Genomic DNA, 144179 nt, shown 5'->3' on the forward strand with positions numbered 1-144179 from the left:
AAGGTTTTTAAAAAAAAAAAATGGTCGAACGTCGAACTCTACTTTTGAAATTTCGGGATTCGCCTCAGATTATGGTTTTATTTATGGTGCACATTGCAACTGAAATCAAAGTGCTGTGAAGTGGTAGGTTTCGACGATTTGGATGAGTTCCTTCAATTATTAGTAAAAAAAAATCTTTTACGAATGATTAAGAAATATACACAGGGACGATCCAGTTAGGGGGACGCAACTTTATGAGGTAAGGAGTTTGGGTTCCGCCTTGAGGCCCCCAGTGGGTCGGCTGCGCCTCCTAAATCCGCCACTTATATTAGTCAATATATACAGATATATTAAAGATTGCTTACTTTATGAAAAAACAAATTGTGCAAGTCAATATATACTGTCATCTTTAGCATAAAATGTAACTACAGATCTTAATGTGACAGAACAGGGATATCTTTCATTATACCGGACAGATCCCAATTGCTTAATGACTGATCATACTAATTTAAAAAAAAACAAAACCCAGGTGAACGTCCACGCCTTCAAAAACTTGCTTACTAGTATACTGTAGTTTCTTTATTCGCCGTATCCTCACTCACCAGGGTCTACTTCTGCATTACAATGTCTGCAAAGCAGCCGTATATATACTACCCAACATTGGATATACCTCGGGTCATTTCGTATTGCCATACAATAAAGTCCGGATCGTATCAGCTCGATATATAGATAATCATAATCCCATGCCCGATCCTAATTTTTCACATTACCCACGCCTCTATTTCGCATGCGTCCGCGCATGAAACAAAAACTTAAGTATTATGGTTAAAAAATTAATGAAAAGAAAACACGATACAGACCAACGATGACATAATGGAAAAGTTGATGTGATGTGGAATGAAAATTTAAAAACATGCCTATTCCATAACCCTATTTGTTAAGAAAGTGCATGCGAGTGACTCTGTTGCTGCCTTCTTGGACAAAAAAATATAAACAATTCACATGTCAATACACACTTCACTCTCTCGATGATGTACATTATGAAAGGTGAATATAACGAACAGTGATCAATCCTATAACTCCTATAAGGAATACAAAATAAAGAGTTAGGCAAACACGGACCCCTGGATATACCAGAGGTGGGATCAAGTGTCTAGGAGGAGTAAGCATCCCCTGTCGACCGGTCACACCTGCCGTGAACCATATGTCTTGATCAAGTAAACAGAGTTATCCGTAGTCAAAATCAGTGTGCCAAGAACGGTCCAACAATCGGTGTGAAGCACGTCAGACAGCATTTGACCCAGTGATACATGTAGGTTGTATTGGCAAACTAGATCATATAACTACCATAGAATTTGCGACATTCTGACTTTAAACGAGACTGTTGAAACCCCTGTAACATCAACTTGTTTGTCAGTAGCCTGCCTCGATTTTAAAAACTGACCATACGAAGACATGCAACATCATGTGTAGGTAATAATGAAATATTGCTGCATAAATATGGGAAGTTGACGATGGAGAAACTGAAATGCTTTGTCCTGCATTTGAAATGGAAGTCTCCATTTAAGTGAAAAATTCTCGAGAGGGACGTTAAACAATATACAGTACATTCAATCAATCCATCGTCAACTTATCATATTTGTATGTAACGATATTCAATTTTTATCTGCATGTGGTGTTCATGTTTCTGTACTGATTTGATACATAAGAGCTTGTTCTGCGTATGGTCAGTTTTAACTTATCAAATCGAGACAGACAACTAAAAATGATGTAAAAGGGAGCTAAATCGAAGTTTTGGATTTTAAGGAATTTTGAACATGACGCAGATTCGTGTTTCACAATGAGGCATAGCTAATGGCGTAGCTACATAGAATAGCGTAGCTTTCTTTACTATCTCACTCTCACTACATCCTGGTTGTACGTTTCATCATACGATGTACCTACTTCGAAATAATACAAGAGGCCCATGGGCCACATTCACTCGAATCTCGTTGGCCCTTCTGTTTTCAGCTGTTGTGATTTTCAAAAGATTTTTCCCATGAAAAATTTGACCCCATATAGCGCCCAGACCTAGTCAAAAATGATCGTGACTTAACAAACCTGAATTCACACCACATAGGAATGCCTCAATACCTATTTGACTAACATGACCTTGGTGTTTTGGAAAAAGAACACTTTTTAAAAGCTTTTCTTTCCTGTGTGTATACATTCATTAATTTACGTTAAATCTAATCCGCTCTAGGTTGATAATTTGAATTAGAAAATACTTGAATCTATACAATTTAGGAACATTTGCATTTTGAAATGATTTAGTGTGGCGCTGCTACTCTAAAAGAATTTGTTTTAATTAATTTCCTGTGTATCCCCATATAAACCTTTAATTTCCTATTGTGGTCCCATCCTACCATCAAAATTGACAAACTGAATGTTTTAGAACTACGTGTACCTGACAAACTGAATGTTTTAGAACTACGTGTACCTGACAAACTTAATGTTTAGAACTACGTGTACCTGACAAACTGAATGTTTTAGAACTACGTGTACCTGACAAACTGAATGTTTTAGAACTACGTGTACCTGACAAACTGAATGTTTAGAACTACGTGTACCTGACAAACTGAATGTTTTAGAACTACGTGTACCTGACAAACTGAATGTTTTAGAACTACGTGTACCTGACAAACTGAATGTTTTAGAACTACGTGTACCTGACAAACTGAATGTTTTAGAACTACGTGTACCTGACAAACTGAATGTTTTAGAACTACGTGTACCTGACAAACTGAATGTTTTAGAACTACGTGTACCTGACAAACTTAATGTTTTAGAACTACGTGTACCTGACAAACTTAATGTTTAGAACTACGTGTACCTGACAAACTGAATGTTTAGAACTACGTGTACCTGACAAACTGAATGTTTTAGAACTACGTGTACCTGACAAACTGAATGTTTTAGAACTACGTGTACCTGACAAACTTAATGTTTTAGAACTACGTGTACCTGACAAACTGAATGTTTTAGAACTACGTGTACCTGACAAACTTAATGTTTTAGAACTACGTGTACCTGACAAACTTAATGTTTTAGAACTACGTGTACCTGAAGATGCTTGCATATGGCTTATCATGGCTCTGTTTTGAGATGAAGATTTTATAAACATTCCCCAATATGTTCCCATGTGAAACTTTGATCCCCTATTTTGGCCCCATCCTACTCCTTGGGATCAAAATTTGAACAAACTCGAATCTGTGAATCTGTACTATACCTGCCAGGGAATGTTTGCATATATCATGGTCCTGCTGTTCTTGAGTAGAATTTTTTCTTGAAATCATTATACATATCGCCATGTAAAACATAACTCGTATTGTGACCCCACCCTTCAGATTTTTAAATGACCCCACCCTATTTCTTACACCTTGCCGACTGTCTGACAAAATAGGGGAGTTCTACCAAGGGAAATTTTAAAATACACATGTACTTTGAAAAACAGACAAATTTGATGTAAATATAATTAAGCGTTAAATATGTATGTTTTTTTGTTGTTGTTTTTTTCTCTCTAGTCCCCTACTGGTCACAAAAATTATTGGACAGCAACAATATTTGAAGTTCATTATGTAGGTTATGGTAATGGGAACAATTGGACCGCAACAATATTGAAGTTCATTATTTAGGTTATGGTAATGGGAACAATTGGACCGCAACAATATTGAAGTTCATTATGTAGATTATGGTAATGGAACAATTGGACCGCAACAATATTTGAAGTTCATTATTTAGGTTATGGTAATGGGAACAATTTGGGAACCCGGTTGGAAATCAACTACTACTCTGGTACAAAGACTAGTCCAGGAAAAAAGGACAAATTTATAATTAGGTTTAAAAGGGACTGATTCATGATTTTTCCCAGAATTATATTTTCCCCTTTTAATGACCAAAATCTACTGTCTAATGTGTTTAAAAGATTTCACATAAAAATTAAGGTTATACATGTACATTATCACTGAAGCTCATTTTAGAGAGTTTGTTATTTGTTTTGTAAACAAAGATTGCGGTATGTTATTGTTTACAAAATTTTAAAAAGAAATGGATATCGATCTAAGTTTATCATATGTTTCACATTTCAAGCATTTTTTGTGGTAAATACGTCATCTAAAAGTTAAAATTTGTGACTATGCAAAATTAAGATGCTTTATATTACAAAATCAATATTTCACTTGTTTGTTTGTATGCATAAAGAATTGAGTCTTTGTTTACATAACACAGATTTAAGGCTAAAATATTGCTTTTATTCTTGCATTCAGAAGGTAAAAATTTTGGCTGTCAACATTAAATGAGTTAAATTTTTGATGTTTAACATCGAAAATGAAAAATCTTTTTATCAAAAATCATGAACCAGTCCCAAGTCAATAAACTGTTACATGTACGTTATCATGAATTAGTTAGCTACATTGCTGTATTACTATGCTAAAAGTTTTAATGAGTGTAGTACTACAAAAATAAGAAACTTGGATGTAAACTTTAAGCTGGTGTGAATGCAACTGTCACAGGGTGACAATTGCGTATTTTAATTATCAAATGTTATATGCATTTTATTCATTTCAGATTGTTCAATACACTTTCATTCATTCATTCACCCCATGTGTTTACTAATTCATTCATGCATTGTCATCGTATTCGTGTTGTGTTCTTGTGTACGTGGTGTCACGTGATTGTTTTGTGAATAGGGTTTTGCTGAGTTAGGTATTTGTAGAGCGAGCGAGTATTTTATTCGAAATTGCAGAACAAGTTTTTTAGGGAGTGGTAGTAGTGTGCGCATGTGTGTGAGCTTGTATAAAAGGATGAGCACGGATTAATTTAGAGATTAACAAGACTTTAACGCAGTACATCAGGGTAAGTCTCACAACGAAATACCCTATACGGATATATTCCTTACGGAATATAAAGATATTTAACTGGTAAGAACTAAATTCATTTAAATCGTTTTAATCTATTTAATAATAATTTGTTGCTCAAATTATCGTATGTGAGAGATGTATGTGTGAATGTTTCATTTTCATTTCAGGTTATCGTCATATTTATGATTGCAGTATCGGATATGTTGGATATAAATAAAAATTAATTGAAACCTGCACCAAGAGTTCTTCTTGTTGTAAGACCCCGTGACAATGGCGCCCAACAAGTTTTTTAGGGAGTGGTAGTAGTGTGCGCAGGTGTGAGACTTACCCTGATGTACTGCATTAAAGTCTTGTTAATCTCTAAAGAGGTCATGAATGTACATGATACAGTCTCATGGTGATACACCCACGTCTTGTGGTATGACTATGTCAAAACCCTATAATAAATTTTGTCCTTGAGGTCAAAGTTCAAGGTAATATAGAGGTCATGAAGGTACTCAACACATCGTCTCATGGTGATACACTCATGTGTCAAATATGGTATGCCTATGTCAAAGAACAAAGAAGTTATGGCTCGGACACGAATCCATTGTAAAAAAAAACCCTTTAATTTTGACCTTGAGGTCAAGGTCATATAGAGGTCATGAAGGAACTCAACACATCGTCTCATGGTGATCCACCTGTGTGCCAAATATGGTATGCCTAAGTCAAAGAAGAAAGAAGTTATGGCCCAGACACGAATCTATTTTAAAAAGCTTTAATTTTGACCTTGAGGTCAAGGTCATATAGAGGTCATGAAGGTACTCGACACATCGTCTCATGGTGATCCACCTGTGTGCCAAATATGGTATGCCTAAATCAAAGAACAAAAAAGTTATGGCCTGGACACGAATCTGCACAGACAGACAGACGGACAGACAGAGTGATTCCTATATACCCCCCAGAACTTCGTTCGGGGGGTATAAAAATGTTCAAATGTTAACGAACGACGACGGACGACAACCAATTGCAATAGGTCACCCGAGTTTACTCATGTGACCTAAAAACAAGTGTGGAAAACTGATTTGCAAGACTGATGGACAACAAACTTAAGTCCCCTTCAACTTTGTCGGTAGGGGACTAAAAATATGTCTGGTATTTTTATGGAGTACCGGAAGATGGTGTCCACAACAGTTTTCAATTTCTTGTGTGTAAGTAACTTGTTTGTAAAGTTCCACTCAATTCATTTTCATTAATTGCCATTCAGCTTACAATAACATAAACAGTTTGTGTGCTCTACACGTTACTGTCTTGTGTGTTTGAGATTGGAATTTTTCCCCTTCCATTCAGTCATTTTCTAGTGCGTAACATTTCTTGACGAGTATGTACCATAGAAAACAGTCTGAAAGTCACCACAGAACAACCACTATTAGAGTCTTAAAATTTAATTTTAAAAAACAGATTTCAAAACTCAATATAACAAAACATATAAACAGAAACAAAACAATAAGCAGCATATCTCAGAAAATTCGGAGTTGCTAGATAAAACAAGGCAGGTAACTCAATCAAATTAGCAAAGAAAAATGCTAATTTCAAAAGCAAATACATTTTGCAATGCGTTGATCATTAAGAAATTGACAACAGTTCCGATTGTCAAAGAGGAATACATAATATAATAATCTACACCAAAACATTGATTGCACATCATTAACTGAATATGACATTGTGTACAACTTTCAAGGAATATGATTGGACAACTTTCAGGAAATATGATTGGACAATGAATCCCCTTTCCGGATGTTACATTGTATGTATGACATAGACATTCATGGCAGTTCCTTTTTAAAAAGGGCTATCCCTGTCGAGCTGTCACAATTACTGCACACGAACAATAACACACTACATGAATATGTGCACTAGTACTCGAGAACCACCAATGCAGAAGGCTTTCGCGATGAGAAATATTTGAGGATAAACATAATGACTCGTATGCGACGATAAGTATTCATGAAAAAGAGGCGTTTGTGCTCGTTATAAAAATTACATGTAGTGTACAGTAATATTGTGTTATGCATGACTGAACACAGACTTTCGATAAATTTAACATAAAGATAAATTTCACACATCAGTGATTGTTGTATATATCACATACAGAAAATACATGCTGAAAAGCAGTTACATCTCTTACAATTTCAATGTTCTAGGCTGTCACAAACAAAATATTGCAACAATCAGAAAACAGGATGTCGGGTACTTAAATACACCAATCTGCAAAAATGAACTTGATTACTTTGCATCACAAACACAGCGGAGATTCAATTCCAATGATTAAGAAATAAGATATTATGAAAAGTCAACGGATATGACAATACTTATTTAATGACTGTCACCTGACAAATAAATGTGCTAGAAATAAAAATTATCTCTCACAAGGGGGACAAATAGACAATGAAGAAGGTCATTCCTAATGCTTCATGGTCCACATCAAAATTATGTACTAAATTAGAGAAGTACTTCACAAAGACTGCAATTTCCTTTGCCAGCACAACAATGAAAAAGCAATATTATTACACATGTCCCTGGAAATAATACAAAAACAGAATATATATATATATATATATATATATATATATATATATATATATATATAATGGAATGCAACAATTAAAATTGAATTTATAAAACAGGATTAGACTTCTAAGTGTTAATTACAAGTATCAATAAAAATACATTTTAAGGAGATATGCTACACCAGAGAAATTTGATATGGATGAAAAGTGGGGGATATGCACAATGATATTTTGAAAATGAAAACTTTCAAATTTACTTTATTTAGTCAAAAAATGCAGTTTTAGTAGAAAGCAATCTGAAAAAATTAAAAACCCATATTGGACTCGAACCTGCGATCTACAGTTCTGCATTCGACATGCTAACCTACTGAGCTCCTCAGTTAGGCAATGCACTTGGAAATGAATAGAGAAATATTGCTGATATTTTTATTTTCATCCATGTTTTAAAGGGAAGTTAGCCATCATGATGATGTAAAATATCTCCTTAAAATCAGACTTAGTTCTTTTTTCCTTTACATAACATAACAATAAAGGTACTACAACAGTTGTTGCTAGTTAATGTCCACAATCAAAGTACATGTGTACCACCTTCATACAAGAGAATACTAAGTGAACAGCTGAACTGCTACATGTAGTTAATATGCACATTAGCTATGATGCAACATTCTCATGATTCTTTGGCCATCTAGTGTTAAAGAATTGGTCATTTTATTGGTCATCCTATTGGTCATTCATCCTATTGGTCATTTATTTGGTCCTCATATTCAATTAGAGTAAAACATGGTTACAGTAAAGATGCTTATAATGAATTCACACTTACAGTAAAACACAGTTACAGCAAACATGCTTATACTGAAACCATGCTAACAGTGAAGCGATTTTCATTCCCCTGTAGTTTTACAAACATGTCATGAACTGATTACAAATTACATTGATAATGAATCAGATTGGTTCCTCCACATAACTTTGCTATATGCATGTTTTACTGTATAAAACATAACATCATTGACTGTCCTCTCGATTTGAACAAGTGAAGTTGTTGATAAGTGACAGAGCAATGATCACATCACTCAATGAGTTAAGACAAACTGATCCCGTTTGTGATGTTTTTGTAAGCTTCTGGAAATGCTCGAGAATCACAGATGTACCAAGTTTTCGCTACATCAGCTGAACGAGGTACTTGCACCGATACTAGATATTGGTGTCTTGCTTGTCAATTCACTGGAGTCGAACGTCACTTGTTTTGTGATTGGTTGTTTAGAGCCCTTACTTGGAACTTCAAGTTCATCCTGAGATTCGTAACATTCATTGTCTCTCTCTTGGCGAGGTTCCTCTTGGTCTCGAGGTGTTGTTTGTAACTCCCTACAATACAGTGTCAGGGAAAAGTTTCAAGGTATGTAACTCTGGAGTATCCGGGGAAAATTTCCCCTCAGTTTCATTTCCCTCTATTAAAACCTCATCCTGAATGAGCAAATTAAAAACGAAGCATATTCAAAATTTACTCTTATCTCTACTGCAGCAGATGGATTTGAAATGGGAAGAAATTGTTTGTCGCTGAAGCTGGACAATGGCTTCCCAGTATAAAGTATATCTATAATGTTGACTGATTCAAGCAATGATCGTCTATAGTTAAACAGACTTAAATCCTCCACATGAAGATACTCTATATTAAATGTCCTTGAGCTATTTCAACTACATAATGAAAACAAAACTTTGCAGTTACTTACAGAGCAACGAATTTAGGGGATTAGAATAGAATCTCTAGGAGTTTGTCTTCAGACTATGAACATCTGTAACATATTACCTCTCCCGGTTGAAGATTCTAAAATATTTAAAAATATTCTCCTCCATGTCTTGTGAAGTATCCCCTTCCTGTAAATAAACACACTTGTCTGATTTAACAATGTCTTACAAAGTAAAATACTGCTAACCACTGCAGATTGTATATTACAGTATTTTACATCCTTCTTGAGAATTTTTCACTCATATGGAAATGTCACCTTTGCTGGTGAGGGGCTACAAAATCTAGGCCTATATGCTTGGTGCTTACTACCTTTGAGCAAGAAGGGTTCTTTATTGTGCCACACCTGCTGTGCCATGGGGCCTCAGTTTTTGTGGTTTCATCCAAAAGAAATTTCTAACTTATATGTTTTCATTGTGACACGATAAGTTGAAAAGTTTTTAACGTAGATCTTTCATTTTTACAGTATTTGATACTAACAGGAAAACACTTGCATATTTTGGAGTCAATATGTATGTTTTCCTGTCTTAACAATGTAATGAGTGACTAAACTGATCACATCCGTTACATAATTCTGGATTGGGAAGTAATGCGTGACTAAACTGATCACATCCGTTACATAATTCTGGATTGGGATTAAGTAATGGGTGACTAAACTGATCACATCCGTTACAAAATTCTGGATTGGGAAGTAATGCGTGACTAAACTGATCACATCCGTTACATAATTCTGGATTGGGAAGTAATGCGTGACTAAACTGATCACATCCGTTACATAATTCTGGATTGGGATTAAGTAATGGGTGACTAAACTGATCACATCCGTTACATGATTCTGGATTGGGATTAAGTAATGGGTGACTAAACTGATCACATCCGTTACATGATTCTGGATTGGGAAGTAATGCGTGACTAAACTGATCACATCCGTTACATAATTCTGGATTGGGAAGTATTGCGTGACTAAACTGATCATATCTGTTACATAATTCTGGATTGGGAAGTAATGCATGACTAAACTGATCACATCCGTTACATGATTCTGGATTGGGATTAAGTAATGCGTGACTAAACTGATCACATCCGTTACATGATTGTGTGAATATGGTGGTGATTGTGATCTATCATTTCTAAATCAACTTGAGCTAAAATTTTGCACTTATCTAGAGAAATTACGAATTTTGTAATGCCAGACACAATCCAACCCAGCCACTGTAAATGATACCAGCATACTTTCTACAGAAATTGATTTGTTTTCGCTACTGGATGTTTCAATCAAAGGGGGCAGATAAGAGTGAGGTACTAAATCCTGTCCTTTGAGAGAAATCCATCATAACCATGATTCTATTAAAAGGAATCTCCCTGTGGTCATTTCTCAATGTAAAAGTTATCTCCCTTGTCAGAAGCAGACTGGTATCAAACTCGTAAATTTCAAACTCAGTGTAACGGAAACAAATCAATGCCTATAGAGAGAACTCCATTACTGCAACAGGCATTCACATGAATCAGACTGTATATAGAAAGCACTCCATTACTGCAACAGGCATTCACATGAATCAGATTGTACATGTGTTCATATAAAACATTGTATAGGTGTTCATACAAAACAGTGTGTAAAGGTGTTCACATGAATCAGATTGTATAAGTGTTCACATGAATCAGATTGTACATGCATGTGTTCATATAAAACAGATTGTATAGGTGTTCATATAAAACAGATTGTATAGGTGTTCATATAAAACAGATTGCATAGGTGTTCATATAAAACAGATTGTATAGGTGTTCACACGAATCAGATTGCATAGGTGTTCACATGAATCAGATTGTATAGGTGTTCATATAAAAGATTGTATAGGTGTTCATATAAAACAGATTGTATAGGTGTTCATATAAAACAGTGTGTATAGGTGTTCACATGAATCAGATTGTATAGGTGTTCACACAAATCAGATTGTACATGCATGTGTTCATATGAATCAGATTGTATAGGTGTTCACACGAATCAGATTGTATAGGTGTTCACACGAATCAGATTGTACATGTGTTTATATAAAACATTGTATAGGTGTTGAAAGACAAAATGTTATCTGGGAACTCTTGATTATACTCTTTAAGTCCAATATCATTATTCCAGATGATTTATTTGTGATATATGTTTGAAAAATATCAATGGATTCAAAATAAATCAATTTATCAATTTACATGTAATTCAATTTATCTAGTCAATTTCTGTGACAAAAAATTTACAGAGTTTATGTTCTTATTCTTTTCCATTTGTCTTTAATATATTCAAGTCAATCATATCAATTTCCATTTATGATAACAATATAAGTTTATGTTGTTAATGAATTAGGATAACTTATGTGAAATATTTTTTTTAAAAATGTGATCCTTTTATCATGTTTAATAAACTTGAATGTATTATATTGAAAGTAACCATACTATGTCAAAATTCTACGATATGTATCGTAATATGAATGAAGCATATCATTTCACAGTCTAATTAAAATCAAACCTCTCACTTCGCTCGATATACGAACAATCGCTGGCTCCCTCGCAGCAATTGTCCGTAGATTGAGCAAAGTGAGAGGTTTGATTTTAATCAAACTGGTCGTTTCACCCCTACAAATTTGGTGTTGAGTTGGATTACATAGTATGAAGAACATGGAGGTAAAAGGTAATTGGGAATGAAAATTTGGGTCGGAATACCATGTGATACGGATCACACAGGTGTAACTGTACAGGTGTTAGATTGGACGGGTGTAACTGTACAGGTGTTGACAAGAGTAACTGTACCGGCGTGTCAGATTGGACAGGTGTAACTGTACAGGTGTGTCGGATTGGACAGGTGTATCAGTACAGGTGTGTCAGATTGGACAGGTAACTGTATAGGTGTGTAGATTGGACAGGTGTAACTGTACAGGTGTCGGATTGGACAGGTGTAACTGTACAGGTGTCTAATTGGACAGGTGTAACTATACAGGTGTCAGATTGGATAGGTGTAACTGTATATGTGTCGGATTGGACAGGTGTAACTGTACAGGTGTCAGATTGGATAGGTGTAACTGTACAGGTGTCAGATTGGATAGGTATAACTGTATATGTGTTGGATTGGACAGGTGTAACTGTACAGGTGTCAGATTGGATAGGTATAACTGTATATGTGTCGGATTGGACAGGTGTAACTGTACAGGTGTCAGATTGGATAGGTGTAACTGTATAGGTGTGTCGGATTGGACAGATGTATCTGTACAGGTGTGTCAGATTGGACAGGTAACTGTATAGGTGTGTAGATTGGACAGGTGTAACTGTACAGGTGTTGGATTGGACAGGTGTAACTGTACAGGTGTCTAATTGGACAGGTGTAACTATACAGGTGTCAGATTGGATAGGTGTAACTGTATATGTGTCGGATTGGACAGGTGTAACTGTACAGGTGTCAGATTGGATAGGTGTAACTGTACAGGTGTCAGATTGGATAGGTATAACTGTATATGTGTCGGATTGGACAGGTGTAACTGTACAGGTGTCAGATTGGATAGGTGTAACTGTACAGGTGTCAGATTGGATAGTTGTAACTGTATATGTGTTGGATTGGACAGGTGTAACTTTACAGGTGTCAGATTGGATAGGTGTAACTGTATACGTGTCGGATTGGATAGTTGTAACTGTAAATGTACTCCTCTGATAATCTCCATCACAAATGCCTTACCATTGAGGACTGGTGTGAGAGCTCCCTCTTGGAGTTCTGTTTGGCAAGCCTCTTTTTCTTTTTGTGAAGAGGCTTGGATTCTATAATCATTTCTTCCAGTTCATAGGTTGGGTCACAGTTCAGGTGGTCCTTCTGTAAAATTCCACAATTTACCCAATAATTTCCCATTCAAATAATCCCCCCTACTTGTGCCAAATTGAAGCATCGTTATAGAGTAAAGAATTCACACCTTAATACACAAGTTTCAAGATGCATCCAAGTTATTTCCCTTTGTAAGGATCAAAACAATTTGTTTGACTGTAAACAAACATACTACAGGGCAAAATAAGACCCTAAGTAAACCTTCTACAGGGCAAAATAAGACAATAAACCTTCTACAGGGCAAAATAAGATCCTAATAAACCTCCTACAGGGCAAAATAAGACAATAAACCTACAGGGCAAAATAAAACCCTAATAAACCTTCTACAGGGCAAAATAAGACAATAAACCTCCTACAGGGCAAAATAAGATCCTAATAAACATCTTACAGGGCAAAATAAGATCCTAATAAACATCTTACAGGGCAAATTAAGACCTTAAATGAACCCACTACATGTAGTTGAAATTTGAATTCCATTTTGAACCAGCAGAACAATATGTACAAGTAGAAATTGGAATTTAATATGTACAAGTAGAAATTGGCATTACAATTTGCCCAAGGAGGATTTCGGATGGTACTAGATTCCATTTGTACAGCAACATATACATCATATCCACTAATCAAAAGCATAAAAAACTTACAGAAGGCACAAACGATGGTTTTATCTGTCTGTGTAGTACACTGTCAAAGTCCACATCGGATATAAAGCTGTGTTTCTGCAGCTCCTCTATTGAGGAAATTCTCCTCTCTGGATCCAAATATAGAAGCTACAAACATTGTGCATTGCAAGAAATATGAACAAAAATATTTCAGCAGTTAACAAAAATAGACAAAACAGGGTGAAGATAGACTAATACACGAACTCACAGCCAGTTTTGGACCTGAACTCTCTGATACCATAAGTATAGAAAGGGGTCTAACTCTGACCCAGATAAAAAAAACTACCCTCTCGCTTCAAATGCCTAAAAAAATCAGAAACTAGGTATAATATGCGTAATGTGTCGTTTTCCCTGCATAGATTAATGTTTTAACTACTTGCATGCCAAATTTCAATCCACAGGTTCTTAAAATAACAGAGATATACATCATCATTCTCTCGATTTCACTTGTTTATTTTTACTAGGACACATAATGGTCCAGGTCACTCGGTGGTTTCTTGCCTACGACAGCAGCAAAATTCAGACTAGTGTGGAAGATTTTGGGCCTACTTACTTCCTCATACTTTAATAAAGTTCTCTATGTTTGCAGTATCTGGGTCGCTTATTTTACAAACCTTTTAACTCCTAACTCTTTCTGCCAATTTCAGAAAAGCACTAAAGACCCCAAATACCTAAACTTTAATGGGGAAAATGGGTAAAAATAATCTAAAAGAAATGAAATAGACAAAAACAAAAAAATTATGAAAACCAAAAAATAACGTTTAATTTCCTTCTCTAGGTCCAATATCACAAGAATAATATTTTTATCAATTTTAAGGTATTTGAGATTCTAAGTATATCAGGTCTTTAGTACTTTTATTAAAATGGCAGATCTTATCAACAGTTGATGCTGCTGAGGAAAAAAAAAAGTAATCTACACATTATTAAAGTATGAGGAAGTAACTAGAGTACATTTTATGTAAATTTTAATTGACAGGTCTGAAATCTTCCACACTAGTTTGAATTTCACTGCTGTCATAGGCAAGAAACCACCCGAACACCTGTAAATGTCCTAGTAAAAGTATACAGGTGAAAGAACAATGACGTATATCTCTGTTATTCTGAGAACCTGTGCCTTGAAATTTGGTTTGCAAGTAGTTAAACATTTATCTATGCAAGGAGAACTGTAAATTACGCATATCACTCCTAGCTTCTGATTTTTTTTTAGGCATTTGAAGTGAGTGGGTAGATTTTTATCTGGGTCCGACTTAGACCCCTTTCTATATTTATGGTATCACAAAGTTTGGGCCCAAAACAGGCTTATAGCCCCTGTGAATGAACCTGTTTTATTTGGTGGATCTGAACTTTTTCTTTCCTTACTTGTTTGACTAGGTCCTTGCAGCCATTATGCCATGAGGAGGAATAATGCACTTTGAGAGTGGTGAACATTTGTTTGGCCTCGTGGATGGAGGTGCTACTGTGAATGTCATACGGTCTCTGAAACAGAAATCTTCACATTTGACCTTCATCCTACATCAAATGCAGTCTAAATTTTGTGATGTTAAGAATTCATGACAAAACATTTCCTGGAACTCGTCCCTTGACATAATGTAATGGATCTTTGTGACCTAAAATAAATCTCCATCTACAGGTATAACTCCAGGTAAACTGTCTTTGATCTAAGAAAGAAGTATAAAAATTGGAACCAAAAAAATGAAGAGTTGTTCCTATGGTCTAAAAATATCATAGCCCATAATTGCTACAGTTGTGCATAAATGCATTATATAGAAATTTGAAACTACTATAATAACTGATGACATATATAACACATTTATACTGGAGCAATCTATACAATTTTATGTGATTCATACATACATCAAAAAGGCATGAGATATGCAATTTTGGATTTAAAAAAAATATGATTTTCAAAAATTTGTTTTGCTTAAATTGAACAAAAGATTTGGAGGGGGGGGGGGGGGGGGGGGGGGGGGGGGGGGGGGATTTTAACTCAGGATCTGTGAATAACTAAAGCTGTCTTAAATGAGAAAGACAAACAAATCTATCAGTCCAAATAATTTCACAAAACATTTAAATCACCATTTTGCAACACGGTGTCAAAAGCACAAGTCTTGGTGTAATGATTGAGCTACCTTTAAAAATGTAACCCACTTTCAACAACATCAGAAGTATCTATTTTTATGTTTTCTTAATGCCAGGAAAGTCTTCAAGACATGAAGTCAATATACGTCATCAAAACTCGCACAATTCTTTGTATAGTTTATTCTTCTTATTTAATCATTGAAATGTCAGGCTTTACAATCCCTCAGGGAGAAATACCAGCTGAAGACTTCCCAGAGGAAGAGACAAGTGACTGACACTCTTTCAGCCTTTGATAATTTCATCAATTTTTCCACATTGTTTTCCTGGGGACTCTTGCAGTGCGACTATCCTTTCACCTTCCTCTAACGACAAAATATTCCTCGACAAAGTAAAACACTCTGCTCTTTATTAAATTAAACCCCCAAAAAATTATATTATGCAATTCAAAAATAAATTTCCTTTGTAAACCCTGTATATTTTCCCGGTGAAAGAGCAGACATATTTCTCAGTGAATAACATTCTCTCCTACAAGTCAATAATTAATGAGCAGTGCTGGCTCAGTTTAGAATCTTTTCGAGTTCCACATCTATAGCCTCTTCTGCAATCCAATAAATTGTTGCAGCGCGATCATACTCCGACACCTACGTGCCTGTCTAAGATTCAATAAAGACAGCGGCAAGATGAATTCACATTGCTAAGCTGCCTATCTAGTTTATAAGGTTATGGTCTACAAAATGTAGTCCAGTGCAGGTAAACTTACAAAGATATAGTTATATCAGTCACACATCCGTAATACAAAATACTTTTGGACCAATTTTATGCTTATGTCCATTGTTTGTAATTTAAATTAATTTAAATTTTCTATGGGGATATATAGCAATGCCTGAATATGGAGAGTGAGAGTGTCATCAGAGCAAGGAATAAGTGGCATTCTTCATTTGTAGTTCCTAAGTAACTGCATTACTCCCATAGGAATGTAAATTTTTTAAACCCCACTGTGGCCTCACCCTGTAGTATAAACAATTGAAGTACACACATTATGAAGATCTGCATGCTTTCAAATTAGAAATTTGACTAAGAGTTAACTAATGGTTTCATCTCCATGGGAATCCGGGTTGGAATAAGTCCTTAGTGCCCCTTGCTTATCTTAAGAGGCGACTAAATGGGGCGGTCCTTCAGATGAGACCGCAAAAACTGAGGCCCCATGTCACAGCAGGTGTGGCATGAAATAGATCGCTCCCTGCTCAAAGGCTGTAAGCGCTGACCACAGGCCAGTCATTCACAATAATAGTGCCGACATCTCCATATGAGTGAAAAATTCTCGAGCGGGACGTTAAATAATATATATATACAACCAACCAATGGTTTCTGAGAGTCATGGTGTGAAATATGGAATCTAAAATACATGATGATACTTGAAAAATGGTACCTGTTAAGGTTTTTCTGAAAAATTCAACAAAATTTTCCTAATATATAATCGATGTCATGTATGAAGTACATGTACAGATGTACAGAAGTAAAGTAGATTTCATTTATGAGATCAGATATAACAAGGCACTGCTTATTACAACAGAATATTGGTGTCAAAGTTTGATTTCTTCATATTTCTTTGATAACAATTACGGATATATCAAGAATGGTCATATGATAACACTCTGCAATATACATTCTCTTAATATGAAAATCAATATTAGCCATACCAACATCTGCTCTTGGACTGCACGGTTCATTGACCCTGAATTCTTAAGAAAATAATTGTTCAATTCAATTACTTATTCACTCAAAATAAGATCACTGGTACATGAAGTACAAACAAATATATTATACACATATATAAACTAAGGTAAAGACTACAGGTAAGGCAAAATAGACAGGTATGTATAAAAAAATAAATATGTAAGACAAGTTCATTAGTTCAGAAAGAGCAGGCAGCACTAAAACATTTCTTAATAACAAATTTTGCCAGAGCTCTGTTAAAAAAACACCCAAAAAACCCAAAACAAAAACAAAAACACAAAACCAAAACAAACAAAAAACAAAAAAAACCAACCCAGAAATTGTTTGTATTAATAAATTCATTAAACTTAATAATGTTGGAGTTCTTACAAAATCTTTTTTAAGGATGTACATGTATGCTACACCAGAGAAATTTGATATGGACAAAACGTGGGATATGTACAACAATATTTTGAAATTGAAAACTTTCAAATTTACTCTATTTAGTCAAAAAAAGAAGTTTTAGTAGAAAGCAATCTGAAAAAAAAATTTCAAACCCTTGCTGCATGGACTTGATCCCGCAATCTTTAGTTCAGCAGTCGACATGCTAACCTACTGAGCTACTCAGCCAGACAATGCTTTTTGAAATGAATAAACAAATATTGGTGATATTTATATTTTCATTCAAGTTTTAAAAGGAAGTCAGCCATTATGATGATGTAAATTACCTCCTTAAGATATATTTTTCTGTTGTTTGAAAAATATGCACATTCAGATACCATGACGTTAAAATGAAATCTAATACTATTGCAATTACACATTGTAAATGTCCTTAAACTTCTTTCCATAGTATTCATCTACCTACTGTCAGATCTATATACCTATGGACGAATCCTGTGTACACTTAGTTAATTTTGTCTATTTCAGGTGCGACTGTCTACACTTAGTTGATTTTGTATATTTAAGGTGTGACTGTATACACTTAGTTAATTTTGTCTATCTAAGGTCTGAGATTTGTCTTTCTAGTGTACTACAATCAATTTGAATTTATGACTTCAAAAATGAATAAAATCATGTAGGGTGCTAAGACTGAGATACATGTAATTAGGAAAGCTGAAGACATAAAAACGTAAAAATGTAATCATCATAGACAATTAAAAACATGCAATTTCATTCAATATGTTACATCAATGGTGCTAAATTATAGTCAATGTCTGAAATTGTTGAAGAAATCTAATGTGACTGATAATTCATCAACTGGCTCATTGGGCCTGACTTCTCATCGGATTACCACACAACAAACAATTCAAAATGTACACGCTGCAAGCTGGCGGTGCAACAAGAGCATCCCCCCCCCCCCCTTCCGTTGACTGGATGGCAATAACATCACATGATTTTCCATCATAAAGTTGTGCCTCCAACAAAATGTTTAAATTTCTTCTGTCTTTTCATTGAAAGTCATCAAATGAGTGAAATGGCCATGGTTATAAGGATCCTAGTAAACAGAAGCACTGTTTAGTCATGGGCAACCTTTACATCCAGTATGTGCTTGTGATCTGACAATTACAATGTTTTTATTTTGTTTTTCTGTGTCCACAGAGGCTATCAGTCCGATTTGATCTGAAACTCCTACATGTACATGTAGTGACCATAAATAGATGGAATACGAGAAAATTAGGGTCAAAATGGGCTTAACCCCTGTGACCGTGTCTCGTTATTATAAGCAACCATGACAAATTTCTATGTCTCATCTTCAGTCAAGTGTATTAAAAGTGACCCTGATGTTGGCTAAATGACCTGGAATATAAGCAATCTTTGTATACAAAGTGCTATTTTAAAACTGGACAAAATATTTTTCCCTGTTGTCAACACAGAACAGGTAGCCTTAGAAATTTCAACACTAAGTTGTTTAGGTACCCCCACAAAACCTGTGTAACTCAGGTACCCTACAAAACCTGTGTAACTCAGGTACCCTACAAAACCTGTGTAACTCAGGTACCCCACAAAACTGTCTGATTCAGATACTTGAAAAACTTCAAAAACAATTCAAGTACCCTTAAAACTGAGTTAATCTAAAAACTGCATGATTCAGACCACCTCAAAAACCCTGTAATTCAGGCCACCTCAAAAACTCTGTGATTCAGGCCACCTCAAAAACCCTGTGATTCAGGCCACCTTAAAAACTGCATGATTCAGACCACCTCAAAAACCCTGTGATTCAGGCCACCTCAAAAACTCTGTGATTCAAGTCACCTCAAAAACCCTGTGATTCAGGCCACCTCAAAAACTGCATGATTCAGGCCACCTCAAAAAACCTGTGATTCAGGCCACCTTAAAAACTGTGATTCAGGTCACCTTAAAAACTCTGTGATTCAGGCCACCTTAAAAACTGCATGATTCAGGCCACCTCAAAAACTCTGTGATTCAGGTCACCTCAAAAACTCTGCGATTCAGGCCACCTCAAAAACTCTTTGACTCAAGTAAACTCAAAACTGTGTTACTGTTAAACACGAAGTTCTCTATTGTATAAACTGTTGTGAGTTATAGTTTATTGATTGAATATTGTTTAATGTCCCTCTCGAGAATATTTCACTCATATGGAGACATCACCACTGCCAGTGAAGGACTGCAAAATTTACGCCTATGCTCGGCACTTATGGCCATTGAGGACGGAGGGATCTTTATTGTGCAACACCTGCTGTGACACGGGACCTCGGTTTTTTCTGTCTCATCTGAAGGACTGCCCCATTTAGTCGCCTCTTACGACAAGCAAGGGGGTACTGAGGACCTATTCTAACCCGGATCCCCATGGGATTATAGTTTATTAGTAACTTCCCTATTGTTTGAAGTGCCCTGTGTTATAATGAATATTTATATGTGGGTTTTATGCTCTGTGGATTTCGTGATTGTAAACAGATACAGATTGATTGAGCATTTATTTAACTGTGAGGCCTGGCTGTGATGAAATTGATGAATGACTTGTACCTGTTACAGAGTCACAATGAAAAAAGAGATGATCAAGTCAAACTTTGACAGATGAATCATTTATTGTAGAATTCTCATATGCTTCCAAATACGACAGGAGAAAGAAAATTTGAATTTACACCTTGATCCATGTACATTCACAGTTCTCTCTCTTTTGTATCTATGTGTGTTCTCTCTCTCTCTCTCTCATTCATATGGTAGAGATATAAATCAGGTGGATTTTTTTATCATTAATTTGTTTGTTGTGTCTTTCTAGTTGTCCACTTTGAATGGACATCAGCAAAGTAATATTGGTACCATGAGAAAGGTCTCGTCACAAGGAATACACAAATGAAATCCCTAGCACTAACATTCAAATGTTATGGCCGGCCAAGGTTGAAGTTTTTCAAAAATAGGCCAGTCTCCAAGGTGAAGGTCATGCGGTCAAAAATAAATAAGATTATTTAAAAAACAAATTGAAATAAGGTATTGAACATTTAAAATCTTATCCTTGTCTATCAAATTTTGGCTAATTAACATGTGATTAATCCTCTCATCAATAACTTTGCATGAACATGAAAGTACACATCCAAAGATCAGAAACATAGTTTTTGTAACTGAGCACTTAATTTGAGTCAGAAATCAACTAAATCTTCATCACTAATGTTTAGACACATTGAGAAAACCAAATCACCATGTCTTAACCATCATTTGTAAGTATCATTTAAACATAAGGGACAACCGAAACTAACACCAGCATTATCTCATCGGTCACCACTCCAAAAACAATTTGTCAATTGGTAATGAGCAAAAACGAGTGCAAATTTTTAGACCTTTCCTATCTCAGTCCAAGCATACAGAGACAGCTGAATCAATGTGTGGTAATCTTGAGTAGCATGTCGTGTGCGACAGAACCTTCATTAGACAACGTTAAGTTTTTCCTTTAGCTGGCTAATAAGCTTCATTATAGTCCATCACAAGAATGTTGTTTTTATATCCGCCCTCAGAGAACCGATCAAATTACTATAATCTTACACTCCCTGACTTTCATCTGTATGATATAGAACACTGTTTTTACATCACAATTTTTAAAAGATCTCTTGATGCAATACTGTCAAGCATGCAAGATGCCTTAAACTTTTAGCCCACTCACATATCACTTTTGAAATAAATGATATTCTTAGGAGATTTAATACATTTTGCAACTAAGTAGCCATGAACATATTTGGTACTTGTAAGTTTTGAAAGGCAAAATTTTTTATTGCATACCTATTCTCTCCAAAATCACATGCAAAATTTTATCCGTACAAAAGGAATTTTCTCAATCAGAAAACGGTGTTTCAATTACGCCTTTTTCTAAATGCAAAAGGAATTTACTCCAGATAGGCCTATTTACCAAAAGTACAACTGTAACCTACAAGTGTGTAGGATAAGGAGGAAATGGTGCTATTGCATGCTGGTATAGATTTAACATACCCTTCCTCTCAACATCTCGTAAGTACACACCCCAAGTGACCACCAGTCAACTGCGAAGTTATAGCCGGGGCATTCATCCAGGGCACAGGCAAAAATTTCTGGTGCTGTAGAAACATAGCAAAGTTCTTCATTAAAAACACACATTGTAAATTACACAGATAATTTCTGGTGCTGAGGAAACATAGCAAAGTTCTTCATTAAAAACACGCATTGTAAATTACACGGATAATTTCTGGTGCTGTGGAAATATAGCAGGAGAAATAAAACCTCCAGCTAAAGTCTTGCCCTCCCATCATTATCTTTTTCTTCATTTTTTTTCTAATTTAGCTGACATTTTCTTTGTTTTGCTCAGTTTATAAGCACACAAACATAAAGCTGCTGTTTTGTAAAAGTGCATCAATGATCATCGAATCTCCATTACTTACACAAATCTGAATGTAAAGCAGCATTCAATTTTTTTCTAGATAATAGCTTTGAAATTGTATACAAAATTTCAAAGAGATGTCAATGAGTTCATCGTACAATGTTGACAAGGTGACCACGCTAGATGAGTGACTGTTTTAAAGAATTCAATTATATAGGGTTTTCCATATTGTATCTAAGAGTTTTTCATATTGTATAAAGTTTTTCATCGGAAGGAATTTATTCAAATGTATAATATATATATAATTGAGATCTATGCCACATATATGTACAAATTATGCATATGGTACCAACATTGAAGGATCATACACATTATTATATACACTGATCACCAGTAAACAAAAAAAAACAAAAAACAAAGGACGACATACAATAGGTAACTGCTGAGTGGAGTGCTTTGGGAAGTTTGACTGTAATTATAAAAACTAGCTGTGACATTGTTCTTTTTCAAGGTGTATACGTTTCACAGCTCAATACAGGTTGCAGTTCAGAATCTCCCTCTGCATGAAAGTGGATAGAGTGATATCTACCACAAAGTAGCTCTCATTATTATAAACAAAGCAAGATTTTCATAAAAGGTATATATTCCAATGTTAAACTTTAAACCCTTATTGAAATCCTGCCTTGTCCCCCGGTGGTGTGGTCTTTAAAAAAAACCTGCATCTGCATTACATGAGGAAGCATATAAATCTAATTTGAAATTGTAGTCTAGCTTACAGAGGTTATTGACGAGATTTTAAAAGAATTTTCCTACATGTATATATATGTATATTCTTATGCAATTTAAGCCCACTTTGATGAAATAATGTATTTGGACATATATATACTTATTACAAAAGGTGTATCCAAGCTTTGTACAGGGGAACACCAATAACCTGCAATGCTCTCGAGTTCAACGTCAATTAATGAGATTTCTAACAATATGTTTATAATTCAAGTATTTGGAAAATAAAATGACACACTGGACTTTGATAGTGAGCGTTGAGCAAAAAATGATGAAATTCTACATTTTCAGCTTTCTTTTAATTTCAAATGTGTTTTTATTTGCCCAATGTACTTGATGCCAATTTTCACAGGTTTCATCTTCAGCACACATTTTTAAACTCGTTACTTTCATTTCTGGAGACCTATATGGTAAACTTTTCACATTTTAAGGCGAAAAAACTGGGTCCAGGAATATTCCGCCTCATGCTTTGAAGGCTTTTATTTGAAACATTGATATATAATCAAAACATATTCATTTATACAAAGTTTTACTGTCTGTTGAGAGATCACATGATGACAAACCTCCTTAATTTAACCTACCCATGTACGGAGTGGTGCCAGACATGATGACAGACCTCCTTAATTTAACCTACCCATGTACGGAGTGGTGCCAGACATGATGACAGACCTCCTTAATTTAACCTACCCATGTACGGAGTGGTGTCAGACATGATGACAGACCTCCTTAATTTAACCTACCCATGTACGGAGTGGTGCCAGACATGGATGTGGCGAGCTGATTGTCTGTAATCAATGTAGCAATGTTGAAATCTGTAATATGTACATGGCCTGCAATGACAATCAAAAGGTCCTAAGTCAATAAAAATGGCTATAAGTTTGTCCATTAATCTCAATAAAGTCTAAAATTATTGCGAGAGTCAAAAGAGTGGTTACAGATCCAAGCCTCCCTCATCAGATTTTACGACCACCGCCTTCTACCTGTGTACAATCTGGTCCATCTGACTCGATCATCTGGCAGATGAGATACAATTACCATTGTGTTCGGTCTGCCTTATTCTGGTGTGCAAGATGACAGCAAGACCAGACAAGTCAAAACCAATATCAGATTCGGTCAATTCAGTCTTCTTCGTCTCTACACAGGGTGTCAGATGTCTGGGGAGAGCTTGTCACTGGATCAATACGACTCTTACCAAATGGTAACTTTATCAGGCATACTGTCCCCTTCCTCTCCTTAAACTGGGCTTGTCCATCACTTTCTTTAACACATTGTGTATTACCATCTCACGATACAGTGTCATGAAATCTTGACAAACAGCTATCAATAATTCATCTTTTACAGAAGCTCTGAATCAAAACCAGAAGTCCTTTTTTTTTTTTTGTTGGTATATATATTGATTATTCAGATGTAACTTACTGGAAGAGAATATGGTCATCTTTGCAATTCATTAATTTACATGTATGAATCAGAGAAATGCATAATAAATTCATATTGCCTTCTAGTGGCTTCTATTTGCTCCTATTGATACATTTCCCAATACTAACAAATCATTTCTTCATAATGCTTTATTCCAATCTTTAATCAGATTAAATCTGAGATGGGCCTAGTAATCCACTAAGTAGTAGGTATAGTGTTAACAAGCTCCATGCAGTATACTTGCCAATTCTAACAGTTAATCATAATTACTGATATTAAATCCTTTTTGTATAGTCATCACATTTCGAAGTTTAGCAAAAAAATACATAAATTCAATGACAGGTGTCATATATTTTTATTTAAAATTGATCGCTCAATTTCAGGTACACAACAGACATACTTATGCGAGTAAAGAATACATTAAGAATTCAAATCTAATGGCTTGGTTGCAATTTGCATTAACTATTTGTAAAATTATGCGCCTGATAAAGGTTTTGCGGCAGATTGACATAAAGTTCTGTCTATAGCCTGACATACTAAGATTCAACGTCCCCAAGCTTTTATGATAGCACGGAACAAAAATATTCCATACATATTTATAAATCTTTCAAAAAAAGAAATTCTTACCATCTTCATCAAGTAGAATGTTGTCAGGTTTAATATCTCTACAAATTACAAAAAGAATGTAAATGAAGCACTATATTTCATATCATTTCAACATTCTTTATCATAAATATTTTGCAAAAAAAAAAATCAACTCTTTTTCCATGACAATTAAAATAGTCAAGACACTTATCTATGGGCAGAATGTGTCACAACCCACTTTTCCAATGTTACCGGGTGTGATATCATTATTACTGGGTGTGATATCATTGTTACCAGGTGTGATATCATTGTTACTGGGTGTGATATCATTGTTACTGGGTGTGATATCATTATTACTGGGTGTGATATCAACATGTTACCTGGTGTGATATCATTGTTACTTGGTGTGATATCATTGTTACCGGGTGTGATATCATTGTTACCGGGTGTGATATCATTGTTACTGGGTGTGATATCATTATTACTGGGTGTGATATCATTGTTACTGGGTGTGATATCATTGTTACCAGGTGTGATATCATTGTTACTGGGTGTGATATCATTGTTACTGAGTGTGATATCATTGTTACTGGGTGTGATATCATTGTTACCGGGTGTGATATCATTACTGGGTGTGATATCATTGTTACTGGGTGTGATATCATTGTTACTGGGTGTGATATCATTGTTACCGGGTGTGATATCATTATTACCGGGTGTGATATCATTGTTACTGGGTGTGATATCATTGTTACTGGGTGTGATATCATTGTTACCGGGTGTGATATCATTATTACCAGGTGTGATATCATTGTTACTGGGTGTGATATCATTGTTACTGGGTGTGATATCATTGTTACCGGGTGTGATATCATTACTGGGTGTGATATCATTGTTACTGGGTGTGATATCATTGTTACTGGGTGTGATATCATTGTTACCGGGTGTGATATCATTATTACCGGGTGTGATATCATTGTTACTGGGTGTGATATCAATGTTACTGGGTGTGATATCAATGTTACCGGGTGTGATATCAATGTTACCGGGTGTGATATAATTATTACCGGGTGTGATATCATTGTTACTGGGTGTGATATCATTGTTACTGGGTGTGATGTCAATGTTACCGGGTGTGATATCATTGTTACCGGGTGTGATATCATTGTTACTGTGTGTGATATCATTGTTACTGGGTGTGATGTCATTGTTACTGGGTGTAATATCATTGTTACTGGGTGTGATATCATTATTACTGGGTGTGATATCATTGTTACTGGGTGTGATGTCATTATTACTGGGTGTGATATCATTATTACTGGGTGTGATATCATTGTTACTGGGTGTGATGTCATTATTACCGGGTGTGATGTCATTGTTACCGGGTGTGATATCATTATTACCGGGTGTGATATCAATGTTACCGGGTGTGATATCATTATTACTGGGTGTGATATCATTGTTACTGGGTGTGATATCATTATTACCAGGTGTGATATTATTACTGGGTGTGATATCATTATTACTGGGTGTGATATCATTGTTACTGGGTGTGATATCATTGTTACCTGGTGTGATATCATTGTTACCGGGTGGGATATCATTATTACCGGGTGTGATATCATTGTTACTGGGTGTGATATCATTGTTACTGGGTGTGATATCAATGTTACCGGGTGTGATATCAATGTTACCGGGTGTGATATCAATGTTACCGGGTGTGATATAATTATTACAGGGTGTGATATCATTGTTACTGGGTGTGATATCATTGTTACTGGGTGTGATATCAATGTTACCGGGTGTGATATCATTGTTACCGGGTGTGATATCATTGTTACTGGGTGTGATGTCATTGTTACTGGGTGTAATATCATTGTTACTGGGTGTGATATCATTATTACTGGGTGTGATATCATTGTTACTGGGTGTGATGTCATTATTACTGGGTGTGATATCATTATTACTGGGTGTGATATCATTGTTACTGGGTGTGATGTCATTATTACCGGGTGTGATGTCATTGTTACCGGGTGTGATATCATTATTACCGGGTGTGATATCAATGTTACCGGGTGTGATATCATTATTACTGGGTGTGATATCATTGTTACTGGGTGTGATATCATTATTACCAGGTGTGATATTATTACTGGGTGTGATATCATTATTACTGGGTGTGATATCATTGTTACTGGGTGTGATGTCATTATTACTGGGTGTGATATCATTGTTACTGGGTGTAATATCATTGTTACTGGGTGTGATATCATTATTACTGGGTGTGATATCATTGTTACTGGGTGTGATGTCATTGTTATCAGGTGTGATATCATTGTTATCAGGTGTGATGTCATTGTTATTAGGTGTGATGTCATCACTATCAGGTGTGATGTCATTGTCATCAGGTGTGACGTCATTGTTATCAGGTGTGATATCATTGTTATTAGGTGTGTTGTCATCGCTATCAGGTGTGATGTCATTGTCATCAGGTGTGACGTCATTGTTATCAGGTGTGATGTCATCGCTTTCAGGTGTGATGTCATTGCTATCAGGTATGATGTCATTGGTATCAGGTGTGATGTCATTCAAAATCCACATTCTCCCCTATTCACTTTCCAACAACTGACCACTTGTTTATAAATATGTGTGTGTGCATATCGGTGTCTCACTGTATGTGTGTGTGTGTGTGTGTACAGTGCATGTATGTATGTGCCCTCAAGAACTCAGAATTAGTTTAATAAGTCTATCTGAAATTATATCTATACTGGCTATCTGAGCAATAACAAATTTAGAGTTACAGATCGAGATACAACCAATTTCTAGTTGCTGTCTTGAGATTTTTATCCCCCATGAGACAATAAACATTTTCCTGTTGCTGTCCTCTGAAACTCCAGCTCAGTGTATGCTACCATAAAGTTGCTAAATTTCCCAAAAATACAACTTTTTTGTAAATTTAGATAGAAATTACTTCAGACTACAGTGGTATATTTTCAGTTTTTTCTGGAGCACACTGGAAAGTTTTCAGTCATGATCGGTATACAGATATAAACTTATGGAAACTGTCCCTGTAAAACAGTGTACACAGCAAATTATATGGCCTCGGGGAATTCTATATTCTGAGGTAACTGACTGTTAACACTTTCAAATGACTTCTTAATTGATTCCACTTGATAATACTCATGTAGTCACATTCACCAAGAGTGTACACGGTGACAGAAAGACTAGAGAAATTGTACTGTCAATCAAATTGTACAGTGTACACAGTGACAGAATGACTAGAGAATTGTACTGTCAATTAAATTGTACAGTGTACACAGTGACAGAAAGACTAGAGAATTGTACTGTCAATCAAATTGTACAGTGTACACAGTGACAGAATGACTAGAGAATCATACTGTCGTCCAGGAACTGGTGTATAGATGACATCATTGAAATTGAAATTTGTAACAAAAGGCGTTTGTGCAATTAAATTAACTTATGATTGAGATCAACACTTTGACAGTCCCAAAATAATTGTTGAATTAATGAAAATGCTTGTAAACTATGTACGATTTCTTCCTACACTTCATGTACACAGATTAATTTCCATTAATTGTTTAATGTTTTGCTGCTGTTATCATGAAATTAACATTACAGGAAAAAATTATATTACAATGTAATAGATACAGACAGAAATAAAATGGATGAAAAATACTGTATATTAGGCAGGGTTATTTTCGCCCTGAGTTATTTTCACCTTTCTACACGTGTGCAGAAGGTTTCGCCACAATCTAAATTCGCCCAGGCATAGTTCTGTTGAATAGAGAGATAAGAGAGAAAACAGTTTTAATTTTGCCCAGTGACGAGGATGAACGGGGCAAAAATAAAACAAGAGTGAATATCTCCCTAAATACAGTAATAGATCTCACCAGGAAATGTGAAACAACCAGTAATAGATCTCATCAGGAAATGTGAAACAACCAGTAATAGATCTCACCAGGAAATGTGAAACAACCAGTAATAGATCTCACCAGGAAATGTGAAACAAACAGTAATAGATCTCACCAGGAAATGTGAAACAACCAGAAATAGATCTCACCAGGAAATGTGAAACAACCAGAAATAGATCTCACCAGGAAATGTGAAACAAACAGTAATAGATCTCATCAGGAAATGTGAAACAACCAGAAATAGATCTCACCAGGAAATGTGAAACAACCAGAAATAAATCTCACCAGGAAATGTGAAACAAACAGAAATAGATCTCACCAGGAAATGTGAAACAACCAGAAATAGATCTCACTAGGAAATGTGAAACAACCAGAAATAGATCTCACCAGGAAATGTGAAACAACCAGAAATAGATCTCACCAGGAAATGTGAAACAAACAGTAATAGATCTCATCAGGAAATGTGAAACAACCAGAAATAGATCTCACCAGGAAATGTGAAACAACCAGAAATAGATCTCACTAGGAAATGTGAAACAACCAGTAATAGATCTCATCAGCATGATCAGGAAATGTGAAACAACCAGTAATAGATCTCACCAGAAAGTGTGAAACAACCAGAAAGGAGGGGTGAGCTTTGCATCATATTCTCCATATATGACAATTAAACTTAAATAATTGCTGAAATTTGTAAAAGACTTTGTAATAAATTGTCACAACACCTAGATTTTAATACATACATCCACTATACGATCATATTGGCCCTGACCTAGGGCCTGAACCCCTGACCCAGGGGCCATGAACTTCACAACTTTGATAGAGGGCTTCATGAACTTCATAATCACACATTTAGTTTTTGTCAAATAAATATATGGGAGAAGAGAAGATTTTCTAAGATTTATTACATTTTGACAGTTCACTACATAGTCATACTGGCCCTGTTGTAGCTAGGGCCTGAACCCTTGACCCAGGGGACATGAATTTCAAAAATTTAGTAAAAGGCTTCATGGACATCATAACTATGCATTTAGTTTTTCTCCCACATGTGTGGTAATAGAAAAGAAGATTTTTGAAAATATGGCCATTTTTTAACATATTTGGCCCCACTCATGAGGCACCAGGAGTGGTAAGGTCATAAATTTCACAATTTATATTCCTTTTATCCTGGAGATGCTTCACATAAAAATGGTAACAATTGGCCTTGTAGTTTTGAAGAAGTTAAAAATGTAAATTATCAACAAATGATGGATGACACAGGATACAGGTCAACGGCAATAGGTCACCTGAGTCACTCAGGTGATCTAAATACATGTAGCTATAAAACACTCTTCTTTGATCCACTGTAGGAAAATATTAGATCCATAGGTCTGAACAATGTGAACATAATTTTAAATGATAATGAAGTATTGTACAAAAGTTGAAGGCTATCTGACAAGCCCATATGGGAGAAGTGTTCTCAAGCTATTTTACACCCTCTACCCATCTCTGTTCCACTATAACTTTAAGGAAAACAGTTGGATCCTCCTGTCCCAACAATATGGCAAAGAAGCATTGTACAAAGATTCAAGTCTAGCAAAGAAGCATTGTACAAAGATTCAAGTCTAGCAAAGAAGCATTGTACAAAGAGTCTAGTCTATCAAAGATGCATTGTACAAAGATTCAAGTCTATCAAAGAAGCATTGTACAGAGATTCAAGTCTATCAAAGAAGCATTGTACAGAGATTCAAGTCTATCAAAGAAGCATTGTACAGAGATTCAAGTCTATCAAAGAAGCATTGTACAAAGACTCAAGTCTAGCAAAGCATCATTGTACAAAGATTCAATTCTAGCAAAGAAGCATTGTACAGAGATTCAAGTCTAGCAAAGAAGCATTGTACAGAGATTCAAGTCTAGCAAAGAAGCATTGTACAGAGATTCAAGTCTATCAAAGAAGCATTGTACAGAGATTCAAGTCTATCAAAGAAGCATTGTACAAAGACTCAAGTCTAGCAAAGCATCATTGTACAAAGATTCAATTCTAGCAAAGAAGCATTGTACAGAGATTCAAGTCTATCAAAGAAGCATTGTACAAAGATTCAAGTCTAGCAAAGAAGCATTGTACAGAGATTCAAGTCTATCAAAGAAGCATTGTACAAAGATTCAAGTCTATCAAAGAAGCATTATACAAAGATTCAAGTCTAGCAAAGAAGCATTGTACAAAGATTCAAGTCTATCAAAGAAGCATTGTACAGAGATTCAAGTCTAGCAAAGAAGCATTGTACAAAGATTCAAGTCTATCAAAGAAGCATTATACAAAGATTCAAGTCTATCAAAGAAGCATTGTACAAAGATTCAAGTCTAGCAAAGAAGCATTGTACAGAGATTCAAGTCTAGCAAAGAAGCATTGTACAGAGATTCAAGTCTATCAGATAAGCCATATAGGAGAAGTGATCACAACATCCTCCACTCCTCTTAGATCCACTATTTAGATCCACTGTAACTTTTGGGAAAATAATTGGATCCCTCTGTCCCTACAATATGCACATCTACAAACATCAATGAAGCATTGTACAATGTTTCAAATCTATCCAATAAGCTATACAGGAGAAATGTTGAAAAGATTTTGTGATGGACAGACAGACAGACTGACTAGTACAAAAACAATGTGAGAGGGAGACATAACTACAATTAAATTTCTAAGCATAGTAAAAATCTTGTCAAGTTTGATAATGTGAAGTAGCTGATTGATCAATGAACTGTAAAATGTAAAGGAAATCTATAGATACCCAAAGACCATAAACTGAGAATAAACTTAGTCAAAATTTTGATTACTTATATATCTCAAGATTTATGTAGCACAGGTGTTTAAAAGACTACAGGATTATAAAAAATTCAAATGCAAACATATACTTGTTTATGATAATTATTTCAAAAGTGAGCTGAAATTCAGACTTTAGTCTATTCTAAGTTTATGGTCTTGGGGCTATAGGTCTATATAAAAAAAAATCAAATGAGAAGACAATTTGATCATTGATTCTTTTACCTGTGAATAATATATTTCTTTCTAAGGTAATCCAATGCTAAGGCTATCTCACACACATAAAGTTTGATGTGACTCTCATCAAATCGAACTTCCTGCTGAATATGGAATCGCAAATCGCCTCCTAGAAGTAGATCAACTACCATGAACATGTCCTCCTCGTCCTGAAACGTGAACCAGAGGTTGACAAGGAAAGGATGGTCTAAGGCAGACAGTATTTCCACTTCACGGAACACATTGCGGACAGCGTCCTTACGAATGCACATTGTCTTGTTCATGTATTTCATAGCATACATTTTCTTGTTGTCTCTCTTCTGCACAATGCACACCTGTTAAATAACAATAAATGTTTGTAAAACACATGCCCCCCATGGTGCAAAATTGAAAAGGGTTATACACACGCATCATTTAATTGATAATTCAAAATATTGAGCAGAAAATATCTTCCTATGTCAAGAGTGGATTGACCATGTGATCTAAAAATCAATAGGGGTCATCTACTCCTTATGCTGTACCAGTGATAAGGGGTCATCAACTCCTGAAGATGCAACAGTGTACCAAGTTTGATGTCTGTCAAGCAAAGGGTTCTCAAGATATTGAACGTACATTATATATTCCTATGTCCAGTTTGACCCGTGAACTTTGACCATATGACCTCAAAATCAATAGGGACCATCTTCTCCTGAAGATGTACCAGTGTACCAAGGTTGATGTCTGTCAAGCAAAGGGTTCTCAAGATATTGAGTGGACAGTATATTACTATGTCCAGTTTGACCCTTGACTACACGACCTCAAAATCAATAGGTGTCATCTTCTCCTGATGCTGTACCAGTGCACCAAGTTTGATATCTGTTAAGCAAAGGGTTCTCAAGATATTGAATGGACAGTATATTCCTTTGTCCAGTTTGACCCTTGACCTTTGACCATATGACCTCAAATTCAATAGGGGTCATCTTCTCCTGAAGATGTACCAGTGTACCAAATTTGATGTCTGTCAGGCAAAGGGTTCTCAAGATATTGAGCGGACAGTATATTCCAATGTCCAATTTGACCCTTGACCTTGGGTCATCTTCTCCTGATGATGTACCAGTGTATCAAGTTTGATGTCTGTCAAGCAAAGGGTTCTCAAGATATTGAGCAGACAGTATATTCCTATGTCCAGTTTGACCCTTGACCTTTGACCTCAAAATCAATAGGGGTCATTTTCTTTTAAAGATATACCAGTGTACCAAGTTTGATGTCTGTCAAGCAAAGGATTCTTGAGACAATGAGGGTTCAATATATTCCTATGTACAGTTTGACCCTTGCCCTTTGACCATGTGACCTCAAAATTAATAGGGGTCATCTACTCCTTAAGATGTACCAGTGTACTAAGTTTGATGTCTGTCAAGCAAAGGGTTCTCAAGATATTGAGCGGACAGTATATTCCTATGCCCAGAGTAGATTGACCCTTGACCTTTTAAACAATAGGGGTCCTCTTCTTCTCATAACCAACCCACATATGAAAGATCATTATGATCTAGTGAATGGTTCTCAAGATATTGAGCAGACAACATGTGGTCTACCGACCGACCGACCGACATGTGCAAACCAATATGCCCCTCTTCTTTGAAGGGGGGCATAAATATTCCCACTGGTCATCCCCGGATACATGTAGAACATTAAATATTCTCACTGCATGGTCACCCCCAGATAAAACATTAAATACTCTTACTGGTCATTCCCGGATAAAACATTAGATATTCTTACTGGTCATCCCAAATAAAACATTAAATATTCCCACTGGTCATCCCCAGATACATGTAGAACATTAAATATTCTCACTACATGATCATCCCCGTATAAAACATTCAATATTCTTCCTGGTCATCTCCAGATAAAATATTCGATATTCTCACTGGTCATCCCCAGATAAAACATTTGATCATCCCCAAATAGAACATTAGATATTCTTATTGGTCAATCAAATATTCCCACTGTTCATAACCGAATTATTGAATATTGAATATTAAATATTCAACATACAAGTGCAGCCATATAATTATGTTATGTCATTTCAAAGCTTTCATCAGAATTTGCCTGGTAGTATCATATTATGTGCCATCAACTTTTTTCACCTTTTCTTTTGGAAAATTCATGTTTTTGATACATAAATACTGCGAAGAGCAGTCTGAATTCAGTCATTATTTTTTTCACCTTTTCTTTCGGAAAATTCATGTTTTTGATACATAAATACTGCAAAGAGCAGTCTGAATTCAGTCATTATTTTTTTCACCTTTTCTTTTGGAAAATTCATGTGTTTGATACATAAATATTGCAAAGTGCTGTCTGAATTCAGTCATTATCATCTCTACCACATCATATAGCACACTCTATTGGAAATAATTGACATGTTATTAGTAGAGGTAATTTGAAAGGCATATAATCTCATCTTTGGCGTATATCATTGTTCATCTAATCTATATTAATTCTACATCAATACATACCTTCCCAAAGCTTCCTTTTCCAATAGCCCGTAATATTTGAAAGTGGTCAAAATTCACTGAAAAATAAAGACAATTCATCAAAAATATCTTCTTCCTTTTCCAATAATTACACAATATTTGAATGCAGTCAAAAATCTTTGAAAAATATTAAAACACAATTGTTATCTTGGAACATACAAAACACTGCAACAAAATTAATTTAACAGTTATGCATGCCAGCTTTACTGCATACATGTGCAACGTTTTACATTCTCATTTCTAAAAAGATCTGAAAATCATGAGCTTGAACACGATTTATCTATGTTTTCCAACTATAAATATCAAAGATTAGTTTCAGTTTTAACATTCCATGGTCATATTTCGAATGGGGTCAGAAGTTTCAGTTTTAACATTCCATGGTTATTTCGAATGGGGTCTTTATAAATACTGTTTTACTGATGAAACTGTCATGACACGTACTGATCCACACTTACAAAATTCTGGATAAAAAATAATATGACAAAACGTAGTCTGTGAAAGCATCAGTCATCATTTTACATGTACATATTAAATTACCTGATGACCTCAAAAGTAAACGTAAATTACTTTCTAAATTAATCAAAATACAGTGCTCCCTCAATATATTGCACCCGTTATAATGCCACTCCCGCTTATTGCCTGACAATCCTGAAGAACAGATTTCCTCCCAATGTTAACACCCCCGTTACAATGCCAACCCTGCATAATGCCATATATTATATTATGCCACAGATTTTCACAAACAAATGGTCAAATGTTGTAGGGTTTACCCTTGATAATAATACCTATTACCTAACACCCATCCGTAATCACACCTGTACTTTGATAGAGGTGCGGTGACGTGTGACAGTCTGGACAAGGTATTCAGGTGGTCAGGTTAATTACAAATAATTGTCAGGTTAATTACTAATAATTGCTGAATTAAACTCAAGATAATCTAAATTAAATGTTTATACAGAATGAAGTCCAAATAACTTTATGGTATCAAATTTCTTTTGACTGCTCTGTGAATGTGTCCGTAATGGTGAATTCGTTATATTGCCACCCACGCTTTATTGCCCAAATTTGTCTTGAACAAAAGTTGGCAATATATCGAGTGAGCACTGTATGTCATATAATATAACATATGCTATAATTAATATACAGTGAAATCTGTCTATTCATCCGACATGTATTGGGAGACAAATTTTTCATTGGAATACAAATTAAGTGAGTCGGAATATACAATGTAAAAACAATGAGAAATATAATGGAGAATGAAAATAATTAAGGCTCAGAATGCCGTGAAATGGATTGCACAGGTGGGTTATAGACAATCTTCTCTGTAATATAATATAACAAGATTTATAGAGAGCTAGGCCTTTTAAGGATTACATCATGGGTAGCACTTTGCATGTGCAAATTATGTATAGACAACTCATGATTAATGTTCAAATATCTGTGCACAGCTGACCACATTATTGATGAGAAGATGACAATGTGTGTTAAAAAAGTATCCAAATACAATGAAGTTAAATTTTGTTATCATTGTTTCTTTTGGGAAGTAGTGTATGCAAACATTCCTTAATAGATCATTGTAATTATGAGTCTGATTACGAATTCATGTCGTCACCCTGCATGATGAAAATTTGATGACGACATTGGGGTTAAATAAGCAAATAATATAATGTCCATAGAAACATGTAGAAAGCTGCAATTTGGTGCAAGGAAAGATTAAGCAAATAGTGCCATATATTAATAGCAAATAGGACAATTTGCAGGAAGCCTATCCACTATAGGATATGAAAAACGAATAACACTAACACACGATTAAGTCGTGTCAGAATCAGAAAAAAAAAGAATGGGATGTCCGTATATCAGATACATTATCTCATGAACTTTCACAAAAGGAACATAAGTCTGTTGAAAATGAAAACTCTGGTCACCTAGCACAGTGACAGGAGTGAAAATAAGAAAACACCACAAAAGATGAAGATACATGTATCAAATAAGTGCAAAATGTGAAAATAACAAACAGTGTAAAATGTGAAAATAACCATGCAAAATGTGAAAATAACAAATAGTGCAAAATGTGAAAATAACAAATAGTGCAAAATGTGAAAATAATGAATGCAAAATGTGAAAATAAAAACAGTGTAAAATGTGAAAATAACAAACAGTGCAAATGTGAAAATAACGAATGCAAAATGTGAAAATAACAGTGTAAAATGTGAAAATAACAAACAGTGCAAAATGTGAAAATAACAAACAGCGCTAGTGCAAAATGTGAAAATAATCAGCAATGCAAAATGTGAACATTACAGTGCAAAAGGTGAAGATAACAAACAGTGCAAAAGATGAAAATAACAAACAGTGCAAAAGATGAAAATAACAGTGAAGATAACGAGCAATGCAAAATGTGTAAATAACAGCTAGTGCAAAATGTGAAAATAACAAACAGTGCAAAAGATGAAAATAACAAACAGTGCAAAAGATGAAGATAATAAACAGTGCAAAAGATGAAGATAATAAACAGTGCAAAATGTGTAAATAACAGCTAGTGCAAAATGTGAAAATAACGAGCAATGCAAAATGTGAACATTACAGTGCAAAAGGTGAAGATAACAAACAGTGCAAAAGATGAAGATAACAAACAGTGCAAAAGATGATAGATGATCAAAGTGATTCTGAAGTATCACTCATGCTGCTTTGCAAGTAACACAAAAATGCAAAAAAAAAATTTATTTAGTTCATCAGGCATGGGAATATACCAATGAAATTTGTGTATAAGGCCCCTGTGATAAAGAATTGATATATATAATTCACTTTTAAAAGCCAATTTTCCCAAGTCTCTTTATTCTATGCAGAATAATCTAAATCAGCAAGGACCTAAATTGATCAAAATTATCTTTGTTTCCTTGCTTTCCCTCCAGGCTCTGAAGTCTTCCGCAAGGAGCTGCTGACTCAAGAAATTTTTTTTATTGTTAAATCTCTTTAGAAATCAGTTTTCAAATACATTGTATTTCAAAAGTACAAAACTTGTAAGACTTTCAGAAAAAGTAAGGTAAAATATACATGATTATTCGATTTTTTTAACAAAAAAAGATTGTCTTGGGACCTAGCTATCAGTCAAAATGATACATATGGCCTGGTCACAAAAGGAGAGACTAGCAACATCTTAATTCAGGTCTACTGTAAAACCACTCTCCTGACATTAACAAGACATGTGCACTAATCTCTACATTTATAGATAAATCACATCATTTAATGAGATTTATCATAATCCACATCATAAAGCCATTCCTTGAATTCTGAAGATAAAAGCCTGATTTATCACCATGCCTAATGACGTGCTTGACAGTGAGTACGAGGACTGAAGGAGCTGTTTTCGCTAATGATATCATGGATATTAGTTAACGTCAGGGAAAAAATCTACATTGTTTATTTCTTCTGTGTCCTCCTCCACATTATACTGCGTGGGAAGATCTTGTTAACAAAATCATTCATCCCTTCAGTAAAAACTTATGTCTAACAGCAGATGATGCAATGTTTCTGTTAATGTAGATATCAATTTGTGCATGCAGTCATGTACGCTGTACAGTCAAGCACATAGCACGAGTACGCTGTACAGTCAAGCACATAGCACGAGACACAGTACGCTGTACAGTCAAGCACATAGCACGAGACACAGTACGCTGTACAGTCAAGCACATAGCACGAGACACAGTACGCTGTACAGTCAAGCACATAGCACGAGACACAGTACGCTGTACAGTCAAGCACATAGCACGAGACACAGTACGCTGTACAGTCAAGCACATAGCACGAGACACAGTACGCTGTACAGTTAAGCACATAGCACGAGACACAGTACGCTGTACAGTCAAGCACATAGCACGAGTACACTGTACAGTCAAGTACATAGCACGAGTATGCTGTACAGTCAAGCACATAGCACGAGTATGCTGTACAGTCAAGCACATAGCACGAGTACGCTGTACAGTCAAGCACATAGCACGAGTACGCTGTACAGTCAAGCACATAGCACATTGTAGTCATGCACACGTGCACAGCACTAGTTTGCAGTTATACATCCAAGCAATAGCATAATCACACTGCACAGTTGGGTCTTTGATTGCACCAATTCAGCAAGAACTCCATGTTTTTTATCACTTAAAAGTGATATCACCTAGAAAAGCAGATGTACTAATGTGAAAAATGTGGCTTATAAATCTATAATCTGACACTTAACCTTGATCATATACATTAAAGATGTGTCCTTGAACTTTCATTTCTGCAAGTATTTATGTAGTTTCAAAGTTGTATGGCTAGTACACCGTTTGCCGAGTTCTCTAAGGCTGGTTCCCATTCCCAGCTCTACATCAAAGCCATGACTGTTCCTTTGCTGGTTCCCATTCCCCAACACTACATCAAACCTAAGATGCTTAACATAACTCATTACTGTTCTTCTGCCAAATGTCCGGCAGTAGTAGAGAAAAGAGACAGGTCTTTCGGATATAACCTTAAAAACAGAGGTCTCCATGTCATATTAATTGGTAGGCATCATTTTTGCAAGCCAAGTGTCCAATTCCCTTACTCTCATCTCCCCCTTGGCGGATTTAGTCGCATTTCTAAGCCTCCAAAGCATCCAATCAAACCGCGCTATACATACAGTTTGGTTTATATGGTGGCCACCATGTCTAGCCCATGTTGTCGCCTTTGCCTTTGACATGGCATTTTGTCTAAATAAAACAAAGATACGGACGGTTTTCAAAAAGTTTTGGGGTTTACCATCAACTTCTAGGGATATTCAAACACATACCTCATCCAAATAATGATAAAGGGCAGTATATGTGCTGGAATAAACTGAACAAACTCAGCAAAATTGAGTACAATATATCAAAACAAATTCAGAAACGTTGAAATCTGAAAGAATCCTTATAGATTCGTGATTTACACCTTAAACACAAAGGTGACATATATGAGCACAGCAAGTATGCAAACATAAATAAAAAAAACAATATGCCCCCCGATCTTCGATCTCGGGGGCATAAAAACATTTTAGTCTTTTCATCTGTCAACTCCATTTCGTAAACGTACAAATGCAACAGAAATTATAATGGTGTGTGATTGGTTAGATTTTGTTTTCATCAAGAACGATAACCCGCTCGGTTCGTTAGATGGCAGTTCAGTCACAACTAAATCTGCCAAGAGGAAGATGAGAGTAAGCAAATCGTACACAATGGCTTGCGAAGATGGGTAGGCATTGACATGATAAAGAGCCGGGTTAATTAAAGTCAGCATTTCACAAATTCAATGGTTTTTATAAAAAAGAATGCAAAAGTGAGCAAGCTAGCTCACATACCCCATGCTCCAACATTGCTTGACAATGCCTCACATAATGAATGGTAATGCTTATATGCATGATTACTGCAAGAACCAGACAGACGGGCTTGAAATTCTAAGTTCAAAAGGGACATAGCTCCCAGAAAAATTAATGAATAAGAATTTTCTGGGAATATGCACATCTACACAGTGTGTCTTTATGAACTACAAAGTTTCACGAAATTCCGTTGAGCAGTCTTAGAGGCGTTGCGCTGACAAGAACAGGACAGACGGGCTCGAAATTCTAAGTTCAAAAGGGGCATAACTCCTAGAAAAATTATTGAATAAGAATTTTCTGGGAATATTCACGAAATTCTGTTGGGCGGTCTCAAGAGGAGTTGCATTGACAAGAACAGGACAGACAATAAGGCTCGAAATTCTAAGTTCAAAAGGGGCATAACTCCCAGAAAAATTCTTGAATCAGAATTTCCTGGGAACGTTCACATATACAGTGTGCCCTTATTAACTACAAAGTTTCACGAAATTCTGTTGAGCGGTCTCAGAAGAGTTGCGCTGAAAAGAAAGGGACTGATGGACGGGTCAAAAACATTATACCCTCCGCAACTTCATTGCGTGGGGTATAGAAATACAACCTGTCTAAGATTGAATGCAGTCTGACTAATATTTCACACCAATTGTTATGCTGTTCTTTACACACTGACTACGGATTACTCTGTTTAGCTGATTAAGATTTAACGCTTACGGATGTAACATAACCAGTTAACAGTGGGTGCTTACTCCTCCTTAAGGCACCTGATCCCACCTCTGGTATCTCCAGGGGTTCGTGTTTGCCTTGATCTCAATTTTATATTCTTTACAGCATTTATTAGATTGATTACTGTTCATCATTTTCACCTTTTCATTATATCTACTGAAATTCTTTTGTGTATATAATCAAATAATGATACATTTTGTTAAGAATGGCTAAATATTTTTGAAACACCATGATTATAAAAGAAAATAATTTCTTATTAATCTAATTCTATTGCACGCCAATCGATAGTGGAGCAATGGAAGTATACATATCATAGTACTGTATGCATGCTTTCCAAATCATTGATTTAGAAGTCAGATATGTCCAATTGTGTATGAGGATTGTCACAGACTAGATTGAATTAGGCTGCCATACATAAATCAATGTCATTTACTAAGATCAAGATTGTCTTTGTCTTAAAAATTTGAAAACAGTTTTATTTATAGAATATCCATTTTTGGTTTACATCTGTTGGTTAAAAGTGATCAGTGATCTGGTAGAGTAAGGGTTTTAATCAGCTAGCTCACACAGTGTAAAGGAATCTTTTTTGTCCGAGGCGTGTAAATTTAGATTTATTTCTGATTTTATGTGTCTGTTGCTGGACTATGGTAAATAGAATTCTTTATGAGTATTACGAGAGTGGAATTTAAGGGAAATTCCAACTGAGGGGACAAGATTCATATTCTAGGATGAGGCTTTGCCGAGTTCTAGACAGAAAATCTTGTTCCAGACATTGAGAGGTAGAATTTCTCCCATCCCATGCGAGTAAATTATATATTGTCTCATGTTTTATCCACAGTTCAACACATTAATTCAGGAGCTTTCAGAAAAAAATTCAAAGTTATCAAAATCCTCATATTCACTTCAAATGCATAAAAAGTAATTAGACAGCAAAAACGAGCATTACCCAAAATGGTTTTAAATACTTTTATGTGTAAACTAAAGGATGTGGTGAAAGAAATGTGGGTAAGAAAATTGTGAATGTTGAAAATGATAGATATGAGGGCAAGTCAATAAGTAAGCCTAACTTATTTCCGATTGAGATCCACCTCTTCTTTTTCAATGTATATGTAATTGCCCTACGTGTGATGAACTTAGATCAACAGTGTTCAAGTGCCATCAGCCCAGAACTGAAAAAGTCTGGGTCCTTTCTTTTAACCCACTCTTAAACTGCCATCACGACTTCTTCGTCAGACTGGAAATGATGTCCACGGATATCCTTCTTCAAGTTCGGGAGTAGGAAGAAGTCGCTAGGACCTAGGTCCAGCGAATAGGCAGGATGTGGCATTAATTCATACCCGTTTCGCTCTACAGCATCTCTTGCAACTTTACAAATGTGGACTCTCGCATTGTCCTGTTGCAGCAAAACACCTTTAAAGAGTTTAACTCGCCTGTAAATAAGATGGTGCAGAAGACCCATAAACATCGACTAACTCGCCATGTATATCCTTCCCTGTTTAACTGTTTAAATACAAGTACCGAATTATAGCATGGTACGCAACTCTGGATGAAAAGCATGTCTTTGCATCACTATAGCCATGTTTGACATTCAATATCTTATTAAAGAATGACTGGATACGCATGCAATTTTGTACCCAGGTATAAAACATGTATTGAAGCAAGGCATGAAAATCGTGACCGTCTCGGTCAATTGGAAATAGGATAGGCTGGTTACTTATTGACTCGCCCTCATAGAAGCTTTAAAGCTGATCTTAATATTTGCTTCATAGTTCAGAAGTTGAGGATATCAATAAAGAGTTGTTCGATGCCATGATAAACTTTCTGACATCTTCGTTTGCAAATGATCGTTGACATCTTTCGACTATTAAAATCAAAGAAAAAGCAAACAGTAAAACGATTAAAATTTCAGGACTGGGCATGGTCCCACCAATTTATATAGACTCATCAAATTTTATTTTCTTATATCATTCTAATTATTCATTTATTTCTATATGACTGTGCATATAAATTTCTGCTGATGTACCGGTAAGATCATTTATGCAGAGTAATATAGGCAAACGACTTGACTTGAGACCGGTAAGCAACACATATTGCTAGATGCCTTAGACAAACTTGAATCTTCATTATGTCAGGAAGCTTCTATATATATATAAGTTTCATCTTTTCTGGCCCAGCGGTTCTTTCAATGATCCCATCCTATTTTTTGCCTTTTCTTGATTTTCTCCACTTGGAAGGATACTCTAGCGCTGTAAGTTTGATTGAAATTAATGGCCCAATGGTTCTGAAGAATATGAAATTGTGAAACATTTACAATGCCAACAACACAAACATTTAATCAGAAAAGCTAACTTGAGCCTTGCATTGATTGGCTCAGGTGAGCTAAACAAAAGTTTGAGGTCAATGTGACCTACTTCATACAATATCAAAATCAAGTCGCTCGTCCAGAAAATACAAGTTATTTGCATTCCATCCAAATTATGAAAGGTTAAGTGCTTTCATGATAGCTAGTGTATCATCCATACAAATTCAAATCATGTGGAGTTAATTGTTTCTTGAAAAAAAAATAAAGCTAATTTAAAAATCTACAGATGCTGCAGCCTTCTGACAAAGTCAGAATACACGTATAACAGCAAGCTTTAAAAAAATTGCAAATAAATTTGGTCTCCAATCCTGGTTCATCGTCAATTGAACAAAGATACGTCCGGGATACAACAGAATATTAAATCCTTGTGGGAATTCTACACTTCTATCATGAATGATGACATTAAAATGTTCCTTCAATCACGATGATGCATTTTCATTGTACACAAATGTCACCATTTTCATGTGAAATCCCAATAATGAATAGATTTATTGTTTTGTTATAATGAAATAATGAATCAGGGATGTCTTCAAAGTGGATTTTATTAACCGGGTTTGGCGGAGACCAAGGTTAAATGTTAGTCAGAACATCTAATATGAGATTCCTGGCATGCGATGGTGAAATTATATTTGTATTATAAACTGCCCGCCACTTAACGATAACACAGACATCAAATCCCCAAATATGTGTAAGCATACATCTTATATCCAACAATTAAACCTAGCTATTTCACTGTATGGTAGTGATATCTGCATGGGGAATATTTAATCCCTTTTCCAGAAAACTGGCAATTCGAAAATTTTAAAAGCTTGGCAGACAAAGCGTGCTCATTAAATTTTTGTAAACTAATTACATAAAGTATTCCTATAAAAGGGAAATGGCAGCTTTTGTCAGAACTTTGTTGGTGCCCATTCTATACAGAACTCATCAAATTTCGGCCTAGATTAGAAAATTCCCTAAATTCCCCTCTTATTTATAATGGCTATAATAGTGAAGAAACAATTGTCACCAACAATCGATTGTCGATCAGTTTTGGCTCTTCGATTCCGATTATTGATTCTATTTTTCATAATCGATTGTCGCCTATACACTCATTAATATCTAATCCGAGATTCATCTGTTATTCCCGCTTTTATATCGAGACATGCACGGGGGGGGGGGGGGGGGGAGTCAGAGTGGACGCCACATTGAAAAGTGGGAATTCAGTGACACCTGCTAGTGTGTATGCTGCACATATCCATAAAACTAAATAGAAATAACCCCAAAAATAATAAACATTTATTAACTACATGTACATGTAAATACCAATTATATTGATCATTGATCGATACAGTTCCTGCGATTTATAATGACCATCGATTATGAAATTTTTCCGATTTTTCAACACTAATGGCAAACAACATCTAAAGAACTGCAAAATAAACACTCTACTAATTCATGGGCAATTGATTTGCAGCTAGTTTTCATGACTTTAAATTATAAAGTTTGTTGGTATATCTCATCTAGCATGATTTCATCGAAGCTTTCAAAATTTAAATCTTCAATCTAAAACAATATTACTGTGTATTATGTGCGTATTACAAGAAAAAGCAAATACTCTGCAATAATCAGCAAACTTGACACGTGTGTGAAGATGAAATCTTAATTATTACTGTCAAAAAATCTGAAGACAAAAATAACATATCCCCAAACTTCCACCAGAGTTCGTTTGCTCACAAACCAAACTCTTCCACTTAGGCATTATGGGATAGCGATTTCTTAGGCCGCGTATACTGTGACGTCACTGTAGAATGACGAAAAAACATAACGTCAAACGTATACAACTTTCAAAACAAGAACGTAAACATCAAGTTCATTACTTAACACAATAATTTGAACAGAGTCTCCCTACTTTTTAATGATCTTTTGATCATTTTATGTTTAAAATAAAATCCATACATATTAATGCTCTTAATATTAATATCTTCAAACTTTTAATTGCGAACTACTTCTTTAGTGTAATTTGTCTGCGTGATAATCGCGGACTCACAATATACAAATCTGTATATTGTGGTGCGTCACATAGGAAAGGTATATTCGTAGGTATTCGACGGGGAGTTTGACATATCCCTACATGGTCAAAAAACAACCCAACTCTGGAATCTCAGTTTAAAAAGAATAAGTTACAGAGAATGTTTCTTAAAAGGGAGAGGGGGGCTGCAAATTCTGCTGGAGATTTGCTAGTTTCTTTTTTCCAATAATAATCATAAGTGCCACTTTTATTTAAAGGAATAGAAAAGATCAACATACATTTTACATACATGTACAATGTAACAGTGTTGTCTTGTTTCAACAAGTATTTTTGTATCCTAATTTAAGATGTGTGATCTCAAAACACAGGCATTCTTTGTTAACTTGGACATTATGTACATAATGACATTATTATCTACATAAGTTAGACATACTAGATTAGAGCAACTTACTATACATATGTACATGAATACACTATATTATGTAGTAGTAACTTCTGGGATGTCTCTCTCAGTATTCTTCAAAAATTGTCAAATTGCACACATTGCATGTATACATTTAAAGGGGATTGAGCTCTGCACTCAGGAGCCTGGCGTAGCTATATATATTGTAACAAGTCGAGCGGACTCTTGTCACAAAATAAAAACTCCTTTGTCAGGCATGACAAGTTTTTATTGAGGATGGCAACAATCAAAAACAATAACAACGAACGAGATGCTGACCATTCAGACAGTATGTGACCCAGTAAAAAAAAAAGGGGGGGGGGTGAACTTGGATGTCATTCTACAGTTAATATATTTAACGAGTATCTGCAAGCGACCATTGTTCTCGAACTCAAAGTAAAACAACTGTGCGTAAATAAGATCATAAATTATTGCCACTTTCAAGAACTTATTACTCAGGTTTTGCCGAAAATAATTTAACATGCGTCAATCCGGACAGTCCTAACTATAAGGAAATCTAAATCTTGTAAATAAACTATATCTGACAATAAACTTCTTAAATGCCCTTAATATTCTACTACGATACCTCTAACTTATAAGACAAATTATTATGAGTAGCCTAAATTATTTCTAACAAGTATATTCCTAAAATGACTTTGTTTTAGCTAAAAGCTTATCCGAACAAATAACACCGAGAATCCGGACAACTCATTCCGGACAAGAATAACCTATGTGAACTTAGCTTTGTAAACTACTCTGGAATCCGAACAAATTATCCGGACAACTATTAAGACATAAACGTTAACTAACGAATAAACCTCTGAACTTGGAAACGATTAACTCCTAGAAATGTTCCGGTCATAAGCCCTAATTAATAACTCGAACTATAAATAAACAAACTACTACACTACATGACTGGAATAATATCTGTACTCGAAAACTGTCCTGTCCGGACACGCAAAGTCCTTATAGAAATTAGCATCATCCACTACAAGATTTATCATCTTGAATACCTTAGACTTTCTCTGAAGGTTTGGTTCTGAATGTGTCAACCCTAGGGATGAAGATTCAAGAGTGACGAGATGCTGAAGCTGGGTTCCTAATATAACCTTCTACGACCAATCAGCGTTTGTCCTTTTTGTCCGGAAAATTTATACCCAATCCAAACGCTGTACGGATCTATGGAAATTCCGAACAGTTCCCAATTTCCGGACAAGCTGATAGAATTAAAACCCTTTATTAACATTTAAGGAACAGTATAAGGCCTTGTCCGGATTGCCTATATAATATTGACACTAAATTATGTAATTAGTTTAATGAATAAAAATATCTAAGATTACGTTATTTTGTTATAAAAATGAAGATTTGAATCTGGGCGCCTTCTAAAGTAGTGCGCGCAAGGATATATGTAAATACGGAAGTGTAACTTCACAACTTAGTGCGTCGATGAGATCGATAAAATAAGATAATAGTTCACCACCATAAGGTAAATATAGACAAAAATAGTGGTCAGCATCATTTTACATTAATTCATGGTAAAATTGATATACAACATAATTAAATGATGAAAAATCAGATGGCAGAATCACAAGATGACATGATGAGTAGTGAAGCGGTCGCTCAGACGAGAGGACGCGTGGTTTAACAACCAGAAGTTCGCGAGCGGTAAATAACAATTTCACTTGGAAATAAGTAATGACACAACTCCAGACTGCACTAAGTAGAATATCTGGTAATTATTAACAGTTGTAATTCAAGGTAAAGCGTTATTTTGCCGTATTTGCGAAAGAATTTAAAGAATAAAGTTTGTACACAAATGATCCAAAATGGGGATGTTGTCAAAACACGAACGGTATGACTATAAGTTATGTGAACGAAATCTGAAGTTAAAACAAGACATAATACATGCTGCTTAAACTCGATAAAATAATTTAGAATCAAGTACAATAATTATAATAAATCTTATCCAGAATGGACATACTTTAACATGAAAATTAGCACACGAGGTCTCATATGTTTCAATATATACCAAAATTTTAACTAGTTCTAATTGTAACGGGGACCGTTACATATGTTCCCCAAACCTCCCTCAATTAAAAAGTGATGTTCTTGTGAATCTATAGGAAAAAATAATTTTATTTTGGCCTTTAATTACATGTAGTACGTTCAATATGGTCATTTCAGTACCAAGAAATGAAAGAAAGCGTTGCACGTGCATACACGCGCACTCGTGTATGATTCCGAATTTCTGTTGATGTCGTTCAACAGGCATTTGTATCATATACCCACAGTATGAATTTCATAACGTTTCCACCAAATATAAGGAAGTTATAGCGATTTTAAAATCGGCCAATCAGAAATCAGCACACGTGCATGCATGTGCTGAGCAGTAATTCTAACCACAGCAATTTGTAAGGAGTACCAAGATACATCTAAACCCCTAATATGAATAGAATTTGATGAAAAGCAAAAACGTTATAGTCCTTTAAAAATTGAACATTTAAAAAACGTCTCATGCGCATGCGCGTTGGCATTTTTTGTTACACCAACATATAGATACACATATTGTCTACATATGCTGTGAATATCATCTCATTCGCTTCATAAATAAGATAGTTACATACGTTTTAGCATTATCCAATCAAAATGAAGCGCACGTGCATGCACATGCAAATTGGTAATTTTGACCATGTAAATCAGTTAAGGGTCTCAATATCTACCTATGATATGAATTTCAAGCCATTTCAATGAACAACAAAAAAGTTAGACTGATTCCAAAGTTAGCGTACAAATTTTGTAATGCGCGTGCACGCGCATGCGTGCGCGTGCTGGCAAAATAACTATTATTTTTCATATGTACAAATGATATACTATCATCCTATTTAGGTTTTATATCGCTTCCTTCAATATTCTGATTTTCCATTTTTTGTACCAAAATTGCAATGCACGTGCGCGCGCGTGCATGCACGTGCAAACAAAATGACTATCACTATGCACATCTACAAACGCTATACTATCATCCTGGAAAGTTTCATATCGATCCCTTTTGTAGTTTCTGAGAACACTACCGGACAAAAAAGTACCGGAGAAAAAGAATAATAATAATAATAATAACTAGAAACTCATTACTAGTAATGAGTAGGTCTTCCGTTAGACCACTTCCGGTAAAGAGCTTTCTGTTCCTACGAAAACCATTTAAATATATCAGAAAATAAGCCTTAACAATGAATGAGAAATGTATTATCGAACCTTTTACTCATTTCTCGTAACTTCTGGTGATGACCGGAAGTACTTTTATTATGCGTTTTCCCATAAATGACAGCGACTCTTTACTGTCTATATTCCCTGAAAATTTCACGTCTCTATCTCAAAGAGTTCTCAACAAAAAGAAGTAGACTAAAGAAAGAAAAAGTAGTAGGTTATTACCTACCGGAAGTCAATTTTGAAAAACAAAATTATCAAAACTTTAGAAGCTGATACTTTTATTATGACATGTGAAAATCATATGAAAGACTTCAAATATAAGCGAGATTTATGGGGACAAAGAGATAAAAAGTAAAAAGGTATTTTATCAAGAAACCGGAAGTAGTTGTTTTGACTACCAACGGAGTCAATATTCTTTTGACACTTTCAAAGAGACTTAATAAACTAGTATAGGTTTCAATTTAAAAGAAAAAATTTGAAATTTGCGATTCTTTCAAACACTTCCTGTGACGACAGGAAGTGACGGTCGACATGTTCAACCCTCTACTGCACGACTGCAAACGGAGATTTATAATTTCTGAATAATTGATGAAGGTATATTTTACCTTTTCCAAGAAAATTGCTGGACAAAATTCCTTTTGAGAAACAGAAAATCGGCCATATTTTCCGACCGGAAGTGAATTTTGTAAAAAGAAAAATAGTTATAGCAAGGTCCTTTCATAAGACATTATTCCTGAAAATTTCAAGAAAATCTATCCACCATCTCTCAGAAATCACTGGAAGAAATCGGATAATCAACATTTTTCAAATACTTCCGGTATAGACCGGAAGTGACAGACAAAAAAATTGAATGTATGTGTACAATGGACTAATGTTAGTTGATCAACTCTACAAGTTTCAAACGTGTATCTATATTCATTATTGAGAAACTGAAAAAACAAGGTTTGAATATGTCCACCCCATATCTCACGACCGGAAGTGAATTTTACAAAAATATTTATATTTACTCTACACATTTATAGTGTCTATAACATATGTAAAATTCAAATCATTAACTTGTTTTATGACCGAGATTTATGGCACTGAAAAATGAGAGAATGAACAGGCTTTCTTTGATATAACCGGAAGTTGGAGATTCAACTTCCGGTGGGGTCAATAGTTTTTGAGAATTAGAACGAGACCTAATAAACCGATATAGGTTTCATTTTCAAAGAAAAAAGTTTTAAATTTATGATTTATTAATCACTTCCGGTGACGACCGGAAGTGACGGCTGACATTCTTTCCCCCTACTACACGCCTACAAAGTGAGATCTATTAAATCTGAAAATTTGGTGACTCTATCTTTTACCGTTTCTGAGAAAAACGCTTGACAACGAAAACAGCTCATAAGCCGTATTTGCCGACCGGAAGTAAATTTTACAAAAATATTTGACGTTACTCTAGACATTTATAGTGACTATAATATATGTAAAACTCAACTCATTAACTAGTTTCATGACCGAGATTTATGGCACTGAAAAATGACAGAATGAATAGTCTTTCTTTGATATAACCGGAAGTTGGAGATTCAACTTCCGGTGGGGTCAACATTTTTTGAGATTTAGAACGAGATATAGTAAACCAAAGTAGGTTTCAATTTAAAAGAAAAAAGTTTGAAAATGATGATTTATTTAATCACTTCCGGTGACGACCGGAAGTGACGGCGACAAAAAATATTACGTGCATGCACCATAGAGAATATAGATCTATCATCCCTGAAAGTTTCATTCGATTATCTTTAGTGGTTTTCAAGTTTACCCCCGGACAAAGTTTCTTTCAAAAACCGGAAAATCGGACGTATCTGACGAACGGAAGTGAATTTTGAAAAAATGAAAAAAATTCCTCGAGGTACCATCGTTCCCTATAACTTGTGAAAGTTTCAAGAAAATCCATCCAACGGTCTCGGAGACGAAAGGGGAAAAAAAAAAAAAATAATAATAATAACTAGATGCGATCTCGTTGCTCGCAACGAGTGGGTCTTCCGTCCAATTTTAGATGTGATGAGATAAGAATTTGACCGAGATTTTCGTTCATCAATAATGATACAAATATATTGTCTAGACGTACAATTTAGCATCGGTAATGTTTTACAAATATTGATCATTTAAGTGCTATAAATTAAAGAATCTCTGCCGCTCTCGGCTACTAATTAAAGGGGTCAGTCTTTTTTTGGACAAAAAAGTTAATAATGTTATTTACTGCAATACAAATTCGAAACTGATCAGGCGAGTCATGTCGCCCGGAGGCCTATTTTTTAAAATATCATTCTAGATATATCTTGTAAAACTGAACAAATTTTGTTGTAAATGTCCTATTCAAATTTTCTTGAGAAAAAAGTTATTGATTGCGACATTTATCAGACTGTTAAGGCGAGTCATAAGGCCCGTGGGCCTTTTTCTTGATATCGTTTGAAAAATCTTGCAAAACTGAACAACTATTGTTCTACATGTCTTATCAAAAGTTTTTCGAGAAAAAAGTTATTGATTGTGACACTAATCAAACTGTTCAGGCAAGCCATGAGGCCCGTTCGCCTTTTTCATGATGTTGTTCGAAAGATTTTGCAAAACTGAACAACTTTTGTTCTAGATGTCTTATTAAAAGTTTCTTGACAAAAATGTTATAGATTGCAACAATAATCCAACTGTTCAGGTGAGCCATGAGACCTGCAGGCCTATTTATTAACATCGTTAGTTAAGGCTTGCGAAACTGAACACTTGTTCTAGATGTCTTATTAAAAGTTTCTTGACAAAAATGTTATAGATTGCAACAATAATCCAACTGTTCAGGTGAGCCATGAGACCTGCAGGCCTATTTATTAACATCGTTAGTTAAGGCTTGCGAAACTGAACACTTGTTCTAGATGTCTTATTAAAAGTTTCTTGACAAAAATGTTATAGATTGCAACAATAATCCAACTGTTCAGGTGAGCCATGAGACCTGCAGGCCTATTTATTAACATCGTTAGTTAAGGCTTGCGAAACTGAACAACTTTTGTTTTACATGTCTTGTCAAAAGTTTCTCGAGAAAAAAGTTATTAATGTTATTAATCGTGATACAAATTCGACTGTTCAGGCGAGCCATGATGCCCTGAGGCCTATTTTTTGATATCATTAGATAGATCTTGCAAAACTGAGCAACTTTTATTCTACATGTCTTATCAAAAGTTTCGTAAGAAAAAAGTTAATCATTGTAACAGAAATTCAATGGTTCAGGCGAGCCATGAGTCCTATGGGCCCATTTCTTGATATGGCACGAAAGCTCTCAATAAACTGTACAACTTTTGTTATATATGTCTAAGCAAAATATTTACGAGTAAAAAGTTCTGATTTAAAACGTGGAGAAAAATGGGACACTTTTTAAAACTCCATTTTCGACCCCTACCGAGCTTCCATACTAGGCACTTCCGGAAATTTTTATAACAGATGTGCACAACTACAACATGTCGTCTAACATCACTGAAAATTTCAGCACTCTAGCTTTTATCGTTTTTGAGATGTTGTCTGGACAAAATGGTCATCTGAAAATCGATAAAAGGGGGATAACTTCCAACCGGAAGTGAATTTTCAAAAATCCAAGAAAAGATATAAACTTCAGATAGCAATGCATCAACCCTGAAAATTTGAAGTAAATCGATCAAGCCATCTCTGAGAAATCCTCTGCACAAAATCGGTAAGGAAAAAAAAAAAGAATAAAAATAATAATAATAATAAGAAGAAAAGTGAAAAATCAACAATAGAATAATAGAAGGTTCTTCCGCTGAAGACGGAAGACCCTAATAAACAGTAGAATCACTAGAAGGTCTTCCGTTGGAAACGGAAGACCTTAATAATAATAATAATAAGAAACAGAGTAAAAACAATATGTTCCCAAACTTTGTTTGGGGAACATAATTAATGACTCGTTTCAAGCATCTCATACTGACTGTTATTTCACCATCTAAAGAGTGATACAAGCTTTTAAAGTTACCAATCATTTTATATGAAGTATTTCTGGAATAATAAAAATGGTATTTTGAAAATAAAAGATCCCAATTTCTCTCTGATTTGATGCATGATATGAATTTCTAATAAACATGTCTAACAGTTTCTGGTAGAAAACAAATATTATGAAAAATAAAACAGTTGATATTTTTTAAATCTATGCAGCTAAATTTTCTTCAAGAAATGTCAAAATTACAAAAAAGATAATTTAGATCAATATCTTTTAAAAAGAAATTGAATAAGAGTTAATCAAAGGGGATTCACGTACATGCTATATTTTGACTGATAAATCCATTCAATATTCACCATTGATTTATAATGCATTATAAAGAAATATAGCAAATTAAGAATTGTGCATGCAGCTAGGATATATAAGCTGGGTGTATCATTTATCTAACAATTATTTCCTCAACACACAATGCACCCAGGAAATGATGAGCATGTATGACATTATACTAGCTTGACTCATGGAGAAAAATGAAAAAATAACTGAATTTTTATGCAGTGTGCACCAAAAGCATTAAATCATAAACCAGCGGGCTAGGAATTAACATCTGCCCGTCAGTCCGTGACTGGTTGAAAGTCTGGCGGACTGATTGACATTTGTTTTAGTCAGTCCGGTGAGACTGGTCAATTTTCTTAAACGTCATCTTGGAAAACTTACTTATCGAATGTTAAAAAACACGCATTCGGCATTCCTCTTTAAATATCAGACATTTAAACCCAGTTAGTAAATATAAATCTCACATAAGTGTTACAATATTGTCTGAGGCATTTCAAGATAAATTCCATTATTTTATTTTGATAACATCAACAAAGTATGTTTAATCATTTTTGGAAAACTCTGGTGGACTGGTCTGCAGACTGGTTGAACATATACCCTATCAGTCCGGCTAGACTAGTGACATACAAAGTTATAGTTTCGAGCCCTGTAAACAATAGTAAAAACTTGAGTCGTAGACTGATAGCAGTGGTCTTGTATTTTACATGTAAAGACGTCAAAGCAATGAATTTACATTAATTAATTTACAATAGAGGACAAACAAAGCACAGATGAGAAATTTAACACAAATACACAGTATAAAGAAGATGAAATTGACAAAGTTTATTTTCAATCCTCTTAATATCTCACTGCACCTAAGCTGTCATGATTCAAGAATTTGAGTCAAGACACATATTTAGACTTAAATTTCTCGAAAAAATCTCAAAACTTAATTTTGAGTTTTCGTTTATTTGAGCAGCCAATATTTGAGTAAAATCTCAGATTTAAGTCCAAGTTTCGACTTTTTCCCCATCTGGTCCAAAACATCAGACTGGGGCAAGGAAATTAAATCAGATTTTGGCTATAGTTACATCAGGTTTGGGATCAGTAAAATAAAATTTGAGCTTGTAATACTCATTCAGTCCTATACACCAGATTTCTGCTAGTATAAGGATTCAGATGCAGGCTAGTAACGCCAACTTTGGGCTCATAACATTTTATTTCAAATGGTAACATTAGATTTCTGCTAGCAATATGAGATGTGGGCTAGCAATATGAGATGTGGGCTAGTTTAGACCATATTCCAAAATACTAGCTTACTTGGGCTAATTCTGCTACTGCTTAAATGTTTTTTGGCATACACTGTTGATATTCACTGTGTGGGAATGGAAGATATACATTGAAATAATAATATGATAACTAAACTAGAAAATGTAGAGGGTATTTCAAAAACAAAGTAATTAATGATACAAAGTATTTCAGAAAAATGTCAATCACGGATAATAATAAGATATATTCTATACTCCATGTTTTATTCAGTCTGTTCAATATGTCCTCAATTTTATTTGAAAGTAAATTTCTTTGACTGAAGTTTGTCCAAGCCAATCTTGATTTAAATCATGAATTCAAAGTTGAGACTGTAATCTAGCTAAATTAAAGAGATTGTATGGTTACTTCAAATTATAAATATCAAACCTTCCCCGTGGGCATCAAATGAGTCCTTCCTTCCAGAAGATGAATTCCCCATTTTTTGTTTCTTCTTAAGGAGCTGTCAGCCAAAGACGCGGCGGAATCATTAAAGCATTGTATGCCTGAAAATTATAATGTAATATTGTACGCCTAAAAATATTAATGTAACGTTGTACGCCTGAAAATAATGATGTAACATACATCTGAAATATCAATATAATGTCTGGAATATCGATGCAACATTAAACTTGGTCATTTTGAAATTATTAATATCAACGAGAGTGCGAGGATGTATATATCATACACTGTCCCAATTAAATTTGGCTACCAAGACTTGAACCTGAACCACTGTGTTACTATACATACATGTACATTAACACACTTTGTTGTAAGGAATTTGATCATTATATTGCTACGCACTCACAGAATTCAAAACACTTTGGATTGATTGATTGTATATTGTTTATATAATGTCCCTCTCGAGAATCTTTCACTCATATGGAGACGTCGCCATTGCCAGTAAAGGGCTGCAAAATTTAGGCCTATGCTCAGCGCTTATGGCCTTTGAGCAGGGACGGATCTTTATCATGCCATACCTGCTGTGACACGGGACCTCGGTTTATGCGGTCTCATCCAAAGGACCACTCCATTTAGTCGCCATGCACTTACAACAAGCAAGGGGTACAGAAGACCTATTCTATAACCCGGATCCCCATGGGATGAAAAAATAATATTGCAAAACAAAGTTTTTGTAACAATTTCAATCTTGCTATACCTACATTGGCAACTATAGTAAAATATGTTTACAGCAAACATGCTTAAATAATGAATTCACACTTACTGCAAAATTACTATTTCATTTCTTGTAGTTTTAAAATATATTATGAACTTATTGGATATAACGAATTATATTTATACCGATTAAAAATTGTTAGTTCCCATGCAGCACTTCATGATAAGCATGTTTTATAATTACCCAATGACTGTATCAAATAAACAAAGTCTTGTTACATTAATATTATATAAAAATATGATAAAATAAGACCAAATACACAAGGCATCACATAGAGTTACAAATGGCTTCAAAAGCAATTTTATATTTAATTTTCAAAAAAGTCTATTTTTGTCCAAATTCACATGGTTACCTGATGCAAAAATGAAAAAAAGTGAGCAAGCTAGCTCACATACCCCATGCTCCAACATTGCTTGACATTAATGCCTCACATAATGAATGGTAATATGCTATGCAAATATTGCAAGAACAGAACAGACAGGCTCAAAATTCTAGGTTTAAAGGGGCATAACTCCAAGAAAAATTATGGAATCAGAATTTGCTGGGAATATGCACATCTACACTGTGTATCTTTATTAACTACACAGTTTCATGAAATTCTGTTGAGAGGTCTCACAGGAGTTGCGTTGATAAGAACAGGACAGACGGGCTCAAAATTCTAAGTTCAAAAGGGGAGCAACTCCCAGTAAAATTTTTGAAACAGAATTTCCTGGGAATATATGCACATCTACACATGCAGTGTGTCCTTATTAACTACAATGTTTCACAAAATTCTGTTAAGCGGTCTCAGCTAGAGGAGTAATGTGCAGGGACTGATGGGTCAAACACATTATACCCTCTGCAACTTTGTTGTGTGGGGTATAATAAGCTTTTCATGAATAATCTGGAATATAAAAGACATACCTAAAAATGTTTGCAAATAATTTTGTCTCGCTGATTATATAATGAAGAATTCCAGATCATGGTAATAAATATATTGAGTGGGTTACAATAGATATCACTGACTGTAATCTAAAAATAGATATCATAAACCAGGTGGAATACTGCAGTGAGCTTCCTCTCAGATAATTCACATGTTCCACACTCTCAGTTTCATGTCACTGAAGAATTTATGGTTTAATTAATTTAATGTGTCCTACGCATTGTATCCGTTACCATTGATAAATCAATCCCTCTCTTGGCTGAAGGATTGTTAGGCCAGTACATCAAGTGGCTTCACTGGGATTCAAACCTGCAACTTTTGATAGACCTTAATTAGATTTATTCCAACTCTGTCCGACTTAATAGTTTCAGAGGATGTAGAATATGATTTCCATTCCTCTTAAAAGTAGAACAAAATGTTTATTGCCTTGACATAATTTCCCCAGGCTGGATAACTGCAAAGCAATAATTCAACATCAGACAGTACTGTTATATCATCTGTTACACATAAAACGGGTCATATGATTTCAAAGGACTTTGAGGAAGTGTTTCTAAACAAATACACTACATGTACACTTACAAGTTCTTTTTCCATACAAATTGAGTTTCACGGAAATCCAACCAGCATCATTAAAACAATACCAAAGGGGAGGAACAGGGGGCCCAGGGTTCAATTCTTCTTCAACACTCCCTCCTCTCCTTTTCGACCCCCTTCCTGCCCCCCATCCCCAGTATAGAAGTCAATGAAGTGAGACATGATCCTGAACTCCTTCACTATACCTCTATCTCAGACCCCTCTATCTCAGACATCTCTATATCTCAGACATCTCTATCTCAGACCCCTCTATCTCAGACATCTCTATCTCAGACCCCTCTATCTCGGACCCCTCTATCTCAGACATCTCTATCTCAGACCCCTCTATCTCACACATCTCTATCTCAGACCCCTCTATCTCACACATCTCTATCTCAGAGCCTTCTATCTCAGACCCCTCTATCTCAGACCCCTCTATCTCAGACATCTCTATCTCAGACCCCTCTATTTCAGACATCTCTATCTCAGACATCTCTATCTCAGATATATCTATCTCAGACCCCTCTATCTCAGACACCTCTATCTCGGACACCTCTATCTCGGACACCTCTATCTCAGACCCTTTTATCTCAGACCCCTCTATCTCAGACCCCTCTATCTCAGACATCTCTATCTCAGACCCCTCTATCTTGGACACCTCTATCTCAGACCCCTCTATCTCAGACACCTCTATCTCAGACCCCTCTATCTCAGACATCTCTATATCAGACACCTCAATCTCGGACACCTCTATCTTGGACACCTCTATCTCAGACATCTCTATCTCAGACCCCTCTATCTCAGACATCTCTATCTCGGACCCCTCTATCTCGGACACCTCTATCTCGGACACCTCTATCTCAGACATCTCTATCTCAGACCCCTCTATCTCAGACCCCTCTATCTCAGACATCTCTATCTCAGACATCTCTATCTCAGACACCTATAAAACTTGAATTTTTGTATATGTGAAATATCACTAAGATATTGTTTGTGACATTTATACCAACTAACAAGTGCTTAATCCTATATATGTGTTACAAGGGGCTAGAAAACCTGAACAGGCTATCAATCACTTTTTAAGGATTACTTTTGCTAATTTGTTTTATGTCCTTCTTTCACTCATATCAAGACATTACCAGCTGCTTAAAGAAAAAAGTCCATAATTATCATGTAACTACTCAGTAAACTTAATATGACAATTCTACAAGAGGTAGATTCAAAGTAAAATTAACTATTTATCTCTGCAAGTCTGAAAATGATTCAAATCTTCATTCAGTTCTTCAAAATAAGCTTTACCCCTTCAGCTTTTGCCAAGGTTTCTACACCAACAAGTTGTTTTATCCATTTAATGCTCATCTTTTTGCCATCTATGTCTTTTTATCCCTCTGACACTCCGGGCACAATCTCCTCTATAAAATCAATACAGACAGAACAGAGCTTTCCTCCTAAGATCATTCTGCAAACCGCCACCAAAGAAAAAACAAAATGTGTGGAAATTATCTAAAACAACATTCCTCAATTTTTCCAAAAATTCAATTTGTAATATAACAGCTACTCATTTGCTTTTCCTTCCTTGAGGTGCTTCTTACACAGTGTATTAGGACGTAAGAGGCATATATAGAAAGACAACATTAAAGTTCATCAGGCAAGATAAAGAGCTCGACAAGCTGGTTCAAGAGCTCAACTTTTGGGTTAAATTTAAAGCTAGAGCTTGCCAGATGGATTAATTAACTTGTCAAGCTGGTTAATTAACTCATCAAGCTGGTTAAAGAGCTTGCCATATGGATTAATTAACTTGTCAAGCTGGTTAATTAACTCGTCAAGCTGGTTAAAGAGCTTGCCAAATGGATTAATTAACTTGTCAAGCTTGTTAATTAACTTGTCAAGCTGAAGCTGGTTAAAGAGCTTGCCAGATGGATTAATTAACTTGTCAAGTTTGTTCATAATTAACTCATCAAGCTGGTTAAAGAGCTTGCCATATGGATTAATTAACTTGTCAAGCTGGTTAATTAACTCATCAAGCTGGTTAAAGAGCTTGCCAGATGGATTAATTAACTTGTCAAGCTGGTTAAAGAGCTCGTCAAGCTGGTTAAAGAGTTCATCATGCTGGTTAAAAAGTTCATCAATCTGGTTGAAGAGCTCATCAATCTGGTTAAAGAACTCGCCACACTGCATGGCTAAAGAGCTCATCAATCTGGTTAAAGACTTCATCAATCTGGTTAAAGAGCTCATCAATCTGTTTAATGAGCTCACTAAGCTCGTTAAAGAGCTTGTTATGTGAGTTAATGACCTTGTCTGGTGTGCTAATGGGCTTGTCAAACAAATTTTTAAAGTTATCATCGGGAGGAATGGACTTGCTAAAATAAGAAACTAACACCTTTGCAGCAGTGGAAAATATAGGTCATAGATACAGCATCTGGTGCACCTATTAATGAGCATTCATAGATTCATCATCAAGGCATGTTTGAATTATCATAAATTTTGTAACAATTGTATGTATGTACCTTTTAGTTTATCCTGAAGAAGGGACAGGTCCCCTTACAGAAATGAGATGTACCCGAAAGGTACCCAAAATGTATCTGTAAGGTACCCGAAGCAACTTTTTCCTTGAAAAATGTACCCAAAAAGTACCCGCAAAAAACTTAGCCATTTTTCGACAGTACCCGGAACGTACCCGACTATTGTAAAAAGTACCCAAAATGTACCCAGATTAAAAATTGAAAAGTTAAAATGTACCTGAAATGTACCCAACAGAAAAATATAAATGTTCAAATGTACCCGAATTGTACCCAGGGTATCAATTAAGGAAGTTAAAATGTATTCGATATGTACCCACTTTAAAGTTACTAAGTTGAAATGTACCCGAAATGTACCCAACAAAAAATATTAATGTTGAAATGTTTACCAGAAATGTACCCTGGGTAAATTAAAAAGTTAAATTGTACCCGTAATGTACCAACTTTAAATGTGACTATTGAAAATGTACCCGAAATGTACCCATTTAAATAAACCTTGTCATTTCACAACAGATACAAATAATATGAAAATAAACATTAAACAATTTCACAACTGATTTTGAAATAAGAAAGCTTTTATAGTCAATTGTACCAGCATTATGTACCCAACTTCAATCTGGCATGTTTTTTTTTATTGATGTATGTATGTTGTAGACATTTTTTGTTTAAAAAAAAAGATATATATATATGAAATAGTGCAAATCCTGTTGATGTTAATGAATTTTAATTTATCTATAAAAAGGTTTTTTTGTTCTGCTATTAAGGTAGCTATAGTATTAAAGAAAATCTGAAGGATTACATGAAGGGATCCATCCCTAAACCTCTAAATGGAAAGATATTTTCCATTTTTAAAAACATAACAATCAAAAATAAATAATTGTAGAGACCTAGTAGTAAGATATAGTCTTTTGAACTTGATAATGCTACATGATTGTTAGTCTGCAGCAATTTCATAAGAAAAAATTATCTGACAGTCACTGAATTTAATTATATATTTGGTAAACAATCTGTATATATCATAATACATACATATATGGATCTATCTGTATTTGATTTTTATTTTGGGGGGGGGGGGGGTGGTTTTTTTTTTTAATATTGATATACACTGTATGTCAAAAGATGTCCCTGCAGAAGGAAATTATTGAAGATCATCATATTATTTTTATAAACTAGTTAACTTATTAATTAATTAACCAATCAATTCAGAGCGGGTCTTCACAGTACTTGGCTCTAACGACCGTAAATTGAGATCGGGTTCCTGATAAAAAGCATCGGGTGTGCACTCCGAGTTCCCGCGCATTTTTATGATGTGACCTACCGTAAACATTATGAACAGACAAAGAATAGCCTTCAACAGGGACCCGAGGGAGTTCGTGGTGTTATCCTGAAGAGACTCCCAACCATTAAGTAAGTGATTTACACACTAGTGTATTTTGTAGGTTCTTTGACTTCATGCCAGTCATGATCACTGATAATCCGAAATTCTAAATTTTTAGTATTAAAATTTGTATTTGTTAAATAAATACTTACCTTTATAAATTTAGATATTCACCTGCTTGCAGTCTTGTATCGGAAAAAAACCATGTAATAAAAAAGCACCCTTTGTGACCCGCCACCTCTGACATGCTCAGAAACCAACATCCGGTATCATCTATTCTTTGACATAAAACAAAAAATTAGAAGGGGGATGAAGGGGAGGTGGGTTGGGACCTCTGATTTATAAAGGTAAGTATTTATTTAACAAATACAAATTTTAATACTAAAAATTTAGAATTTATCACAATAAATACGTTACCTTTATAAATTTAGATAAGCAGAATTCAAAGTAGAGCTGAATCCCCCTGAGATTGGCAACTAGGAGGAAAAACCACTTTTTGAGCTGAAACTAGAGGTCCAAGCAAGAACAAACTGTCACTATGAAGGGGCATAGATCTAAGGTAATGGTTATAAAAGGTACTATCAGACCTCCAATAACCAGCTGACATGATTTCCGACATAGAGGAGGAATTGAAAATAGCCCAGGAGCAAGACAATGCTCTAATTTCATGTGCCTGAACTTGAACACGAGACAAGGCTTCTGGAGATGAAGATTGGTAAGCCATCTTAACAGTATGACAAAGCCAAGTAGAAATAGTCTTAGCCGAAATATCCTTTAGACCTTTCTTAATAGGAATGAAAAGTCTAGTAGAACCAGAAGGTCTGAGCGTTGACGAAACAGAAATATATTTCTGAAGTGTACGCACTGGACATAAATCCTGATTACCTAATGATTTAGGTAGAGCAGGAATAACAATAGGTCCAGAACCTTTGTCTGATAACTGATTCTTGGCTAAGAAAGATGGATCTGTCAACAGAGTAACTGAAGAATTATCTGCAGAAAATCTGAGACAAGAATCTGCAATGGAGAAAGCATGAATCTCACTCCTTCTACGACCAGAAGCTAAAGCTAATAAAAAACAGCACTTCAAGGTCAAAAACTTAAAGGAAGCTAAAAATAAAGGTTCGAAAGGAGGAAATTGTAAAGTCCTAAGAACCAAAGCTAAATTCCAGGATGGAACCAGCCTACGTTGTCTAGGTCGTTCCAAACAAAAATTCTTGACCATGAGGGACAAGAACTCATTCTTCCCAAAATCAGGACCTCCTGACAAAGCTATAGTTCTGGATAAAGCTGAACGATAGCCCTTAATAGTAGAGGGAGAGAAACCTTTGTCTTCAAACAGATAAACTAAAAACTCAGCTAACTGTTGGACAGTAACTGCGAGAGGATCAATTTCCTTTGAACGACACCAAGAACAGAAGATGTTCCACTTAGAGTCATAAATTGCTCCTGTAGATTTTCTGACTGAACTAGAGATACGTTTGGCTGCTCTGTCAGAAAAGCCATCCTGTCTGAGAGATTCCCTGACAGTAACCATGCGTGTAGATGGAGGTTGGAAAGATTCTGATGAACTTTCCTGCCTTTGAATTGAGACAAAAGATCTTTCCTGAGAGGAAGCAGAATTGGTCTCGCACAACACAGTTGAAGAAGATCTGGAAACCAAGATTGTTTTGGCCATGCTGGAGCAATAAGAATGGTCTTGCAAATTTCTACCCTGATTTTGTGTAAAATCTTGGGAAGGAGGCGAAAAGGAGGAAACATGTAAGAAAACATCCCCTTCCAATCGAAAGACATTGCATCCACTGCTAAAGCTTTGTTGTCTGGAATCGGAGACACAAACGTTGGCAGTTTGCAATTCAGATGCGTAGCAAAGAGGTCTATATGAGGACGATCCCACTTGAGACAGATCTCCTGAAAGACTGCTGGATGTAACTCCCATTCTGTATTCACTAGATGCAGTGACCTTGAGAGAGCATCCGCTACTAGATTCAGATTGCCAGGAACATGCCTGACTGACAAGCGAATTCCCAGGGAACGGCAAAACAACAGAATTTCTTTGCACAGAAGGTAAAGAGACTGAGAATGTGTGCCGCCCTGATTCTGCAGATAAGCCACTACTGTTGTATTGTCTGTGGCTATCATCAGAGATTGACCCTGAACAAATTGGGAAAATTGTTTCAATGCCAGAAGAACAGCCCGCATCTCCAGTAAATTGATGTGTTCTGTCAACTGGAGACCGGACCATATACCTGATGCCTCTCTGCCCTCCAGGGTAGCTCCCCAGCCTGTCAGAGAAGCATCTGTAAACAGGGTCATAGAAGGAACTGGGGGGTCTAGCGAGCAACCTATCATAACATTCTCTCTCACTGACCACCACAGAAGATGAGGATACAATCTGGGAAGAATGGGAATAACAGCTTCCCACTGTTGTGAGGCTGGTACCCAAAATTCCAGAAGATACCACTGAATGGGGCGAATATGAAGACGACCTAAAGGTACTATGTCCATCAGAGAAATCAGAAAACCTATCAGTTGTAGAAACTGGCGAGCTGAAGCCTGTTTGGCTGAAAGTAGTTGATCCAACAGATACTGAAGCTTGAGAAATTTCTCCTCTGGAGGAAGAACTATCCCAAGATCTGTTCGAAATTGTTCCCCTAGGAAAATGAAACTCTGACTGGGAACTATCTCTGATTTTTCCCAAGAAATAAGGAAACCCAGCTTCAACAGAAGATGAATAACTCGATGAGTATGTTGATGAAGAAGGTTGAAAGAAAAATTCTTGATCAGAGAATCGTCTAGATATGTATGGATGAAAATGGACTGGGAGTGTAGATACGCAACCACTGTTTGAAAAATTTTTGTGAACACTAGTGGAGCAGTAGATAGGCCAAAAGGCATTGCCCTGAAAGCATATACCTTGCCCTCCCAGACCAGACGAAGAAACTTCCGATAAGCCGGAGCTATAGGGACATGAAAATAAGCATCCGTCAGATCTAAAGAAGACGTCCACATCCCTGTATGGAGAGAGGTTCTGATCGACCTGTTGGTCTCCATTTTGAAATGTGGAATCACCAGATACTGATTCAGAAAAGAGAGGTCCAACACAGGTCTCATTTGTCCATTCTTTTTGGGTACAAGAAAGAGACGAGAGTAGAACCCCCAACCTAGAGGTGGACTTACTTCTTCCAATACATTCTTTTGGAGAAGTAGAGACACTTCCTCTTGTAACAACAGATTTTTCCACGGGTCTCTGGTCATAGAAAATTCCAGAGGAACCGCAGAGAGAGGAGGCTGTTCTCGAAATTGAAGCTCTAAACCCCTCCGTAGCACAGAAAGAACCCATTTGTCCGAAATGAGACGGGACCAATGAGGAAGAAAAAGAGAGAGGCGTCCTCCCACAGGAAGATGAGGAAATGGAACACCTACTTCCTCGGAAAGAGTGGATTGTGCTACAGGAGGGGGGGAGGCATCAAAACTGAGATCTCTTACCCTTGGCTACTTTGGGTTTTTTATTATTAGATCCCGAAGCCGATGGGAAAGAACGATGCTCATTACTTCTCTTAAGATTATTTGAACCTTGCAGAGAAGAGCCAGATTTAGTAGCACCTTGAGACTTACTTCTAGAAGAGTCTGATTTAGAAGAACAAGAAACACGCCTAGAACTACCATTGTTGAGTTGTACATCTACTTTAACAGTAGGAGGTTCTTTGTGTAATTCCTCTTGTAATTTGCGTAAAGAGATGCCAAATAACTGCTCTTTATGAAGAGGAGAAAAAAGTAGGTTGTCTTTAAGAAACTCAGAGACGTTAGATTTTTGAAGAATCTCTTGTCTCCTAGCTAAAGAAAAATTGGCAATAGTGCCAAGATTCAAGAGCTGAGAAGTGCAAAGACATCTATCTACTTGGAGAAGAAAAGAACGAACATCATCAAATTCTTCGCCCTTATCTTTAAGAGAGGCACCTGCAGCAGCAAGAAAATGCTCCGCATATTGTAAAGCTGCGGCAACACCCCGAAGATTGTTCTCCGACCTAGAATAAGAAGTCTGAGATAACTTGACCCCCTCAGAAGACTTAGCACCAAGAAGATTGGAAAAAGTCTTATCAAAAACAGGTTGAGATTTTCCCAAGGAAACATCATGAATATCAAAATACTTCATTCTAACCTTACCAGGGAAAGAAGATGTACTAAAAGCCAGATTTTGTCTAACTAAATTAGAGGCCTTATTGGAGGACATCTGATCGTCGACAAGATGAGAATTAATGGAAGCCAATGCAGATTTAAAATGACTAGACTCGGGAAAAGAAGCATACGACTTAGAAGAATCTCTCACAAGACCAGAGCAGGACTGAAAATCAGAAGGTATGTGAGAACTCCTGGGAGGAGAAACTAAAGAATCGTGACCTGACAATTCTCTACGAATTGCGTACACTTTGTCTTTCAGAGTGAGATTCTCTACCGGAAGTTGCTCCTGAGAAAGCCCAACTTCATCGACTGAAGGAACCGGAGATAGGCAATTATCGCTCAGAAAAGATGCCTCTTGACTACTTGGAGCCAAAGATAATGAGTCAACCTCCTCGTCCGCTTTATTATCAAAAGCGGGCCGAGGGGTGACAAGAGCAGCCCCAGGAACAGTGGGGGACGTAGCTGAATTGCTTTTTTCAATCAAATCTAGTCTACGTTCCACTGTCACAAATTTTGAAGAAATAGAAGCCTCCAGTTTCTGAATAGATGAAACCAAACATTTAATTTCGTCCTTATTGGAGGACTCCATTAAGTTTGGTTTACTAACAAAACCTTGCCCTGTCCACACAGGTTGAGTCGAGTAGGGATAAGGTGGCACAGAATACATGGGATGAGGAAATCTAGCTGGCCACCTAGACCGATAAAACGTCTCCCTACGATTACCCGAAGGAAAACTCTCAGGGCGAGAACTAGCCACCGGACTACCAGGAGGTCGCGTAATAGTAGATGTAGCTCTAATTTGACCTACCGAAGTAACCGGGGTAGAAGGAATTCCTGGAGAATCCATGACATTCCCATAAGAAAGAAAAGGGTCAGATTCCATGGGACCAAAACTTCTAGAGTCAACAGAGTCCCAATACTCTCCCTCTACAGCAATAAAAGGTAATTTAACATTTTCACCTTCATTCGCCATAATGCTTAATAATGTAATAAAGTAATATCAACAAATACCATGCAATACTTAGCCAAAAATAGCAAGTAGAAAAAATTCTTTTCCTCCTCGAGAAAAACGTGACTGCACTCCACAACGGCGGAAAAGAAAAGATGATACCGGATGTTGGTTTCTGAGCATGTCAGAGGTGGCGGGTCACAAAGGGTGCTTTTTTATTACATGGTTTTTTTCCGATACAAGACTGCAAGCAGGTGAATATCTAAATTTATAAAGGTAACGTATTTATTGTGATAAATTCCTCCGATTCTTATCCCTTTCACATTTGTGTCTGATGATCTTCACTGCACATAACATATAAAGAAAGCAAGGGTAACAGTCAGAGGTATCTTGAATTATGTAACTCATGTGTCTTTTGTAAAGTAGGACAATGAAATTCGCTAACTAGTCTAAATGCGTCTATTGTCGGACACTTAGACGATTTTCATTTTCTACCCGGCACTTGATAACCCGCGATTTGCATCAACTAGATATCTACTCGCTAGACACAGCAATGCTATTTCATTTGTAACACCTCATAGTTTAACCACTCTTATTATGTACAAAGCAGGTCAAACTGAAATAACTTAAGTAACGTCGGCATTATGTTAAAATCAGCTCGATCCGCTCCTTTATTTTTATGTTGTCGCAATACGAGGAGCGGATCGAGGAGCTGGTTTTAATCAGATTGGTCCGAAGGAACAGTAAGAGTTATCAATTGACAAGTAAAAATTTAAGTTGATAGCACAAGTGACCAGTGATTAGAAATATTTATTTATTGTCCTGTAATTTGGTTATAAGAAGGTCTTTGGTATCCTTTGATTATTTACAATTTCATTTCTCTTTCAGAATATAATTCATGATAGATACAGAATTTATATGGTGTGACCACTGACCAGACTGGTTTTAATATGCCATTCTGAGAATTACACTATGCAGACCTGGATCAATGTTTATATAGTTCCAAAATGAGTTTACTCTGAATGACACTTCAGTTCATGCACATTTTAGGTAAGTCCAATGAGACTGCTAGGCCTATATGTATAGTGGATGGGAAGTCCATGACCCTGATATGTCTTAAATTTGTTTGACAGCAAGTCAAATTGGGATGACTTTAATTCCACTATCAGTTTCAAATCACTGATTTAATTTGAACAGATCATACAAACTGTTTCTATTAATTTTAAATAGATATATAACATGCCCACAAAATAATTGCATTATTATTTTTTTTAGAATGTACGTCATCAATGTTCTCCCAAAGGAAAGTGAGCAAAAACTTATCCAGAGAATCAACAGCTCATTTTTGTGAAACTTTTTAAAATGTGCAGGTAATATTGCTGTTAAGATATTTTGTATCCTATGATCTGTAATAAAATATAAGTGGCATATTGATATAACTTTAACTTAGTTATAACTTTTCAACTAAAATGGGTAGGGATTTTATATTTGCCATTTTTATTCTTTGTGACAAGAAAATATTTTTTAATATATATACAAACTGTACATATAAGTACCTCATTAATGACCTTTTGACCTTTCTGATGGTACCAAATTTGATCTTCTGACCTTGACATGAATTTTGACCTACTTGTCTTGAAAAGCGTTAAGTTTGGGGGCATCCATGGTTCACATTCATGTCTTGTTGCTGTTAAGAATGATTATCTAGCACAACCATTTAATGCAAAGTTAGATAAGTTAAAATATTTTCATTGCAATCTTGGTATTGTATTGCATACATGTGGTAATCATTTATGATGAAAATGTTTTTTTTAATTTCTTTCATTTATGCACTTATTTACATGTATTTGTTAGATTTTAATCGAATTAATAATAAAGGAACAATATCCAAGAAAATATAATATATAAGTATATTTAATTTAGAAGGTTACAAGAGACTAAACGGGTGTAAAATAAAGATAATTTAAAGCGTCGAGTCAACTGAATTAAAGACAAAGAAAAGTGCAGTATAAACTACATTCGTATTGTGATTTGGTTTTATTATATTTCATTAAATGGGGTTTTTTTTTTATTTGCAGGAGAAATAGGATTACGAAGAAGAGAAGCTTTGTCATAATTTTTATAGTATGAATTAAATGCAATTTCTCATATATTAAGATTCTTCATTTTTTCAGGACACATGGTTGGTAATATTCATGAAAACTAGCAGAACTCCAGTACATTTGAAGTGTTAGTCAAGCATACTTTAGGAGAGGCAAGAAAAGTCTGGAAAATGCCATAAATGGTACCCGAAAAGTGCCTAAAATGGCACCCAGAGTGTACTTAAAATGGTACTTATGCTGTACCCAAAATGTACCTAAAATGGCACCGGGTTTGTACCTAAAATTGTACCCGTAAAGTACCTATAATGTACCTAAAATGTACCCAGTTTGTACCTAAAATGGCACCGGGTTTGTACCTAAAATTGTACCCGTAAAGTACCTATAATGTACCTAAAATGTACCCAGTTTGTACCTAAAAACTGTCTAAATTGGTAACCGGATTTTACCAATAATGTACCTGAATAGTACCTAAAATAGTAGCAGAATTGTACCTAAAATGTACCAGAAAAGTTTCTGAAATGGTACCTGGATTGTACCTGAAAAGTACCTAAAATGTACCTGGATTGTATCAATAATGTACCCATAATATACCCTGAAAATGTATCAAAGAAATGTACCCAAAAGGTACCCCAAAATGGGAACAACAATGTTGACAAAATTGTACCTAAACGGTACCCCAAAAATTAAAACCTTAAAAAGTTGTACGGGAAAGAAAATGTACCTGAAAAAGTACCCGCCTCCAGCTAAAAATATTTTTAAAGTCCGGTTCCAAAAAGGGTAGACTTTTGGGTACCCTTTAGGTACATTCTGGGTACTTTTTAGTGTACCCAAAGTGTGTACCCAAAAATATTGTACCCAGAAGGTACCCTAAAAATTGATACTTGGAAAGTTGAAAATAATAAGGTACCCAAAAGGTACCCCGGAAAATTTTAACTTAGACAGTTGCATGGGAAAGAACAATGTACCCGAAAAAGTACCTGTCTGCAGCTAGAAATATTTTCAAAGTCCGGTTCCAAAAAGGGTAGACTTTTAGGTACACTTTAGGTACATTCCAGGTACCTTTTGGGTACACTCCGGGTACTTTTAGGTGTACCTAAAGTGTACCCGTAAAGTACCTAAAGTGTACCCAAATTGTACCTGTAATGTATCCAAAATGTACCCAAAAGTGTACCCAACAAAGGTACCCAAAATGTACCTTTTTTCTGTAAGGGTCATCCCAAAAAATTGACAATCTAATTGTTTGTGTCATTCATCATTTTAGTTTTTTGTACACACACACAAGTTTGCCAATTTTTCAATTCCTGGTAGAAACACAGGCAATTATATCACTTGGGTTCGAATTTACTTGAACTTTTTAATAGTAAATTCGAACCCAAGCATTATAATTGCCTGTGGGTAGAAACTGCCCTTCCCCCCCCCCTTTTTTTTTTTACCTTGCCCTTGTCTTTAGTGCACAAATGTTAAGTTTTCAATGTGAATAGATATGACCAGGTTTCCATCTTGAAATTATGTATCATGACTTTACCATGTGTTTTCACTATTTTATTTCTTTCTGTTTTCCCCTTTTTATTTTTGACAATCCTCAGATGGCGATGAGCTGTAGCTGTGAGTATGAGTTTCAGTGTATTTTGCAAATATAAATCTTTGAACCATTATATTAAATTCTTTTTTTTTTTTAATTTAGTGTGACTAATGAAAATGAAACGTGACTAATGAAAATTGGACCCGAGTTAGCCACAGCGGCTAGAGAAAATTCTACACTAGCACTAAAACAGCATCCCCAAGCATTCTGTTTTCCAATTAATTACCTGACTACGCTTTCACCTAGCTCTTACAACAAAATTATATTTCAATGCTATATGGCATCTTTTACTTGCGCCAATTTGAAAGCGATTTATTGCATAAACTTTGAAATGTATAGAAAATGCGACTGATATCACGCAAGAATGAAAGAGGGGTCTTCTCTAGTATATTTTGAAATATTCTTAATTTTGTCTAAAGAACATCTGCATGAATTATAAGGCATGGATTTATTCAATATAAAAAGATTTGTTTTGTGTCATTTTTACTAACTTTACTTTTATTAATTTAGTCCCCCTCTAGAGCCGATCACTGAGCAGGCTTTAATTAATTCCCTTTGTGAAGGTGACAGTCATTACCGTCTGTTCGACGATGTAAACAAACATCAAGCTATATGGAATAAGAAGAGCAAATCTATTTCAAAGATGTGATAATAAGACAGTTTTGGGCTAATGAAACACGAAATTTATGACAAACCCGGGGCCGTGAAAAAATCACCGGAAAACTGAACACACAGATATTGCATTACTGAAATTTTAAAAAAACAACGAAAAACATCTTGATTGATTTTAATATTTCATTTCTAACAGTAGACATCCATATAGGTCCTATATTCATTCATCATATTTCTTTTGTGGTTTTTTTTTCTTTTATCTAAGCTAGTCATATCATTTGATAAAATTTTCACCTTAATTCATCGATTGTCAGCTTGGATATCCCCTGATAGTAAACATTTGTTTGAATATAAATCAGGAGAAAATGTGATACTACAGTATACTGGACATTTAATTACTTGTCAACATTTGATAACTTAGTTTCTCATTTTTGGGTTGGAATCATATTTTGTTCATGGAAATGTTTAGTGTACCCTTCAAAAGTTGTACACATTTTATTTGCTTTTATAAATTCAATGTTTATGATCAAAAACTTATGTTAAAAGTGAACATTTTCTGATGTGGAATTTGTAATTCTAAGCTGCTCAATATGCATTTTTTTTTTGCCATGGCAACCTATTTGATTTTTGTTCAAGATATCAAGTGCTATTTTCTGTGTTTTGAATTAAAATTTCTTTTCCACTTAGTATATAATTTAATAGATTAAATACTCTTTTTAAAAATTCTAGCTTTTTACCATAATTAAGTCTGCCTTGTATGTTTTCGTGTACATGATTGTATGTACCACTAGGTATTCCCTTTTGTACAAAAATCCAAAAAATGTTAAAAACACAACAAAATTAATTCAATCTGGTAAAAAAAAACAAAAAAAAAAAACGACAAGCATTTTTTTTAAAAGATAAAAAATTTTAAAGATGAATTCCTACTGAACATACTGATATGCAACATGACTTTGTTGGCTACATGTTAAATTGTCGCAAACCTTACCTTAAAGGTACTGATTCACGATTTTCCTCCAAATTTTATTTTTCACTTTAAATGATCAAAATCTACAGTCTAATATGTTTAGAAGGTTTCACACAAAAAATCAAGGTTATTCATCGTGACAGAAGCCCATTTTAGAGAGTTTATTATTTGTTTTGAAAATAAAGATTGAGGTGTGTTATTGTTTACGGGTTTTCAAAATAAATGGATATTGATCCAACTTTATTCTATATATCACATCCCAAGTATACTTCAGGTAAAATGTGTCATTTAAAAATTAAAATTTGCGATTGTACAAAATAAAGATGCTTTAAATTACAAAATTAACGTTTCACTGGTTTGTTTGTTTACATAAAAAGACTCGAGTCTTTGTTTACATAACACAGAATCGAAGCTAAAATATTGGTCTTATCCTTCCATTCAGACGGTTCAAATTTTGGTTGTCAACATTAAATGAGCTATATTTTTAATTTCTAACATTAAAAATGAAAAACATTTCTTTCGAAAAACGTGAACCAGTCCCTTTAACAGGGCTGGAATGTTTGCAATATAACCCCATGCACACCATATTCTAACCATCTGTGTGAAACACATGTTTAATATCTAGTTATCTCCTATTGATAAAATGGAATGTTTTCAGTCAGTCACAAAAAATCCGGATAACTGATTTTTTGTATGTTGATAGGGTTAGGTGCCATGAACACTTGCAGGGTCAGGGAATGTGGGTGCAAATATTAAGGTACATGGGGGGGGGGGGGGGGACAATATTTACAAAAGCACATTAAACTATCAAGCAAAAAATTAGTATTTCTATTTATCTCATGTCTCCTAACTCTCCTTGCACCCCTTGATCTGGGCTGGCAACAATTATTTACTAATTTTCTATTAGATTAATAAAGGTCATGCATTATTGAAATGGAAATGTCATGTAAATACCAACTGAAGTAACCCAGGTGTCATAAAAATGTCCAACACTACTAAATACAGCACTGAGGAACTGGTCATTTTTCTGTAATGATAATAGCACAGGTCTATATACCATACCATATCCCCTAATATTATCATTTTTATTAGGAGGTGGTATGGTATGTATAGACCCATACTATGCATTTATTATTAGGCCAATAAAAATTAATTGATAGATTATCATCCCCGCCCGCCCCTCAAAAAAGGGCCCACCCCGATTTTTTTTAGTTTCACAAAAATTACAATTTCAAACAAACTTGCTTGAGTGACATGAGTGAATGATTAAAGTCACAGAATGTTGGTTTTACATATATATTCTACCAAGGATTCTTTGAATATTAACTTGAACAACACTTTGTGTGATGCCTTTTCTCATTTTTTTTTCTTGGGAAATAAAAATTAAAAACAGAATCCTCCCACCCACCCCATATTTTTTTTGTGACCCCGGGTGATCATCTACTGATTAAGTGGAATTGCATGGCCTTACAGACAAAATTACCAGTTCTAGTGAATGCAGGTACACAGGTTGAATTAAAAACCTTTCCTATTAATTCATTTCTTAAGTAAGGAATGAAATAAATTCAACTATAGGCCTATTTTATTTATTTTATTTTTATAAACACCATGCCATTCCTTAACCAGAACTATAATCTAGTGGCAAAAATTAATTAATTAAAAGGGCATAATTATACATTATTATAATTTAATAACTTGCATTTTGCGTGCAAATAAAAAGTAAGTAAATGTTAATTTCAAAAGTTGTTCTTTTTTTTTTTTTCATCTCTCAAAATTAAACTGCAGCACTATATGTATATATATATCCCTGTTTGAAACACTTTAGCTTAGTGTATATATAGCTACATGTATAATACAATAGATTTTACATTAAACACCATCCCTAGTATCAGCAACATTCCAAATCAATAAGCGTTCAGAGCAATCATCAATCTATCATGATCACTGGTGATTTTTCATATCATAAACACTGTTCACTGCAGAAATCAACGATGTGACTGACATCATCCGCAAGGAATTTAAAATTTAAAAAACAACTTACCGTTTCATAAAGATGTATATCAAAAACGATCACTACATGTCATCTTGGTTTTACCGTGACCCTTACCCAGGAAAGATCATATAGGCACTACAGTGGCTACTAGCATCGTTGTATACATCTCTGTCACGCTCCGTCGCACTCCGATTGATGTGCGGAAATCCTCACGTGATCAAGATCTCCATAGTGATTGGATTGTGTAGGCCGCCATATTTGTTATGGTTTGACATGTGGACTGTCGATGACAACACAGGAGAGCGACTCGTGGTAGTAAATTGGGGTATTCTGGTGTCATGAAAATCAAAGACAGTTTGCAAACTGAGATGGCAGACCTTGAGGAACATCCTGATTTAGATAATTTGGATATCGAAGGAGTTATTGATGGATCATCGGAAAGTGAAATCGATCGATTAGAATTGTGCTCCCCTGGCCTAGATTCCCCTACTGAAAGAGGGGTAGCCAAAACGAAAAAAGAAGAGGACTTGATTTTGAAAATTATAAAACAGACAAAAGTCCTTGGGTCTAACACACTAGAATTATGTGACAAAGGACTGCTACAAATTCCCCGCGAACTTTTAGAACTGAATAACCTTGAGGTAAAGAATTTGTGATGTGCTTGCATAAACACGCAGGACCCGGAGGGTTCATTTTAGATACTTAGGGGTAACTATATGTCGAAGAAAAGTCAGCTATATTCTAAAAGTGGTATTTGAAATTAAGAAATTATAGCTAAGACTTGCAATGTACATTAATTGAAACTAACAACTGGAAGTGTATACAAATAGGCAAATACATGCATTTATCCTCAGCCTAGCATATAGGTTTGAGCCCATTTACCACTAAACTAATAATGGAATTAAGATATTTTATTTAAAGAAAATGGGGAAAATCTGTAGTGCAATAATAATCACACAATAGGATAAAACGTAAGTTCGTTATCTGAGATCAGTTAAAGAGATGCAACTTTATGAGATCGCTGTCATTTTTTATAAGGAAATTATGGGGTTTATGACAAAAAATTTCTAGACAAATGTGCAGCTCCGGCACAGACTTTTTTGTGCACTTTTGTCATTAGAGCTTGCAAGTCGGGCTTTGGGCTGGCTATAGCTGCGCTAGCTATAATATATGTCATGTTGAAGTTCTTGATACTGATACACACAAACTAAGTTTTAGTTCTCTTCATACATGTACGTATGATAAAACTAACTTACTAAACAATTATGAGAGACGGAATGCTTCATGGGTTTATTTCAGTTTTGTTGTTGTTAAATTTCAGTATGTGTATTTGGAGGGAAATGAGTTGACCAGTCTACCTGATGACTTTTTTGACTGCTTACCACGGCTGACCTGGCTTGACCTCAGGAGGAACAAACTCTTACGTTTACCCAGCGTATACACTGGCAGACATAACCACCTCCGAACACTTCTCCTGGAAGGAAACAAACTGCGAAGTCTTCCACTTGAATTAGGTACAGCTGTACTCTGAATTCTTGATGTGGGGTTGATATGCATATACAAACAATATATATATTTACAATTACAATCATGCACTGGATATATGGAGAATCCTCTGTCAAATATTAACATATGATTAAAAGATTCTCAATTAAGCACTGTCCCCTTGTATTCTTTGCACTTTTGTGATCATGCAACTCAATCATATGCCATATAGGAATATGGTACGTACATATGTACAAATATGTATTTCAATGCACTACATCTAGTTTTCTTTTAATGTTGAACTGGAAATTTGTTTATGCAGAAAATTTAAAGTTAGGACCGTACATTGACATAATTGCCTCCAAGGGCATTTAGATCCATGAAAACAGAGTTAGCAAAAGAAGTCAATGGTTAATACACAACATATATAAGTGGGTCAGATAAATGAAATGAAAATTAGTGGGTTAAATATTGTTTTCTGCATGGTTACAATCACTTTACTTTTTATATGCTTTTCAAAGTAGTCCATTGAGTCTTTAGATCAGGTTTTATTTGTGAGGGTTTTTTGTTGTTGTGGTTTTTACTTTTTTATTTTTGTGTAATTTAAAAAAAAAACCTAATTTTGATGATATTAACAACCTTATGCAATATTCTATGTGATTTACATGTATTACTAAATATTACTTACAATAATTTCTTCTTGTGCCAAAGTCAACAAAGTAAATCTTTTGATGATAATATCCTGTGAGAATTTTTCTGATGTACATGATTTATGTTTTACCTTTATTACAGGTTTAATAAAAAGTTTGAATGGCTTGAACATCAGCAATAATCCTATCGAATTTCCCCCCAAAGACATCATGGAAAGGGGGACTTCTGAAATCCTGAAATTCCTCAGGGAAATGCTACAAGCCAAGTCTTCAGGACAACTTTTGAATGGTAAATACACTACCCTTCCTACGATGATGGGGGAAATATTAGAACTGCATTTTCATTTATTTATTATTTACTTACATGTAAAAAAGGATATGCTTGCTTGAAGACTACCCTATGAATTCACTTTTTTATTTTTAACAATGTGCAGTACGGGTCGAAGTCTACAAGATTTTGAGGAATCCTTGTCTCAGGCAACTCAACTTCATAACCTAATGAGTGGACAATATACATGTATATCAATTTTTATGAAAGCTAGAGCAAATTGACTCGCAGATTTGTGTGGTGGCCAAAGGCCTTTTAACTTGTTATTAATGATTTAGAGCCATTTTTATACACAACAAAATCTTTGTCTTAAAGGTTCCCCTGGTAATGAAAGCAGTAGCAGTTCGGATGACTGGGATGATGGGGACGACCTTCAGGATTACGCCAAGAGGCGTCAGAGGACCCTCGCTCTGGATGATGCAAAGAGCACCACCACAAAATCATCCGACCCGTTCGGACCTGTGCCACAGCCAGTGGCCTTTCACCAACCGGTCAGTTACACGGACAAGAAACAGGAAAAGGCAGAGAAAGTGCGGCGGGCGGGGGCCTCAGGGACAGTTGAAAGGTAATATAAGACAAAGCATGTAGCAGAATGGCAGGTGGGAGTCTTGAGGATAGTTTAAAAATGAATATTTTAGTACTGCAGGTGGGAGTATTGCAGACAGTTTAAGTATGAGATAATGAAGGTGGACAGTTTAAAGTTAAGATTGATGAAGGTATAGAGTGGGTCTTTGGGATAGCCAAAACATGAGATTGATCAAGGTGGAATTTTAGTATGGCAAGCAGGGCCTGGGCAGGAACAGTTTAAAGGTGACCTTGATGAAGGTGGAGAGGGGAATATTAAAGAGGTGGGATTGATTGAGATAAAGATTTTAGTATGATGAGCATGGGCCTCAGGGACAAATGAAAGGTGAGATAGATCGAGGTGACAATTTTTTCATAGTTCATGAAACAATATACATGTATCATTATAATGAGCATACATGCCAACTTTTAAAAATCTCCATGGGGGATTTTGCGTGCGACGACCTTTTTTCTAAGCTCTAAATTCGTGATATTTTGCCATGAAAATAAATATTTGTCTTTTCAAATAAAATATTAATCTAATCATTGTACATATATCATATATTAAACCAATATCAAGTGTGGTTGACCATTAACTTTAACAAAACTAAATAAAAAAAACACTTTGAATTATATACATGTACATGATTATTTTATTAACTATTCAGCAAAAAGTTAAAAATAAACTAACATATCCTCTCCAACAACAAGTTACATACATATTAGCAAATAATACTTAAAGTTGCATCCTTTCACACCATAACATGACTGGATTATATATCAAAATTTAACTTAAAGCACATGCATTTAGGTACGACTACAAAGGCGATCTTGCTGTCTGTAAACGTGGGATTGCAGAGTCTGGTGGAACAATCTGCATTGCAACCAGAAAAGGAGTGTTCCGCCCTGCCACGAAGTTTGCGAACAAAACCTTTGCACCCATGACATCTGAAAAAATTACCAGATTAAAAAAAGTCATCAAAATATATGTTTTTACTTGTAAATTAAAGCTACTTGCTAATGTCAAATTCAGTAGACTTGTACGAATTACGCATCACAAATTCTATTGTATACTATGCCCCCTATAATTTTATAATACATCGCTATAGATTCGGATAGCCTATATTATTATAATAAAAAAATATATTTGACGTATCTTTTGCATATTTTGGATGCTGTCAGTGAAAGGCGAAAATCGAGAATGTCTGATTGTTTGGTGGTGACACTATCATCGTCATTCACGTTTGTGTAAAGAATATGTCAATTTGAAATCCGTTTTCCCGATTAATAATTACTATCAAAACATGTTCCTCACTGTCCACTAAACACCCCGACACAGGTAGACCAGGTAAATTACACAACCCCGATACCACGCGACACAGGTAAACAGCAATGGCTGACTATTGTACCGATTTCTGATTGGCCAACCACAAAGAAATGACGCGGGATTTCAAATTCTGGTTGGAAATCAGGGTTTCTTGTCATATAATGAGAGATATTTTTAGAAAATCTGGATTTTGGGGTATTTTTGCAATCCCGATCGGGATATCGGGATTTGCTTTTTCGACTGCTTCAAATCGGGAGAATCCCGCACAAATCGGGAAAGTTGGCATGTATGAATGAGGACGGGAAAATCCATGTTAAGAATATTTGAAACTAGTATGTGTTGAAGGGATGAGATTGTAGAAACATAATTTATAAAAGATTCATACAACTTTGTAGATGTTTTAAAACTTACTGGTAATTGTTGACGGTTAGAATAAGCCATTGATAAAGATTTACAAAATTAAAGTGTTCCATTTAAAACAACATTGAAGATATTGTATATATTAGACATCAAATGCTTTTAAAGTTTGTAATTATACCCCTCACAGTACCTCTTGTTTTGAATCAGAATCAGAGGTCCATCTTCCCTAGATTGTTTCAAGTCCTTCATTTTGTTTCCTGTTAGATGAAACAGGGATTTAAGATAACGAACAGTGATGTCTTACATTTCCCTTTAAATTTACATTTGTATGATCAATTAAATCACAAAATTTTCTAAGACTATCAGGAAACACAACAGGAAAACCCTTTAATCAAGAAACACAAAGACACATAGGCTAAAGATGTAGATAATATTGTACATTACATTATACAAAGCATATAGCCCAGCTTTCTTTATGTCCGTTAAGGTAATTCAACCCCTCTAGAATTATATAGGTTCAATCTTATATTTGATTGTTGATTCTTCAAGTAATATATCTTAGTAACAAATAAAAATGATAAAATAAGTATTTTGTGGGATTAATAATTTTTATATCAATTAACACATATATACCTGTTATCAACGTCAGAAAATTGCAATTAACAAGTTTCACAAAAACTGGTTAAAACGATATATAGTAGTATCCATAACAATTTCATGAAACTGTTTCTTTATAAAATATACAAAATGTTTTGAAAAATAAACGAAATCTATCACATAGTGGATTTGATAAATAATTTAATGAAAACAGGATTATTGCCCTTGGATTCAATATTTTGAAACATATAATTGATTATTCATATATAACTTTAACTTTTGAAATATTCTATGGTTTACAAGATTTTTGACAATAACTATTGAAGAAGACTCCAATAAAATTTATGTTCCTGTCATGCATAAATCTTATTAAAGCATTGACTTTTTGAAATCTTATGACATCATAGGAGGGCGGAACTTTGTTACCAGGAATAATGCTAATTGTCATGATTGTAGGAGCTTAATCTAATAGGAATTTTTGTAAAAACTGATCAATAGTACATAATTTATGAGCCGGACTACTAGTACTACATATGTTGCTCTGTACTGATTTAGATAAGGTTTTGAGATATCTTTGTGCTCCTGTAATCAGAGATTTGGAGATATAGTTTTTGGTCTCTCTATCTGTCTGTTTGCTTGTCCAGAAAAATTTTGATCTTCAAGGTCATAACTTTTGAATGGTGACAGGACCTTTGTTTTCATGCCAAATTTTTTTACTGCATGACATTGACCTTTTGATTTGACCTACTTTTAAAAAACTTAAACGTTGGCATAACTAGTTAATGCTATGGGTTTCATATTTCATGTCTGCATTCCCTGTGACAAAACCTTTTGCTGGGTACCAGAATTACTTTGCTGCCATACAGGGACATCAGTGTTTCACAAACACTGTTTGTTTTTCCAAATTAATAAAGTTTTAGCTAACCCCCAAAGCATTTAACTGGAATATCAGTGATCAAACATGTGTATGGTTAGAGATTATGAAAATAGTTATTTTTATGTGCTTGTACACTACATACATGAAGTTTTACATCAACTTGTGTGGTTTATATATTGGATTCTTTTCATGTTGAATTTTCAGTACTGATTCCGCTTACAGAGAAGGCTTTTATATGGATAATAGGTACCCATGCTGTCTCTTAAAAATAGTAGAGTCACGTAAGATACATCAGCTAATAAGATCTCTGATATATAGTTCTCTCTTTTTTTGATGTTATTCGGTATTTATGGATGAAGAGTCTCCAATAACCGTGTGTTTGTTCTCCATTAACTCGGCAAGCCTGGGGATAGGATATGTACTCGAGCCAATCACTTAATCTGACTTTCTGAAAGAAATGAACTAATAACAGCTCACCCATATATGAAGTTATGAAGGAAGTTGACTAATCATATATATATATATATATATATATATATATATATAGAAAGCACAAACAAACAATTATAACAACCAACCTTACATTAACCCCTAGGATCTAAACGATACATGTGATAATCAATCAATTAATATATAAAGCACTAAATAATCACAACTAGGTACTGAAAGGAAGTTTTGTTATGCTCCTAAAGCGCTACTTATACACACTGATGCAATCTCACACAGTCGCTGTGCTATTCAGTGTTTAAGATACAATTGCATCGAGAGATCCACTCTCCTTATTAAAAATATCTTAAACACTGAATAACACAGCGACTGTGTGAGATTGCATCAGTGTGTATAAGTAGCGCTTTAGGAACATAACAAAACTTCCTTTCCGGGGAAGTCGTTGTGGCCGAGTGGACTTACGCACTGGTTTGACAGTCTTGCTAGGCAGTGGGTGCCGTAGGTCGCTGGTTCGACCCCGGGCTGGGGTGAAAATTTTCAGTACCTAGTTGTGATTAATAAGTGCTTTATATATATATATATATATATATATATATATATATATATATATATATATATATAATGTATATATCTATCTGGTTGTGTGTTGGTATTATAGAACATATGGTTGTGTGTTGGTATTATGGAACATCTGGTTGTGTGTTGGTATTATGGTACACCAGTGTGTGTGTTGGTATTATGGAACATCTGTGTGTGTGATGGTATTATGGAACATCTAGTTGTTGGTATTATGGAACATCTAGTTGTGTGTTGGTATTATGGAACATATCTGTGTGTGTGTTGGTATTATGGAACATCTGTGTGTGTGTGTGTGTGTGTGTGTGTGTGTGTGTGTGTGTGTTGGTATTATGGAACATCTGGTTGTGTGTTGGTATTATGGAACATCTGTGTGTGGGATGGTATTATAGAACATCTGGTTGTGTGTTGGTATTATGGAACATCTGTGTGTGTGTTGGTATTATGGAACATCTGGCCATGTGTTGGTATTATGGAACATCTGGCTATGTGTTGGTATTATAGAACATCTGTGTGTGTGATAGTATTATGGTACACCTACATGTAGGTCTTTGTTGGTATTTTGGTGTTATATGTTCACATGATTATTATTTTTTACTGCTTTTTACTGTCATCCCCTTAAACTTGATTACTTTCTTTCAAAATGTTTGTAGAATGTTTTGGTTGATTATCATATTATGCATCCTGGATTTGCTGCATCCTTAGAAATAATGTCATCTTCATAATAAAAAGTGTGATAACTGAACTGGAGCTCTCAGGCGGAAAATGGGATAGACCAGAATTGCCCTGATTTTCTTTTTCTGACCAGAGTGTACCCTGATTTTCTTTTCAGGACCAGAGTGTACCCTGATTTTCTTTTTCTGACCAGAGTGTACCCTGATTTTCTTTTCTGACCAGAGTGTACCCTGATTTTCTTTTTCTGACCAGAGTGTACCCTGATTTTCTTTTCAGGACCAGAGTCTACCCCGATTTTCTTTTCCTGATATCCTGATTTTCTTTTCTTGTTCTTGGAGAGCTAAGTTCTTCAGATAAATTTAGGATTGATGTCTGTAGTTGGTGGCTTTAAGGATTTATTTTATAGCCTGTTATTCAATTCGTATGCACACACCATTGCAGTTATTGAGACTGCATCTTTCAAAAAATTCTAATTCTTTGGTTATAGATATACATGTATTGTATACTTTCAAAAACTGAAAGACAATTTAATAAGTTTTTGGGTTGTTAATCTGTTCTCCATGTCACATTTCTGTCTTTGCAGATGAACATTATGAAAAAAATTAATCAATTTTAAATCTTGTACATGTAAATGTAAATTGTTTGTAAACTTTGACATAATTGTATTATGTTTTAAGTGAACTGGAGACAAAGAGTAAAAGTGTTCTAAGATGTACAAAGCGTCGTTAGACTTTGTTGTAGTACAGCTGCAGTTATCACTATGACAGTTATTTTGGTCTATCCTAAAAGTTGAGGCCATTTATATTTTATGTTGTATTTTTTTCCTACAGTCGTAAAAAGTCAGCAAACAGTGTGATGAACTGGAAAGTAAACCCGTACCCTGAACCTCCATCAGAGGAATACTCCAACTTCAAAATGACGGAGGAACGAAGGCTGGCAAAGATCAAGGAGCACAAACAAAAAACGGACGCCATCATACAGAGGAGAAAGTGAGTGACAGGAAGTAACCCAGGGTCGTGCATTTCATTGTTGTACGTTTCATTGTTGTGCATTTCAGTGCATTTCATGGTTGTGCATTTCATTGTCATTGTCATGCATTTCATTGTCGCGTGTTTCATTGTTGTGCATTTCATTGTTGCGTGTTTCATTGTCATGCATTTCATTGTCGCCTACGTGTTTCTTTGTTGTGCATTTCATTTTCATGCATTTCATGGTTGTGCATTTCATTGTCATTGTCATGCATTTCATTGTCCCGTGTTTCTTTGTTTTGCATTTCATTGTCGTGCATTTCATTGTTGTGCATTTCATTGTCGCGTGTTTCTTTGTTGTGCATTTCATTATTGTGCATTTTATTTTTGTGCGTTTCATTGTCGGATCAAACATTCTGTGGAGAAATTCTTTGATTCTGACCATATACATGAATCCTCTTTTGCACTTGAAAACATGATACAGTAAAACATGTTTATAACGATCATACTTATAACGAACTCATGTTTATAACGATCATACTTATAACGAACTCATGTTTATAACGATCATACTTATAACGAACTCATGTTTATAATGATCATACTTATAACGAACTCATGTTTATAACGATCATACTTATAATGAATTCATGTTAGGAAAAATTTTATTGGAACTATTTTTCACTGGCCCTTTATAACCATATTTTACTGTATTGACAAATTCTGTTGAGCTGACGATGTCAGCTCATAACCATACATACATGTACAGGTTGTACTGTAAGAACTACAGGTATGTTTATTATAAAGGAAATATTCTACAGGCATTTGTCAATCACAATAATTGAGACAATATATATACTGACAGCTAGGGACTGGTAAAATTTTGTTTGTTAGCTTATTTTTTGACCGATGGACACAGAAAGAAATGCCAGGACTCAATTATCACTTTTACATCTCTCTAAAGAATATTCATTTTGAAGTTTGGAACTGTATTTTCTTATTGTGCATGCTATAAACTCAAATTTCCATATACATGTACACTTAATTAATATTATTGTACATATGTTCTAAATTTTGATCTAAAGTATGTTTCATTAATTTAATGTCACTATTCTTACTTGTATTTATTCCACCCTACCCCACCCCCAATATTTTTACCCACCTACACATAATTTTAAAAGATATAGTATCCACACAATATGTTAATCCAGGCCCTGTCCATTTCATTCAAATTTATGTACATGGTATCCATGGTAACTGTTTCAGGGATGACGAATCTCTGAAGGACTGGAGAGTGAAGACGAAGAAAATCCAGCAGAAAAAACAGTACGAAAGCATGATCAAGGGAACGAAAGGTGACAACACCAATTTGTTATGACTGTGCTCTGAAATGTTGTTCTCGATGAATGGAGTTAAATTAACCCTCGATATATAGAAATATAAGGGTATATTTTTACTACATGGATACTAATCAGCTTACCTATTCTAATGAAGCTGTGCACTGAGAGAAGGAGATTCATTTTCAAATGAAATTTCCCCCTTCAATTCCGGTTTATATACATAGGCCCACTTGAGCCTAATTTTCAGTTTAAATTTAAAACAGAGATTTCACACTTTATGAAGCTTTTCTTCAACAGAAATTATTTATAGAGGAACAAAGCATGCTATTTGTATAAAGTTCTGGATTTTTATGGGAAAATGAAATTATGTTTTTATACGACTTGTACAGTGCATTACAAAAAAAAATGTGCATGCAAGATCAATTAAAGTTCTATCAAGAGAGAGAGAGAAGAGAGAGAGATCATAGGTTGTGCTTATAAATATACAAAACTGTGGCTATTTTGAACAAATATTTGAGTACTATTTCGGATCAAATGATTTATAGTTTATAGTCCTGAATACACTAGTGGAATTTTTACTTCTAGATTATGTTGATGCTGTTGAGAAGGCCCCTTTTGACATTGACAAAAATCACATGAAGATTCCAACTAATGAAGAAAGAATTAAGGTGAGGCACGTGATAATTCTTTCAGGGATCATATGGGTAATTTTCCTTTACTTAGAGTCAGCAGTTCAAATCTTAATGGTGTTGGTTGTTGCTTCTTGTTTAATTGAGGGTATATATAGCAGGACAATTGTTCTATCTATGTAGGACCAGTGAGTTTAATTAAACATCAAACAAGATAGCCATCAGGGTTATGCAAGAAATAGGAAAGGTGAAGAACAAGTCTAGGATAACTTTATTCCTTATTCTTCATGTGTTCTTGGCAAACATACTAGCCAGGGATTATTTTATAGTGTAAAACTCAAGGTGCATTGATAATTTACTGACAGTTCAAACATCAGAAAAGCAATTTAGTTTCTAGAGTGTTTTTTTTTTTTTCAAATTGAGAGTGAATTTGCATCACACATGAACTCATAGGAAGAATTTCTTTGACAGGAAGACATTAAAAATGCCCATGAAAAGGTTCGTCGTGCAATTTCACCAAGCTCCCGCCAACGCATTGAGGAAGAGAAGTAAGTTATTTGAGGTTCCCTCCCCCGTCTTTGACTTGTGTGCAATAAAAATGCTGATTTATATTCATAACACAGTTGAGATGTAGAAAAGTAACACAAAATTTCTTTCACTGTTTTCATGTCAACCTAGGGTCTGCATGAATTCCAACAATTGTAATAATCTCAAGTAAAACACTTGATATCATTGAATTTTGTTCTATCACACAATTGAAGCTCAGAAATTTTGAAATCACTCTTGGACCAATATTTTTTATAATTTTTGTTTTTAGCTCACCTGAGCAAAGGGTCAAGTGTACTTTCGGATAAAAATTTGCCTAATGTCTGTTGTTGCTATTGTTGATATCATTATTAACTTTTCATATCTTCATCATCTCCAGAACCACTAGGTCAATTTCAATCAAACTTGACACAAATCATCCTTGTATAGAAGGGATTCATGTTTGTTTAGATGGAAGGCCATACTCCCTCCAAAGGAGAGATAATCAAGAAAAGGCAAAAATAGGGTTGGGGTCATTTAATAATCTTCAAGAATCACGTGCGGATCCGGGTTATAATAGGTCCTCAGTACTCCTTGCTTGCCGTAAGAGGCGACTAAATGGGGTGGACCTTCGGATGAGACCGCAAAAACCGAGGTCCCTTATCACAGCAAGTGTGGCACAATAAAGATCCCTCCCTGTTCATTGGCCAAAAGCGCCAAGCATCTGCCTAAATTTTGCAGCCCTTCACCAGCAGTGGTGACGTCTCCATATGAGTGAAATATTCTCAAGAGGGACATTAAACAATATTCAATCAATCAATCTCAAGAATCAATGGACCAGAAAAGTTGAAATTTATGTGAAAGTTCCCTGACATAGTGTACAGTCTTTAAGAATCTTTACTCATGGTCATCTAAGATAAAGAGTGGGTGCATAGTTTGCATGAACATAGAATAGAGGCTTTATCAAAATTGTGACACTCACATGATCCAGGGGTTAAAATCCAGGCTAAAGTGTTGGATATTAATAAGCCTGTAAATTGGGTGTGTAGTCACATTCTGTATATCCGATTATTTTGACACACTGGATATGTTGGGTTTTTTGTCTGTTGAAAAAAAAAATTGCCAAAAATAAAAGTGTAAAAATTTCTATCCATATCAATGGTACACTTGTTAAATGAAATCGTGCCAAAGATATAAGCAGGAAAATCTCAATCTACTTTTTATAAGGAGAAAAGCTTGCCAAGTATTCCCCAATCCAAAACGACCTAATGTGCGTTATACAAAGGCTTAATTGAATCAAAATTCTGAAACTCGTGACCCTCTGATCATCAAATCAAACAGTGTGTCTGAAGCATCATGTCTGATTTAGTGGTCTATGCCTGTTAACCAGATATAATATGCAAATCTGATTCTTTAGGCTAAATCAGTGATTTACAATTAAGGTACCCCCCTTATATGTTTCATATATATGCAAAATGAGATAACCTTGCATTCATTTCATAGTTAAATCATGAAAAACAATTACATATATACAATGCAATGAAGTGTTCTATGCACTATTAGTAAACTTGTAAAATCAAGATCATTTTACATTGTAAAATGGGGAGGCTTTTTTTAGGGGACCCAGTACATGTACCATGAAATGTATACTTCTTGGGATTGTATTCATCATCAGTTTTGGCTGGGTGGTACAATTAATGTATAGTCGGGTATTTTCATCTAACATCAGTTTCGGCTGGGTGGTACATTGTAGTCGGATATTTTCATCTATCATCAGTTTAGGCTGGGTGGTACAATTAATGTAGTCAGGTATCTTCATCTATCATCAGTTTCGGCTGGGTGGTACATTGTAGTTGGGTATTTTCATCTATCATCAGTTTTGGCTGGGTGGTACAATTAATGTAGTCAGGTATCTTCATCTATCATCAGTTTCGGCTGGGTGGTACATTGTAGTCGGGTATTTTCATCTATCATCATGCAGTTTAGGCTGGATGGTACAATTAATGTAGTCAGGTATCTTCATCTATCATCAGTTTCGGCTGGGTGGTACAATTAATGTAGTCGGGTATTTTCATCTATCATCGGTTTTGGCTGGGTGGTACAATTAATGTAGTTGGGTATTTTCATCTATCATCAGTTTTGGCTGGGTGGTACAATGTAGTCAGGTATTTTCATCTAACATCATCATTACATGTCGTTTGATGTTTACAATGATGTAGTGTGAATGTCCTGAATAATGATCAGCAGCAGCAAATCAGTATTTTCTGGAAAATTGTAGGAATGCAAGGATACGAGAACTAGAGCGACGAATTAAACAACATACATCACATATGCATGAAAGGAGGAAACTTCCTAAGGGGTCCCCACAGGAGGAAATGGAGGCCGCCCGCAGGGAGTTAGAAATTGTAAGTATACTTAATCTTATCAAATCAAGCCATTTCTAATGATGTCAATTTTTAATTTGGTGAGGAATTTATTGAAAGAAATAAATTAATATTTGTTTGTGTTCTGATATATGAGTTTTTACAATGGATGATTCAGATCTAAAGGAAGAAGGGAGTAATTTTTGTAATTGAAATCGTAATCACAAAATGGTCATGTTCACAAAATGGTCATGTTGAGAATTAAAGTATTAAAAGAAAATTGAAGTTATGTAGTGTTGTAGCACAATTGATCATCAATCACTTTTTGATATCTCATATGTATAGTGTGTCACATCAGATCCCAGAACAAATCCAATATTTTTTTCGACATTTATTCAAAAAAACTTTTATTTTGATACTCTGTATTTTCACTTCAATGTATAATGATGTACATGTAGTTAACAGGGGGAAAGTAAACAGACTATAATCTAAAGCACATTCTAAGCTCTTAATGACAAACGAAATAAAAGAATGCTTTCATAAACAGTTCATATATTTCCACTTGCATGAATATAGGTTAAAATGATCATTCATTTATTATCAGTATGTGTACAGTGTATGGACAAAGAATATTAAATTCATTTTCATAATTTCCTATGAAAATGGTTTTTTGTGGTAAATTTGCAACTTCTGTTTACATCAAATCCATACAATAATTCATTAAATTACTTTTGGATTATATTTCTTCCTATCTTTTTTAATGATGAAGGTTTTTGATATGGGAAGATATTTATTATAATTCATTTTTGTTAAGCCTATGAAATCTTCCTCTACTAATTTAAATTATATTTATCTGGAATCCTTATTATCAGCTCCTACCTCTCTCCATTTACAGTTTTACACTCTGTGTGTGTAAGTGGTGCTTTTGATATCAATTTATCATTTTCAGATTACACCTAATTACAGAAAACTTTTTATTGAGGGTTTTAAACTTCTACATCTAGTTTTTAACACTTACGGAAAATTTGTTCTGCATGGCTTTCATAAACATCATGATATTAAAATTGTTTTGTTTTATAATTAACTTCTCCTTTTTTTTCAAAAGTGAAATCTGCATGGACAAGTCATACAATTTCCAGATTTTGATAATCTATTAACATTTCAGTAGAAGTCTTGTGGTTCGGGGTGATAGAGTGCATGGCTATCTCTATAACAGAATTAAGTTACAGGACCTTAGGTAGTCAAACACTACTGACAAAATACAAATTATCTCCAACTGCTCAAAGTTTTTGTGCAAATCCTCCAAACCACTTGTACCATTTAGCTGGATTCATGCTAAATTTTGCATAGATATATTTGTGAAACTGGGTCAATCATGCTAATTTAGCATAGATTTATCTTTGTGAAACTGGGTTATGCTAAATTATGCATAGATTTATTTATCTTCATGAAGTTGGGTCAAAATGCTAAATTAATAGTGAAGTGTATCTTTACGAATGATGAATTCATTTCTCAAATTAAATGTCGCTTGTATGTGTTTTATAAGTCGAGTTTATTTTCATGAAAAATCTCTCTGTGATTTGAAAAGATCAACAAAATTGCTAAACTGCAAAATAGCTAGATTTATAATACCGCTCCACGGTGATGGTCTTAATGGCAACCAAAACTTAATTAAGAAATAAATTCCAGTTTTGAAAATACATGAGGGTATAAACTATGATGCTTTATGCCAGCATACGAGCATGTTAGTACTTCATGAAAAGTATGCCATACTACATAAAATGTTGCGGTTTATACTCAATCTGATCAAAGTAAGATCTTTGATCCTCTCTGTTATTAATTGTTATGTCGCTACACAGATCTGAAGACTTTGTGTAGCGACATAACAATAATGGAGCGGATCAAAGATCTTATTTTAATCATATTTGGTTAATACTGGCCCTCATATTTTCAAATTATATTTTATTCTACTTTCATTTTTGTCAGATCCCCAGCTGTTAGAATAAATGTACTATATTTATGAAGATTCATACATCCATTGTTCACATCTGCATTGCATTCATGAGGAAATGGCTATTGTTAATATATTAGTAGAGATTGAAATTTGAATATCATTTGCTGTCTCTCCCCAAAGTTAATTACCATTCAATGCTAGATTGTGAGAACATCACGAGAACATAAAATCACATGTGCTACACTCTTAAAGATTTAATTGTGTATAGGATTGTTTTAGTGATTTAACTATTTAAAGAAAATCACACATGCTACAGTCAGAAAGACTGTTGAATAGTTATAGTGATTTTCTTAAGATAAATAAAATCAAGACACTCAATCAATTTCATCAGAGAATCATCTTATTATATAGGTCAATTAATTCTAAATATCAATAATTATTGATGATTAATGTTGTTTACCTGTAATCAGCTGTTTTGAAGTTTTGGAACAATTCTGGGGGGCCTAGCTAGCTTAAATAATGCCATTCATTTATTTGAATTAATTAGCTCCCCAGCTACATAAAACCTTTGAAATGAAATTTTCTCAGCTGAACAACCCTTACCAAAATGTAAAGTTTGCTGCAAATTTGCCGCAAGTTTGCGGCAAACAAATCAGTGTGCCAGAGCTGTTTGCCAGAAATGTGCAGCTAATGCCGCTAGCGGCATACAGTGTGCCACTAGCAGCACACAGTGTGCCAGAAGTGCACCACAACTTTAAGGTAATGATTGTGTGGTAGTTTTTCCTCTTTGTCAGTAATATGTTTTACATGTACAGCATGACATGACATGACTGCTGACAAATGGTACTGAGAACACCTCCAATATTCTATTGACATTGTCCATCCATCAACACATTTTTTGAGGCACAATATTTTGGGTATTTCTACAATCAATTAACTAAAATTGATATATGTGTGTACATGCAAGTGTATGGTGATCTTACAGAGATAAGCTGTAAATTATGATAGATTTTGATGCCCAGATGTCAAAGTCATATGTGATAATAACTTCAGAATTTTATGTTGCAACAATTAGAAATTCAAATTAGGCTTTCATTTTTTTATGTACTAAGTGAATGATGGTGAGAGGAAGTGACTCTATAATTTTGAGTTCATAAGGTGAAAGGTCATTGAGTTAAGGTAAAAGGTCACTGGTATGATGAAACTTCTGGAGTGTGGATGCTTTTATGAATTTCTTCACCTTTCCTTCTTTTATTAGGTAGAAAAGAATTACATCTCATTGATAATTAATCAAAACTTTCTCTAACAAAATTAATACATGTATAGCCAAGATAGTTTCAGATTCCTGTTATTTCACCAGCTCATCAGGGTTTTTGATATGAAGAGTTGCATCATTTAATTGTTTGATTATCCAAGGAAATCTACTGTTTTGCACATCATTAAAAGAATATATTTGTACAGTTATAATGAAGACTAGGTATACATATTACTGTTTAATGTTGAAAGGACATTTGAGAAGATAACAAGCTTTGCTCCTTGTCTAGGTGAAATCTCTGCAGAAAGACCTCCTGAAGCGCTATCAGGAACTCAAAGCGTGGACCACAGGTTTTCTATAGCTCTCTTAGACATTCAGTGCTTGCTTTCTACCAGTCCATTAATCCTCATTGCATGCTTTTTTTTTTCTTTTTTTTTCATACTTAGATGAACTCGCAGGTGCTTGATGTTACCAAAAATGTTACATATATTGGAAAAATTGTCCACCACAAAAAGTTGTTCATTTTTGGATAGCATACATATTGTTGTCATATTCCATTTAAGCCAATCTTTAAGCATTATTTTCTTTGTTGACTCACTTTGTGCAATATCGAAATCAATCTACTGAATAGAAAAGAATCATGGTTTTTAAGGAATGGTAGACAAAAATGGACAACCTGCTATCCAAAATGATTGACTCAGTGGTGGACCGTCTTCATATTTAGTGCATTAGGACTTCCAATGTGTGTGATCTTTTTGGTGATGATAAGCACCTGCAGTGTATACATTAAGATGGAGACTTGGTGTGCTCTAACTACATGTATTAGAGAAAATCATTGTGTAAATAAAGTAATTACTCTCAACAGTTTTATAAATATTATAATTCCACAAGTTTGGTTTTCAGGAAAGATTTTCACTGTTTTTATTTTAACATTTTAAGAGTGCAGTAGTATATTTTGATATATATGTCCAAGTTAACACACACAAATACTCATATCTGCACACTAAATTTTTGCGCATTTAAGGTTTAGGACAATAAGATATTTCAGCAATTAATTGATCATATAGTATATTCAACATTAAGGATTTAATTAGAGTATACTTAGAATTGCATAAAAGCAAAATGTATATATTGGGTCATGTATATTTCTGTCATATTTACTTCATCTGACTTTAAATTTGCATATATCTTCTCTGCTGCCTAAATTTCCTTTCACACTGGCTAGTTTACTAGGTTATATTATATTGTCAATCACTTTTTATCTGTGAGAACTTTATTTTCACCAATTTCATGATTTTAAATTCGTCGACTCAAAAATTATGGTTTTCATGAATGATTTGAATTTAAAATCACAAACTTAATGTCATGTACACTGGTAAAACTGCAAAATTAATGTAAAAAAGTTTGAAGAAATTTTTAAGTGATTTACAATCATTTTACTTTTATTATATGTATTTCAGTATATTGTATTTATAAGGTAAAAGTACTAGAGATGATTCTTTAAAAGATTATTAAAACCATATTTATATTATTTATTTGATTCAGGAAATACTGGCACAGAATCGAACCCTGTAAAGTTTATCGATTTATCAAAATTATGTTTTAACTTTTTATTTTAAGTACAAAGAAAATAGGGAAGTCTTCCTGCCAAGAAGCTGTTGAGTCTTGGATTAATGAATTAAAATAGTTATGGGATAATTGATGCACTATAAATCTTTAAAAGGACCTTGTTTTAATGCAGGACAAACCATAAATGGAGTTCTTCACATTAACATTATCTTACCACCCATTCCAAAATTCTGCCCGTTTGGTAAGCTCTAGGTGTGAACAATTTTCATTGAGACAGCTAGATCAAGTCGTGTGAATACCAGTTAACCTTGTCAAAACAGTAAGCTAAGTAGAGCGTTCAAGTTCAGTAAGCTACATGTACGTAAAGTTTTGTGTTCAGGTACAGTAAGCTTAAGCAAAGTGTTCATGTACAGTAAGCCAATTAAAGTGTTCATGTACAGTAAGCCAATTAAAGTGTTCATGTACAGTAAGCCAATTAAAGTGTTTGTGTACAGCTATTTTAAAGTAAAGTGTTCATGTACAGCTAAGTAAAGTGTTCATGTACAGCTAATTAAAGTGTTTGTGTACAGCTAATTGAAGTGTTCGTGTACAGCTATTATAAAGTAGAGTGTTCATGTACAGCTAAGTAAAGTGTTCATGTACAGCTAAGTAAAGTGTTCATGTACAACTAAGTAAAGTGTTCGTGTACAGCTAAGTAAAGTGTTCGTGTACAGCTAAGTAAAGTGTTCGTGTACAGCTAATTAAAGTGTTCGTGTACAGCTAATTAAAGTGTTCATGTACAGCTAAGTAAAGTGTTCCTGTACAACTAAGTAAAGTGTTCATGTACAACTAAGTAAAGTGTTCATGTACAGCTAAGTAAAGTGTTCTTGTACAGCTAAGTAAAGTGTTCATGTACAGCTAAGTAAAGTGTTCATGTACAGCTAAGTAAAGTGTTCATGTACAGCTAATTAAAGTGTTCTTGTACAGCTAAGTAAAGTGTTCATGTACAGCTAAGTAAAGTGTTCATGTACAGCTAAGTAAAGTGTTCATGTACAGCTAAATAAAGTGTTCATGTTAATGTTTCATACACTATGTGTCTTAAATACACTGTATTACATGCATATATATGATAAATTAAACTAGTCACCTGGAATGAAAAGAATTAGGAAGAAAATGAACCATATATGAATACAGTTCTTGATCAATATAATGAATCTAAGGTTCAGCCACTCTTGAATTTTATTTACAGCTATAACATTAACAAGGCATTGCAACATTTCAGATCGAAACAATAAACATGAAATAAAATCACAACAATATTTAGGCATTTCATTTTATTAAAAGGTATAAGAAAGAAAAAAAGAAAACATTTTAATAAATCGTGAAATACATAATTTATTTGAAAACATAAACAACAGCTAGGGTATCAAGTGTTGTTGCACCTACAGCACTGGCTGTCAGATCATTTTCACAATTAATATCAATTACTAATTCAATATTTTGTACATTACAATTATTGATTTTTACTTCATAAAGGACATTATGCAATAGTTGTAATTTAAAGAAAATCTATGGTTGTGTGGTTGAAGATGGAAAAATGGCCACTCTCCATGGAGTGAATTGTTTAAACTGCTATAACATGTACTATTCAGATTCTAGTTTAGCTTTTTATAACACAACTTTTGTGTTATTTTTAGCATTTAGGAAACAAGCTAAGCCTTAATGATTAATTCCAGGAATGATGTTTAAACAGAAAGCTAATGCAATTTACAAGGTACCCCACATCTATATCTTCACAGAGTGTAGATTAATGTCAAGCCACTTCATGTGTATTGATACACTCACACCAGAAGGATTGTACTCTGTCCACAAATGTCAAGAAAATTTCACCAATCAGCTGTGGGTTTTAGAATTACTAAAACATGCAAACATTGAATTTTTAATAAGATTTTATGGTACTTGAGTCAAATTTTGTAAACATTGACTGATTGATTAAAATTCGATACCCCTAGTAATAGTTGAAAGTAGGGATATGACTAATGGAGGACAAATAAAGGTTGAATTTAAAATGTATCATAGATTTTGAGTACTCTGACTAAGCCAAACCTAATTACACTATCACATATTGCTATGCTTTATAGTGTAATTAGAGATCTGGCTTTATTCAGATTGGATTATGAGTTGCTGCTATATGAGTAAAACTATATTCTAAAAGGATATGATTTTGTTAAAGTTGTTTTGTATTACAGATTCAAATGTTTCCAGAAAGTATCCCCATGCATTTGGTAAAAAAAAAAAAAAAAAGAAGAGATGTATTGATATAGAAAGAATAGAAAAACAGACATTGCATGAACTATCAGATCAAGAGAATCAGCATGTGTTCTCAAGATTTAAAAAAAAAAAAAGGCTTCGAGGATTGTCTTTTCTTGTAGAAGTTCTTTTGTGTCTTTCTCAGTCTGTTTCCATTGACTAAACTTTTGTAGTAAATGTTTACATGCAAAGAGCTTAAGAACATATTGAAAAAAGGCTTTGATACACAAGTTTACGAAGCATGTAGGTGATCTTAAAAAAATCTTTTTGCAATATTAGCTTGAGTGTTGCTAGTAATATGCACAATGCACTGTATAAACTACTCCAGTTCTCAAATCATAATCATATTGTACTCTCCAAGGAAATATTAGACCTTGAGTTTCTTAAAATACCGATTCTGCATGGACAGACAGTCAAGTTCTTGTTATGCTAGTCTACCTAAGCATTGTCGTCATGGATATCTAATGAGCATCATCAGCAGACAGTTTAGAGTTCAATATATTTCATTCTAGAAATGTTCAAAAGTTAGGAGGGTAGACTCACAAGAGGAATAATTTTGTTGTGGACTGTACCATGTTAGGAGGGTAGACTCACAAGAGGAATAATTTTGTGTTGGACTGTATCATGTTAGGAGGGTAGACTCGCAAGAGGAATGCGTTGGACTGTACCATGTTAGGAGGGTAGACTCACAAGAGGAATGTGTTGGACTGTATCATGTTAGGAAGGTAGACTTGCAAGAGGAATAACTCTGTGTTGGACTGTATCATGTTAGGAGAGTAGACTCACAAGAGGAATAACTTTGTGTTGGACTTTATCACATTTGGAGGGTAGATCCTCCTTTTGATCATAATCTTGAGTCAACTGTTATACATATAGAATATATAGTACCTAGTGCTGTCTGTTTGGTTAATATTGCTTTTTTTTCCCGTCGAATTCCTGATATCTGATTAGATGGTAGGCCTATACCATAAACATGAAACACTGCTAAAGGTTCTCTTGGAATGTCAGATAAAATTTGAGCACACTTCTGTTTTGGGGATTTTTAATTAAAGTGTATAAGGTTATATATTCATGTACTTCTCACAAATTTTGGTCCACTGGTGGTAAATTACATTGTCTTTGACAGAGTCTTTGGACTGATCTTTAATTCTATGTTACCTTGGACAGAGTCTGTGGACTGTTCTTTAACTTTCTGTTACCTTGGACAGAGTCTGTGGACTGTTCTTTAACTCTGTGTTATACCTTTGACAGATCTTTAATTCTGTGTTACCTTTGACAGATCTTTAATTCCGTGTTACCTTTGACAGATCTTTAATTCCGTGTTACCTTTGACAGAATTTGTGGACTGCTCTTTAATTCTGTGTTACCTTTGACAGAATTTGTGGACTGCTCTTTAATTCTGTGTTACCTTGGACAGAATTTGTGGACTGCTCTTAATTCTGTGTTACCTTTGACAGAATTTGTGGACTGCTCTTTAACTCTGTGGTACCTTGGACAGAATTTGTGGACTGCTCTTTAACTCTGTGTTACCTTGCCTAATGTAATTATTCTGCTAAGTAGAATTGGATTCTCTACAAAAGTAATTTTGTACACTCCTGACCTTATTGTACAAGTTTTCAATGTATTCTTTGTAATATCTTGTTCTATTGTGTTTTTATTTACACCTGTGTTGTGAATTATTTCTGTGTGTCTGCCGTCAGTGTTAGGTTACCTAGTAACTGTTACTGAGCTTGATAGATCATTATAAATATGTCGGTGTAATAGAAAGATTTGTTAGTACACGACATTGCATGGAAATAGAAATGTTAGATACCGCTCTGTAGAAAATAAAAACAGATGTAATCGTGCTAATATCAATTTAATTGTTAAAAAGAATTGTGTCAAACATTTTAAAAACCATGATTTACAACAATTGATGACAAAAATATTACAAATAGCTGTGTTATAAAGCAGTAGGAAGTGCATGTACTGAAAAGTTTGATATGAAAGAGAAGTAGGTACTTTGATTTTTTTAATTGATATAACTATTGATAACTGGAGCTGTGTTGACAGTCCCTAACATTTACAGGCAGAAGTTCTATCAATTCCTATAGTGGTTTAGTCTGGCATTAGTCCTGCAGCCACGTGGTCCGGCTAGTAAGTTACATTCTAAATGTCAGACAGGATTGTAAACTGTTTCCGGTAGCTAGGCTTCAAGATTAGTTGTGTGGGATTTTTATTTTCGTTTTATTTTGTACTGAAATTTGAAATATTCTCTTTCATTATTATCATTGGACACCATTTGCAAAAAGGAGAACGATTTTTATTGTTGTTTTGTATATCAAATTTTAAGTCACTTTATAAAATTTTAAATTCACATATGTCTTATTGATTAATCTTTTAACCAGATTTTACTAACAGTTGGAAAGTACCCTCACGGTTATCGACAATAGTTTGTTAATTCACTCCGTTGATAAATAATATCACATGACCATTTTGTACGTTTCTGAGTGTGCGTGTGGTGATTTTTTTTTTTTTTTTTTTTTTTTTTTACCTCATCAAAGTAAATATTTTCAAAATGATGATGTTGATTCTGGAAGAAGTGATTAATGTTCAAATAAAAAGCAGTATTTATGATATTCATTGCAGGCTGAAGATTTGCACAAGGAACTAGTGTCAACCCGGAAGAACGTGGAGTATCGGTTTAAGGCGTTTACTGGGGATCTTAGTGTCGGTCACCGAAGGATCCCAAAAATCTAGTCTTATTAACTGTGTAAACGCGTAGCTAAGACGGGTGAATTTGGAGTGGACTTGAACGTATTTGCATTAGCTATAGACTTAATTGTTTTTGATTTACACGACCAATGTACGGTGAAAAGGTGCTAATGGTTATCGATGCTGAAGTCAAATTTACATTCCATTTACAATCCATACTTTAGATGTGTCACATGTAATTTTTATTCAGTACTTGAACCATTTGATTATTGTTTGCTTTTCCTATTTATTTCATTTAGTAAACTATTTAGAATGTTGATAAGTAACATCGTTTTTCTATCACTGAATGTTACTATATTTACACTGGTGTGTGGTTCCTACACAGTGTATCTTCTTGCCATAGACTTTAAGGAGGTTGAGTGGTGATTATGAATCAAAAGTGTATTCTATATTAGTGAAATTATGAGTGGAAATGATTAAAATAACCATAAGTCAGATTCCTGAAATCAAGACATCGTATTTCAATGTACTTAAAACCATACAACATGCAAGCCTATATACAATGTACATGTATATATACAATGTATAACATCAAAAAATCAAAAGCACAAGAAAAACATAATTCATGTACATGGATAGTATCAATGACTATTTTTTCAAAATTATTTTTAAACTGGCATTTGTGCGCATGCATTAAAAGGCGATTACGAGAGAGAGAAAAAAAAATGACGTTGGACTCTCTAACACACCATTACAGTGTTGCACCCAACCGTCGTAGATATACATGTATCGTATATATTTCTTACATTGTCACATTGTGTCTGCATCCGTCCATTATATGTATCGTTATGAATGTTAAATAAAGATGTTAAAACACACTCAGCACGTCTTTATATAGGTGTAACAAAAGTGCAGAATTACTTGATGGACGCCAGTGAAGACTGAGGCTTCAGAGAAATAAGATTTACTTTGGAGTAAGATTAGAAAAGTAAGAAGATGAATTCAGGATTTGCAGGACGTCCAAGAAAACGATGAAACAAAATAGTAAAGTCACTATAATCCCTCCAAACCACCCTAAGTATTTTGACGTCACACGGTCATCTTCGGCAGATATTTTTGTCCGTTTATAAGACGAAAGAGATTTTTTCTCCATCCTCAACTTGTTTATCAGATGATCAGTTTTGCTTGACAACGATGCGTTTCTGTGGTTGCAGATGCAACAACTAGGTACATGCACGGATGTCGATGATGTAGATGCTGATTGGAGCTGGCTGTAGCTCGTTGCTAAACTGCTTTGCGATGTTTCTTTGAGGCCGTAACTTGTTGCAATGTTGCTTTGCGGTGCATTTGTGAATGTGCTGGAAATTGTTTCAACATTTGTAGAGGAAATCACTAGTAAAATAAAATAAAAAATCAATCTGCATATCTTGCATACAAAACCACGTCGCTCACAACGAGAAGAGCGTAATTAATGTACATGTATTCGTTAATCGCGATCAAAAACATTGATTATTCAAACTTACTGTCATAAGAAAGGTCGATTTGACAGACTATTGGTAGTTTGACACTGCAATTTTCGTCAAAGAATTTAAAGGATCTTTCATCTTTGTGCAAAACTTTCACACAATTTTTGTTGACGTCATCAGTTGGACTTCCTATATCACGAAAAAATAGATTTAAGTCCCCGAAAAATGAGCATTTTCAAAGCATTTTTGTCTAAAATTTAATATGATTATCGCTGTTGAAGCACTACTGAAACAAATGTTATACATGTAACTTTGTATGAGGAACAGTGTATGTAAAACATGGACATAATTTGATTTCCAAGAAATACTCATACGTTTATGGAATAGCGCTCTTTAATAAGAATCTATATTTGAAAAAATCAAATAGATCTGTTACGTGTACTGATGTAATGTTTAGTTCGAGTGAACAATTCAACAACAGACTGATTCATCGCAGTGATATTTATTTTGAGAAACTGATTTATAGCTGAGCGCTGAGAAGTATATATTTGACAAAACTCTTAAATTTTTCATCATAGTATATAATTTATTTTGAAAGACCTCAAATTCCAGTAACTGATTTATAGCTGATCGCTGAGAAGTATATATTTGACAAAGCTCTTCAATTTTTCATCACAGTATATAATTTATTTTGAAAGACCTTAAATTCCAGTAGCTGAGCGCTGAGAAATATATATTTGACAAAGCATCACAGTATATAATTTATTTTGAAAGACCTCAAATTCCAGTAACTGATTTATAGCTGATCGCTGAGAAATATATATTTGACAAAGCATCACAGTATATAATTTATTTTGAAAGACCTCAAATTCCAGTAACTGATTTATAGCTGAGCGCTGAGAAGTATATATTTGACAAAGCTTTTCAATTTTTCATCACAGTATATAATTTATTTTGAAAGACCTCAAATCCCACTAACTGATTTATAGCTGATCGCTGAGAAGTATATATTTGACAAAGCTTTTCAATTTTTCATCACAGTATATAATTTATTTTGAAAGACCTCAAATTCCAGTAACTGATTTATAGCTGAGCTATGGTGGGCGGTTGATAGAATTCTTCCATTCGTTTAGAGATAATATTCAACTCAAGTTAAAACAACTTCAAAGTCGGTGCACGAAATCATCAGTTATAGCGCCAAGTTAACATGAACTAAAACCCACCCACCCCCGTGTTGTAATGTCCATACTGACCACTGTCCCACGTTAATATGAACTAAACCCACCCACCCCCGTGTTGTAATGTCCATACTGACCACTGTCCCACGTTAACATGAACTAAACCCACCCACCCCCGTGTTGTAATGTCCATACTGACCACTGTCCCACGTTAACATGAACTAAATCCACCCACCCCCGTATTGTAATGTCCATACTGACCACTGTCCCACGTTAACATGAACTAAACCCACCCACCCCCGTATTGTAATGTCCATACTGACCACTGTCCCACGGGCTACTTCTGTAGTTGCTGATGACTAAAGCCTCGTCGTCATTGAAACGAAAGTGCTGTTCCTGTGACTGATCATCCAGCCCTATCCATGCATACTCCCCAAGGGGAACTCTAAAAAGGAATAACTCTAAACAGGAATATCCAAAATACACTCAAGTAACATCGAAACGACCCGTCCCTTCTTCAGGACGTCAGGATAAATGAAAAACTGCATGAAATGGCTAAAAACAGTACAAAAAGGGTGTTACTAAGCGCACGATACTGGTGTCACTTTACGTTACACTTATAACGTCATAAATACGCAAGATCGTAAATATCGAGTTAGCGGAACTCTCTTGTAAAGAAGTCCGGAAAAGCGTGTCGATCTTGGGCATTTTTTGTTTATTCAAACAGGGCATCAGAAGACGATTTAACCCGTGCTTTCCACAATTAAAAGCATTTATGCAAAAACGCTAGCATTAAATCTACTACAATGGCATTACAAAGTACATGCTTCTTGGTTTAGGCTTGCTATTCAATGTTTTCTAGGAAGCGAATTAGAGCCTGTCCTAGTACAATGACTTGATCGGGACAATAAATTGACCCGCGCCCCGTGGGATTCGTAGTTATGCAATGTAGATAAATTACAACAATAGTAAAACTGATGAATGCTCCCCGAAATGCATGAAAGGTGAAGATACTGAACAGTGATCAATCTCACAACTCCTATGAGCAATACAAAATAGATAGTTGGGCAAACACGGACCCCTGGATATACCAGAGGTTGGAATATGTGACTAGGAGGAGTAAGGACCCCCTGTCGATCGGTCACACCCGCCGTGAGCTCTGCATCTTGATCAGGTAAACGGACTTATCCGCAGTCAAAATCAGTGTGCCAAGAACGGCCTAACAATCGGTATGAAATACGTCAGACAGTATTTGACCCAATGATAGATTGTTTTGGCAAACTAGATCGTTATAACGACCATAGAACTTGCGAATTACTTACTTTAAACGAGACTGTTGAAACCCCTGCACCATCAACTTGTTTGTCAGTAGCCTGCCTCGATTTAAAACTGACCATACGCAGAACAAGCTCTTGCGTATGGAATCAGTTGAGATATATGAACACCATATGTAGGTGATAATGGAATATTGCTAAATAAATATAAGAAGTTGACAATGAAGAAGCTGAAATCATCCCGTTTGTCATAGAGTTGAATTGTTAGTTTACCGTTAATATCACTTTCAATAAAATATCTAATATGAAGCAGAAGTGAACGACTCTGTGATGTCTTTTATATCGAGTTCAGTGATATATTGAATCGACATATGGATAAAAATTATCATTACCAACGACTACGAAGATATTGTCAATGAGGAACTCGAGCATATTTTTTAAAAAGTATTTTTTGTTGACGAGCAACTGTCTATGATGTCAAAAAGTCCGGTCTTTAATTTGTCGTGAGAAATGGTCGTGTAAAGTGTTGGAAAAGTCATAGGTTTTGATGTTGATTTGAGAAAAGTTTTGCGATTTCAAAGTTACTAAAAGTTCTTTAGAATGTTTGAGAATCCACATTTGATTAACACCACTTCTGGCATATGTAGTCGCACAGTAAGTTTGAAGTTTCTCCTTCAAAGTTGTTAATATTTTGGTGAGGAGCAAAGATAGGGGCTTAGTAGAACATTTACTGGACCTAGCAATGTATCTTTGCTAGTAAGGATTTTTGTGAAGTTTAGGAATCCAGTATAGGTACGGTAACTCATATTGATCCGACCCATTGACTGGGATATCAAATGTGTCTAAAATTGAAGCATGATTTTGAAGAATTTCATCTTTTGAAAGAACAGTTGGATTATTTAAGTAGGATTACTAAAAGTGGAATTAATGCCAAGTTCATTTAGTTGTAATAATGAGCCTTACAAACAAAGACAATGTTGTTACAAGCTTTGTCAGCTGGAATCAAAACATATTCCTCATGTACCCTATCTAATTCTTTTAACACAGAGGTATAGATGGTACATACTTTTGATTTTGATATTCTTCTTATACTGTTAATCCATTCTGACAATGTATTAAGTTCTTTTTCATATTCAGCACATCATCTGGAATAATATTCGACAGAATTCATAATAGAGATGAAGTTCTGTCGCCAAATGAAAGACCGAGGTTCTCTGTATTTAGGACCTTTCAGAATAAGTGATTTGAAGACCTCGTTTTCAACTATATCAACATCACCAGTAATGACATGTCCAGCTGGACTATAGTTGAGCGAAGATGAAGAACAAGAACACGTAGGTGGATTAAGTATAAGATGGTCTATATCTAGGCACTGCAAATTTTGTTTATGATTATAAAGTTTAGATGCATGCAATAATAGAAGTATATTTGTAGGAAATACTGGTGTAGACTTGAACATAAAATATGTTGGAATACAAGACTGAACTCTTTTATGACGAAGAGTGTTGCTTATGTTGACGGCATCTACCGGGTAATTCTTTGTAAATTTAAGCTTAAAGTAGACCTATACTCGGCCTACGTCACCATCAAATGTAAATGCGGAACCACGCTTCCGTTTTCCGAAATGTGATAATCTAACGATATCCATTTGATTTTTACATCGCGATACGAGATATGAATATCCGATATCAATTCCTTCCTGGTTGTTCTTATCATCTTATCAGTCAAATTTTAAGTTGAAATCTTGTGGGTTTTAATTTTAAAAAAAGGGGGGGGATAGAGATGATTATAGCTTTAGAGAAAAAATCGGATGGAGAACAAACAACATTTTGGTGGATGGGGGTGTGTCAATTACATTGTACATGTCCGTGAGACATTCAGTGTACATTGACTATTCATGTATGTAAAAGTTTTACTATGATCCAAATGTTCAACATATGGAATTGCGGGGCATCAGAAAGTGGGAGAGACAGTTGGGAAAGGGGGGGGGGGGGTCAGACCAATTCAGATTTCCACGAGCATCATGATGATATTTCTTTTGTGAGGATCCAGGTTAGAATGCACTATTAGTTCCTTATTGAGATTGCATCTACTTAGACCGGTGTAAGTGGTGTACGTGTACATGTAACATGTAAAACATGCATCCAATTTATGTACATGTAAATGATTTCATGACCTGTAGAGATTCATATAAAACTTTCTCTCAGGATATAAGATATATTACACATTACACGTATGCATTAATCATATAAGCAAAATCATCAAAATTCAGTTTGTTACTTTCGTTTTACATTTACATTGTGCAAAGCCTTCTTTATAATATTATTTTTTCAGATAAAATGTAAGATTTAATTGTAAACCACGTGTATGTTATAATAGTTATAGTTGAGAATACATGTAATTCAAATTCTTATCCAAGGTTGTAAATATGCTCAAACTTCACATGTCTTACGATGATATGATAATGTATAATTTTTCAAGATTTTAGGGAGGGGGTGTACTTGTTGTAGAGCTGACAGCTTCTAAAATAATACGTCAACATATGATTTTCTTACTCAAATCCTTATTTTAAGATAATAATCTGTAGATTAAAACCAATTAATTCAAAGTTTAGTCCATAAAAATTAGGGAAAAGACCAATATTGACGTCAAATAGTATTTCCTACAGTATTTCTTTTAACATGTTTGGGCTCACAAAGTGTACATTATGAAAATATTTATTCCAATGTATTAGAATAAATGATTACATGTCATTAGATAAAGGGTATATAGTCTATGTTGCTTATTACAGCCCATTTTTTGAAGAAAATAATAATTATTAAGAAAAATAAAGAAGGAGGAGTGCATTTTCCTTCATGTTGATGGGGTGCTTACTTTTGAGAAGCAATAACAATGAAAACAGCATGTCAACATATATATTTTTCAATGTCTATCTATTACTGGAATATATATTTATCTTGTAAAGGCAATTTTTTCATGATCGAGTCCATTTAAGGCCGAGTATAGATGTACCTTAAGGAACTGGCGGCATGGTTCGGAAGGGACACCATCCATGACCCGTGGTTGTGCGATTGGCAACATCCATAATCACAGAGTTCAGTCTATATTCTTCATTTGGTCAAATGCTGTCCGACATGTTTCATACCGATTGTTAGGCCGTTCTTGGCACACTTAGTTTGACTACGGATAATTCCGTTTACCTGATCAGGTTATAGGGCTCACGGCGGGTGAGACCGGTCTCGACAGGGGATGCTTACTCCTCCTAGGCACCTGATCCCACCTCTGGTGTGTCCAGGGGTCCGTGTTTGCCCAACTATCTACTTTGTATTGCTTATAGGAGTTATGAGATTGATCACTGTTCGTTATCTTCACCTTTCATTCTGGTGTTGAAAAATAAATCTAACCAATGAACTACTTCATATGACGAATGACTTGCACAGTGATCAATAACCTAAGTGAAGAAATGTATAATATAAAGCACAGACAATTTCACTTTATTTGGATAACTCACGACATGCGGAACCAAATCCCCTTGCAGCATATAACCGGACGTTGACCTTTCTAAAATAACCTTGGTCAAAAGTCCCAGTCTCAAAGAATATTTGTGATCAATTATGATTAATTTCTGATGAAAGGTTTAGAAGACGAAAACTTTTTTTATCAAAAACTTTTGAAGTAACGACATTTTATGTTTCTGAGCGACCTTAACCTTCCCAAAATGACCTACAAAGACCTGGTCCAAAAATCCTTGTCTCAAGAAACATTTGTGATTAATTATGTGATGAAAGTTTTATGAGATATGAGCTCGGACGGACAGACATGACGGCGATTATATGCTCCCCTGAAATTTTCCGGGGAGAATAAAAAACGGCATAAAGTAGAAGAGACAAAGAAAAATATAAACAATGTGGATCAACTCATGAAATAGCTAGATATTTTTGAAAAGAATTTATTTTAATCAATATCCTGTATATCCCCACATAAAACTTTGATCTCTCATTGTGACCCCTTGACCTACTAAGGATGCTTACATATTGATTTGACTAATCATGTCCCTGCTGTTCTTGAGAAGATACAGATGTTTCTCTGTATAGAAATTTTTAAAGATATATCCTATATACCCCAAATATAAAACTTTGACCCCTATTGTGGCCTCACCATACGCCCGGGGGTTACGATTCAAACAAACTTGAATCTGCACTACCTGGGGATTTTTTCAAATTAATATAACTAATCATAGCCCTATTGTTTTTGAGAGGATTTTTCCTATATATCCCCATGTAATTTAAGTTGAATCCCCTATTGTGGTCTCACCCTACCCCCGGGGGCATAATTTGAGCGAATTTTATTTGAATCTACACTATATGTCAAAAAGCTTATCGAGGTCCCTTGTCACAGCAGGTGTGGCACGATAAAGATCCCTCCCTGCTCAATGGCCATAAGCGCCGAGCATAGACCTAAATTTTGCATCCCTTCACCGGCAGTGGTGACGTCTCCATTTGAGTGAAATATTCTTGAGAGGGACATTAAACAATATTTAATCAATCAATCAATCATGTAAATTTCAACTTTCATGGTCCAATGATTCTTGAGAAGATTTTTTAATGAATCCCACCCGATTTTTGTCTTTTCTTGATTACCTCCCCTTTGAACGGACATGGTCCTTCATTTGAACAAACGTGAATCCCCTTTACGCAAGGATGACTTACACCAACTGTGATTAAAATTGGTCCAGTGGTTCTGGAGAAGAGGATGAAAATATAAAAAGTTAACGACAGATAAATTTCGTTCAGAAACGCCCAGTCTGATTCAAATGATAAGGAGAACTAAAATATACTATCATCAAAGCGCAACGGATATTACTCACATTGCAATAGACCACAGCGGATACTACCCACATTGCAATAGACCACAGCGGATACTACCCACATTGCAATAGACCAGAGCGGATATTACTCATATTGCAATAGACCACAGCGGATATTACCCACATTGCAATAGACCAGAGCCGATACTACTCACATTGCAATAGACCAGAGCGGATACTACTCACATTGCAATAGACCAGAGCGGATACTACTCACATTGCGATAGACCAGAGCGGATACTACTCACATTGCGATAGACCACCTAAAAAGAGACTCGGGTGATCTAAAAAAAAAAAAAATTAAGTTCTTATATCAAATTTTTTTTTTTCTATTATTGAAATCTATACTCACTTCGATGCAACAGCTTTGATTTCTTGGTCCGATTTTGGCATCGCCATGGTAGCACGCGGATCCTCATTTTGACAGAGATTTGGGCCCTTACCGTATTTATCGTCAGACAATTTTCTGTAGCAAATCTCGTTCTGGACGGATATAGGTGCTGGTTCCCAACCAATAGGACAGTCATCAGCTGATCATAAACAATAACAGACACGCTGAATCGAGGGAGGGTGCCTTTTTTTTGGACAATGACCAATTTTGATGGAAATAAAAGATATATTGGGTGACTGGCCCCCCTTCCCCACTATTTTCACATGTAATTAACAGTAGAAGTAAATGAGAAGAGCGTAAGCCTTCTCCTCTCTACACCTAACGTTAAAGATAAATGAAGTTTTATGTAAAAAAAAAAAACACCAAAAAACCTCTTGATCAAAAGTCAATACGCGAATTCATGGTCTCGCGATTTGACGTCTACAAGCCATTTCGCGATAATAAGTACTCGTGTAAAATAAGGACTCAACAGTATTTTCTTTTAACAACTAGATAATTAGTTTTTTTTAGTTTAAACAATATTTATTCGTAAATAATTCGATGTTTACAAACAATGTCTTATACATGAAATAGATTGAAAAACAAGCCAAAAGGCTTATATTACGGTAATCTCGCTCTAGATAATTATATCCTAACTAATAAAGTATTATGCCTTGTTCACATGGATGCGCATTAAATTTTACTTCGCATTAAATTCAAAGCGAAGTAAAATAATGCGCATTAAATTAATTCGAATCAAGGTAGCTCATTACACTAAATTTTTATACCCCATGCAACGAAGTTGCGGTTGGTATAATGTTTTTGACCCGTTCGTCAGTCCGTCAGTCATTTTTCTTGTCAGCTCAACTCCTTTGAGACTGCTCAACAGAATTTCGCGAAACTTTGTAGTTAAGAACACACAGTGTAGATGTGCAAATTCCAGGAAATTCTGATTCAATAATGTTTCTGGGAGTTATGCTCTTTTTGAACTTAGAATTTCGAGCCCGTCTCTCCTGTTCTTGTCAGCACAACTCCTCTGAGACCGTTCAACAGAATTTCTTAAAACTTTGTACTTGATAAGGACACACTGTGTAGATGTGCATATTCCCAAGAAATTCTTATTCAATAATTTTGTGTATCCAGCTACATGTATGAATGATTTTTCATTATGATTTTCATCTGATTGCCCATCAGTAATGCATAGCATTGCCATCATTATGCGAGTTACTGTCAAGCATATGAGCTTGCTCACTTTTTCTTTTTACAGAAAAAAATTAATCTGGTTTTTTTTTTACTATGATTATCATCTGATTACCTCAAATTCATTATATGAGGCATTGTCAAGCAATATTGGAGTGTGGAGTATGTTTTCTTTCATTATTTAATGCCTCGTTAAAACACTTCTTATGAAGTATGGTTTTACCATCGAAAGAGTGATACAAGCTCTCAATTATTTGTGATTTTTCCGGAATGATAAAAGAAAAGATGTTTAGTTTGCAAATAAGAGGAGCAAGAGTTCAAATTTCACTGCGATTGAATGAATAAATCAATATCTAATAAAACATGCCTAAACGATCCAGATAGACGTTCTAAATATATATATATATATATATATTTATTTTTTTTGAAAAAAATATTTATGAAAATTGAAAACGTGATTTGTTAATTCTTCTGAAATCTACGACTAAAATCTTTTTAACTGGAAAAACAACAACAAAAATAACAACAACAACAACAAAAAACACATGTCAATTAGAAAAACGATATATCAGAGAATTTGTATTTTGAAAAGAAATTAAAATGAAATGGTAAAAATTCAGAAATATTGCGATTTTTCAAAATTGAACTAAGCCCGATTGGAATAATTAAAAAAATTGTCAAAGAGAACGTTGTAATCAGAAAACTACATTCCTTTGATGTAAAATGATTTACAAATTCAATGAATTGATAAACGAAACTAATTTCTTGATCAATAATAGTACATACAACTAGCAACAATATGATCATTTTAGCAATTTCTAACAATATTGATTGGGATCGGTAGTATTTTCTCTCGTTTTATTCAAATAAAAGAATGTAGCGACAGATCTGAAATTTGGTCATTTCTTTTCAATTTCTTTTTAAATTATATTCGTCTACCATATCTTTTTTAATTGACATGTTTTTAAAGATTTACATAAATAATTTTTCCTAAAAACTTTTTTTAAAACGTTTATCTAAATTTCTAAGCATGTTTTTGTTTTATTAAATATTCAAATTATGCACCAAATCACAATAAAATGGACTCTAAAATCTCTTCATTGCAAAAAAAAAAAACCCCAAAAAACCATCTTTTTTTATCATTCCGGAAAAAAATCACACAAAAATCATATCTTAAAAAAAAATAGGAGCGTGTCTTACTTTTTTTATGGTGAAATCATGCTTCATACAAGGTGCTTTAAAGAGCAATTAAATAAAATTTCAGTGTAATGGGACACCTTGAATATCGTTCAAACAATGGTAATGCAAAGTAAACCATGCGTATTAAATTCGTATGCATGTCTACATTATCGGATGCGCGAAATGAAATTTTAAAAAATCGCCTATATCAATGAAAATTATTTTTACAGATATTCTAATGAATATTGTGTATCTATACAAATTTGATCCCGAGGTCTGTACAGCTCAATAGGCAACAATATATTGACCGCGAAGAAACACATCACTGCGAATATTGGGGGGAAATTGAAAAGTAAAAACAATTAAAAGAAAGAAAAAAAAACCCTGGCATACCATACGATACGGTGCCCTTTGCTTTCCCGGAAAAAGAAAGTCGAATTAATGATCCAGACGTAATTATATAAATCCAAAATTCCATTATGATAAAATCTGCTGCCTGCCGTTTTGTTCGTTTCGGTTGACACCTCAAGCCAGGCTAGATGTTAAATGTATAGGAAAATCCGACAACAAATGTAAAACGTGTATCTGGTGTTTATATGAGTAGACCAAGGGAATTTATGAAATTAAAGATCGATAACACGAAACAAGAGTATGTTAGTCTGTAAGAGACGTCAGCGGACCCTGCATGAAATTGACCATACTCATAGCATTAACAACTATCCTATACTGTATATTCATCTGTGGCCCTATTCACAAAATATCCTACAACTAAGATCAAACTTTACACTGTAAATTTCTTATTTTTCATTTCCTGTAGATTTTCTTAATAATATGTAAAGTTCATCCATGGTTTATAAAACTTGAATACAAACTTATGACCTTGTGATCGGTATTTGATTGTCAGGCAGAATTTCTTTTTTCAGCTTAGTCGTAAGATATTTTGTGAATAGGGCCACAGGAGTGGAAAATTATAAAATGCCGTAGTCTTTGGGGTTTTTTTTAATGGATTGCCTTAACATGAATATAATGGTCTCGATAGTTCAGTGGTTAAACTTTCGCTTCGTTATCGGGAGGTAGATACATGTAGTTCAGTGGTTAGAGTTTTCCCCTCGTTATCGGGAGGTAAATAGTTCAGTGGTTAGTGTTTGTTTCGTTATCGGGAGGTAGATAGTTCAGTGGTTAGAATGTTCGTTTCGTTATCGGGAGGTAGATAGTTCAGTGGTTAGAATGTTCGTTTCGTTATCGGGAGGTAGATAGTTCAGTGGTTAGAATGTTCGCTTCGTTATCGGGAGGTAGACAGTTCAGTGGTTAGTGTATTCGTTTCGTTATCGGGAGGTAGATAGTTCAGTGGTTAGTGTATCAGTTTCGTTATCGGGAGGTAGATAGTTCAGTGGTTAGAATGTTCGCTTCGTTATCGAGAGGTTGATACAAGTAGATAGTTCAGTGGTTAATGTGTTCGTTTCGTTATCGGGAGGTAGATAGTTCAGTGGTTAGTGTATTCGTTTCGTTATCGGGAGGTAGATAGTTCAGTGGTTAGTGTATTCGTTTCGTTATCAGAAGGTAAATAGTTCAGTGGTTAAAATGTTCGCTTCGTTATCGGGAGGTACATGTATATAGTTCAGTGGTTAGAGTTTTCGCTTCGTTATCGGGAGGTAGATAGTTCAGTGGTTAGAGTTTTCGCTTCGTTATCGGGAGGCAGATAGTTCAGTGGTTAGTGTATTCGTTTCGTTATCAGAAGGTAAATAGTTCAGTGGTTAAAATGTTCGCTTCGTTATCGGGAGGTAGATAGTTCAGTGGTTAGAATGTTCGCTTCGTTATCGGGAGGTACATGTATATAGTTCAGTGGTTAGAGTTTTCGCTTCGTTATCGGGAGGTAGATAGTTCAGTGGTTAGAGTTTTCGCTTCGTTATCGGGAGGTAGATAGTTTAGTGGTTAGAATGTTCGTTTCGTTATCGGGAGGTAGATAGTTCAGTGGTTAGTGTATTCGTTTCGTTATCGGGAGGTAGATAGTTCAGTGGTTAGTGTATTAGTTTTGTTATCGGGAGGTAGATAGTTCAGTGGTTAGAGTTTTCGCTTCGTTATCGGGAGGTAGATAGTTCAGTGGTCAGTGTATTCGTTTCGTTATCGGGAGGCAGATAGTTCAGTGGTAAGTGTATTCGTTTCGTTATCAGAAGGTAGATAGTTCAGTGGTTAGAATGTTCGCTTCGTTATCGGGAGGTACATGTATATAGTTCAGTGGTTAGAGTTTTCGCTTCGTTATCGGGAGGTAGATAGTTTAGTGGTTAGAGTTTTCGCTTCGTTATCAGGAGGTAGATAGTTCAGTGGTTAGAATTTTCGCTTCGTTATCGGGAGGTAGATAGTTCAGTGGTTAGTGTATTCGTTTCGTTATCGGGAGGTAGATAGTTAAGTGGTTAGTGTATTCGTTTCGTTATCAGAAGGTAGATACATTGTAGTTCAGTGGTTAGAATGTTCGCTTCGTTATCGGGAGGTACATGTATATAGTTCAGTGGTTAGAGTTTTCGCTTCGTTATTGGGAGGTAGATAGTTCAGTGGTTAGAGTTTTCGCTTCGTTATCGGGAGGTAGATAGTTCAGTGGTTATTGTATTCGTTTAGTTATCGGGAGGTAGATAGTTCAGTGGTTAGTGTATTCGTTTCGTTATCGGGAGGTAGATAGTTCAGAGGTTAGTGTATTCGTTTCGTTATCAGAAGGTAGATAGTTCGGTGGTTAAAATGTTCGCTTCGTTATCGGGAGGTAGATAGTTCAGTGGTTAGAATGTTCGCTTCGTAATTGGGAGGTAGATAGTTCAGTGGTTTGAGTTTTTGCTTCGTTATCGGGAAGTAGATAGTTCAGTTGTTAGAGTTAGAGTTTCGTTATCGGGAGGCCGATTGTTCAGTGGTTAGTGTATTCGTTTCGTTATCAGAAGGTAGATAGTTCAGTGGTTAGAGTTAGAGTTTCGTTATCGGGAGGTAGATTGTTCAGTGGTTAGTGTATTCGTTTCGTTGTCGGGAGGTAAATAGTTCAGTGGTTAGTGTATTCGTTTCGTTATCGGGAGGTAGATAGTTCAGTGGTTAGAATGTTCGCTTCGTTATCGGGAGGTAGATAGTTCAGTGGTTAGAATGTTCGCTTCGTTATCGGGAGGTAGACAGTTCAGTGGTTAGTGTATTCGTTTCGTTATCGGGAGGTAGATAGTTCAGTGGTTAGAATGTTCGATTCGTTATCGGGAGGTAGATACAAGTAGTTCAAGCCCCTCCACTCGTAGTAAGACACCATAAAACCAAAGTAACAAGAAATGTTGTATAAACTTACAAACCACCAATACGGCAATATTGAAAAAGATTAACTTTAACATAGACTGCCTGTAGTAACAGTGAAAAGTAAGGGTTACAATGTATCTTCTAGTCAGAGGCAACCACTATAGTAATACTATAATACTGTATACTATACTGAGTAGACATTTCCAAATAAGCAGTCATTTGAGTCATGACATTTGACCTTATGACTTTGAAAACCAAATGGGGTCAATATTCTTTAGAGGTCTCCAGTATATCAAGTTTGACTTCAGTCAAGCAAAGGGTTCTCAAGATATTAAACAGACAATATCTTATGTCCAGAGTTGTATGACATTTGACCCTTTACCTTGTGACCTCAAAATCAATAGGAGACATTTACTTCTTAGGGAAAAAATAGTGAACCAAGTTCGATGTCTGTCAGGCGGATGGTTCTCAAGTTATTGGGTGGACTGTGTCTCAGTATGTCCAGATTGACCCTTGGACATGAAAATCAATAGGGGTCAAATACTTCCTAATGTCAACCAGTGTACCAAGTTTGGTAACTGTCAAGCAAAGGGGTCTTTAGATATTGAGCGGACAAGACTTGGCCTATACAAACCAACAGTGACCCTTGATATTTGGACCTGAAAATCAACAGGTTTCATCTACTTTCTAGGGGCAACCACTACTAAGTTTGGTAACTGTCAAGCAAAGGGTTCTTTAAAAATTATACTCTGTTGTCATACAGGGGCATCGCTGTTTCATGTCTTTAGATAAGATATAAGAAAACTAAAGAAAATCTCGTTAAAGATACACAAGACTAGGACGTGCTTGGATAATTCATTTTTAATACAAAGAAAATGGTTTAACATTATCAGTAAAGATAAGACCGTTCTCCTGTCTATAATGACACCTGTAGCGGTCAGCCGGGTTTGATCGCCGATGGCCAGTTAGCTCAGTTGGTAGAGCACCTAACTAGAGATTCAGGGGGCTCAGGTACGAATCCTGGTCTGGCCCGTTGCATTTTCTCTCTTCCTGTTACATTTGGTGCCGTTGACCACCCCTGGACGTGCAGGTGAAAGTCCTGTCAGGGGTAAAAACGAATCTGGGTTGTGTCTCCGAGTGCTAATCCATTTAATTAAGGAGGGAGGAATATGACGGTCAGCCGGATTTGATCACCGGTGGACAAATAGTGTAGTTCAGTTGGTGGAGCACCTGACTAGAGAATTAAATGGGCCCGGTTTCCAATCCCGGTCTGGTCCGTTGCATTTTCTCCCTTCCTGTTACACACCAAACTACAACTTGTTTCTTTTCATAACAAAATTTATTTTAGCATAGTCTGAATCATTGGTGGTATTATGAAAGATAAGAGTACATGTATATGGTATGAGAAAAAAATACCACAACTTTATTGACTTTTATATGATATTCACAGACACATAGGTACGTCAAGGCATGTCATGAAAATCTAAACTGGAATCAAATCCACATCTAGTGACGATGATACGAGTGAAAAATTTGTTAACTATGTCGTGTAAACATCGATAAAATATGGAGTATTAAAATATATGTCATGGAATATACCATTTTTTAAATCGAGACAGGCTACTGACGAACAAGTTAATGGTGCAGGGATTTCAACAGTCTCGTTTAAAGTCAGCATTTTGCAAAGTCTATGGTCGTCATAACGATATAGTATGCCAATACACCCTATCATTGGGTCAAACGCTGTCCAACTTGTTTCATACCGATTGTTAGGTCGTTCTTGCCTCACTGATTTTGACTACGGATAACTCTGTTTACCTGATCAAAATATAGAGCTCAAGGCAGGTGTGACCGGTCGACATGCAGGAGATGCTTACTCATCTTAGGCAGCTGTTCCCACCTCTGGTATGTCCAGTGGTCCGTTTTTGCCCAACTCTCTATTTTGTGTTCCTTATAGAAGTTATCAGATTGATCACTATTCGTGATCTTCACCTTTCATAATAACAAGATTATCAGTACTTGTAAAAATTATTGTTTGATGTTGAAAAATCAAATGTTGCTTAAATCTACTTTCAACGGTCGTTTTTCTTACTACTTTGTTGAATCTCAGCTATCTGACAGAAAGCTCTAAATTATTCAATAATGATATATTATGTAATTATTATGATTTCCCATCTATAACATTGTCGGAACCCATGGGTTTTCTCTCCTTTACATGTACACTGTAACGGAGAGAACACTCTCGGTTCCAACGATGCAACAATTTGACGAAATTTCGGAAAGACCCCCTCCCCCCAAAACGATAATTAGCTTGCTATAAGTGTTTCGTCGAAGTTAAAATGATTGTAATTAGTGTAACGTCAGTAGCGTTCAACTGCACAGATCCCAACAACTTCATTTTGTTTTAAAACATACTCTTATCACTCTGAATTACAGGCGAGTTAACTAGAAGTGTGTTTATAATCATGTCCTTTCCAACTATGCATCATAAGACTTCAAAACAACTTTCAGTTGTCTGTTGATTTTTATTAAAGAATTTCTATATTCTAGGTGTGAATATTGAATGCACGTCCATAATATGTATCTTCACGAAAAAGCAATTAAAGTGAATTTCTATACCATGAAGATTGATGACGTCATCTACTACAGTTATACACGTGACTCATGTATTAATAATAGGTCCCTGTATACTCTAATCTTGTCGGAATCTAGCATCCATTCCTTCATATAAAGTCCACTCAGTGGTTGTAAGAACCGTGACAGGCTGTACCGTGCTTGGTGCATAGTTTCTGGATCTTTGGATGCAAAGAGGTTGTATGCCTCAACTTCTTTCTCAAATGGGCTCCCAAGGAACATGATGTTGATGTATGGATTTCCGTAAAAGAAATGCGGTAGGTACCCTTCTTCAATACTAAGCTCAAGATATTTCACAAAATACCCCAACGCCTCCTTTACACCAGAAAGAGTATTTTCTTTGCTGGGTATTGTCAAAAATAAGATACAGTAAAAGCAGATGTTTTTGAGATGGTAGGAATTTACAACACTCCCTAGCTGATTGGTCGAATTCGGTTGAAACTCAAGCAATGCTCCTTTCAGTAATCTACATGCCGTCATCACATACCTCTGACTTTGGTTTCTGCGAGCTACATCAAGGATGTGTTTTTCATATCCACAGGTTGAATTTCGCCAGAAAAATTCTCTTTCGCTTTCTGGGATATCTGATTTCCCTTTATTGACATATTTCATGACCCCATACCTTTCACATGGCATCTGTTCATCTGAAGAGATTGTAGACTCTACTTTGTGGCATTGATGAAAATCATGCACTGTGTACGGATCTGGTACCGTGTCTGATGATAAGCACAGTCCAGGTACCAAATCAGCTTCAACAGATATTCTTGAAACATTTTCACCACTGGCACTCTGTAACACAACTGCATATTGACCTAGTCTCTTTAATTCAATGTTATCTTTTATACGAATTTTCAAAGTAGGAGGACGTACACTTCGAACAACTCTACATCTGTCTGATGAAAGCGCCGTCAAGCTTCGAAATTGTTGATTAAGTTTAACTTCTGACTGATCAAAAAGAGAAGTGAATACTTTCCTATGAAAGTTGCTGGTGTTAATATATCTGTCGCCATTGCAGTCTTTAAGTAAATCGTGTTTCATCATCCATGATGGAAGATTGTAATGGCTAACAACTCTTTGTTTGAAAAGACCAGGAAGAGGATTTCCGTAACAGTTAAAGGCCTTTGTTTCCACCATCCGTACGCCCTCAATGCGAAATGGTAAAATGAAATCAAACTCTAGTGGATCACAAACCTTTAACCCCTCCCTAGAACTACCTTGTTTTATTAATGATTCTTCCAAAACAAGTCCTGGGAATTGGATGGCAGCTGCAGTCTTCATTTCACGTGCTATGATTTTTACTACTTTGTCCATAATTTGGCGACTTTCCTGCCAATCAGATTCACTTATGTGTAGATTGTTTTCTTGGAAATATTTGCTGATATCTGCGTCTCCTAAGCCGACTTCAAACACTGGCTCCCTCCATTCGTTGTATTTTGAACCAACTTCATTCCTTGGCGTAAACCTGAAGAATTAAGCCACAACAGAATGTTTAGTTTTTTTTTTCAGATTTTGTATTCTAATCGGATAAAACGCGAATTATTATCAGAGTAATGGTCATCATTATGGATATATAATCAAAGATTTGCGTGAAGGGGGATTGAAATCGGGACCTTGAAATGAACGTTCTTGGCGTCTAATCACACATTTGGGGTAGAGTAAAACATGGTAACAGCGAACACACTTATAATGAATTTACGTTTACAGCCAAATGATTTGTATTCACAGTAGTTTTAAAAGACTATAAACTTATTCGATTTAACGAAATATGTTTCTAACGAATTAAATTAGTTCCTCCCCAGCGCTTCGCTATAAGCATGTTTTACTGTAAAAATTTCTCCACGGATATTCTCCTTCGGCGGCGAACCGAAACAGACAGGTCGCAGTGGCTCAGTGTTTAAAGCATTCGCTTCAGGGTAGAATATTGCGGGCTCGAATCTTTGCCGTTGAAATCTAAGACGCAAAAATGTTGGTGTTGCTTTTTCACTAATCGCCCCGCATTAAGAAGTGAGAGGTGTGGGTCTTTCAGATAATACCTGAAACGGATGTCCAGATTTGCGGCTGACTTTGGTACGTTAAAGACACTCAAGTGCTTCTGCACTTACATTGATATCACTTCTCTACCGACTTTCAACATTCAACATCAAATTGAGTCACCTGAGTTAAAAGTATCACTAGCCCCAAGAGCTGTGAAATCTAAAATAATTTTCCTACATTGCATATCTAAGCTAAATTTAAATATTCATCAGCAGTATAAAAATAAGATGTGTTCTTCATACACAAATGCCACCAAAAGTACTAATACGGATGCATTTTGTTCTTTACATAATTAATATATTTGTTACATTAACACTTATAGTCTATACGATTGTTTTGACCCCGCCCAAGGATCAGATCTTTGAGGTTACGAAATTCACAATTTTGTCGTATCCCCTTTTCCTTCTCCTAAATCTGCATTTAGAATTTATACAGTATCAGCAAAATTAAAGACGAAGTCTTTCGTAATCACATTGATAATTTTGGTCCTGCCCTGAAACCAAAGAACATGCCCCTTGGATAGTGAAATTTACAATTTGGTAAAGGGTTCCTTCTTATTACCTATTTAGTTTCAGTTTAGTATTAATAGCATGAAAGCTATATATGCAGTACCGGTAATCTTTAGATATTACCGTAGGCATCATACGATTGATTGATGTTTTCCGCCACACTCAAAACATTTCAGTTATCTGGTGTCGCCCAGATTTTATTGGTGGGAGAGAGAACCCAGATACAATGTACCTGGGAAAAGACCACCGACCTTCCGAAAGTAAACTGGGAAACGTTCTAACTTACCGGTGCGTGCGGGATTCGAAGCCGCACCGACAGAGGTGAGAGGCCGTGTGATTTTGAGCGCGATGCTCTAACCACTCGACACCGTGCGGAGGTTAAAACATGTTTTATATCAAGTTATACAAGTTATCACTTTATTCAAATTATGCAATTTAACTCAATCGGATTAAAAAGTAGTCAAGCTAAGTCCTACTTAATGATGTAGTCTCATAGTCGGAGAGTGAACGTCCCATTTCGACATATTCAGGATCACGTGACTTTGCACGCGGAATTTTGAGAGTTACAACAATTACATGGTGACGTAAAACGTGGACGGCCTGCAGGCTGTTAGCGGGACACATTCAGCGATTAAAGACAGCCAGACGGAAACAGGATATCGAGAACCACTTTGAGCGATGGAGGGGAGGTAAATTGTAAACGAAATCCTCATCTCCCATTGTGTTTCTAATAATATTTTTATCGCACTCTTGCGCAAATCCACCATAAACGTCATTCCTTCAAAAATATGCATTAGAAAATCATTGTTTTCTCCTTACACTGAGTAGACCAGTCAGTACTCTTTTATCGCAATTTATCTTTGAATTAGAACGCTTTACCCGATATATTATTGCGTTGTGTGACGACACAATTGAATGAGACGATCGAGCAGTTTGAATGTAATACAACAAGAGTTTTCATTGACCGATTACAGCCCGCCCACTTTCTCGAGTTGATTCAGGTGACCGATGATCGGATAAGATAGACGGACTAGAAAATTACTAGCTGGAGAACTGTAGCTCTCTGAAAAAATATTGTGACGGAACAGAGCTACAGATCCAACTCTTATAAAAACCTTCGATTTACGGGGCACCAAAAGCTGCGTAAGTTTGAGGCCTGATATCGCGTTATCGGTGTATTCTTGTGTTGCTGTCTCATAAATTCAATATTTAAAAAATCTTAACATATTTTCCTACTATATTTGTGTCCAAACATACCTTCAAATATTCATTAAAGCCACACACAACCCGAAAACTTGCAGCTTCAAATGATTTCGTTTGTTGACGTAGCCATGTTAGGTAGCCGGTCAATTCGAACTCTGTTGCTATTGGTATCTATTCATAAAATTGATTGTAAGTTATGTATTCGCTCTTCATTAATTATCAACACGAATAATTAATAGAAATTAAAAGATATAGTTTTTGTAAAGGTAAAATAAGCCCTTGATTAACGAAAATGCTACATACGCCCATTATGGTCCTTAACACTCGTGTGGCAGAGATGGAGACCGGCCCAGACTAATGAAAGCCGCATTGCCGTGAGTTTAGCTATTTCAATAATTGTCATTTAATGGAACTGGGATGATATATTATTTAAAATATTTAGCTAAAATATTTGTGGGGTATTAGTTCACAACTAGACGCCATTGTGCCAGAGTATGGAAATGAACCGGGATTCGAATTGACCGGCTACCTAACATGGCTACGTCAACGAACGAAATCATCAAAATCTGTGAGTTCTGGGGTCGTATGGGGCTTTAATAGATATTTGAAGGTATGTTTGGACACAGGTATAATAGGAAAATATGTTAAAAAAAATTTGATATCAAATTTATGAGACAACAACACAAGAATACAACTTTTTCTCTTTCTTCCTTTGAAGTTTGTTTCCATCTGGCCGTCATGTTTTCAAATGCCGACTACTCCCGTATAAGAGAATTTGGGCGGACTTATACATATGAACCAATGAGAGTTTCTGTTGCATTTCGCAATTGTATTAAAAAGAGTGTCGTCACACAACGCAATACTATATCGATCAAAGCGTTCTAATTCAAAGGTGAATTGCGATAATACCCGTATATACAGACCCTGAAACGTGCTACTACACCAGTTGCACGGTACGGTTCGGTACGCTTTATGAACGGTACGGTTCGTTTTCTGAACGGTACGGTTCGTTTCTTGAACGGTACGGTTCGTTTCTTGCACGGTACGGTACGCTTCTTGAACGATACGGTTCACTTCTTGCACGGTACGGTTTGCTAAAAATAACTGCACGCTTTGTGAACGGTTTGCACGTTTTATTAATGAGGTGGGCGTGGCCTGAACGCTTTGACTTGTATAAATTGTACGTTTCGATAGTTTGTTTTCACTCGATCGGTCTTATTCGACTCTTTGATTATCGGCTGCAGGATTTGTGGTTGTGTTAGAATGTGCACATGGGGAAATGAGACGTTATTTTTTATTGCTTCGATGGAATAATTCCATATTGATAACGTACATAAAAGTTATGAATAAAAGTTTTTAGAATTTGCTTAAGTCTAAGTCTTAATGGTTGTTATTACGTTTCAATTTGTTTTTCATTTCTCATCAGACATTTATTAATTTACGATTTTATAAAAAGTTGTTACATGAACTGCTCCCCGACATGGGCGTGCGTAAGTGTAAAAACAAAGCGTATTAAGTTTCCGGATATAAATTACAGTGCCTAAATTGGAAAAGTTTTTAAGAAGAAGTGAATTTTGTTTTGAATACACTAAAGTCGCAAATGACACAATGATTATTTTCTGCACTTCACATTTATTGTGATTTATCATCGGCATTATGAAAGATCCAGGATATCTGCACGTGAAGTTTGTACGTCCATTTTTGTCAGCATTCAGCCATTCATAATTAATAATGTAAGATATCTGTTGCATTTGTCTTTGAATCAAATAAAATGATGATAATACATATATATTCCTATCCTTTATCACGATTTTCATTTCCCTGACTTTATTTTTGATCACTGAAAATTGAATTTAAAAAAATTAACAGAAAAGTAAGGCAAGTGTATAGTTTGCAATAAAAATGTTTCATATACCTTTTCTATATATTGTTGAAATACTTGAAAATGCTGAAATGAATAATTTTTTGCGGCCGATTTGATGCTTTGCATCAATTTAACTTGTTTACATTCTTTTACACATGTATGTATCTATTTATTTCTCTGTCGATGTAATTAAAAATTGTTTATTAGTGTATATAATAAATCCGCCAATCTTCATCTATGTATATGGGTCGTTATCAATGTAGAAGAGAAAAAGATATGTCAAAATTATTGCTAATAAAGTAATGAAAATATTACAGTGTAGAACGTGACAATTTTTCTAATCGGTCTAGAAATTTCTCATATGATTCAGACACTGTACGTAGGAAAGTACATATTGAATACATTAACGCTACAAATATCAATTTCATCTTCTTACGGCAAGCCCTGTGCCATACGTGTAGTAGCATTATCAGGGACGTCGACGTCCCTGATTATATGAAGAAATGAAATAGGCTACTTGTAAGTACTATTACAGTATTGTAGTTAACTTCAGCCTTGAATTTAAAAGAATTGATTGAAACAGAAATTCCGTTAAAACAACGAAATGCCCCTTGGTTCACTCTTTAAAAGTCTGCAAGTGAAATATACATCCACAGTACACAGGACTGGCTGCAGAAGCATGCATGTAAAATCCGTGCAGTGATCTGACGTCTATTTCTGTTAACAGTTCACAGTATAAAACGAATTTTTATGCATAATTCAGTCAAAACTTGGGTACTTGTTGATAACATACATACACATATATGCACTGAAACAATGTGACATTTACGGAAAGTAATTTAAAAAAAAAAAGAATATCAAAGATGTTTTAAGCATCTCTGTGATTTTCACAGTTGATAACCCAGCTTCGTGATGTTTGAGGATAATGCTTCGAATAGCCAGCGATAGTCTACGACCTCCTTTCCCATCGGGCGCCATTGTGAAAATAACATATTGTGGCTGAAAAAGTGGTTCACGTGACATAAAATGCACGCTTTCTGCACGGTACGGTACGCTTTCGGGCTTTTGGGGGCGGGGTTTGCATAATATTATCCTGCACGCTTTCTGAACGGTACGGTTCGTTTCTTGAACGGTACGGTTCGTTTCTTGCACGGTACGGTACGCTTCTTGAAGGTACGGTTCGTTTTTTGCACGGTACGGTACGTTTCTTGAACGGTACGGTTCGTTTCTTGCACGGAACGGTTCGGTTCGTTTTTAAGGTGTAGTAGCACGTTTCAGGGTCTGTAATTCGTTGAAATTGTCAAATCGAATCATTTTACATAGTTTATCATACTGACAAAATTTTGGCCTGTTTTTTAACATCGAACAAAATACTGTCTAACTGTTTAATACGCACATATACCTTTAAAGATGTTATTTAAACGTTTGTAAAATAAAACACTATACAATAAGTCTGGCCCACCCTGGAGTCAGAACCTCTACCCTAGGAATGATAAAATTAACAATTTCGGTAGAGGCCTTCATACTCTACATCACTATGCATTTAGTTTTTCCAACTGATGTATGGTTGCAGAGAAGGTTTTGACAGTTTTTGTTTTACCTCCAAGGTCTCAGAGGTGCAGTAGTTCTGAAATTAACCATTTATGTCCCCCTTGTGTTCCCAAAGACGTTTCATACCAAATTTGAAAAAAAAAAATCGAAAAGAAGTTAAAAATGTTAAATTGTTAATACACAAGTTAAACCACAAGACTGGTTTAAAAGCTGGCTGGATATTGTTTGGCAGGAGTATTGTGCTCAAAATCTGAAAATAAATTAAATGCAGCAATTCAAAATAACTGAGTTATGATCACTAATTATTTACCTCTGTGTCGTTGCATCAGACCGTGCTCTGAACTCCGAAACGTTGCACGTCAGACTACTACAAGGTGCGTGAGTACGTCTTTCTGAACTAGAATTGTTTCAAGTCTTTCAGACAAAAATATTTCTAACAATGAAATATTAGAATTTATGATTAATCAACAAAATATTTTAATCTATATTTTATAAATTGCATTCAACATTTGTGTCTGCAGATCGACAGGTTTAACCATAACCCCGAAAAATAAACCAAACGTTAACCTTTTCTTTACTCTTCAGTCTGTTGACCACTCTTCCTTGTCTTCACCTTATCATGTTACAAGTTTATATGCCAGTTGACAAGTAGGGAGGTCTTATCAGAACCTTAAATTTAGCTCTAAAGAAAGAACACAAACCGTATCCCTAATCTTTGTCAGACTGCATACTGGATAACCAGTTAGTTCGAAATTTATTCTAATTTTTCGGTGTAAATATAACCCAAACTCTACATATATCAAGATCATGTAAATACTGCACAGAAAAAATCTACGCACTCCGTATCGCTCTAATTCTAGCCTGGTTCCCGAGGCCTTCCGATGTGCAAGCACGAAGGCCAGGCACTCACTGTCGAATGGATTCTTCCACTGATCAAAATCCAATATGGCGGACTCAATGGTAAGTAATGGGAATGTACGTAAATGAGCGTATCATGGCTTAATTAGCTGTGTCACTTTCGATTTTATGTCATTAATTGCCAGAGACAGACCTTAGGAAATATATAATACTTGGTTTTCCATGTGACACGCTTGTTTGATATAGTCTTATCCCTTTGTTTTCAAGCAAGTAGGTGATTCGTCAACTCGCATATTTTTCACGTGTGTTAAATTAAATCTAACCGTGCCACTTCGTTTTTTCTACTATTGTTGGGTTGCATAGGGTTGCTGGTGAAGATATAGACTGAGTTTTATAGATGACACGCACCAGTTTTCTTATTTCGAACGGGCAATTTCAGATCGAATTTCCTCCACTCATTTTGACTGGTTATCCTTGTAAAGCAGTATAAATATGATTGCAACTGCTAGCTGTTTATGAGTCTCCCTTGCATATTGTAAATAATTGATATTAAGCAAGGCATAACATTTTATCCTAGAAAGATAGAAGTTACACCTACATGCACAAATTGTGTAAACACATACAATGTGAAAATGGACAAGAAAGTTTTAATTTGGCCTTATGATTGATTGACTGTATATTGTTTAACGTCCCTCTCGAGAATATTTCACTCATATGGACCCAAGAACTTCCATCCAATGATTTTCAGGACCTATTATGTTGCAATCTTATGCTAGTTCAGTTTTTAATATGTAATATGTAATGAAGAATACAAAATCAATTGTGGACGAATTTATACAAAACAATACTTAAGATACTGAATAATTTTGTGTTGGACTGTACCATGTTAGGAGGGTAGACTCACAAGAGGAATAATTTTGTGTTGGACTGTATCATGTTAGGAGGGTAGACTCGCAAGAGGAATGCGTTGGACTGTACCATGTTAGGAGGGTAGACTCACAAGAGGAATGTGTTGGACTGTATCATGTTAGGAAGGTAGACTTGCAAGAGGAATAACTTTGTGTTGGACTGTATCATGTTAGGAGAGTAGACTCACAAGAGGAATAACTTTGTGTTGGACTTTATCACATTTGGAGGGTAGATCCTCCTTTTGATCATAATCTTGAGTCAACTGTTATACATATAGAATATATAGTACCTAGTGCTGTCTGTTTGGTTAATATTGCTTTTTTTCCCCGTCAAATTCCTGATATCTGATTAGATGGTAGGCCTATACCATAAACATGAAACACTGCTAAAGGTTCTCTTGGAATGTCAGATAAAATTTGAGCACACTTCTGTTTTGGGGATTTTTAATTAAAGTGTATAAGGTTATATATTCATGTACTTCTCACAAATTTTGGTCCACTGGTGGTAAATTACATTGTCTTTGACAGAGTCTTTGGACTGATCTTTAATTCTATGTTACCTTGGACAGAGTCTGTGGACTGTTCTTTAACTTTCTGTTACCTTGGACAGAGTCTGTGGACTGTTCTTTAACTCTGTGTTATACCTTTGACAGATCTTTAATTCTGTGTTACCTTTGACAGATCTTTAATTCCGTGTTACCTTTGACAGATCTTTAATTCCGTGTTACCTTTGACAGAATTTGTGGACTGCTCTTTAATTCTGTGTTACCTTTGACAGAATTTGTGGACTGCTCTTTAATTCTGTGTTACCTTGGACAGAATTTGTGGACTGCTCTTAATTCTGTGTTACCTTTGACAGAATTTGTGGACTGCTCTTTAACTCTGTGGTACCTTGGACAGAATTTGTGGACTGCTCTTTAACTCTGTGTTACCTTGCCTAATGTAATTATTCTGCTAAGTAGAATTGGATTCTCTACAAAAGTAATTTTGTACACTCCTGACCTTATTGTACAAGTTTTCAATGTATTCTTTGTAATATCTTGTTCTATTGTGTTTTTATTTACACCTGTGTTGTGAATTATTTCTGTGTGTCTGCCGTCAGTGTTAGGTTACCTAGTAACTGTTACTGAGCTTGATAGATCATTATAAATATGTCGGTGTAATAGAAAGATTTGTTAGTACACGACATTGCATGGAAATAGAAATGTTAGATACCGCTCTGTAGAAAATAAAAACAGATGTAATCGTGCTAATATCAATTTAATTGTTAAAAAGAATTGTGTCAAACATTTTAAAAACCATGATTTACAACAATTGATGACAAAAATATTACAAATAGCTGTGTTATAAAGCAGTAAGAAGTGCATGTACTGAAAAGTTTGATATGAAAGAGAAGTAGGTACTTTGATTTTTTTAATTGATATAACTATTGATAACTGGAGCTGTGTTGACAGTCCCTAACATTTACAGGCAGAAGTTCTATCAATTCCTATAGTGGTTTAGTCTGGCATTAGTCCTGCAGCCACGTGGTCCGGCTAGTAAGTTACATTCTAAATGTCAGACAGGATTGTAAACTGTTTCCGGTAGCTAGGCTTCAAGATTAGTTGTGTGGGATTTTTATTTTCGTTTTATTTTGTACTGAAATTTGAAATATTCTCTTTCATTATTATCATTGGACACCATTTTCAAAAAGGAGAACGATTTTTATTGTTGTTTTGTATATCAAATTTTAAGTCACTTTATAAAATTTTAAATTCACATATGTCTTATTGATTAATCTTTTAACCAGATTTTACTAACAGTTGGAAAGTACCCTCACGGTTATCGACAATAGTTTGTTAATTCACTCCGTTGATAAATAATATCACATGACCATTTTGTACGTTTCTGAGTGTGCGTGTGGTGATTTTTTTTTTTTTTTTTTTTTTTTACCTCATCAAAGTAAATATTTTCAAAATGATGATGTTGATTCTGGAAGAAGTGATTAATGTTCAAATAAAAAGCAGTATTTATGATATTCATTGCAGGCTGAAGATTTGCACAAGGAACTAGTGTCAACCCGGAAGAACGTGGAGTATCGGTTTAAGGCGTTTACTGGGGATCTTAGTGTCGGTCACCGAAGGATCCCAAAAATCTAGTCTTATTAACTGTGTAAACGCGTAGCTAAGACGGGTGAATTTGGAGTGGACTTGAACGTATTTGCATTAGCTATAGACTTAATTGTTTTTGATTTACACGACCAATGTACGGTGAAAAGGTGCTAATGGTTATCGATGCTGAAGTCAAATTTACATTCCATTTACAATCCATACTTTAGATGTGTCACATGTAATTTTTATTCAGTACTTGAACCATTTGATTATTGTTTGCTTTTCCTATTTATTTCATTTAGTAAACTATTTAGAATGTTGATAAGTAACATCGTTTTTCTATCACTGAATGTTACTATATTTACACTGGTGTGTGGTTCCTACACAGTGTATCTTCTTGCCATAGACTTTAAGGAGGTTGAGTGGTGATTATGAATCAAAAGTGTATTCTATATTAGTGAAATTATGAGTGGAAATGATTAAAATAACCATAAGTCAGATTCCTGAAATCAAGACATCGTATTTCAATGTACTTAAAACCATACAACATGCAAGCCTATATACAATGTACATGTATATATACAATGTATAACATCAAAAAATCAAAAGCACAAGAAAAACATAATTCATGTACATGGATAGTATCAATGACTATTTTTTCAAAATTATTTTTAAACTGGCATTTGTGCGCATGCATTAAAAGGCGATTACGAGAGAGAGAGAAAAAATGACGTTGGACTCTCTAACACACCATTACAGTGTTGCACCCAACCGTCGTAGATATACATGTATCGTATATATTTCTTACATTGTCACATTGTGTCTGCATCCGTCCATTATATGTATCGTTATGAATGTTAAATAAAGATGTTAAAACACACTCAGCACGTCTTTATATAGGTGTAACAAAAGTGCAGAATTACTTGATGGACGCCAGTGAAGACTGAGGCTTCAGAGAAATAAGATTTACTTTGGAGTAAGATTAGAAAAGTAAGAAGATGAATTCAGGATTTGCAGGACGTCCAAGAAAACGATGAAACAAAATAGTAAAGTCACTATAATCCCTCCAAACCACCCTAAGTATTTTGACGTCACACGGTCATCTTCGGCAGATATTTTTGTCCGTTTATAAGACGAAAGAGATTTTTTCTCCATCCTCAACTTGTTTATCAGATGATCAGTTTTGCTTGACAACGATGCGTTTCTGTGGTTGCATATGCAACAACTAGGTACATGCACGGATGTCGATGATGTAGATGCTGATTGGAGCTGGCTGTAGCTCGTTACTAAACTGCTTTGCGATGTTTCTTTGAGGCCGTAACTTGTTGCAATGTTGCTTTGCGGTGCATTTGTGAATGTGCTGGAAATTGTTTCAACATTTGTAGAGGAAATCACTAGTAAAATAAAATAAAAAATCAATCTGCATATCTTGCATACAAAACCACGTCGCTCACAACGAGAAGAGCGTAATTAATGTACATGTATTCGTTAATCGCGATCAAAAACATTGATTATTCAAACTTACTGTCATAAGAAAGGTCGATTTGACAGACTATTGGTAGTTTGACACTGCAATTTTCGTCAAAGAATTTAAAGGATCTTTCATCTTTGTGCAAAACTTTCACACAATTTTTGTTGACGTCATCAGTTGGACTTCCTATATCACGAAAAAATAGATTTAAGTCCCCGAAAAATGAGCATTTTCAAAGCATTTTTGTCTAAAATTTAATATGATTATCGCTGTTGAAGCACTACTGAAACAAATGTTATACATGTAACTTTGTATGAGGAACAGTGTATGTAAAACATGGACATAATTTGATTTCCAAGAAATACTCATACGTTTATGGAATAGCGCTCTTTAATAAGAATCTATATTTGAAAAAATCAAATAGATCTGTTACGTGTACTGATGTAATGTTTAGTTCGAGTGAACAATTCAACAACAGACTGATTCATCGCAGTGATATTTATTTTGAGAAACTGATTTATAGCTGAGCGCTGAGAAGTATATATTTGACAAAACTCTTAAATTTTTCATCATAGTATATAATTTATTTTGAAAGACCTCAAATTCCAGTAACTGATTTATAGCTGATCGCTGAGAAGTATATATTTGACAAAGCTCTTCAATTTTTCATCACAGTATATAATTTATTTTGAAAGACCTTAAATTCCAGTAGCTGAGCGCTGAGAAATATATATTTGACAAAGCATCACAGTATATAATTTATTTTGAAAGACCTCAAATTCCAGTAACTGATTTATAGCTGATCGCTGAGAAATATATATTTGACAAAGCATCACAGTATATAATTTATTTTGAAAGACCTCAAATTCCAGTAACTGATTTATAGCTGAGCGCTGAGAAGTATATATTTGACAAAGCTTTTCAATTTTTCATCACAGTATATAATTTATTTTGAAAGACCTCAAATCCCACTAACTGATTTATAGCTGATCGTTGAGAAGTATATATTTGACAAAGCTTTTCAATTTTTCATCACAGTATATAATTTATTTTGAAAGACCTCAAATTCCAGTAACTGATTTATAGCTGAGCTATGGTGGGCGGTTGATAGAATTCTTCCATTCGTTTAGAGATAATATTCAACTCAAGTTAAAACAACTTCAAAGTCGGTGCACGAAATCATCAGTTATAGCGCCAAGTTAACATGAACTAAAACCCACCCACCCCCGTGTTGTAATGTCCATACTGACCACTGTCCCACGTTAATATGAACTAAACCCACCCACCCCCGTGTTGTAATGTCCATACTGACCACTGTCCCACGTTAACATGAACTAAACCCACCCACCCCCGTGTTGTAATGTCCATACTGACCACTGTCCCACGTTAACATGAACTAAATCCACCCACCCCCGTATTGTAATGTCCATACTGACCACTGTCCCACGTTAACATGAACTAAACCCACCCACCCCCGTATTGTAATGTCCATACTGACCACTGTCCCACGGGCTACTTCTGTAGTTGCTGATGACTAAAGCCTCGTCGTCATTGAAACGAAAGTGCTGTTCCTGTGACTGATCATCCAGCCCTATCCATGCATACTCCCCAAGGGGAACTCTAAAAAGGAATAACTCTAAACAGGAATATCCAAAATACACTCAAGTAACATCGAAACGACCCGTCCCTTCTTCAGGACGTCAGGATAAATGAAAAACTGCATGAAATGGCTAAAAACAGTACAAAAAGGGTGTTACTAAGCGCACGATACTGGTGCCACTTTACGTTACACTTATAACGTCATAAATACGCAAGATCGTAAATATCGAGTTAGCGGAACTCTCTTGTAAAGAAGTCCGGAAAAGCGTGTCGATCTTGGGCATTTTTTGTTTATTCAAACATGGCATCAGAAGACGATTTAACCCGTGCTTTCCACAATTAAAAGCATTTATGCAAAAACGCTAGCATTAAATCTACTACAATGGCATTACAAAGTACATGCTTCTTGGTTTAGGCTTGCTATTCAATGTTTTCTAGGAAGCGAATTAGAGCCTGTCCTAGTACAATGACTTGATCGGGACAATAAATTGACCCGCGCCCCGTGGGATTCGTAATTATGCAATGTAGATAAATTACAACAATAGTAAAACTGATGAATGCTCCCCGAAATGCATGAAAGGTGAAGATACTGAACAGTGATCAATCTCACAACTCCTATGAGCAATACAAAATAGATAGTTGGGCAAACACGGACCCCTGGATATACCAGAGGTTGGAATATGTGACTAGGAGGAGTAAGGACCCCCTGTCGATCGGTCACACCCGCCGTGAGCCCTGCATCTTGATCAGGTAAACGGACTTATCCGCAGTCAAAATCAGTGTGCCAAGAACGGCCTAACAATCGGTATGAAATACGTCAGACAGTATTTGACCCAATGATAGATTGTTTTGGCAAACTAGATCGTTATAACAACCATAGAACTTGCGAATTACTGACTTTAAACGAGACTGTTGAAACCCCTGCACCATCAACTTGTTTGTCAGTAGCCTGCCTCGATTTAAAACTGACCATACGCAGAACAAGCTCTTGCGTATGGAATCAGTTGAGAGATATAAACACCATATACAGGTGATAATGGAATATTGCTAAATAAATATAAGAAGTTGACAATGAAGAAGCTGAAATCATCCCGTTTGTCATAGAGTTGAATTGTTAGTTTACCGTTAATATCACTTTCAATAAAATATCTAATATGAAGCAGAAGTGAACGACTCTGTGATGTCTTTTATATCGAGTTCAGTGATATATTGAATCGACATATGGATAAAAATTATCATTACCAACGACTACGAAGATATTGTCAATGAGGAACTCGAGCATATTTTTTAAAAAGTATTTTTTGTTGACGAGCAACTGTCTATGATGTCAAAAAGTCCGGTCTTTAATTTGTCGTGAGAAATGGTCGTGTAAAGTGTTGGAAAAGTCATAGGTTTTGATGTTGATTTGAGAAAAGTTTTGCGATTTCAAAGTTACTAAAAGTTCTTTAGAATGTTTGAGAATCCACATTTGATTAACACCACTTCTGGCATATGTAGTCGCACAGTAAGTTTGAAGTTTCTCCTTCAAAGTTGTTAATATTTTGGTGAGGAGCAAAGATAGGGGCTTAGTAGAACATTTACTGGACCTAGCAATGTATCTTTGCTAGTAAGGATTTTTGTGAAGTTTAGGAATCCAGTATAGGTACGGTAACTCATATTGATCCGACCCATTGACTGGGATATCAAATGTGTCTAAAATTGAAGCATGATTTTGAAGAATTTCATCTTTTGAAAGAACAGTTGGATTATTTAAGTAGGATTACTAAAAGTGGAATTAATGCCAAGTTCATTTAGTTGTAATAATGAGCCTTACAAACAAAGACAATGTTGTTACAAGCTTTGTCAGCTGGAATCAAAACATATTCCTCATGTACCCTATCTAATTCTTTTAACACAGAGGTATAGATGGTACATACTTTTGATTTTGATATTCTTCTTATACTGTTAATCCATTCTGACAATGTATTAAGTTCTTTTTCATATTCAGCACATCATCTGGAATAATATTCGACAGAATTCATAATAGAGATGAAGTTCTGTCGCCAAATGAAAGACCGAGGTTCTCTGTATTTAGGACCTTTCAGAATAAGTGATTTGAAGACCTCGTTTTCAACTATATCAACATCACCAGTAATGACATGTCCAGCTGGACTATAGTTGAGCGAAGATGAAGAACAAGAACACGTAGGTGGATTAAGTATAAGATGGTCTATATCTAGGCACTGCAAATTTTGTTTATGATTATAAAGTTTAGATGCATGCAATAATAGAAGTATATTTGTAGGAAATACTGGTGTAGACTTGAACATAAAATATGTTGGAATACAAGACTGAACTCTTTTATGACGAAGAGTGTTGCTTATGTTGACGGCATCTACCGGGTAATCCTTTGTAAATTTAAGCTTAAAGTAGACCTATACTCGGCCTACGTCACCATCAAATGTAAATGCGGAACCACGCTTCCGTTTTCCGAAATGTGATGTTCTAACGATATCCATTTGATTTTTACATCGCGATACGAGATATGAATATCCGATATCAATTCCTTCCTGGTTGTTCTTATCATCTTATCAGTCAAATTTTAAGTTGAAATCTTGTGGGTTTTAATTTAAAAAAAGGGGGGGGGGGGATAGAGATGATTATAGCTTTAGAGAAAAAATCGGATGGAGAACAAACAACATTTTGGTGGATGGGGGTGTGTCAATTACATTGTACATGTCCGTGAGACATTCAGTGTACATTGACTATTCATGTATGTAAAAGTTTTACTATGATCCAAATGTTCAACATATGGAATTGCGGGGCATCAGAAAGTGGGGGAGACAGTTGGGAAAGGGGGGGGGGGGGTCAGACCAATTCAGATTTCCACGAGCATCATGATGATATTTCTTTTGTGAGGATCCAGGTTAGAATGCACTATTAGTTCCTTATTGAGATTGCATCTACTTAGACCGGTGTAAGTGGTGTACGTGTACATGTAACATGTAAAACATGCATCCAATTTATGTACATGTAAATGATTTCATGACCTGTAGAGATTCATATAAAACTTCCTCTCAGGATATAAGATATATTACACGTATGCATTAATCATATAAGCAAAATCATCAAAATTCAGTTTGTTACTTTCGTTTTACATTTACATTGTGCAAAGCCTTCTTTATAATATTATTTTTTCAGATAAAATGTATTATTATATACCCATCAATGTATCGTTCTTTGATACTGTGGATTTCACAGCGTGTGATCCGGTTTTCCGGATCACCACACTGTGGTTTTCTGATTCCGTATCAGTATCCTCTGAAACTGATGCCGTCACAATGACGTCACAATGCAACAACGCAACGTTATTTGTGGAAAATGTTGACCGCGTCACAAACGAACCTGCGTATACAAAACATGATTTCATGGTATGTCTGTGTTTTTGATCATTTGGATTACATTTATTATCTTATAAATGTGGATTTAAAATGCACAAGGGGGTATATAATAAATTTATCATTACTACAGTAACTTGATCCGAAGAGTTGGATCACGTCTCGTTGACAGGCGCGGATCATCAGATCAAACTCGACGCTTCGTGTCTCGTGTGATCTGATGATCCGCGCCTGTCAACTCGACGTGATCCGACTCTTCGGATCAAGTTACTGTAGTAATAATATATATAGATTTAATTGTAAACCACTTGTATGTTATAATAGTTATAGTTGAGAATACATGTAATTCAAATTCTTATCCAAGGTTGTAAATATGCTCAAACTTCACATGTCTTACGATGATATGATAATGTATAATTTTTCAAGATTTTAGGGAGGGGGTGTACTTGTTGTAGAGCTGATAGCTTCTAAAATAATACGTCAACATATGATTTTCTTACTCAAATCCTTATTTTAAGATAATAATCTGTAGATTAAAACCAATTAATTCAAAGTTTAGTCCATAAAAATTAGGGAAAAGACCAATATTGACGTCAAATAGTATTTCCTACAGTATTTCTTTTAACATGTTTGGGCTCACAAAGTGTACATTATGAAAATATTTATTCCAATTTATTAGAATAAATGATTACATGCCATTAGATAAAGGGTATATAGTCTATGTTGCTTATTACAGCCCATTTTTTGAAGAAAATAATAATTATTAAGAAAAATAAAAGAGGAGTGCATTTTCCTTCATGTTGATGGGGTGCTTACTTTTGAGAAGCAATAACAATGAAAATAGCATGTCAACATATATATTTTTCAATGTCTATCTATTACTGGAATATATATTTATCTTGTAAAGGCAATTTTTTCATGATCGAGTCCATTTAAGGCCGAGTATAGATGTACCTTAAGGAACTGGCGGCATGGTTCGGAAGGGACACCATCCATGACCCGTGGTTGTGCGATTGGCAACATCCATAATCACAGAGTTCAGTCTATATTCTTCATTTGGTCAAATGCTGTCCGACATGTTTCATACCGATTGTTAGGCCGTTCTTGGCACACTTAGTTTGACTACGGATAATTCCGTTTACCTGATCAGGTTATAGGGCTCACGGCGGGTGAGACCGGTCTCGACAGGGGATGCTTACTCCTCCTAGGCACCTGATCCCACCTCTGGTGTGTCCAGGGGTCCGTGTTTGCCCAACTATCTACTTTGTATTGCTTATAGGAGTTATGAGATTGATCACTGTTCGTTATCTTCACCTTTCATTCTGGTGTTGAAAAATACATCTAACCAATGAACTACTTCATATGACAAATGACTTGCACAGTGATCAATAACCTAAGTGAAGAAATGTATAATATAAAGCACAGACAATTTCACTTTATTTGGATAACTCACGACATGCGGAACCAAATCCCCTTACAGCATATAACCGGACGTTGACCTTTCTAAAATAACCTTGGTCAAAAGTCCCAGTCTCAAAGAATATTTGTGATCAATTATGATTAATTTCTGATGAAAGGTTTAGAAGACGAAAACTTTTTTTTATCAAAAACTTTTGAAGTAACGACATTTTATGTTTCTGAGCGACCTTAACCTTCCCAAAATGACCTACAAAGACCTGGTCCAAAAATCCTTGTCTCAAGAAACATTTGTGATTAATTATGTGATGAAAGTTTTATGAGATATGAGCTCGGACGGACAGACATGACGGCGATTATATGCTCCCCTGAAATTTTCCGGGGAGAATAAAAAACGGCATAAAGTAGAAGAGACAAAGAAAAATATAAACAATGTGGATCAACTCATGAAATAGCTAGATATTTTTGAAAAGAATTTATTTTAATCAATATCCTGTATATCCCCACATAAAACTTTGATCTCTCATTGTGACCCCTTGACCTACTAAGGATGCTTACATATTGATTTGACTAATCATGTCCCTGCTGTTCTTGAGAAGATACAGATGTTTCTCTGTATAGAAATTTTTAAAGATATATCCTATATACCCCAAATATAAAACTTTGACCCCTATTGTGGCCTCACCATACGCCCGGGGGTTACGATTCAAACAAACTTGAATCTGCACTACCTGGGGATTTTTTCAAATTAATATAACTAATCATAGCCCTATTGTTTTTGAGAGGATTTTTCCTATATATCCCCATGTAATTTAAGTTGAATCCCCTATTGTGGTCTCACCCTACCCCCGGGGGCATAATTTGAGCGAATTTTATTTGAATCTACACTATATGTCAAAAAGCTTATCGAGGTCCCTTGTCACAGCAGGTGTGGCACGATAAAGATCCCTCCCTGCTCAATGGCCATAAGCACCGAGCATAGACCTAAATTTTGCAGCCCTTCACCGGCAGTGGTGACGTCTCCATTTGAGTGAAATATTCTTGAGAGGGACATTAAACAATATTTAATCAATCAATCAATCATGTAAATTTCAACTTTCATGGTCCAATGATTCTTGAGAAGATTTTTTAATGAATCCCACCCGATTTTTGTCTTTTCTTGATTACCTCCCCTTTGAACGGACATGGTCCTTCATTTGAACAAACGTGAATCCCCTTTACGCAAGGATGACTTACACCAACTGTGATTAAAATTGGTCCAGTGGTTCTGGAGAAGAGGATGAAAATATAAAAAGTTAACGACAGATAAATTTCGTTCAGAAACGCCCAGTCTGATTCAAATGATAAGGAGAACTAAAATATACTATCATCAAAGCGCAGCGGATATTACTCACATTGCAATATACCACAGCGGATACTACCCACATTGCAATAGACCACAGCGGATACTACCCACATTGCAATAGACCACAGCGGATACTACCCACATTGCAATAGACCAGAGCGGATATTACTCATATTGCAATACACCACAGCGGATATTACCCACATTGCAATAGACCAGAGCCGATACTACTCACATTGCAATAGACCAGAGCGGATACTACTCACATTGCGATAGACCAGAGCGGATACTACTCACATTGCGATAGACCACCTAAAAAGAGACTCGGGTGATCTATAAAAAAAAAAATTAAGTTCTTATATCAAATTTATTTTTTTTTCTATTATTGAAATCTTCTATACTCACTTCGATGCAACAGCTTTGATTTCTTGGTCCGATTTTGGCATCGCCATGGTAGCACGCGGATCCTCATTTTGACAGAGATTTGGGCCCTTACCGTATTTATCGTCAGACAATTTTCTGTAGCAAATCTCGTTCTGGACGGATATAGGTGCTGGTTCCCAACCAATAGGACAGTCATCAGCTGATCATAAACAATAACAGACACGTTGAATCGAGGGAGGGTGCCTTTTTTTTGGACAATGACCAATTTTTATGGAAATAAAAGATATATTGGGTGACTGGCCCCCCTTCCCCACTATTTTCACATGTAATTAACAGTAGAAGTAAATGAGAAGAGCGTAAGCCTTCTCCTCTCTACACCTAATGTTAAAGATAAATGAAGTTTTATGTAAAAACAAAAAAACAAAAAAACCTCTTGATCAAAAGTCAATACGCGAATTCATGGTCTCGCGATTTGACGTCTACAAGCCATCTCGCGATAATAAGTACTCGTGTAAAATAAGGACTCAACAGTATTTTCTTTTAACAACTAGATAATTAGTTTTTTTTAGTTTAAACAATATTTATTCGTAAATAATTCGATGTTTACAAACAATGTCTTATACATGAAATAGATTGAAAAACAAGCCAAAAGGCTTATATTACGGTAATCTCGCTCTAGATAATTATATCCTAACTAATAAAGTATTATGCCTTGTTCACATGGATGCGCATTAAATTTTACTTCGCATTAAATTCAAAGCGAAGTAAAATAATGCGCATTAAATTAATTCGAATCAAGGTAGCTCATTACACTAAATTTTTATACCCCATGCAACGAAGTTGCGGTTGGTATAATGTTTTTGACCCGTTCGTCAGTCCGTCAGTCATTTTTCTTGTCAGCTCAACTCCTTTGAGACTGCTCAACAGAATTTCGCGAAACTTTGTAGTTAAGAACACACAGTGTAGATGTGCAAATTCCAGGAAATTCTGATTCAATAATGTTTCTGGGAGTTATGCTCTTTTTGAACTTAGAATTTCGAGCCCGTCTCTCCTGTTCTTGTCAGCACAACTCCTCTCACACCGCTCAACAGAATTTCTTAAAACTTTGTACTTGATAAGGACACACTGTGTAGATGTGCATATTCCCAAGAAATTCTTATTCAATAATTTTGTGTATCCAGCTACATGTATGAATGATTTTTCATTATGATTTTCATCTGATTGCCCATCAGTAATGCATAGCATTGCCATCATCATGCGAGTTACTGTCAAGCATATGAGCTTGCTCACTTTTTCTTTTTACAGAAAAAAATTAATCTGTTTTTTTTTTTACTATGATTATCATCTGATTACCTCAAATTCATTATATGAGGCATTGTCAAGCAATATTGGAGTGTGGAGTATGTTTTCTTTCATTATTTAATGCCTCGTTAAAACACTTCTTATGAAGTATGGTTTTACCATCGAAAGAGTGATACAAGCTCTCAATTATTTGTGATTTTTCCGGAATGATAAAAGAAAAGATGTTTAGTTTGCAAATAAGAGGAGCAAGAGTTCAAATTTCACTGCGATTGAATGAATAAATTAATATCTAATAAAACATGCCTAAACGATCCAGATAGACGTTCTAAATATATATATATATATTTTTTTATTTTTTTTTAAAAATATTTATGAAAATTGAAAACGTGATTTGTTAATTCTTCTGAAATCTACGAATAAAATCTTTTTAACTGGAAAAACAACAACAAAAATAACAACAACAACAACAACAAAAAACACATGTCAATTAGAAAAACGATATATCAGAGAATTTGTATTTTGAAAAGAAATTAAAATGAAATGGTAAAAATTCAGAAATATTGCGATTTTTCAAAATTGAACTAAGCCCGATTGGAATAATTTAAAAAATTGTCAAAGAGAACGTTGTAATCAGAAAACTACATTCCTTTGATGTAAAATGATTTACAAATTCAATGAATTGATAAACGAAACTAATTTCTTGATCAATAATAGTACATACAACTAGCAACAATATGATCATTTTAGCAATTTCTAACAATATTGATTGGGATCGGTAGTATTTTCTCTCGTTTTATTCAAATAAAAGAATGTAGCGACAGATCTGAAATTTGGTCATTTCTTTTCAATTTCTTTTTAAATTATATTCGTCTACCATATCTTTTTTAATTGACATGTTTTTAAAGATTTACATAAATAATTTTTCCTAAAAACTTTTTTTAAAACGTTTATCTAAATTTCAAAGCATGTTTTTGTTTTATTAAATATTCAAATTATGCACCAAATCACAATAAAATGGACTCTAAAATCTCTTCATTGCAAAAAAAAAAACCCCAAAAAACCACCTTTTTTATCATTCCGGAAAAAAATCACACAAAAATCATATCTTAAAAAAAAATAGGAGCGTGTCTTACTTTTTTTATGGTGAAATCATGCTTCATACAAGGTGCTTTAACGAGCAATTAAATAAAATTTCAGTGTAATGGGACACCTTGAATATCGTTCAAACAATGGTAATGCAAAGTAAACCATGCGTATTAAATTCGTATGCATGTCTACATTATCGGATGCGCGAAATGAAATTTTAAAAAATCGCCTATATCAATGAAAATTATTTTTACAGATATTCTAATGAATATTGTGTATCTATACAAATTTGATCCCGAGGTCTGTACAGCTCAATAGGCAACAATATATTGACCGCGAAGAAACACATCACTGCGAATATTGGGGGGAAATTGAAAAGTAAAAACAATTAAAAGAAAGAAAAAAAACCCTGGCATACCATACGATACGGTGCCCTTTGCTTTCCCGGAAAAAGAAAGTCGAATTAATGATCCAGACGTAATTATATAAATCCAAAATTCCATTATGATAAAATCTGCTGCCTGCTGTTTTGTTCGTTTCAGTTGACACCTCAAGCCAGGCTAGATGTTAAATGTATAGGAGAAACCGACAACAATTGTAAAACGTGTATCTGGTGTTTATATGAGTAGACCAAGGGAATTTATGAAATTAAAGATCGATAACACGAAACAAGAGTATGTTAGTCTGTAAGAGACGTCAGCGGAACCTGAAATTGACCAGACTATCATACTCATAGCACACCATTAACAACTATCCTATACTGTATATTCATCTCGGCCTTTATTCACAAAATATCTTACGACTAAGCTGAAAAAAGAAATTCTGCCTGATAATCAAATACCGATCACAAGGTTATAAGTTTGTATTCAAGTTTTATAAACCATGGATGAACTTTACATATTATGAAGAAAATCTACAAGAAATGAAAAATAAGAAATTTACAGTGTTTGTAAAGTTTGATCTTAGTTGTAGGATATTTTGTGAATAGGGTCAAAGGAGTGGAAAATTATAAAATGCCGTAGTCTTTGGTTTTTTTTAATGGATTGCCTTAACATGAATATAATGGTCCCGATAGTTCAGTGGTAGAGTTTTCATTTCGTTATCGGGAGGTAGATAGTTCAGTGGTTAGAAGGTTCACTTCGTTATCGGGAGGTAGATTGTTCAGTGGTTAGAGTTTTCACTTCGTTATCGGGAGGTAGATAGTTCAGTGGTTAAAATGTTCGCTTCGTTATCGGGAGGTAGATACTTCAGTGGTTAGTGTATTCGTTTCGTTATCGGGAGGTAGATAGTTCAGTGGTTAGAATGTTTGCTTCGTTATCGGGAGGTAGATAGTTTAGTGGTTAGAGTTTTCGCTTCGTTATCGGGAGGTAGATAGTTCAGTGGTTAGTGTATTCGTTTCGTTATCGGAAGGTAGATAGTTCAGTGGTTAGTGTATTCGTTTCGTTATCGGGAGGTAGATGGTTCAGTGGTTAGAGTTTTTGCTTTGTTATCGGGAGGTAGATAGTTTAGTGGTTAGTGTATTCGTTTCGTTATCGAGAGGTAGATATTTCAGTGGTTAGTGTATTCGTTTCATTATCGGGAGGTAGATACTTCAGTGGTTAGTGTATTCGTTTCGTTATCGGGAGGTAGATAGTTCAGTGGTTAGAATGTTTGCTTCGTTATCGGGAGGTAGATAGTTTAGTGGTTAGAGTTTTCATTTCGTTATCGGGAGGTAGATAGTTCAGTGGTTAGAGTTTTTGCTTTGTTATCGGGAGGTAGATAGTTCAGTGGTTAGTGTATTCGTTTCGTTATCGGGAGGTAGATATTTCAGTGGTTAGTGTATTCGTTTCGTTATCGGGAGGTAGATACTTCAGTGGTTAGTGTATTCGTTTCGTTATCGGGAGGTAGATAGTTCAGTGGTTAGAATGTTTGCTTCGTTATCGGGAGGTAGATAGTTTAGTGGTTAGAGTTTTCGCTTCGTTATTGGGAGGTAGATACTTCAGTGGTTAGTGTATTCATTTCGTTATCGGGAGGTAGATAGTTCAGTGGTTAGAGTTTTTGCTTCGTTATCGGGAGGTAGATACTTCAGTGGTTAGTGTATTCGTTTTGTTATCGGGAGGTAGATAGTTCAGTGGTTAGTGTGTTCGTTTCGTTATCGGGAGGTAGATACTTCAGTGGTTAGTGTATTCATTTCGTTATCGGGAGGTAGATAGTTCAGTGGTTAGAGTTTTTGCTTCGTTATCGGGAGGTAGATACTTCAGTGGTTAGTGTATTCGTTTTGTTATCGGGAGGTAGATAGTTCAGTGGTTAGTGTATTCGTTTCGTTATCGGGAGGTAGATACTTCAGTGGTTCGTTATCGGGAGGTAGATAGTTCAGTGGTTAGTGTATTCGTTTATCGGGAGGTAGATAGTTCAGTGGTTAGTGTATTCGTTTCGTTATCGGGAGGTAGATATTTCAGTGGTTAGTGTATTCGTTTCGTTATCGGGAGGTAGATACTTCAGTGGTTAGTGTATTCGTTTCGTTATCGGGAGGTAGATAGTTCAGTGGTTAGAATGTTTGCTTCGTTATCGGGAGGTAGATAGTTTAGTGGTTAGAGTTTTCGCTTCGTTATTGGGAGGTAGATACTTCAGTGGTTAGTGTATTCATTTCGTTATCGGGAGGTAGATAGTTCAGTGGTTAGAGTTTTTGCTTCGTTATCGGGAGGTAGATACTTCAGTGGTTAGTGTATTCGTTTTGTTATCGGGAGGTAGATAGTTCAGTGGTTAGTGTGTTCGTTTCGTTATCGGGAGGTAGATACTTCAGTGGTTAGTGTATTCATTTCGTTATCGGGAGGTAGATAGTTCAGTGGTTAGAGTTTTTGCTTCGTTATCGGGAGGTAGATACTTCAGTGGTTAGTGTATTCGTTTTGTTATCGGGAGGTAGATAGTTCAGTGGTTAGTGTATTCGTTTCGTTATCGGGAAGTAGATACTTCAGTGGTTCGTTATCGGGAGGTAGATAGTTCAGTGGTTAGTGTATTCGTTTATCGGGAGGTAGATAGTTCAGTGGTTAGAGTTTTCGCTTCGTTATCGGGAGGTAGATAGTTCAGTGGTTAGTGTATTCGTTTCGTTATCGGGAGGTAGATAGTTCAGTGGTTAGAATGTTCGTTTCGTTATCGGGAGGTAGATACAAGTAGTTCAAGCCCCTCCACTCGTAGTAAGACACCATAAAACCTAAGTAACAAGAAATGTTGTATAAACTTACAAACCACCAATACGGCAATATTGAAAAAGATTAACTTTAACATAGACTGCCTGTAGTAACAGTGAAAAGTAAGGGTTACAATGTATCTACTAGTCAGAGGCAACCATTATAGTAATACTATAATACTGTTTACTATACTGAGTAGACATTTCCAAATAAGCTGTCATTTGAGTCATGACATTTGACCTTATGACTTTGAAAACCAAATGGGGTCAATACTCTTTAGGGGGCTCCAGTGTATCAAGTTTGACTTCAGCCAAGCAAAGGGTTCTGCGATCAAGATATTAAACAGACAATATCTTATGTCCAGAGTTGTATGACATTTGACCCTTTACCTTGTGACCTCAAAATCAATAGGAGACATCTACTTCTTAGGAAAAAACAAGAGGTACTGTGAGCAATGCTCACTAAGAATACCCCCCGCTTACCCCAATCTCCCAAAGGGTGTTGGTAATAGGTATAAACTAGCTCTTTTCTGAGTGTTAAAAACAAATGGCATGACAAACCGAACCATATTGCTACTTCGATGTCCAGTGCGCGTGACCTTTGACCTTTTGACCCCAAAATCGATAGGGAACATCTTCACCCCATGGGTAGTCCATATATATGATATGGTGACGGTAGGTGGAAAGGATAATGCTTTAGAGCCCGGAAACCATTGCGTCTACAGACGGACAGACAGACGGACAACCCGATTCCAGTATAACCCAACCCCCCACTTGTTGCGGGGGGTATAAATAGTGAACCAAGTTCGATGTCTGTCAGGCGGATGGTTCTCAAGTTATTGGGCGGACTGTCTCTCAGTATGTCCAGATTGACCCTTGGACATGAAAATCAATAAGGTTCAACTAATTCCTAATGTCAACCAGTGTACCATGTTTGGTAACTGTCAAGCAAAGGGGTCTTTAGATATTGAGCGGACAAGACTTGGCCTATACAAACCAACAGTGACACTTAACATTTGGACCTGAAAATCAACAGGTTTCATCTACTCTCTAGGTAGCTGCAGAACTGTAGCTCTCTGAAAAAATATACAGTCTCGTTTAAAGTCAGCATTTTGAAAAGTCTATGGTCGTTATAAAGATATAGTATGCCAATACAACCTACCATTGGGTCAAATGCTGTCCAACTTGTTTCATACCGATTGTTAGGTCGTTCTTGCCTCACTGATTTTGACTACGGATAACTCCGTTTACCTGATCAAGATATAGAGCTCAAGGCGGGTGTGACCGGTCGACATGCAGGATATGCTTACTCATCTTAGAAACCTGATCCCTCCTCTGGTATGTCCAGTGGTCCGTGTTTGCCCAACTCTTAAGTTTGTATTCATTATACATGTAGAAGTTATCAGACTGATCACTATTCGTGATATTCACCTTTCATAATAACAAGAAAGTTCGAAATTATTCAATAATGATACATTATGCAATTATTATGATTTCCCATCTATAACATTGTCAGAACCCATGGGTTTTCTCTCCTTTACATGTGCACTGTTGTCACTGCAGTGTAGCGGAGAGAACACTCGCGGTTCCAACGATGCAACAATTTGACGAAATTTCGGAAAGAACCTCGCCAAAACGATAACTAGTTTGCTATAAGTGTTTCGTCGGAGTTGAAATGATTGTAATTAGTGTAACGTCAGTAGCGTTCAACTGCACAGAGCCCAACAACTTCATTTTGTTTTAAAACATACATGTACTCTTATCACTCTGAACTACAAGCGAGTTAACTAGAAGTGTGTTTATAATCATGTCCTTTCCATCTATGCATCATAAGACTTCAAAACAACTTTCAGTTGTCTGTTGATTTTTATTAAAGAATTTCTATATTCTAGGTATGAATATAGAATGCACGTCCAAACATTACCACACATTATATGTATCATAACGAAAAAGCAATTAAAGTGAATTTCTAAACCATGAAGATTGATGACGTCATCTACCACAGTTATACACGTGACTAATGTATTAATAATAGGTCCCTGTATAGTCTAATCTTTTCGGAATCTAGCATCCTTTCCTCCATATAAAGTCCACTCAGTGGTTGTAAGAACCGTGGCAGGCTGTACCGTGCTTGGCGCATAGTTTCTGGATCCTTGGATGCAAAAAGGTTGTATGTCTCAAGCTCGTTCTCAAATGGGCTCCCAGGGAACATGATGTGGATGTATGGATTTCCGTAAAAGAAATGCAGTAGACACCCTTCTTCAATACTAAGCTCAAGATACTTCACAAAATACCCCAAAGCCTCTTTTACACCAGAAAGAGTGTTTTCTCTGCTGGGTATTGTCAAAAATAAGATGCAGTAAAAGCAGATGTTTTTGAGATGGTAGGATTTCATGACACTCCCTAGCTGATTGGTTGAATTCGGTTGAAATTCACGCAATGCTCCTTTCAGTAATCTACATGCCGTCATCACATACCTCTGACTTTGGTTTCTGCGAGCTACGTCGAGGATGTGTTTTTCATATCCACAGGTTGAATTTCGCCAGAGAAATTCTCTTTCGCTTTCTGGGATATTTGGGTTCACTTTATTGACCCATTTCATGACCCCATACCTTTTACATGGCATCTGTTCATCTGCAGATATTGTAGACTTTGTTATGTGGCATTGATGAAAATCATGCACTGCGTATGGATCTGGTACCGTGTCTGACGATAAGCACAGTCCAGGTACCAAATCAGCTTCAACACACATGCAATAAACATTTTTAGCATTGGTACTCTCTAAGACAAGTATATATTGACATAGTCGATCTAAATGAATGTTATTTTTTATAAGAATTTTTAAAGTAGGAGGACTTACACATCGATCAACTGTACATATATCTGAGGAAAGCGCCGTCATTCGTCGTAATTGTCGATTGATTCCATCTTTCGACTTATCCAAAAGAGATGTGAATATTCTCGTTTGAAAGTTGCTGGTGTTAATACATCTGTCGCCATAGGAGTCTTCAAGCAAACCGTATTTTATCATCCATGATGGAAGATTGTAATGGCTAACTACTCTTTGTTTGAAAAGACCAGGAAGAGAATTTCCGTAACAGTTAAAGGCCTTTGTTTCCACCATCTGTACGCCCTCAATGCGAAATGGTAAAATAAAATCAAACTCTAGTGGATCACAAACCTTTAACCCCTCCCTAGAACTCCCTTGTTTGATGAACGTTTCGTCTAAAACAAGTCCTGGGAATTGGATGGCAGCTGCAGCCTTCATTTCACGTGCTATGATTTTTACTACTTTATCCATCATTTGACAGCTTGCCTGCCAATTAGATCGACTTATGTTTAGTTTTTTTTCTTCAAAGTATTTGCTGATATTTGTGTCTCCTAAACCGACTTCAAATACTGGCTCCCTCCATTCGTTGTATTTTGAACCAACTTCATTCCTTGGCGTAAACCTGAAGAATTAAGCCACAACAGAATGATTAGTTTTTTTCAGATTTTGTATTCTAATCGGATAAAACGCGAATTATTATCAGATTAATGGTCATCATTATGGATATATAAACAAAAATTTGCGTGAAGGGGGATTGAAATCGGGACCTTGAAATCAACGTTCTTGGCGTCTAAGGTAGTTAATGATTTTTCACACATTTGGGGTATAGTAAAACATGGTAACAGCGAACACACTTATAATGAATTTACGTTTACAGCGAAATGATTTGTATTCACGGTAGTTTTAAAAGACTATAAACTTATTCGATTTAACGAAATATGTTTCTAACGAATTAAATTAGTTCCTCCCCAGCGCTTCGCTATAAGCATGTTTTACTGTAAAAATTTCTCCACGGATATTCTCCTTCGGCGGCGAACCGAAACAGACAGGTCGCAGTGGCTCAGTGTTTAAAGCATTCGCTTCAGGGTAGAATATTGCGGGCACAAGCCCAGCTCGAATCTTTGCCGTTGAAA

General features: G+C 35.4%; 4 protein-coding genes and 2 long non-coding RNA genes across 17 annotated transcripts in view; 3 read left to right on the forward strand and 3 right to left on the reverse strand.

Annotated features, from left to right (window-relative positions):
- Positions 1 to 6283: 6283 nt before the first annotated feature.
- LOC125659951 (serine/threonine-protein kinase 32B-like) lies at positions 6284 to 73342 on the reverse strand. Of its 4 annotated transcripts, none has more exons than XM_056148857.1 (12): positions 73207 to 73342; positions 54593 to 54708; positions 34500 to 34555; positions 32017 to 32342; positions 25105 to 25142; positions 23802 to 23891; positions 21915 to 22018; positions 15039 to 15155; positions 13662 to 13787; positions 12880 to 13011; positions 9231 to 9298; positions 6284 to 8788 (listed from the first exon to the last, which is right to left on the reverse strand). In XM_056148857.1, exons 2-12 carry the CDS (start codon positions 54642 to 54644, stop codon positions 8590 to 8592), a joined length of 1308 nt encoding a protein of 435 aa, XP_056004832.1. In that variant the 5' UTR covers positions 54645 to 54708; positions 73207 to 73342; the 3' UTR covers positions 6284 to 8589. The 4 variants fall into 4 exon arrangements, with proteins under 4 accessions (XP_056004832.1, XP_056004833.1, XP_056004834.1 ...); XM_056148858.1 differs by lacking the exon at positions 73207 to 73342 and adding an exon at positions 58174 to 58282; XM_056148859.1 differs by lacking the exon at positions 73207 to 73342 and adding an exon at positions 38749 to 38921.
- On the forward strand, positions 59418 to 68052 carry LOC130050097 (uncharacterized). Its single transcript, XR_008798493.1, has 4 exons — positions 59418 to 60800; positions 66791 to 66952; positions 67178 to 67272; positions 67981 to 68052. It is a non-coding gene; the product is annotated as an uncharacterized LOC130050097 (long non-coding RNA).
- Positions 73343 to 73396: 54 nt separating the features above from the next.
- Positions 73397 to 97508, forward strand: LOC125659947 (leucine-rich repeat-containing protein 27-like). Of its 6 annotated transcripts, XM_048891756.2 has the most exons (13): positions 73397 to 73799; positions 74480 to 74672; positions 75436 to 75582; positions 75937 to 76186; positions 81875 to 82033; positions 83279 to 83367; positions 83938 to 84020; positions 84453 to 84529; positions 86785 to 86911; positions 90368 to 90428; positions 93876 to 93911; positions 96005 to 96072; positions 96565 to 96705. In XM_048891756.2, the coding sequence occupies exons 1-12, from the start codon at positions 73497 to 73499 to the stop codon at positions 96046 to 96048; spliced, it is 1569 nt and encodes a 522-aa protein (XP_048747713.1). In that variant the 5' UTR covers positions 73397 to 73496; the 3' UTR covers positions 96049 to 96072; positions 96565 to 96705. The 6 variants fall into 6 exon arrangements, with proteins under 6 accessions (XP_048747713.1, XP_048747718.1, XP_048747712.2 ...); XM_048891761.2 differs by lacking the exon at positions 93876 to 93911; XM_048891755.2 differs by lacking the exon at positions 96565 to 96705 and having other exon boundaries at positions 93876 to 96072.
- Positions 97509 to 97594: 86 nt separating this feature from the next.
- Positions 97595 to 99756, reverse strand: LOC130050096 (uncharacterized). The gene is made up of 3 exons (XM_056148860.1): positions 99598 to 99756; positions 98154 to 98285; positions 97595 to 98022 (listed from the first exon to the last, which is right to left on the reverse strand). Coding segments are annotated over exons 2-3 (429 nt in total). The 5' UTR covers positions 98155 to 98285; positions 99598 to 99756.
- Positions 99757 to 112814: 13058 nt separating this feature from the next.
- Positions 112815 to 144179, reverse strand: part of LOC125659948 (uncharacterized) — a 38956-nt gene continuing 7591 nt past the window's right edge. For 2 of the 4 annotated variants that reach the window (XM_056148855.1, XM_048891765.2), the window contains one exon: positions 142064 to 143668. In XM_056148855.1, coding sequence (XP_056004830.1) covers positions 142234 to 143668 — 1435 coding nt within the window. In that variant the 3' untranslated portion in view covers positions 142064 to 142233. Of the gene's footprint in view, positions 115516 to 121524; positions 121612 to 126036; positions 126465 to 126595; positions 126728 to 128039; positions 128162 to 134683; positions 134862 to 142063; positions 143669 to 144179 lie in introns of those variants that run through there. The other 2 variants (XM_056148856.1, XM_056148854.1) reach the window with 2 other exon arrangements.
- LOC130050098 (uncharacterized) lies at positions 122937 to 125954 on the forward strand. The gene is made up of 2 exons (XR_008798494.1): positions 122937 to 124518; positions 125008 to 125954. It is a non-coding gene; the product is annotated as an uncharacterized LOC130050098 (long non-coding RNA).

This window comes from Ostrea edulis, chromosome 9 (genome assembly GCF_947568905.1).
Source record: "Ostrea edulis chromosome 9, xbOstEdul1.1, whole genome shotgun sequence".
Lineage (NCBI taxonomy): Eukaryota > Metazoa > Mollusca > Bivalvia > Ostreida > Ostreidae > Ostrea > Ostrea edulis.

Coding starts and splice junctions, on each gene's coding strand:
- LOC125659951 (XM_056148857.1), bottom strand. CDS start 54,644: ATGGGGAATTCATCTTCTGGAAGGAAGGACTCATTTGATGCCCACGGG. Junction 23,892..25,104: donor CATTCTACTTGATGAAGATG/GTAAGAATTTCT, acceptor TTGTCATTGCAG/GCCATGTACATATTACAGAT. Junction 13,788..15,038: donor GCAAGGACCTAGTCAAACAA/GTAAGGAAAGAA, acceptor CAATGTTTGTAG/CTTCTATATTTGGATCCAGA.
- LOC125659947 (XM_048891755.2), top strand. CDS start 73,497: ATGAAAATCAAAGACAGTTTGCAAACTGAGATGGCAGACCTTGAGGAA. Junction 86,912..90,367: donor CCCGCAGGGAGTTAGAAATT/GTAAGTATACTT, acceptor CTCCTTGTCTAG/GTGAAATCTCTGCAGAAAGA. Junction 90,429..93,875: donor ACTCAAAGCGTGGACCACAG/GTTTTCTATAGC, acceptor TTTGTATTACAG/ATTCAAATGTTTCCAGAAAG.